This window comes from Canis lupus, chromosome 6 (genome assembly GCF_003254725.2).
Source record: "Canis lupus dingo isolate Sandy chromosome 6, ASM325472v2, whole genome shotgun sequence".
NCBI lineage: Eukaryota > Metazoa > Chordata > Mammalia > Carnivora > Canidae > Canis > Canis lupus.
Genome location: NC_064248.1, coordinates 25,728,261 through 25,862,464, shown reverse-complemented (window position 1 = coordinate 25,862,464; position 134,204 = coordinate 25,728,261). Strand labels below are relative to the sequence as shown.

General features: G+C 45.1%; 3 protein-coding genes and 2 long non-coding RNA genes across 11 annotated transcripts; 1 reads left to right on the top strand and 4 right to left on the bottom strand.

The window, feature by feature from the left end:
• Positions 1 to 15,917: 15,917 nt before the first annotated feature.
• Positions 15,918 to 25,065, bottom strand: LOC125755184 (uncharacterized). Its single transcript, XR_007411026.1, has 3 exons — positions 24,928 to 25,065; positions 22,326 to 22,453; positions 15,918 to 16,391 (listed from the first exon to the last, which is right to left on the bottom strand). It is a non-coding gene; the product is annotated as an uncharacterized LOC125755184 (long non-coding RNA).
• An 8,007-nt stretch (positions 25,066 to 33,072) lies between these two features.
• On the bottom strand, positions 33,073 to 39,324 carry ITPRIPL2 (ITPRIP like 2). Its single transcript, XM_035717468.2, has one exon. It carries the CDS (start codon positions 39,256 to 39,258, stop codon positions 37,654 to 37,656), a length of 1,605 nt encoding a protein of 534 aa, XP_035573361.1. The 5' UTR covers positions 39,259 to 39,324; the 3' UTR covers positions 33,073 to 37,653.
• A 14,528-nt stretch (positions 39,325 to 53,852) lies between these two features.
• COQ7 (coenzyme Q7, hydroxylase) lies at positions 53,853 to 75,907 on the bottom strand. 3 transcript variants are annotated; one of them, XR_007411024.1, is made up of 7 exons: positions 75,738 to 75,899; positions 71,571 to 71,749; positions 69,158 to 69,272; positions 68,061 to 68,200; positions 67,333 to 67,401; positions 56,340 to 59,511; positions 53,853 to 55,147 (listed from the first exon to the last, which is right to left on the bottom strand). XR_007411024.1 is itself a non-coding variant. In XM_035717467.2 (6 exons), the coding sequence occupies exons 1-6, from the start codon at positions 75,808 to 75,810 to the stop codon at positions 59,455 to 59,457; spliced, it is 633 nt and encodes a 210-aa protein (XP_035573360.1). In that variant the 5' UTR covers positions 75,811 to 75,899; the 3' UTR covers positions 53,853 to 59,454. The 3 variants fall into 3 exon arrangements, 2 of the variants coding, with proteins under 2 accessions (XP_035573360.1, XP_025272183.1); XM_035717467.2 differs by having other exon boundaries at positions 53,853 to 59,511; XM_025416398.3 differs by lacking the exons at positions 53,853 to 55,147; positions 56,340 to 59,511 and adding an exon at positions 66,705 to 66,917 and having other exon boundaries at positions 75,738 to 75,907.
• TMC7 (transmembrane channel like 7) lies at positions 71,572 to 133,687 on the bottom strand. Of its 5 annotated transcripts, XR_003123968.3 has the most exons (17): positions 133,545 to 133,687; positions 116,927 to 117,170; positions 115,922 to 116,070; positions 112,832 to 112,999; positions 110,751 to 110,833; positions 105,693 to 105,838; positions 102,067 to 102,214; positions 100,852 to 101,025; positions 98,717 to 98,874; positions 95,167 to 95,284; positions 94,767 to 94,864; positions 92,789 to 92,975; positions 89,216 to 89,346; positions 86,345 to 86,503; positions 82,264 to 82,342; positions 81,076 to 81,210; positions 71,572 to 71,749 (listed from the first exon to the last, which is right to left on the bottom strand). XR_003123968.3 is itself a non-coding variant. In XM_025416395.3 (16 exons), the coding sequence occupies exons 1-16, from the start codon at positions 133,609 to 133,611 to the stop codon at positions 81,130 to 81,132; spliced, it is 2,190 nt and encodes a 729-aa protein (XP_025272180.1). In that variant the 5' UTR covers positions 133,612 to 133,687; the 3' UTR covers positions 81,029 to 81,129. The 5 variants fall into 5 exon arrangements, 4 of the variants coding, with proteins under 4 accessions (XP_025272180.1, XP_025272181.1, XP_048966883.1 ...); XM_025416395.3 differs by lacking the exon at positions 71,572 to 71,749 and having other exon boundaries at positions 81,029 to 81,210; XM_025416396.3 differs by lacking the exon at positions 71,572 to 71,749 and having other exon boundaries at positions 81,029 to 81,210; positions 86,345 to 86,500.
• On the top strand, positions 75,907 to 80,013 carry LOC125755183 (uncharacterized). The gene is made up of 2 exons (XR_007411025.1): positions 75,907 to 76,268; positions 77,172 to 80,013. It is a non-coding gene; the product is annotated as an uncharacterized LOC125755183 (long non-coding RNA).
• Positions 133,688 to 134,204: the final 517 nt, after the last annotated feature.

Here is a 134,204-nt window from a genome sequence, read left to right as displayed (position 1 = left end):
GTGGAAACTTACCCAGTTCTTAGAACACAGCATAGATCATGGGTCTACCAAGTGGATTGAGCACACATTTCTACAAACCAGGCATTGTCTGGGGTGAGGGTGCAGGAAACACTAGCCACGCCAGTGGTCAGCTCGGAAGCCCGCTGAGGTCCCCACTCCCTGCAGGATAAATGCCAACGCCCTCCCAGGCGTGCAAGGCCTTCCCTAACCTGACTTCCTCCTGTCTGGCAGAGGGAAGGCATCCAGCACTGGGAAAACAGGACGAGGGGAGGGATCCTACAAGGAGAGCTGAATATAAAAGGAGAGGGGGCAGCCCGGGTGGCTCAGCGGTTTAGCACCACCTTCAGCCCAGGGCCTGATCCTGGAGACCTGGAATCGAACCCTGCATGGAGCCTGCTTCTGCCTCTGCCTGTGTCTCTGCCTCTCTCTCTCTCTCTCTGTCTCTGTCTCTCATGGATAAATAAATAAAAATCTTAGAAAAAATAAATAAAAGGAGAGGTCAGGCATTAGGAAGAGGAAGTATCTCCTGCCTCTCACACCCAGGTTAAACTAGTGGATCTTCTTTGTGGCCGGTTGACTTCACTCCCAGGACCACATTTTTGCCTCCCTGACCACCAGAGCCATGGATTTCCCCGAGAAGGGAATCAGGTGCCCCACCAAAATCTTGGAACAAATGGGATCTGACACCCAAACTTGTGCCCCCTTGTAATGGGGGCGGGGGATAGGTTCAACGGATCAGTCTAGGCTTTTCCCTGGATCTGGCATGACCCAGAGTGTCCCTGCCCATTGGGCCCCCTCCCTCTCCAAAGTAAATCTGCAGGGTGAGTAACAAAGTAATTACTGGGTGGGACTGGTCTGTTCAATTCCAGACCTGCCCTCACTCTAGGTTCAGCCAGTTTCCCAGAGAGGCGCATTGACCCACCCATCGCCTGGCCTCATCAGTCTTAACGGGATCTCCATAACATGCCTCAGCCTCCTACCCAGCCAAGTTCTTAAAAGGTTCAAACCCTTTCTTGTCTCAGACAAACCTTCATTTGGTTAAAAAAATAATAATAAAAGACTTTTGATGCAACCTCTGTGAAATACCCCGTAGCAAACTTGACACCATGATTCAGTTGTGCAAAACCATTCTTCTATCTGGATCTGACATTCCCCTCCTGGTTCTGGAAACTCACCCGTTAATGATAACTCAGTCTCTTCTGATCCCAAACAGTCTTCTTCGAGGACACAGGGTGAATAGAACTCTCCATCAGCTCATGGGGTGTCCCCAGCTCTGAGCCTTTTCCATGATGGATGCAGGGTGCATGTCAGGCTCCTAGCAGCAGTGTGGGAGAACTGGTAAGTCTGTGGGGCCCCAGCGTAGGGGGGCTTCATCTCTCTCGTCTTTGTGCGGGGACTGGGTCTAGGGTGAGTGCTGACCCTGCAATAGCATTTTGTGTCCTGGGTACCTCTCTCGCCTGACCTTAGTCCTGACCCTGCTTTGCACATGGGCTTCTATTCTTGCTGCTTTCTGCTGAGAAGTGGCATGTCTGTGCTGGTCCGGATTGTGTTGGTTCCTGGTTTTCATGCTGGAATCCATTTCCCATGACCATGGGTCCTGCTTGTATCCCTATGATTGCTTTTGCTTTTTTTTTTATATATATATTTATTTATTTGTTCATGAGACACACAGAGAGAGGCAGAGACAGAGGAAGAGGGAGAAGCAGGCTCTATGCAGGGAGCCTGATGTGAGACTCGATCCCAGATTCTGGGATCACGACCTGAGCCGAAGGTAGATGCCCAACTGCTGAGCCACCCAGGTGTCCCATTGCTTTTGCTTCTTCCCAACCCCAGACTTCTAACGATCCACCTTTGTGCCCCCAGGAGGGGGGTGGGGATTGTTGTAGTCTCTGAGGGATTTCTCAGCAGCTGTCAGGACTCTGGGAGTCTGCCTTCAAGGCCACCCTTACCCCAGATCTTGGTTGATCCACCATTCTCATGCCACCTTGGTTAATCCACCATTCTCACGCCACACTGATGTGGCGCCATGCCAAAGTATGTTTCCCCAAGGGACCTGCAATCTCTCTGGGCCGTGTGATGCTAAACCGAATACCATGTCCAATCCTCAGATTCCCCAAAACTGTGCTGAAGGTTTCTAAAACTCACCAGCCTTTGCTACTTCCTCCAGCAAGTAGGAGCGAGGACTTTTAAATCTAATCTCTTACCTCACTTCCCCTCTCTCTCCCCTCCTCCTCCCAGCCCAGATGGGGAGGTTTTACTTCCCCATCCTGTCTGGTAGGAATCCTTGCTCACCATTACCTCATCACTGTTTTCTTCCTGCTCAGCGGTTCCCAAAAAGTGGCCCCAAGACCAGCACATCAACATCACCCGGGGAACTTGTAAAAAATGCAAACTCTTAGGGCCTAACCCAAATCTGCTAAATTGGAAAGTCTGAGGGGTAAGGCCCAGCAATTTCTAGTTTGATAAACTCTCCAGGGGGTTCTGAATCAGAGAACCACTGCTTTAGGGTCTGAATCAATGGTTCTGAATCCTGGCTGCATTAGGGTCACTGGGGAGCTTTTAAGATGTATTGATTGCTAAGCCGCATCACAGACCAATTAAATTTGAGGCCCGTGAAGAGACACAGTCTCTACCCAACCCTGTCTAGATCAGCAAACTTCCCAGATGACCCAGAGACACGGAAGCATGATTGTTGTTTTAGGTGACTAAGTTTTGGGGGTGGTTTATTATGCAGCAGTAGCTAACTGCTACACAGCACACATATGAACATCTGCTGAGATGGTAACTGACCTCCTTCCTTTCCTCAAACCCAGCCCTCCCTCCTGTTCCATGCCTGTTCTCCGAGCTGCTCCAGCTCCAGAAGCAGACCCTGGCTGAGGTCCCCAGATCAGGACTCCCTACTTCTCTGCCATAGCCTCAGCAAGGGAACCTGACAGGTGGCTCCCAGCAAGTGCTGGCCAATAGAAATACAATGTAAGCCACATATTTAATTTAAAATTTTCTACTAGCCACATTTTTGAAAAGGTGAAAAGAAACAGTGAAATTAATTTTAACAATACACTGTATTTTGTTACCCGTTTTTCCTTATATATTTTACATGATTTCTCTAACCCAGGATATCCAACATACTGTTGTTTCAACACGTGGCACTAGGTACCTTGTCCGTGTTGACTAGCCACATGGGGCTAATGACGACCATGTTGGATAGAGCAGCTCCATGCAGATCCCTACACATGCCCCTTTCAGAGCAAGGATGACAGCAGAAGAAAGAAGCAGAAGGAGCAGAAAGGGCTGAGCCTCTGGGAACCCCATGTCATACCAAGTCTTGACACAAGAACAATCACACCCAGCATGCGGCCAGTTGTAAGACATCTGCTCAGGCTGTCCCCTGCCCTATGCTTCTTCCCATTCTGCTTGACTCAGCTGAAATGTCACCCCCTCCACAAAGCCTTCCTTGAATGCCCATAGCACTAACTTCAGAATAGCTCTTAAGAGCCCCCCCAAGGACAGCTACCATTTGTTGAGCATTTCCAATAGGCTGAGTGCTTCAACTGAATTATACCGTCTGATACGGACACAATACCACAAGGTAGGCATTATTGGCCTTGTTATACAGACGAAAAACTGAGGTTCAGAGAGGCGAAGAAGCTTCTCCAAGCTCACTCAGCTAGTAAGTGGCTCCAGAGCCCATGCTTTCATGCTGTCAGTGCCTGGTCCCTTGCCAATCAAAATGTGGACCTGAAGCAGCAGCAGCATCTGGAGCTTGTGAGAAACACAGATCTCAGGATCTGTCTCAAATCTGCTCAGAATCTGCATTTTAAGAAGCTCTCAGGTGGTCTGTAGGCACTTTAAACTCTGACCAGCCCTGGCTGAGACTAGCCCATATTCTAGCGGCTTCTTATGTGTCTGTCTCATCCTGAGGCCACCTGCCTCTTGAGGGCAAGGACCTCACCGATTCACCTCTCTGTTTCCTGAACACCTGCTCTAGAAAGCTGCCAGAAATAGCTGTTGAATCAAGCTCTTCTGAACCTACCCACTGCGGTGTCCTTGTTTGTTTGCTTATTTTTAAGTTTTAAAAATTTGCTTTAAGGAGTGCCTGGGTGGCTCAGTCGGTTAAGCATCTGCCTTCAGCTCAGGTCATGATCCTGGGGTCCTGGGATCCTGCCCTGAACCAGGCTCCTTGCTCAGCAGGGAATCTGCTTCTCTCTCTTCCCTTCCCCCTGCTTGTGCTCTCTCTCTGCTCTCTCTCTCAAATAAATAAATAAAACCTTTTTTAAAAAAATTGCTTTAAATCCTGCCTGGGGGAAAAAAGCAAGAATACAGTGTGCATGGCCAATTTAAAAACATCTGTCCATGTCTTCCACAATCGCCTGTTCCACTCTAAAAGCACAAGGTATGGCAATGTCCTAGAGTTCCTGGTGTCTAAGATAAATGGCACCAGTCATAGAGCTAATGCCCAAAAGCTGTTGGAAGCCAGGCCAGGACTCATTGTGCCATTTTAATGTTTGCTTTTCAAGAAAGTATTCTCTCTGAATGGAACCCATCATGCTATCTTAGAAAGTGTAAATCTTTAGGGGCTCCTCAGCAGAGGGAGCCCCAGAATTTTTATAAGAGGAAAGGCTTGGGTCTCAGGAAGAAAGGAGTTGTTGAAGAGGAAGATGTTTAATACCACATCAAATTAAGTCGATGTTGGGGCCTGGGTGGCTAAGTCAGTGAAGCCTCTGCTCACTGAGCCTCTTCAGCTCAGGTCATGATGCTGGGATCAAGCCCAGTGTCAGGCTCCCCTTTCTATCTCTCTCTGCCCTGCCCACCCCCACTCATGCTCTCTCTCTCAAATAAATAAATAAAATTTTTTTTAAAGGCAATATCAGCTGCCCATATTAAAGACTAGGCTGATGGAAATTGAAAGATGGGGAAGGATAAAATTCTCCAATGCTTGGAGCCACACGGCTATTTAGGCCTCAGGAAAGGAAACCACAAGCCACTGGGAGGATGGGAATTTGGGGTTCAGCATCAGTCTCAACCAACATAGGAGAATTTTAGAACAGCAGAGCTGGCTGTGACATGGCACAAAATGGGTGTTTCAGAAATAGTTGTTAAAAGTTTAGTAGGAATTGGCTTGAGTTGGGATTTTGCTCATCTTTTTGATACCATTGAACCGGGGATCCGGCAATGCCTGAGACTTAGCACAGTCAGTCTCCTTATTGCTCCCCTCCTACTCCATCCAGTTCTCAAATTTCCTTAGGGAGCCATATACAAGGAACAGGAGCTAGACTGGAACTCTTCATTATTAAGAGTTGAACTTGAACCTAATAATCACCAGTGTAGAAGTCCCTAACAAAAGTTAGATCTGAGCACTTAGTTTGAGTGCTAGACTAACATAGGCTTCCTAACTCTCTACCCCAATCCATGCCTATAAATCTTGAGGTCTTTTTTTTTTTAAGAGTTTGTTTATTCATGAGAGACACAGAGAGGCAGAGACACAGGCAGAGGGAGAAGCAGGCTCCCTGTGGGGAGCCTGATATGGGACTTGATCCCAGGTCCCCAGGATCACGACCTGAGCCAAAAGCAGATGCTCGACACTGAGCCACCCAGGTGCCCCTAAATCTTGAGGTCTTACCAAACTTAATATAGAGCACAACCAAACGGCCATCAGTTTCCCAGTGGGAAAGCACAAGAGTTCAGGCAGGCACTAGATCAGAGCCCTGCCCAGCCTCTTGAAGTGGGAGAGGAGGCGGAGCAGAGCTGTGCCATGGCCACCCAGTGACTCCTCCCACTAGTGATGCATGGCCCAGAGAATGTCCTGGACTCTCAAGGAGCCAACCAGCACCTTCTCCTTGGAGAGGAGCTAAAAGGGTGATGGACAGTGGGTGGTTAGGCATGAGATCTGAAGAGTTCTCTTTGCCTGTGTAAATGAATAAATAAATAACCTCTCAGGTACCATCCAACCCCCTCCCCCCGCAACTTTCATGAGAAAACTGAAATCCCCAAAGAGGAAGTGGCTAGCCCACAATCATACAACAGGACCACTGGCACACCTGGAGGGAGAAAAAGGGTCTGTGATTTCTGATTTAGAGCTTAAGTGGATCCTCTTTCCAGCTGGACACACACAGCCTTCAAACTATGAACTCTGTGGAAGAATGACAGGGACTGTGGGGCACCTGGGTGGCTCAGTCAGTTGAGCGTCTATCTTCAGCTCAGGTCATGATCCTGGAGCCCCAGGATGAAGCTCCACATTGGGCTCCCTGCTCAACGAGGAGTCTGCTTCTCCCTCTGTCCCTCACAGCTTGTGCTCTCTTTCACTCTCTCTGTCTCTCAAATAAATAAATAAAATCTTAAAAAATAATAATAATAGGGACTCAAGTATAACCAAATATCCTAGAAACAGACGCAACACGCCCAATGGCCAGAACAGGATCAGATGGCTACCCCTAGGTGCAAAGGGGTCTGGGAAAGCAGGGAATGGGATTGCCCAATGATTGGCTTAGTGATCAACCATGATCCATAATCTAAGTCCATTGTTACCAAGAACAGATTCCCAGTATATAAAGAAGTAGGGGAGATGGGCAATTTGTAGGTAACATTGTCCAAGCCAGTAATAATATTATGTTCATATTACAAACAAAGAGCCCTCTACTAGAGAGCAGAAGTGATTTGCCTAAGATCACAGCTAAGTAATGATCAAGTCACATTTCTTCCTTGATCTTCAAGTCTGAACTCTTAGCTGTGATGGAATACCCACTTCCAGAAAGAAAACAAAAATGTGAGGCGCTTCAAAAAGTTGAGAATCATACTTTGCAAAGCTATGCTAATCTTCTTTAAATAATCTGTTGAAAGATTTTTGAAATTTATACACATTTTTTATTCAAAGCAACAAGAGATCATTTTTTTCTTCACAATAAATCTTATAGGATGGTTAAACCCCAACAGGTGCCATTCACACGGAGCCTACATTAACAACACCTTTAAGTTGTGCAGTGCACAACCTGCCCAGCCACAGATATTAAACCATGCTAAATTTAACCTGCATGGTCTCCAATTTCACCTGCAAATTGAGCTGGTGGTTCTAGGATGATTCTGAGGTCCCTGGTGAGAGCCTATGATACTGTGACAAACCACCGTGTATTCACACAGGAGAATAATAAATAGGCAGGAACACAAAGGTGTCTTTGCCTTCCCGGGACACCTTGCTATTGCTTTACCACAGTGCAGAAAAGAAATGGCTCCGAAATTTCCCATATTGACCATAATACGGCCTTTTTGAATGTAGAACACCCTTGTCAACAATCCAGAACTCTCTCAAGCTTAATTTATCAGAAACAAAGTATGTACTTAGAATCACACGAAAGTATTCCTTCCTCCTCCTCAGACTAACAGGGAATAGGGCACTGAGCCTTGAAGGACACTATTTATGGCTTTTATGCCTGCTATGAATTGGCATGACCTTTCTTCATCCTATCTGTTTAGTCTCCAGAGGGAGAGGCCCTCTTATTACATTTTCCCAGCCTGGAGTTTAGCTCCGCAGGCAACCTCCTGTCATTTGTTTGTCTGATGGGTATTCTTTCTTTCAAGAATCTAATTAGGATCTTTTAAAGGATTCAGCCTCAGAGTGCGGGAATTAAATATGACTCTGAATGTGTGCTTCCCAAAGCCAGGCGAAAAGTGAGATGATCATTCATTTGATTTATTCATACATTATTCAGCCTACAAACCCTTACAAGTCTGACAGTGCGGCTTTTCTTTTTTTTCTTTTTTCTTTTTCTTTCTTTCTTTCTTTCTTTTCTTTTTTTTTTTTTTTTTTTTTTTTTTTTTTTGGTGCCAACCTATGCTGGGAGTTAGGCAAGTAGGTAGAAATGGACGATCTCTGTCCATTAGTTACATTTCACATGTAATGCTGCCATGTGCCCACCAAGTCCCCTTTCATTTCCTTCTTTTCTTAGGTCAAAGCAGATTACACTCCACGGCCCCTCTGCAGCTACGTGATGCCATGGAACTGATTCTAACCAAAGGGTGGTAGCAGAAGGGATGGATGTCTTTAAGAAGCAGGGTACAAGCTTCAGTTCTCTCTCATCCTACTTTGGGGACTAAGAATGCAGAGGCTGAAGTATATAAACATCTGTCAGCCTGAGTCTCTGAGTGATGCAGAGCCCCAGCCCTGCCCCTACTATCCTAACTTACATAGGCAGCAGGGATAAGAAATAAATCTTTGTTTGTTTTTAAAAATATTTATTTATTTATTTATTTGTTTGTTTGTTTATTTATTTATTTAAGAGAGAAAGCGTAAGTGGGGGGAGAGGCAGAGAAAGAGAAGCAGAGTCTCTGATGAGCGCAAAGCTAGATGCAGGGCTGGATCCCACAACCCCAAAATCACAACCCGAGCTGAAATCAAGAGTCAGCCACTCAACCAAGTGAGCTACACAGGTGCCCCTAAACTTTCCTTTTCTTAAGCCACTGAGATTCAGGGACTCCTTTGTTATAACATAACATCGATTCATCTGACTAGTTTTAAAATCTAGACTTTTAAACTGTTTAACTGGTGGTGATGGATTTGGGGAGAACAATTATATACCTCATTTACTTGGTAAATGTTTGCGGAGCACCGACTGTATTCCAGCTACAAAACTGTATTCCAGGGTTACAAAACTTAGTAAAAGATCATCTCTGCCCTCATGGGGCCCATGGCCTGACAACAATAATAACATCACAATATCTGGCACATAGCAATCCCTCAATAAATAATACTACTATGATTACAACTCAGATGCAAAAAAACATGTACACATGTAATGCACTCCTATCAGCACACCCAGATTGTTAACAAAACCAAAACTTGTTGGGTAGTAATCAGTGCCTTTGTTTTTCTTATGTGATACACACACACACACACACACACACACACACACTGGAATACTATTCAGCCATCAAAAAATGAGATCTTGCCATTTGCAACACCATGGGTGGAACTAGAGGGTGTTATGCTAAGTGAAATAAGTCAGTCAGAGAAAGACAACTATTATATGATCTCACTCGTATGCAGAATTTAAGAAACAAAACAGAGGATCATAGGAGAAGAGAGGAAAAAATAAAACAAGATGAAATCAGAGGGAGACAAACCATAAGAGACTCTTAATCATGGGAAAGAAACTGAGGGTTTGCTGGAGGAGAGGTGGGTTGGAGGATGGAGTAACAGGGTGATGGGCATTAAGGAGGGTACAGGATAGAATGAGCACTGGGTGTTAAATAAGACTGATGAATCACTGAACTCTACCTCTGAAACTAATAATATACTATACACTATATGTTAATTAATTGCATTTAAATAAAAGTATTTTAAAACAAAACCAAAATTTGTTCTTTTTTGCTGTGGTTCTCCCACAAACATTTCACCAGCCCACGAATGCTTAAAATAGTTATTTGCAAAATCTCAGGAAGTTGCCCTTTTATAAGCAAAGGCAAATAGACACACCCAGCTTCACCTCCAAAATATGAAATGTTAAAAGAAAATCAGAGTTATTAAATGCAATGTGGTATGCTGGATTGGATCCTGGGACAGAGAAAGGACATCAGTGGAAAACTTGGAAAATTCCAAATAAAATCTGGAGTATAGTGAATACCAGTGCACCCAAGTGAATTTTTTAGTTTTGATGAATACACCACAGTTTTGTAAAATGTTAAAACAGGGGAACTACGTAAAGGGTATACTAGAACTCCCTATACTATCTTTGCAACTTTTCTGTAAATATAAAATCTTCCAAAATAAAAAGATTTTTTAAAAAATCAGCGTCAATGTTTTCCAGGTAATATACGTGAGGTGAGTCTATGTGCAAGGTTGCCACATAAAATACAAGATGCTCAGTTATATTTGAATGTCAGAAACACAACTTTTTTATAGTGTAAATATGTCCCAAATATTGCATGGGATATATTTATACTAAAAAATTTATCATTCATCTGAAATTCAAACTCACCTGGGTGTTTTGCATTTTTATTTGCTAAATCTGTCAAGCTTCTCCAGATGTACTATTGATAAAGAAGTATGAATAAATCTTATTTTAGAGGTACTTGGCTGGCTCGGCTGGTAGAGCATGTAACACTTGATCTTGGGGTTGTGAGTTTGGGTCCCACACTGGGTAGAGGGATTACTTAAAAATAAAATCTTAAAAAAAAAAAACCCTCTTACTTTATAATTTAAAATGATACCGGGATCCCTGGGTGGCGCAGCGGTTTGGCGCCTGCCTTTGGCCCAGGGCGCGATCCTGGAGACCCAGGATCGAATCCCACGTCAGGCTCCCGGTGCATGGAGCCTGCTTCTCCCTCTGCCTGTGTCTCTGCCTGTGTCTCTGCCTCTCTCTCTCTCTGTGACTATCATAAATATATAAAAATTTAAAAAAAATGATACCACATAGACTGTGTAGATTTTAACATGTGGTAATTAAAATGAAAAGCATCATTGCATATTTCACTTATTTGATATTAATTAATTATAATAGTGAGACATCCTGTATGAATGAGTGATTAAAGGAGTTCATGAAAAAAACAGGAGGAAGAAAGGAAGGAAAGAATGAATGGGTCAATAAATAAATGAGTTAGTGAATAAATGAGTGGTACATGCCCCCAAATTCCAAAAGAGAAAAATGTATAATTATTAGAACTATGATAGGGCTCTCTAAAATATCTACAATCTAGGATGCCTGGGGGGCTCAGTCAGTTATGCCTCCAATTCTTGGTTTTGGCTCAGGTTGTGATCTCAGGGGCATGCCGTGGAGAATTACAGAATTTACAGATTTTAAGATTTAAGATTTTAAGATTCTCTCTCTCCCTCTGCCTTCCACTCCTGCCCTGCTAGGGCATGTGCTTGTGCACTCACTCTCTCTCTCTCTCTCTCAAAATATAAATAAATAAATAAATAAATAAATAAATAAATAAATAAAATATAAAATAAAATACCTGCAATCCACTTTATAGATTGAGACAGATTGGAATAAATTGGGAGTCCCAGTTGTATCTGTTGAGGATGGCATCAATGTTGTAACTCTTTAATCAAGAAGGAAATGAAGGGCATCTGCCTGGCTCACCTGGTAAAGCCAGGGTCATGAGCTCAAGCCCCACATTGGGTATAGAGATTGCCAAAGATAATAAATAAATAAACTTGAAGAAGAAGAAGAAGAAGAAGAAGAAGAAGGAGGAGGAGGAGGAGGAGGAGGAGGAGGAGGAGGAGGAGGAGGAGGAGGAGGAGGAGAGAAGAAGAAGAGAAGAAGAAGAAGAAGAAGAAGAAGAAGAAGAAGAAGAAGAAGAGAAGAAGAAGAAGAAGAAGAAGAAGAAGAAGGAGGAGGAGGAGGAGGAAAAGAAACCCAGGAACACTGTGGAAACCATTCTGAAAATGGCACTTCAGGCTCACTCCCTTGTCCAGCCCTCCTACTACCTTATTTGAAAAACCTATGTATCCCCCTTTCCCCAAAAAGATAATCAGTGCTTTGCTCATGCTTTTTACCTCCAAAATTTAATATAAAAAACTTAAAACATACCAAGAAGTCTAAAGAATCTTGCAGTGATCACATAGGCTCTATTAATATTTTACTGTGCCTGCTTTATCATGAAGCTATCTGTTTCCATCTGTTGATCCATCTTGAGATTTGATCATTTCGAATGAAGTGCAGTTATTATTTTACTTCCTCCTAAATCATTCCCTAGAGTTCAGTATTTGTTTATAGGTGAAATTACACATAGGAATTTACAGATTTTAAGTAACATTATTCAATGGGTTTTGACAAAGGAGCATAGCTATGCAACCCAACCCCCCCTCAAGATACAAAATGTCACTAGCACCCCAGAAAGTGCCCGAGTTCATGCTTTGCTCACCACTCCTGACCTTCTACCTTAGTAAAAATATCTCCATGGGTAAAATTAAACACAAATGCATGTAACTCTAAATAACAACGCAAAGTCCCCAAGCTGTGAATGGTAAGCCAGGAGAGTGGGGGTTATGGATCACTGTGGGTGCCAGAAGTTCTGAGGGCTCTGGCTTTGAAAAACATCCTGCCATCCATCCTTTTTCTCATACTCAGGAGGATACAACTGAATCAAGTAATGGAGAGGGAGGTTACTTCCTGTATCCCTATCTTTGCAGACTTTGGTACTTGTTAAAAATAAGTAATACACTACTTGCCACATCATGGTCCCACAGTGGGGCCATTCACCCTCCCACCCAGGGTGTTAGGTAGGTCAGGTCCTTTCTCGAAACACACAGCCATTCAACAATCATTGATCCAGCAGCATCCCAGACTAAGTCTGGGAAGAAAGTGGACAGTGCATGACACGATCCCCAGCATCTGATATCTATACTCAGTCCAGTATGACAGACACTTGGGTCCCCAGGTACATCTGGGCTCCTGGCATGGTGCGTGGTGCTAAGTCAGAGCTCAGATACTGTTGATTGGTTGAGTGTATGCATGACCTCGTTCATTCGAGATCCGCTTAGAGAGCACCTACTGTAACCGAGGCACTGTGGATATAGCAGTGAACAAAACAGACCAAAAAATCCCTACCCCTGTTGTGTGCATATACCCGTGTGGGGGTAGGTGGCAATATACACACAAATAGGCAAATACACAGGTTTCCAGATGGTCCTAAGCGCTATGGAAAATGAAGCAGAGGAGGGAACCAGGGGATGAGGCAAGAGGAAATGGGGTTGCAATTTTAAAGAGAGTGGTCAGGAAACCTTGCTCAGTGACTGCAAAGCAGAGACCTACATGAGGCCAGATGCATGGGAAAGTGTGAGGAAGGGAGTGAGTGTGTTCTTCTGGCAGGGCTATTGCAACAAAATACCACAGACTGGGGGGCTTAAATGATTGAAATTTTTTTTTCTCAAAGTTCTAGAAGCCCAACATCAAGGTGCTGGCAGGGTGGATTTCTCCTAAGGTCCTCCTCCTGAGCTTGCAGGTGGCTACCTTCTCGCTGTGTCCTCACGCGGTGGCCTCTCTGCCTGGGCTGCCTGTGCCCTAACCTCTTCCGGTAAGGGCACCAGTTACACTGGATTAGGGCCCTCCCATAGGATTTCATTTTGAAAGCCCTATCTCTTTGAAAGCCCTATCTCTTTGAAAGCCCTATCTTAGGGCACCTTGGTGGCTCAGTCATTGAGGGGCTGCCTTCTCCTCAGGTCATGAACCCGGGGTCCTAGGATCCAGCTCTGCATCAGACTCCCTGCTCGGTGGGGAGCCTGCTTCTCCCTCTGCCTGTGCCCATCCCCTGCTTGTGCTCTCTCTCTCTCTCAAATAAATAAATAAATCTTAAAAAAAAAAAAGCCCTATCTCTAAATACAGTCACATTCTGATACACTGGGGGTTAGGACTTCAATATATGAATTAGAAGGGGTGACCACAATTCAGTGTATAACAGTGAGTAAATGAATGAATGAACAAATGAACCGGTCCTCTGCTTTGTTTCTGGGCAGGACCGTGAGGCTGGTCAGAGACACACAGAGACTGAGGGAACAGGGGACAAGGGACAAGTAGCCACATCAGGAGAAAAGCCAGGGATTTGAGGCGTGTTGGTTTTTCAAATCCCTCTTGGCCAATTCAAAATGTGCTTTTTTCTGGCTCTGACTCTTAACTATTTCCGGAAACGATTTTATTAACCGCTGGCCTGCAGCAATATGTGCTAGGGGAAAGCCCTGAACAGGGCCCCAGAAGAGCTGGGTTCTGTATCTTCTCTGCTGGGTGACCTTAAGGAAGTCACTTAACCTCTCTGGACCTTCTTTGCTTCATCTCTAAAATGGCAATGGGAACTCTGCCCCCTCACAGAACTGCCAGAGCGGTGAAGTGAGGCAGCAGGCAAACAGATGAGGGCATGTAGCAACAGGGCTTTTTAAACAGGAAATGTAATATAAATAAAAACAGAAGGTATTACTGCAAAGCTTGCCCTGAAAACCACTGCGGACAGCGCATAGCTGGGACCTCCGGGCCATTTCAAAGGGAGCTTATTTATTAAATTCCAGCCCCTGTCCTGGTTGTGTCTCCTCAACCCCCGTAGGGCAATCAGAGAGTGCGGGGTTGGGAACAGGAAAGGCTTATAAAAGGGGGCAGAGAGGTTGATTCCACCCGAAGCGGAGAGCTGGCCTTCCTGCCTCAGCAAGGCTTCTTTATAACATAGATGTATAGGGATCCAGATAGAGATAAATAGCAAATATGTAGAGCAAATAGCTAAGCTGGGGCTATTTAACGTATGAACTTGACGTGTTTGGAGATGAGTACACACCCGTGAAACCATCAACACTACCAATGCCATAAACTTACCCATTGCCTCCAAAAGCTTCCTCCCACCCCTTTTGTCTTTTCCCTTCTATGGTAAGAACACCTAACGTAAGATCTAGCTCTTAGCAGATCGTTAAGGATATGATACAATATTGTTTCGCGTAGGCCCCGTGCTGGACAACAGATCTCCAGAGCTTATTTATTTTGTATAACGGAAATTCTTACCCTTGCCCAACATCTCCTCATTTCTCCTTTCTCCCAGCCCCTGGCAAACACCATTTTACTCTCTGCTTCCATGGGTTAGACTACGTCAGATTCTACATGTAAATGAGATTGCTCAGTATTTGACTTTCTGTGTTTGGGTTATTTCAATTAGTATGAGGTCCTCCAGTTCTATACGTGTCATTGCACATGGCAAGATTTCCTTCGTTTTTAAGGCTGAATAATATTACATCTGTATGTGTGTGTGTGTGTGTGTGTGTATGCCATATTTTCTTTACCATCAAGGATTCTTGGCATTGAGAGCTGACTTTGATGGGTACCATCTTTGCCAGATTCTATGCTAAACCCTCCCCAGGAATCAATTCACTAAGTCCTCACAGTACTCTCTGAAGTTGGGGCCATTATCTATCCATTTTTCAGATCAAGAAACTGAGGCCCCACGAGTTAAATTGCCCAGAGTCATATGGCTCTTAGAAGGCCGAATTCAGTTTAAGTCAGCTACTCTGTAAACTTCAGCCTCCTCCCGCCCTCACAATTATACCAAATGCCCTAAGGTGTACCTGGTACTTAGGTAGATATTTAAGGTGTCTAAATTCTCCTGTTTGCAACTCGGCCCCGGCATTGCCCAGCTGTGTGACCTTGAACAAGTTACTTTCCATCTCCAAGGACCATCCTGACCACCTATCAACTCCACTACTGTCCATGTGGCAGTTGGGGGTTCAGCCCCTTTCAGAACTTAGAATCAAGAAAATAATCATCTCGGGGACACCTGGGTGGCCCAGCGGTTGAGCATCTGCCTATGGCTCAGGTCATGATCACGGAGTCCCAGGATCAAGTCCCGCACCGGGCTCCCTGCGTGGAGCCTGCCCCTCCCTCTTCCTGTGTCTCTGCTTCTCTCTGTGTGTCTCTCGTGAATAAATAAATAAATTCTTTTAAAAAAGAAAAGAAGAGAAAAGAATTATCTCAGCTAATGATGTGCCATTTTCCTTTGATTAGAAAACAAAAAAATCGTGCGAAGCATCATGTTTCACTTTTTGCGTTGGCTACCGGAAAGCTCAGAGCTAAATTTAATTCTTATTGAGAGTAAGTGAACGAATCTGGGCTGTCTTCCTTAACGTCATGGGCATTTTAAATTTTCTGTTCTAGGGGATCCCTGGGTGGCTCAGCGGTTTGGCCCAGGGTGTGATCCTAGAGTCCCGGGATCGAGTCTCACGTCGGGCTCCTTGCATGGAGCTTGCTTCTCCCTCTGCCTGTGTCTCTGCCTCTCTCTCTCTCTCTCTGTCTCTCATGAATAAATAAATAAAATCTTTATAAATAAATTAATTAATTAATTAATTTTCTGTTCTATTGACTTTATTGTAACATTCAGAGTTAATATAAAAATAATTGTTCACACAGCCACTTGAAAAATAGGCGAGGTAAAAATGAGCAAAACAGATTATGTAGTTATGGTTTAAAACAATGCATTTGAAATCCAAGCATTAACTGTTACTTGGATTTTAGACAAAAATAAAAGACCCTGAGATACCAGAGATCAATTCCAAAGTAGAATTAGTTCAGATGAAGCATTTAGGGGGAAAAAATTGTAAATCATCCCAGAGCTGGTCAGTCCTGTTGGTAGGCAGAGGAGGGTCAGCTCTAGCCTGGGCTCCACCCTGGCTGGCACTCAGCTATTTGAGTCCCAGCTCACAGAGGAGCAGAGGCCTGTCCCATGTCTCTGTGCCTCGAGGGACTTCCTGTTTATCTTTCCAGATCATGTGTCCACTTGCACAAGATGTGAATCCTCAGCAGAAGCCAAGATGACAGGAGCTATTTCTGTAAGTCAGTTCGATGTTAAACATGTTGAGAGGGGGGAGGAAATTTACATTTAAATGAATCTTCCATTGCCCTCCCATTGTCTGGAGTCTCCAGAAAGAGAATCTGTGGGTGAAAGAGAGAATGTGTATGTGTTTACATCCTCATGCAGTATGCCGTCTACACAGACTGTTACAAGGGCTCTCATCTGGTGCTGATGTAGTGGCCAAAAGATTGGAAATGGTATAAAGTTAATCGATGGGAACTGGTAACAGGATGTGCCCACATCATGGAAAAGGATGCAGGCGTCACTAAAGAATGAGAACCCAACTGCTTTGGAAAATAGTTGGGCGGTTAATCTCAATATACACCTGATCCGGGTTTCTCATCCTCTCTCTTAAGATAAAATCCAAAGTCCTTAGCCTGGACGAAGCAACAGGCTTCCTCAACTTCAGCACAGCTGACATTTTGGGGCCAGATGATCTCTGTTGCGGGGAAGGGGGCTGTTTTATGAGTTGCAGGGTGCAGGGGGGCACGCCTGGACCCCATCCACTAGACGCCAGCAGTTCCCGCCTCTCCAAGTTGTGACAACCATGTCTCCAGACCTTGCTGGATGTTGCTACATGCAACAACGTGAATAAATCTCACAAACAGGGGCATCTGGGCGGCTCAGTCAGTTAAACATCTGCCTTAGGCTCAGGTCATGATCTTGGGGTCCTGAGTTCCAGCCCCACAATGGGCTCCCTGCTCAGTGTGGAGACTGCTTCTCCCTCTCCCTCTGCCTCGACCCCTCCCCCTGCCTATGCTCTCAAATAAATAAATAAATAAATAAATAAATAAATAAATAAATAAATAAAATCTTTTTAAAAAGACCTCATAAACATAATGTTTAGCTAAAAAAGCTAAACAAAAAGACAACAAGAGTACATATTATTGGGGCCTGGGTAGCTCGGTGGGCTAAGCATCTGACTCTTGATTTCAGCTCAGGCCATGATCCGGGGTCATGAGATTAAGCCCCGAGTCAGGCTCCACACAGGGCACTGAGCCTACTTAAGATTCTCTTTCTCCTCTCCCTCTGTCTCTCCTCCCCTAAAATAAAGGGGGTACATATTATTTATAAGCGCATTTTGGTTGGGAGAGGGGAGAGGCAGGCAGAGGGGCTTCTTTGATGAGAGTAACATTCTGTTTCTGGATTTAAGTAGTGGTTACATAGGTGTTTTTCACTCTGAAGATTCACTGTGCTGTGCACTTTTCTATAATTATGATATCATTCAACAAAATGGTTTTTTTTATGAGGCATATCTAGATGGGCTGATTTGGAAAGATCTCCAATATCCATGGCAAGGGGAAACAAAGCAAGGTAAAGAATGAGCATATCATGATTCTGCTTGTAAAGGGTATTCAACAGCCTGGGAAAAGCACACACACTCCCCATGGGAATGTAAATTGTGAATCACTGCAGAGCACCACTGACCCTCCGTAACACTAGGATTGCCCACACTGGGTAACTCAGCACATCTGGACCTGGGAGATGTGCTCGAGAAACCCCTGCCCATGGCCTAAGGAGACATGGACAGGACTAGTCACCAGGGTGATGCTGGGATAGCTGACTGGAGCTCAGAGATGTTAGGTAACTTGCTGAAGATCACACAGCTTGTGAATCAGAGAGCCAGGATCGGATCCCAAGTGCCCAAGGGTTGCCCTGAGGGCTCTAACTCTCCAGCACTTTCTGCTCTCCTGCACGTGCATGGAGTGTCCCACCAGGGCTGACTAAGGGCTCTTGGGCCTGAGCTGCAGGTCAGGAGGCAGCCTTCAGAGTGGAAGCGAGTGCAGCACCCCTGAACATGCTGAGGGTGACCCCTGCCAGCCTATCCCCCCAGACCTCAGGATGCACAATGTGTGTCTGTCTCCTTCCCCCCTTTTATGTGGCCTTTCTTGGGAGGTACCAGCCTTGGATGGGGGCAAAGGGAAAAATTCCACTCTCCCCTGTGCTGTGGGCTAACCCAGAATCCCCCCTCCTCACTGCATTGGCTGCCTTGCCTCAGCCCCAGGCTGATGGAGGAGTGCTGGCAGACAGCCCAGGCATGGCAGGTCCCCAGACCTTGCAGGGGGATGCCAAAGAAGAAGCTGGAAAGTGCCTGAAGAAGATCATAGGCAGCCCCATCCTCTGTGAAAGCGATGAGCTGCTCACCCTTTAAAAGAGAGAGGGAGGAAATAACCATGGTAGCATTTGTCCCTGGTCCAGCAAGAAAAGTCACCCTCAGGCATGATCACACCCGAGAAATCTTGCTGGAGCCTGGGCTGTGCCCGGCTTTCTCTTCTTTCGCTTTTGGATCATCCACCAAAAAAGTCAAATTCCTTCCAATATTGAAAAGAAAGGTAACAGTCCCAATAAGAGCATTATTATTAGTCACTGCTGTGACAGGTGGAGAGCACTTTGGAAAGCGCTTTACATCTAGTAACATATCTAAACTTCCCACTGCCCCAAAAGCCTAAGAGGTTCTACTGTTAGTCCAGTTTTGCAAATGGGGAAACTGAGGCTCTGAGACACAGGGTTCACAAACTCAAATGCCTACAGGAGCAGGGAGGCAATATAGATGGGGGCATTGGGAGGATTGTCCATTGTGATTAGTGAGGACTGTGTGAACTGGAGACAGGCACTCAAGCTGAGAATAAAGGCGACAGCCCCTCCTCGGTCCCAGCCCCAGGGTTGCCACTTGGGAATGTGGGCCCCAGTGTAGCCAGATCTTATTTTTTAAGTGAAAATAGCAATTTGCATTCGAATCTGAATGAGACATCTTCCCATTTTTGTAAGCAGCTGAATCAGCTAGGGTTAAGTTTTCCTGCTTACAACAAAATTTCAAAAGAACAAGTCTAAGATAAAAGTTTATTTCTGTCACACATAAGAAAGATTCTGGAGGGCAGCCCCGGTGGCTCAGCGGTTTAGCGCCGCCTTCAGCGCAGGGCCTGATCCTGGGGACTCAGGACCGAGTCCCATGTCCGGCTCCGTGCGCGTGGAGCCTGCTTCTCCCTCTGCCTGTGTCTCTGCCTCTCTCTCTGTGTCTCTCATGAATAAATAAATAAAATCTTGAAAGAAAGAAAGAAAGAAAGAAAGAAAGAAAGAAAGAAAGAAAGAAAGAAAGAAAGAAAGAGAGAGAAAGAGAGAGAGAGAAAGAAAGAAAGAAAGAAAGAAAAGAAAGAAAGAAAGAAAGATAGATAGATAGATAGATAGATAGATAGATAGATAGATAGATAGATAGATAGATTGATTCTGGAGAATCATCAGCTCAGAAAGAACTGGGATGGAATCTCCAAGTGTCAGCAGGGATCCAGACTCTCTATTCCTGCTCAGCCATCCTCAGTTCATGACTTCCATCCTCAAGGTCACCTCATAGACCAAAACGGCTGCCCCTGCAAACTCCTTAAAGAAGGTGGAATTCATGTCTGGTCAGAGAAACTCTTGTGTTTTTTTTAAGTGAGTACAGGTATAATTGGTGGGATGTAATACAGATGGTTAATCTTTTTAAAGATTTATTAGAGAGAGAGAGAGAGAGCACAAACAGAGGAAGAGGGAGAGAGAATCTCAATCTCAAGCAGGACTCTATGCAGAGCGTGGAGCCTGAAGCAGGACCCAATCCCACAACCCAGAAATCATGACCTAGTCCCAAACCAAGACTCTTGACTGACAATGCCACCCAGGTGCTCCTGTGATTTACTTTAGTAGCTGTTTAATGTATTAGAAAAATACATACAACTAGCACATTAAAGCAACAATTTAAAAGATATTGTTGGGAATAAGGCTAGAGAAAGAAGTCAACGTTAATAAAAAAGATTAAACTCATAAGGTACACTGATGTAGCAAGCACCATGAAGGTTGTACCTCAAGGGCTGGAGTTAAGGAAACCTGATTCTAAGAGCCAGCTCTGGGGACACCTGGGTGGCTCTGCGGTTGAGCATCTGCCTTTGGCTCAGGTTGTGATCCTGGGGTCCTGGGATCAAGCCCCACATCGGACTCCCTGCAGGGAGCCTGCTTCTCCTTCTGCCTGTCTCTGCCCCTCTCTCTCTCTCTCTTCTCTGTGTGTGTGTGTCTGTGTCTCTCATGAATAGATAAAATCTTTTAAAAAATCAAAATAAAAAAAAAATAAGGACCAGCTCTGAAGGCAGGTGAACTTCTTTCCTGGCACTCTGCTCCTTAGCTGTATGACCCTGAGCAAGTCATTCCACCTCTCAGAGCCCTGATATCGTCATTTATCTGATGAGGATTCTAAACAGACCTGCCCCATACGGTTCTTCTGAGCATCACATCAGCTTCTTCTTCTTCTTCTTTTTTTTTTTTTTTTTTTTTTTTTTTATCACATCAGCTTCTTGATGCAGAGCACGTGGCTCTGGAACCAGTGCCCATCCTGACTCTGCTGCTTACCAGCTGTGTGACCTTGGGCAAGTTATCTGCCTCTCTGAGCCTGCTGCTTCTTCCATAAGAAGGTACCTAACTGCTAGGTGGGGACAAGGATTTTATGAGTTAATTCACCCTCTGACTGATGTCTGACACATTGTGAGTGTTCAATCAATATCATTATTATTAGTCACTCTGGGGACAGCTCTGGGTGCAAGCTGAAATGGTCCCTCACAGAGGCCTTGATCAGGGGAAAGTCCCAGCTCCAGGAGCCCTTTCCAATGAGGCTGATGTCAGAACTCTTTGGAACTCCATATCCTGCCATTGTCCCCAACATACCAGCTCCAAGGCGGGAGATGATGTCATGGGAACTGATGTTGTTTTTTTTCCTAAAGGGATGGGCAAGGGGCCGATGGGTGGGTGGGTGGGGATTTGCTAGGGCAGCCCTTCTCTTCCACTCCTGGTGTCATGGGAGAAGCTTGGCCCTGAAGATCTTCACTTCTTTCTCACAGGATTCTGCATTATTTGAACTTTTTATTTTATTTATCTTTATGATATCTATGGTCACAAACAAGAAAGCTATTTTCATTTTGAAAAATGAATCCAAGGCCAGCATGCATCCTTCTAGATTCCCAGGGTCAGTTTCTGATTTATCTGGGTCACTTGCATCTTGGCCTGGCTCTCTGGCAAAAATAATTTAACAGAACCAGGGTATTTCTGTGGTTCCTTCAACTACAGACCATTCTGAGTCTACAGTGGAAATAAGAACACTAGCTACCTCCTAGGCCCAAATGAGTCAGAGACTGAAAAGTATTTAGCACACTTTGGGCACTGGATAAATGGCATGTTGTTATTATTCTATGAGCATCAATCATTTTCCGTGCCTACACCTTGCATGCTTTATTTTATGGGAGGTTCCCATTTTATAGATCAAGGAACTGAGGCTCAGGGGCACCTGGGTGGCTCAGGTGATTAAACGTTTGCCTTTGGCTCAGGTCATGATCTCAGGTCCCTGGGATGGAGCCCTGAGTCAGGCTCCCTGCTCAGCAGGAGCCTGCTTCTCTCTCTCCCTCTGCCCCTGCCCTTGCTCCTGCTTCTGCTCTCTCACTCATGCACATGCTCCCTCTCTCTCAAATAAATAAATAAAATCTTTAAAAAAAGAAAGAAAGAAAGAAAGAAAGAAAGAAAGAAAGAAAGAAAGAAAGAAAGAAAGAAAGAAAGAAACTGAGGCTCAGAGAGATAAAGGGACTTTACTCACAGTTCTGAAGTCAAATTGCATTGTTTCTTCTGTGATGTCTCTTCATTTGGGTGGCTTGCTTCATCTGCTCCTTTCCAGAGCAATCCCCCTGGTAGCTAATTCTCTCTGACCTTGCTCAAGGCTCTTTGCCTCCACCTTTACATTAGAATCACTGGGGGGAGCTTTTAAAAATCCTCAATTCCCCAGCTGCACATGGATCAATGACATCAGAATCTCTGGGGGTGTAACAGTCACTTGAGAGTGGGATGGAGTGTAATTCTGGGACCTGCTAAGGGTAGTTATTAATACTACCCAGGTGATTCTCATGTGCAGCTGGCATTGAGAACAGGTGTTTTAGAGTGATTTGTGGGTCTGTCTTCACTTTCTAATAAGAAGGGTCAAAATAGGGGCTCAGGGGTCAAGCATTTACCTTTGGCTCAGGTGGTGATGCCAGGGTCCTGGAATCAAGTCCTGCATCAGGCTCACCGTAGGGAGCCTGCTTCTCTTTCTGCCTACGTCTCTGCCTCTTTCTGTTTCTCTCCCATGAATAAACAAAATCTTTAAAAAAAAAAAAAAAAAAAAAAGGAAGTGTCAAAATAGGGTGATGACCTGTCCAGTTTGCTCAGGATTGAGGAAGGCTCCTGGGACATGGGATTTTCTGTGCTGAACTTGGAAAACCTTGGACAAACTGAGACACATGGATCACCTTGGCCAAAGCCAGGTCCCACGGTCAGTAAGACCGAATGACTCCAGGTGCCAGGCCAGTAACTAAATGTGTGAAGCAGCTGGTGGAAGGTGAGAGAGGATGGTGTTTGAAAGCAGACAAATGAAGAGAGCATGTCCTGCTGGAGCCTTCACATTTCATCGAAATAAATATGCCAAAACAGCACTGCATTGGCAAACCCAGATCCACTTGTTTTAAACTTCCAACAGACAACCTTCAATTTCTACTCAAGAGCCACCAGAAGAACCTTCCACCTACAGTGGGATTTTGGTGGACCAGTGGTTTTTAAAAATATATCTTTTTTTTTTTAATTTTTTATGATAGTCACAGAGAGAGAGAGAGAGGCAGAAGGAGAAGCAGGCTCCATGCACCAGGAGCCCGATGTGGGATTCGATCCCGGGTCTCTAGGATCGCGCCCTGGGCCAAAGGCAGGCGCCAAACCGCTGCACCACCCAGGGATCCCGAGGACCAGTGGTTTTTAAAGTCTCCATTAGAATCACTTGAGTATCTTAAAAAAAAAAAAAAAAGAATCGTGACACTCAGGCCCCAGCACAGACCAATTGAATGGGACTCAGGCAGCAATATTTTTTAAAATCTCCCCATGTCACTGTAATGCCTGGCTAGGTCTGAAGATGGCTGGGATAGATGGTGACCAAATGAGGGAGGAAAGATGGACATTTCTTTTCTACATCCTCACTGTCTGACATCCTTGGTGTGTGATTCATAAGGTTTGGGGAGCATTTCTGTTCTACCTGCTTTCTACAGTCACGAATAAAAATGAATACCGAAGCAACCAAGATGTCCTTCAGTAAAGTGACTGAATAAATGAGCTGTGGTGTATCCAGATGACTGGATATTATCCAGCACTAAAAAGAAACGAGCTCTCAAGCCATGAAAAGACATGGAGGAAACTTAAATGCATATTACTAAGTGGAAGAAGCCAGTCTGAAAAGGACCCCATACTGTAGGATTCTGACTATATGACCTTCTGGAAAAGGCAAAACTAGAGAGACATTAAAAAGATCAGTAGTTGGAGCTCCTGGCTGGTAGACCACGAGATGCTTGATCGTGGGGTAGTAGGTTCGAGTCCCACGTTGGGTGTAGAGATTACTTTTTAAAAATCTTTAAAAATAAATAAATAAAAAGATCAGTGGATCTCAGATGTTATGGGGAAAGGAGGAATGAATAGACCAGACGCACAGGGTTTTTAGGGGAGTGAAAATACTCTATATGATACTATAATGGTGGATACATGTCATTATACATCCATCCCAAACCATAAAATGTAAAACTCACAAATGAACCTGGAGGTAAAAGCCATGAACTTTGGGTGATTATGATGCATTGATGTAGGCTCATCACTTATAACATATGTACCACTTTGGTGGAGGATGTTGAAAGGGGAAGGCCATGCATGTACAGAGGCAGGGGGTATATGGTAAACCTCTGTACCTTCCAATCAACTTTGGTGAACCTAAAACTGCTTCTAAATGAGTCAGGTCTCTTAAAAACAATCATTACTGAACAAGCGCTCAGGACTCAGCCGTTCGTCGAGCACCACTGAGCCCCCAGCACCCAGCCCAGCTGAATGCCCGGAGGTTAGCCAGCTCAGCAGCTTCTGCTGTATGATCCCGGACAACGTCCTTAACTTCCCTGTTCCTCACATCTAACGTCAACAAAGGTGAGTGGGTCTCACGCCCTGTGGCCATTCTAAGTGGGGCTAGGGATCCAGGGTCCCGCCTATGGACCTCTTTGTATAGAGAGAGGCTTTGCACAATTGCAGGAAGGCAGGAGGGTTTTCTGGCCTCAGAATGACTTACTTGTTCAAAAAAGAGGAGGAAAAGGCTTCTGGATCCTTGAAGCAAATTACCGCGGTCGGTGGAGATGGATCAAGCTGTACATATGTGTGTTCATGCATGTGGATACGTGTGATTATGCATGTGGATGTGGAGGGTGTGTGTGTGAGTGTGTGTATGCCTGGAGTGTGTGCATGTGTGAGTATGCATGCATAGGTGAACGTTTATGTGCAAATATGCATGTGCATATATGTAACCTTGCATGAGCATGAGGACTTGGGGTCTACATGAAAATGTAAATATGTGACCATATCGCTGTATATATGGATGTGAACTATGAATGTGTGTGTGATGGATATATGTGTAGTGTGTGACTGCATATGCATGGGCATATTTGTGTGAATGAGTGTGTATGAGGTTGTGTGTGTCACTAGTTGGGTGTTGCTGGGCAGGTTATTTAACCATTCTGTGCCTCGGTGTCCCTGTGTCTAAAATGAAAAAAGGGTACTTACTCTGGTGGATTAAAGGTGGCTGCAAATTCTTTGCCAGTCTGGCCACTGATAGGCGGAGTCCTCGTCACTTCCCCATGAGCCTGGGCTGGGCGTGTGGTTTGTTCTGACCAGTAGAATCTGGGCCTTAGAAGATCTGCAGTTCTTCTGCATTTGCAAATGGGGAACACCACCTCTTGGAACCCAGCGGCCAAGCTAGGAGATGCCAGAGCCAGAAAGTAAGTCCCTGTGGAGGGAAACCAAGGCACAGTCGTTTGTCCTCGGTGCCAGCTGAGCTCACAGCCCACAGCAGCACCAACTGCCCCCTTTAGGAGTGAGCCCTCCTGTAAGGGACTGTGGTCCTAGCTGACATGACATGGAGCAGAACTGCCAGCAGAGCTCAGTTAACACACAGAATCATAAAATATAATAATGGTGGTGGCTGTTTCTAAGCCATTAAGTTTTAAGGTGATAAGCTCTGCAGCAGTTATACCTTGTAGAGTTTTTACTTAGAACAGGACCTGGGAAACTTTCCCTGTAAAGGGCCAGGTAGTAAATATTTCAGGTTTTGCAGGCCATGTGGTCACTGTCGCAACCTGGGTGGCAAAAAGCAGCCGTGGATATTGCATTACTGAATGCGCATGGCTGGGTTCCAATAAAACTTTATTTACACAAACAGGTGGCAGGCTGGATCTGGCCCGCTGGCGATCAGCATCCATTTGCCTAGACCTAGAAAACTGCCTGGAATCCAGTGAGTGTCTTAAAGGGTTAGCTATGAGCGTGTGTGTTAGAGTGTAAGAGCAGGTATATCTGTGCACGCGTGTGTGTCCACACACACCTACATGCTAAGCATGTGTCAGAATGAGTGTAAATGCATCTATATGTGGAATCAGTTCAGTCCTCCTGTAAGACAAGGCAATGGGCTCATATCTGCTAACACTTCCCTGCAGCTACCTAAAGGCCTTCCTGCTTCTATTCTGGGGAGAAAGGGAAACACAGCACGAAGCCAAGAGGAGAAAGAGCTGGTATGTACCTATCATTTGCATCTGGGTTAAGCTTGGAGGGAAGCCATCCCCTGTCAGTGGCCCGGCTACTGTAGGGCCAGCAGCCCACGCCTTCCTGTCTGCTGAAAGTAGAAGTCAGTCCTCTGGGGAGTGGGGGAGGGGACGCTGTAAAAATGAAAAAAGGAAACTGGAGCTTTTAAGGAGGGGCTTGGGAAGTGGGGAGAAAGCTGTCCCCCCCCCCCCCAATGGTGGGTGGCTTTTCCAGGCAACTTGCAAACATCTGCCTGCTGGTTTCATTTTGATCTTCCACTGTGGGCCTCATGAGGGGGGACTTCCTGCATGACTAGGCTCCTTGGCTCAGTTTGCAAGGGCCAGAAATGAGTGGGAGTGATGTGGCCAAGCAGATGTGGATTCGAACCCCTGTCTGTACTTACTATGTGGGGCACGTGACCTCATTTTGCTGAGCCCCCGGTTTTCTCACCTGTAAAGTGGGACACCTCCTAGGAATGTTGCACTGGTCAAGTGAGGGCAGCGTGTGCCAAGCATCTGGCTCAGAGCTCTGCACACAGTTAAGTGTTCTGCAAGGGTGACACCTGGAGATAGACCCTCATGGTTAGGGTGCTGGGCTTCAAAATTTCAGGGAGGCCTTCTCTAATCCCCCTGGGCTGCTGTAACGTCCCTTTTGATTTACAGAGTCGCAGGAACCTCCTTCCTGCAAAGCATTCACCTCCACTAGTTATTGGGCACTAATTGGCATGCTTGTTTGTCCAGCGCCTGTCTCATCCAGCACACTGAAGGCTGCGGGCAAAAATGCGATAGAGTCTGTTTTGCTAACCACTCAATCAATCCCCAGTGCCAGTGCGGGCCCTGGCACAAAGTGGCACTCGGTGATTATTTACTTCGTGAGTGAACAGAGATGGGTTTCATAAAGGAAGTCCCTGGGGTCCTTGAAGAGGGCATCTTCTCCCCATCTAGTACAAACACAAGAATCTGAGGGGCTTGCAATGGGATTTCCCCAAAAGGGGTCATGATAGGAGCCCTCTTCCACATCCTGTGGCAGGACTACGTTTGGCTGGGCTTCTCTGCTGTCACCAAGAGTCCCAACGTTTCAGTTTGCAAGGCTAACATCACAAAGGCTTCTTTTGCTCTCGTGCAAAGGCCAGTATGAGTCAGGTGACTGTCAAGGGCAGCTGTGCTCTTGGTACTGACTCAATTGCCATCTTGTGCTGCCACCATATTCACGTGTGACTTTTAGCACCTCTGCAGGACCCCTGCCCATTGCTGGGAACCAGTTGATCCTGCCTGACTGCATCGGGGCAGGAAATACAGTGTTACTTGGCTGGCAGGCGTGCCTCCGCTGGACCTGGGAGGGCTCAGACTTCTCAGCTAGGACACGGGTCTGGGTTTAATGACAGGACAGCCAAATGTATTTTGGATACTTGGAAAATGGAGATGCCTACTAATTAGAGTGCTTTTGGAAACCAGGTATTTCTCAGAGGGGAAAATCATCAATCATCACAAATCCTTTGCTTAAGATAGAGAGCAGTGTTTTCAGCCTGTGGTTTTCTAACTGTGCAAAACCCCAAGGGCACCCCCATCTCCAAATGCCACACCATTGTTCTCCATGGTTGAAATATGTCTTAATGGTTTTATTTTGATAAGGATCGACAGTCACCCATCAGAGACCTAGCTCCTAATTCGAGGAGACCAATGATTAAATAAACCGTGAAGTTAGAGATCTTTTGATGAGATAACGTCATTAAAAGCTTTTAGTTTGAGTCTGGCATGCAGTAGGACTCCTAAATCTCCCCCCCACACACACACACCCAGCTTTATTGGAAGATGCCTTGATGGACTTTAATTTTTTGTAAGTGCCAGCTCAAAGTCACTGCCCGGAAGATGGTAGTGGGGGGAGGAGGGAGGCTAAGACAAAGTGTGGGCAAAACCACTGAATATTCATGAAAGGAGACAGCATTTTGTAAAGACAGGCTGTATATGACGTGTGTCCTCTCTAGGCTAGAAGACAAAAAGAACAAGGCCAGTGTGCCTCTGAATAAAGAAGCTTTTTTTTTTTTTTTTTTTTTTGCTGAGAAATTCCAGGATGATTCTCCAATGCCTTTTAGAAATTAATTTTTTCATTTTGTTTCCGTCTCCTTGGGGTTGGAGAAAAGAGGAACTGCCAGTGGGATTAAATTCTATGCCCGAGTAGTGATATTTTGCCCTGTGTCTCTCAGCTGAAGAATTCCATTCTGGACTCTTATCATTTCACCTCCACCACCACGTCTTCAGCTGTCTGTCTGTCACAAAGCATCCTTCACACATACCAGATGGTGGTTCTAGCTTCTCTGACCTCAGGGCAATCTGACTAAGGCCCTGTGGTTCACGACCCTGGGTGCATTCTAGAATCATCCAGGGAGCTGTAAAAAGCACCCATACCTGGACTTGGACTGTACTCCCTGAGTTTCTTTCTTTCTTTCTTTCTTTCTTTCTTTCTTTCTTTCTTTCTTTCTTTCTTTCTTTCTTTTTTTTTTTAAGATTTAATTTATTTATTCATGAGAGACACAGAGAGAGGCAGAGACACTGGCAGAGGGAGAAGCAGGCTCCATGCGGGGAACCCAACGTGGGACCTGATCCCGGGTCCCCAGGATCATGCCATGGGCCAAAGGCAGGCGCTAAACTGCTGAGCCACCCAGGGATCCCACTCCCTGAATTTCTGACCTCACTGGGCCAGGATGGAGTCCTGAGTGTGGATAATTTATTTTATTTATTTATTTTTTTTTTAAGAAAGAGAGAGAGAGGCAAGTGTGGGGTGGGGTGGGAGGGAGAGAGAATACCAAGGAGGCTCCACACCCAACACAGAGCCTGATGCAGGGCTTGATCTCAGGACCCTGAGATCATGACCTGAGCCAAAATCAAGAGTCAGACACCTAACCAACTGAGCCACCCAGGTGCCCCACCATGTGTGGATAATTTTACAAAGCTCCTCATGGATTGTTTTAGAGGGATGAGAACCACGAGCTTAAACTTTCCACCCAGGACCCAAGCAACGGAAATGAAATATCATTTGAGAAATGAAATAAAGAGAAAGCTTGTAAGAAAATGATATAATTTGGAAGAAAGAGATATGGGGGATGGTGGATCCTCTGTCTAGATGTCCCCTCTCTTGGGAACAAATATTCACAACTACTGCTCACTCACAGACCTGAAGGACAGGAAGCTTGGTGGTGGGGAGGTGCTAGGCAGAGTGCTCAAGGGTGACCCCTCCTTAAGAAACGGATTCACCTTGGGTGGCTTTATGGGTTGAGTGCTTGACTCTTGGTTTTAGCTTGAGTCCTGACCTCAGGATCGTGGGATCGAGCCCCATATGGGGCTCCATTCAGAGTCTGCTTGTTTCTTTCCCTCCCCCTGCCCCTCCCCCACACCTCAAATAGACAAATAAATAAAATCTTTCAAAAAGAGGAAAAAAATGGATTCACTTTCCTACTGTTCCAAAGATGATGGAGCACCACTTCGGGGACAACCGCTAAAATTTGGGTAGCATTTCTCAATTTCACACACTTTACCCTTTGATGTTCCCAACAAGCTTATAAAGGACAGGATTACCCACCCCACCCCTATTTGGCAAATGAGGAAATTAGTGTCCAGAAAACTGACTTGCCCCAAAAGATTACAACCACTGAATGGTGGAGCTGGGACTTCAGTTCTAACATTTACTGAGCATTTATTATGCAAGGACTAAGGCAAGTATAAATCATAGGATTATGAAATTATATATTCCCTAATTACTTCTTTGACACCATCTTCTGCTATTCCCTAATTCACCCCTGAACTGCTGGCTGCCCACCTCTCGGCTCTGGCTGACGCGGCAAAGTAAGCCCCTATTTGTTTGGGGTTTTCTTGTAAGATTTTATTTATTTATTCATGAGAGACACACAGAGAGAAGCAGAGACACAGGCAGAGGGAGAAGCAGACTCCCTGCAGGGAGCCCGATGCGGAACTCGATCCCAGAGCCCGGAGATCATGCCCTGAGCCAAAGGCACATGCTCAACCACTGAGCCACCCAGACATCCCAAACTCGTTTGCTTAAGTCACTACATGTTAGGTTTCTGTAAGTTGGCACCAAATGTATTCCTAACAGATACCGTTTCCTACACGCCCTTCATCACTGTTGTTCTTTTCCTTAACAATTGAACGCACCACCCAGCAGTTCAACAGGAGCTGGCATGTGATCGCAGCTGATGCTCGGCCACTCTGGGCACATGGAATCCACGTCTCCGTTGGATTACCTTAGAGACCTGTGGCATTTTATCACCTGAATCAGCACTCTCGTTTTCCCAGCCTCCGTTTATTTTTACAAGAGAAGGGCAAGTGCAGGAACATAGTCTAACAACTGTGTCAACACATGGCATAAAGATGGTGACACCAGCCCAACTGAACCACTGAGTGGTGGGCCAGCCCCCCACTGCGTCAGCTCACGAGGGAAATCCAGATTCTTGGGGCCAAGTGGTTTGGGGTGTCAGTCAAGTACTTGTATCAAAGTCTGGGCGTTTGAAAGTCAAATGTATAGAAGTCAAGGGCAGCCTGTATGGACTTCAGTGGCCGCACTCATATGCCTGATTGTTTTTAAGCCTCCAAACCAGTAAGATATCACTGAGCCACGACTAACTCAGTGGCTTAAAACAATGTCTATTATTTCTTGGAGGCTCCAGGCCAGCTGAGTCCTTCTCCTAATCTGGGCCAAGTGTGACTGGTCTTGGCTGGATTTGTTCAAGGGTTTCAGTTTGTTGTCAGGTCATTCTGGGATGGCTTAATGAGTGCGTCCCACAGGTGGCTGGTGATGAGATTGGGTGACAGGACTGATTAGATCCCATGAGCTTGCATCCTCCAGCAGGCTAGTTATTCCCACAGTGGCAGCAGGCCTGCAAGAGAACAATCAGAGGCAGACCAGGCCAGCAACCAGCACATCCCTTCCGCCACATGCTATTGACTAGAGAAAAGTCACAAAGTCATTTCAGTTTCACGGGTGAGTGAAAAAGGCTCCCCTTCTTGATGGGAGAGACCGCAAAGGCATTGGTATGGGAAGAGAAGGAAGACGGGGGCCGGTTTTTGTAACCAGACCACCAGAGTTCCCAGAGTGGGAGCTTTTCATTGAGTGGATCGCCGTAGACATCAAGGAAAGAGATGAACAAAACTGGAGGAGCTGGAGAGATGGTTGAGTGGATAAAAGGGAAACACCCCCTCCAGTGGAGAGAGAATGAGCAGCAAAAGGAACAGAGGGAAGAGTTTAGAGAAGCAGACTAAATCAAACTACTATTCCAATAATTATGTCTCAAAAAAAAAAAAACAAACAATAATTATGTCTCTACTGACTGCCCATTTCCAGTGGTTAAAAACGTTAAACACAATCTCACTAAATCCTCACTCACTGCTATGAAGGAGTTTCTACTATTAATCCCATTTTATAGATGAGGGAATCAAGGTTCCAAGAGGATCAGGTAATTTGTAGAGAGACACACAGATGAGGAATGCAGGACCCAGGACTTGAAGACAAATCTCTTGGTGTCAAAAGCCCCGGCCCTAGCCAGGACACTATTGTGTCTTTCGGGCCACTTGTTTCTGTCCCCACCTCGGGCCCCCTGCCCAGGCCTGGATTGCTGCGACATCTGAAGACATCCCAGTCTGATTACTTCATCTGGAGATGTCCTAGTCTGATTACTTCCAACCAATTTTTTTCTGTAAAGAACCAGAGAGTAAATATTTTCAGGATCCTGTTGCAATTATTCAGCTCTGCCAGCGTAGGTTGACTTCAGCCAGGGATTGTATATAAACGAAGGGGCATGGCTATAAAATTTTATTTATAAAAAATAAATAAATTGCCTCCCCCCGCCCTTTAATCCCTTCTCCACCTCGAAGCCAGAGTGAGCCAAACTGAAATGCTGAAACGTGACCCTGCCATTCCTTGCCGAAAGCGGCTCACCAGTATCTCCGGGATCGTCCAAGCCTTTATCGTGGTGTACGACCCTGTGATCAAAGTGTGGCCCCGGGGCCAGCGGCGTCACCGTCACGTGGGGGCTCGTTAGGAGAGCAGGATCTCAGGTCCCAGCTCAGACCTGAATTAGAATTTGCACTCCAGCCAGACTCCCCCGTGATTTGTACACTCCAGTGTGAGAAGCTGGCTTCAAGACCCCTGTATCCTGGCGCCTTCCTCCCCCTCCCACTTACCTTTTGCCACTGGAGCCACCCCCTTCCAGCCCCCCAACCACCTTCCAGCCAAACTGAAATGCTCTGCTCTTCTCTGTCCTTGATACCTTGGTCTCCTGCCCACCTCCCTTCACTGAGAAAATTCCTCCCTACCTCTAGATCTCAGCTTCGATGTCCCTTCTTCCAAGCAGCCCTCCGTGAAACCCCTGAAATGCACGAGGTACCCCTCTTCTGTGTTTCCACAGCCCTTCCTCACCACTACCCACCACACTGCATGGAAACAACGGAACTGCCCACCTCTCACTAGTGGTTTGCGAGCTCCTGGGAGAGAGACCCCACCTGCCTGGGGTCATTTCTATAGGCATCCTAATACTGGGGACAGGAACCACTCAACAACTACAGTTGGAAACTGTACCAAACACACCTACTGCATCTCCCCTGGGCAAGTATCCCCCACAACTACTGTTTAATCAGCCTGTGGCTGCAGGTTCTCGAAACGTTCACCTGGCTCCAAGACTTTGAGGAGTCTTAGCATCTCCAAGATTCCATCTTTCACTAAGCCCGGTGGTTTTTCACGATTAGCAAATGTTTACCATTTGGAGAGGGCCCAAGGGCCTAAGAGATTTCGCAGCAAAATTCTTGAGCAATAAATTAGCCACAGGCCACGACTTGAATTGTGTTATGGGGTGTGTGTGTGTGGGAGCCAGGCAGAAGGTTCTAGGCAAAGAAAAAGACTTGAAGGCCGGACCCCCAGGCTGCAAACCTACAGAGCTAGGAACTAACATTCTTGCCCACCTGTGTACCGTGCCAGCTGTGTGCAATCATTCCAGTGTCGCTGAGCAAGAAAAGACTCATACACCCAGATGCTGGAAGCTGGTGAGCTTGTGTCAGGAATCATAAGCCAGTGTGTCCACAGGTGCCCTTCAAGAAGAGGGGACCCTCCCCAAATCTGACATTCAGTCCATAGATTTCTACAAGTTCCTTTATTAACAAAGCAAAGTATCAAAGAACAAGGCCCCCCCAAAGACCCAAAAGATTAAAAGTGCAAATTTACTCCAACCTGAAATAGAAAACAAATATCTGGCCTCAACTGTGCGGGCCATGGAAATTTGGTGTGATCTAAAACTCCTTGTAATCACACGACTGTAGCAGCGGGATCATATCTGATTAACCCTTTGGTCTCTGTTATTGGAACAAACCATATACTATGACTGCAGCCGACAGACTGCTTCATAATACACAGCTGGGGGTCAGAGTACACATTTAAAATAACAATAAAATAAGAGGAATGTTTTAAAGTCAAGTCACTGAGTCAAGGCACATTTTTTTTTAAAGCAAAAGGTGCTAAAAATATTCCTGAATATCTGACACTTTAAAAACCAGATTACACATAAGTTTTTTAGTCTATTAACACTGTATAGATGATTACATATTATCTTCGCCCTCTCCCACCTTATACTTGCTAAATTCCCATCAAATCATGTGCTATGTAGGTATAAAAGAAAATAAACAGTAGTGTCTAAGTAATAGACGTGAGATTTAAAAAAAAAAAATTAACAAACACCAAGATTATAACACTGAACTTCCTTCCCTCTCAAGGCTCACTGGAAATGTTAATGGGGGTAAAAGAGATGCTATGGAAGCAGGTTAGGTTAATTCCTTTGGAACGCTAGGATGTCAGTTTTGGTGGGAGCCATCCCAGAAAGGGGTGGAAACATCTGATCAAAACAGTGTTCTTGGCAGTGGGAATGGTAGCAAACCCAAGAAGGTTGGCCTGAAGACCCAGCACTGGTTTCCTGGGGTCCACGGCCACTAACTATCACCGCTAAGCCACAGCTTGGGATACTACTAAAAAAAATAATAATAATTTAAAAATAAGAACAAATAATACAAATAAAAAAGAAACAAGTTATTCTGCAATCCTTCCTGATTACTCATCTGTGAACTCGGACAGAGCCAGAGGAGTTGAGCCTCAACTCACCAGGAAGGAAATGCCAAGAATCAGCCCCCAGTGGTTTGCTTGGAGGATGTAGCTGGACAAGAACAGCTCCAGAATCGAGGGTCCTTCTGGGAATTGTGAGTTAAGTGTTATCTGTGGCCTTGTTATTTTTTTTTTTTTTTTTTGGTTTGTTTCTACAATAAAGCTTAGCTCTGAGCAATAAGGACTTGAAATATCACACCCCCAACTATGTATAACAATATCACCATAACAATAAATATAACTTTAGACATACTTGGAGGGTCAACTGTATATGGCAGGGGTCGCAAACTGGTGGCGCCAGGCTCAAGCAACTGTTCTATTTGGCCCATGTGGCGTTTGGGACAATTTAACATTAGTTTGTTTAAAAATGAGTAAGTTTCTTTAAAAAAAAAAAAAAAAAAGAAAGAAATCCTGATTTCTGGTCCCTCTCTCCCTCTCCTTTTCCAGCACAGAGCTGAACACTGAATGGCTGCCCCACTTAAGAATGGGCACAGTCCCCACCACCCACCCACCCCTTCCCATAAGGATCTCCCTGCCTTGCTTCTGCAGGCTGCTGAGTTTGCGACCCCTGCTTTGAAATAGCACATACCTAAAAATGCCTTTCCTACCCAAACCTCTTGCACCCACATGTGATTTCCACTCCTGGGCTCTCCTTTCCTTTATCTCTTCCCTCGCTTCCCTCTGAAGGCCTCCCTCCTGAATTTTTCAGATTTCTTTTGGTTCCCTTGTTCCTAATCTCCCTTCTTATAGCTTCTTCCATCTCCTGTTGCAAAAAAAACATCTTTTCTCAGCCCACTAGCCTTCCAAGATGACTCCCAAGACTGGTTGGTCAGTGGGAATAATGGAAGGGTGTCTTGGGGCAAAAGGGCTGAGTTGTCCTCCCCAAAACTTTTCTTCGGGCACTGGCTGGACAATTAATCTTTTTTTTTTTTTTTTTAACAAGCAATTTTGCAGTTTCTTGAATAAGAATATTTGCATACATGAATCTCTAGTACCAAGTATACACCAAAAATGTGTACATTTCAGATCAAGGATGTGATGGAGCCCTGATAAAATACAGAATTTAGCTTAGTTTAAGTGCCTCGGGGCAGCCATCACACCTGGCTAATACGCCTTATTATTTCATTTGTACACAGTACATGTTTGGGATCGCTAAACATTGATCAAAATTGATCGAAATCTCTGAGTTTTGGTTGCCATGTACAGAGAACAATCGCTCAGCATGGCCCTTAAATAAGACATTAATATTTAAAAAATTCACAAACACAATGCCCCACTAATTAAAACATAATAATAAAATTTTAAATTCTTGAGGATGGATGAGGCTTTGGGTAATTAACCTGAAAAAACATAACGAAACCACTACAAGAACAGAATGTTACCAGATTTAAACTTCAAAAGATGAGTAAGATTAAAAAAAAAAAAAAAAAAAAGGAACCTATCAGCTGAGCTGGAGACATTTGGAAAGTTCAGCTTTTAAAGCTTTATAATTCCTCCAATAGCCTTGCTGCTCCCACTTCAGTAGACTTAATGACTACAGGGGGAACTGTGGCTGATATGGAAACATTATAAATATATATTTATATATGTATATATATGTATATAAAGATCTACTTACTCTTCTCATCTGTTTTAAAAAGTAATTTTAAGAAACACCATGCAGTTTATATCTTTGCAGAAGCTGGTAGACCGATCCCTTTGCTTGAACTCTGTACCTTATGACCTACCACTGACCTTAAAGGCTGGGAATGACCTTTATGATATCAAGAGGAACTGTCCTCAGAACAACCTCAAAGAGAAGGCATGACATTTGCAACGGTTTCTCTTACAGTCCAAGGTTGCAAAGGATGTAAGAAGTCTCTGCAGCCCTCGTAAGGATTCCCTGCAAATCATTTATTCCCAATGGTTTCCTGCAGTGACCAGATAGATCCCCGAAAGAAAGTTTAAAGAATTCCCTCAAAATAACTCAGAAGTTAAACCATGGCCCTATCCAGGTGGCTACTTCTGTCTTCCAAGTTTTACCTTTAAGAGTCTAAGGAAATACATGCCTTTGCCAAAAAAGATTTTTTTAAAGTCTCAAAGTCTAACACTGGGTGGGAGTGGTTGCATTTTCTATTAGGCAAGCAGATGATGGACTACTCCTAAACCTAAGCTGAGTTGGGGATATGTATGTCCAAAGAGAAAAAACCAGCACACTGCTGGCAAGAGCTGTCACCGCCCCCCTCCTCCCCCTCACTCGCTCTCCTTGACTGACTGCTGACCGGATGGTCAGAGAGCATGGAGCCCAAGATCCTGAGTTCTATGGGAAATGCCTTACAAGACCTGGGCTGAATCAATCGCTCCTCCGAGCTGGCCTTAGGATCGCTTACAGGCTGCCAATGGCAATGGGAGAGAAACGTGGTAACCACTCACCATCACTGAGCAGTGGCCGAGAGAGCTAACTCCATGCTAGGCACTACAGCAGGCATTTCCTCATTATCTCATGAAGCGCAGAAATTTCCATGCAGAAGAGTTTGTTCAAAAGGCTTCAAACAACACCGTATCTGTCTCCAGCCAGCAGCAAGCTCTGATGAGTCACCTTGATAGGCAAACACTGATATGCATCTTTCTCAAAACCCAACATGTTTTGAGTCCTGGCCAGTGTTGTCCTCTAAACATGTTCTCTTTTGCTACTTTGCACCCTACCTGGCTCCCCGTGGGCTCTTCTGCTACGAATGGGTGTTGACTGGTACATATCCCAGTGTGTGCCTGCAGGCAGGTTAAGCAAGCCTGCTTTTTAAGACTGCACATTTCTTAATAACAAAAGTAACTGGTCTCCCTTTGGGATGCAACACTTGGCCCTGGCAATTACCACAAAATGAAAGGACTGATCAAAATAAAGTGCTATCTGCTCTGGAAGTTTCTCTAACCAACTCTTCACTGCCTCTCAACACCTGTGACTTAATTCTTTGCAATCCTGTCAAGCAGCCCTGATTGCACCATTTAAGAAACACATTAATATCAATGTGAATAGTGGAAACTGTTCCTCACAATATGAGCCCCTAGAATAGAACTTAAATTCCAGTTGTAGACAAAGATTCAGATTTTTTAAAAGACAATCAGGAACCCAAAATATAGCAGGCAGTTAGAACAACAACAACAAAAAAACCCATTAGCTTCTTTCAGTGAGGGGAGGAAGGGCGGCAGAGATCTGGGTCTCGAAACCTGACAAAGGAACTTTCTCTGTAGCTAGTTCTTGCTTCCTTTATTGGGCTTCCCTAGAAGCTGGATCCTTCTACGGAATCATTCCACACAAACCAACATTTTGAACCAACTCTTCCCTGCTGGTGTTTGAGGTCTTTCTGTAGCTTGCTCAGGACACGCTGGTGGGTGTGAAGAAGACACCATAACTAGACTGGATTGCAGAGCCCGGGGTGACATTTAAGCCCCCAAATGTCACCCTCCGAATTTTCCAACACCCTTGGCACCTCATTTCCTTGCATTAAACTGGCTTCATCGCCCTCCCCACCCTACGGGGTGGGAGAGGCTATAGGAGCATTAGGCCTGGCGGCGCACTGTCCAGGTTTAGGGCTGATCTTCAGGGAACCCCTGCGTGCGCTGACTCCCGGGTTGAGGGCACATGTCCAGGTAGCGAGGACCCCCGTAGACCCGGAGAAGCTGGGGCAGCCTTCGCCATGTGGACAGCAATCGCGCCGCCGCAAGTTCCCGGGCGTGCCTGTCGAACGCTGCCAGGAGGTCGACTGGGGCAGCTTCCCGCAGCACCTTGGGCAGCGGGCCGACCTCGGCAGCTGCCCCTCCAGGGCCCAGGACGCAGTGGAAGAGCGTGTGGCGCCGCAGCAGGCAGTCCCGGAGGAACTGTACTAATTCTCCCAACCGCTCGCACAGGTGTGCCTCGTCCCAGCCTTGACCCGGAGCCCCCTCACGCAACAACACCGCCAGCAGCGCCGTCTTGAGCACGTACGAGGACAGGATGCGTCCCCACTGGGTGGCGGCCGTCGGGTCCAGCCCGCGGGCGCCCAGGTCTCGCAGGGCTTTAAGCAGCTGCAGGCACTTGAGGTAGCAGGCACCTGGAGGGGCCCGTTCCTGCAGCCAGCTCAGCAGCTTCTGCTCCTGGCGAGCGGTGTTCACGCCCCACAGCGCGTCCGTGCGCAGGCCTCCCGGGAGCTCCGGCAGGGGCCCGACGAGCGAGGGGGACGGTGACGGTGGTGGCGCCACCAGGAAAACGCCATCGCCCACGTGCACAGCGGGGATGAGACGCACTGCCATGGAGAGGCGGCAGCAGCCGTAGTCGGTGCGGCAAGGCAGGATGTGCAGGGTGGGAGGCTGCTCCAGGCCGCCGGGGGTCAGGCTGACCCGACAACGCCCCTCCAGGCTGTAGCGCACAGTGGCCAGGGAGCGCTGCAGGTGCGCCTGGAACCAGCGCAGCACCAGCGAGGCGGAGAGGTGCCGCCGCCCGAGCACGTCCACGCAGAAGCCGTCGGCGAAGGGCCTGCAGTCCCGGAGCCACCGGCTCGCGGGGGCCCCCGGCGGCGCCTTGAGCGCGCACACGAAGCAGCCGAGAAAGGCCGGGGCGAGCGCCGCCTCCGCGCCCAGGCTCCGCGGCTCCAGCGCCACCGGCGGCGGCAGACGCAGCGGCACCAGCACGTCGAAACCGTCGGGCCGCCGGATTTTATGCTGCTCGTAGGCGCTGCCCACCTGGATGAAGTCTCCGCGGAAGGCCAGGGCCAGCGCCCCGCCGGGGATGGGGCCCGGGGACCCCCGGGCGCGGCCGGCGCGCACCAGCTCGCCCACGATTCGGCTCACGTGCGCCTTGCTGTGGCCCAGCACGTGCGGGGACAGGCGCACCTCGTGCTCGTAGTAGCTCTCCAGCAAGATGCCCAGGCTCGGCTCTCGGAAGTGCCTCGGCGAGAAGGTGGAGTGGCTCCCCAGGCGAGGAGCCCCTGGCAGGAAGCGCTGCCGGACGGCGTGGCGACAGCGCAGGAGGACGTAGCCGAGGAGGAGCAGCACGGCCACCTTGAGCAGCGGGAAGCCGCCGTCCGCGCCGTCGGGGGGCTGCGCGCGGGCGCCCCCGCTTCCCCGGAGGGCATGGTACAGGCACACCAGGGCCGTGCAGAGGCCGGTCACCAGGGGCCAGAAGACGCGCAGGTTGAGGGTGTAGTGCACCGACATCGCGGGCGCGCGGGGCAGCGGCGTCCGTGCGGCCCGGGCCGCGAGCCCCGGCGGCGCCCCCGGCCCAGCATGCGGGCAGCGCCCCGGCGGCCCCGCGGCCCCGGTCTCCGTCGCCTCCGCGGCGGCCGCCCCCTCGCACGGCCGGGGGAAGGCGCCCTCCAGCGCGGCCTCCTCTCCCAGCCCAGGCGTCCCCCGCAGCCGCGCGCGGCCCGCCCTGCGCTCCCGGGCCCCGGGCCGCGCCCTGCGCCGGCGGCGCGCTCCGTCCCGCGCGGCGGCCCTCGGCGCCCGGCTCCCCGCCCCGCCCGGCCCGGCCCGGCCCGCCTCCTACCCCGGCCGGCGCTCCGGGGCTCCCCGGCGCGCTCTCCCCGCTGCTCGGCCCCCGGAGCCCCCTCTTCCGAGGGGAGGCGAGGCCGCGCCAGCGAGCGGGGAGGAAATGCCGGAGTCTGGCGGCGCGCGCCGAGCCGCCGGGCGGCGGGGCCCCCTCCCCGGCCTCCGCCTTACAGCGACGCGGGGCGGCGGGAGGGACTTCAGGGCGCGCTCGGAACTGGCTCCTCGCGGGCCGCCCCTCTCCCCTCCTCCCCGAGGGCAGGCCTCGGAAGGCCCCGATTCCGGGGCGGTGGCCGCGCCCGGGGAGTCCTGCTCGCAGAAAGTTACGCTGGGAAGTTGAAAAGGAAGAGGAGAGGAGCTCGCCCCAGGGCGTCCCTCCCCGCCCCCGCCCCCGCCCCCGCCCCTGCCCCTGCCCCCGCCCCCGCCCAGCGGGTCGTGGCGTTGGTGGCGTGGCAGGCGCGGCGCCGGGCCCTCGTCCACGCCCCGGATTGCCTAAGCACCTACTACGTGCCAGGCTGGGAGCTGGGGGCGCAGCAGCCCACGGGGTCAGCCGAGGTCTCTGCCTTGGGAGAGCCTCCAGCCTTTCTGAAAAAGGAAACCAAAAGAGAAAGGATCCAATGCTCCGCAAGAAACGATGATGCTGTGCTGGGCGGCGAGAAGGCTGAGAAGTGGGGGCTGCCCCCCTGGAAGCCCGAGGCTCCCTGAGGGCTGACGTGTGGCCTGAGGTCTGAATGCGGGGATGCGGGCCTTGGGAATAGCAATTTATTGTCCTAAATAACAAGTCTTCTTCCGGAGGACTTGCTGTGTGCAGGCACTGGGCTAATCACGTTACACATGCTCACTCCTCTTGTTAATCTTTTTTTTTTTTAAGATTTTATTTATTTATTCAAGAGAGAGAGAGAGAGGCAGAGACACAGACAGAGGGAGAAGCAGGCTCCATGTAGGGAGCCGGACGTGGGACTCGATCCCGAGTCTCCAGGATCACACCCTGGACCAAAGGTGGCACTAAACCGCTGAGCCACCCGGGCTGCCCCTCCTCATGTTAATCTTATAAAATGTACACTATTATCTTCCCCATTTTTCAGATAAGGAAACCCAGGCAGAGCCAGCTTGGGCCGCTTGCCCAGGGCCACACAGCTTTGGCAGAGTTGGGCCTTGAATAGAGGCTTCTAGCTGCAGGGAAGCCAGGCGGCAGGACCACGGGGTCCCCTCCTCAACTGCTGGGAATTCATCCAGGCCTCTGGAAGCTTTGTTTTGTTTCATAACAGGAGTACGCCCTGAAATAATCTGGAGTTGTTTAATTAAACTGGATTTACTTAAATAATCACCTTTATTTATTTATGTTCATTGCACCTTCCCCCCTCCCAACACCATTTAATGAGAGCAAAGGTGAAAGGCATTAAAAATGTCAGAACTCAGCTGCCATCTGAGACTCAGGACACAGGGGATGGCTCCTGAGTTAAGCATTGGGATGAATCCCAGGAAATCCTGGGTTGAGCTTCTCGGAGCTACGGAGACCTGCTTTCAGATCCCATCTCTACTACTATTAGCCATGGGCCCATTGCCTACTTGTCCGGGTTCTTTGGCTTGCGAGAGAAAGGAATACAGCTAAAAAAAATAATTTACTGTGTCAGTGTTAAGTGAGATGTCCAGGGAATCCTGGTACAGTTGGATCCAGGTACTCTCCATCCCCTTCTGAGCTCTGCTTTTTTCTGAGATGGGGGCACTAGGCTTTCTCCACATGCCCCTGGCTGCTCTAGCCTCACGTTATCCTCATATTAACCTCAGTGCAGGAGGAAAAGAGAGCTTTTCCTCAGAGGAAAAGCTGTGCTTGCCTGAAAATTGTAGCAAATGCCACGCCTAGAGATAGGCTTGAGACGTATCCTAAAAGTGACCAAGCCTGGCTGGCTTGGTTGGTAGAGCAAGTGATTCTTGATCTTGGAATCGAGTTTGAGCCCCATGTTGGGGATAGAATTTACTTTAAAAAAAAAATTTTTTTAAAATAAATACATGAAAGTGGCCAAGTTAGACAATGCACTGATAAACCTGGGCTGGTGCTATGGACTGTTGTGTCCCCTCAAAATTCATATATTGAAACCCTAGGGATGCCTGGGCAGCTGAGCGGTTAAGCATCTGCCTTCAGCCCAGGGCGTGATCCCGGAGTCCCAGATTGAGTCCCCCATCGGGCTCCTTGCATGGAGCCTGCTTCTCCCTCTGCCTGTGTCTTTGCTTCTCTCTGTGTGTCTCTCATGAATAAAGAAATAAAATCTTAAAAAAAAAAAAGAAAAAGAAACCCTAACCCCCTGCTGTGACTGTATTTGGAAACAGCTTTTCGGTGGTCATTAAGGTTAACTAAGGTTATAAGGATGGGTCCTATTGCAACAGGACTGGTGTCATTAGAAGAAGAGGAAGGGGCACGTGGGTGGCTCAGTGGACAGAGCCTGACTTCTGGTTTCGGCTTAGATCATGTTGTCATGGGTCCTGGGATTGCAACCGAAGTGGGGCTCTGAGCTCAGTGGAGAGTCTGCTCAGATATTCTCTCCCTCTGTCCCTTCCCGGCAAGCTGCATTCGTACACATGCGCACTCTCTTGCTCTCTCTCTCAAATAAATAAACTAAAAAAAAAAAAAAAAAGAAGAGGAAAATCTAGAGGTCTCTCTCCATACATACACACACACTAGGGAAAAACCTTGTGAGGACACAGCAAGAAAGTGACCATCTGTGGGCCAGGAGGAGAACTTGCACCAGAAACCAGACCCTCTGTACCTTGGACTCTCCAGCCTCCTCAATTGTGGGGAAAGTAAATTTCTGTTGGTTTAGTCATCCAGTCTATGGTATACGGAGTCCCAGCCGAACAACACAGTTGGGGGTGGGGTGAGCCCTGTCCTACCCCTGAGGACTGTGGGAGGGATATCCCCCCAAGAAAAGCCGCAGCGCCAGTGCTGGAAGAAGGGAGATGCTCTGGCATGCAAAAACAACAGGTGGCCACCAATTTTGGATATATCTCTTAATCTCACTTTGCTTCAATATCCCCTCTAATCTATGGAATGGGGGCAATATTAACAGGGTACTATGTTCTCCCAATCGGAAATGGTGGCGTGTGTCTTCAACCATATCAGAAAGGGCAACTCTCGGGGCACCTGGGTAGCTCAGCAGCTGGGCATCTGCCTTCAGTTCCAATCATGATCCCGGGGTCCTGGGATCGAGTCCCACATCAGGCTCCCCGCAGGGAGCCTGCCTCTCCCTCTGCCTATGTCTCTGCCGCTCTTTCTGTTTCTCTCTCTCTCTTTTTTTTTTTTTCTTTTGGAGATTTTATTTATCTATTCATGAAAGAAAGACACATGGACACCCTGGGCCAAAGGCAGACACTCAACTGCTGAGCCACCCAGGTGTCCCTCTCTCTATGTTTCTCCTGAATAAATAAATACAATCTATACAGAAAACAACAAAAACAAAAAAGGGCAACTCTCAGCCAACATTTTTTGTTGTTGTAAAAGACCAGAGAATAATTATTTTAGGTCCTATCGTTGCTCCGACTACTTGGGTCTGCTGTGATAGGCCAAAAGCAACTGGATTCATGTCCCAGGGCTGCTGTGACAGAGAATCAGTTTGTGATTCTCTGTCACAGGGGAGGGGGAGGCCTTGAAATAACAGAAATTTAATCTCTCACAGTTCTCAAAGGCAAAACTGGCTGATGCTCCCTCTGAAAGCTTTAGGGGAGGACTCATCCTGTTGCTGGTGGCCCCAGGCCTCCCTTGGCTTGTAGCCCCATCACTCTGCTCTATTCCCTGCCTCTCTCTTCCTATAGGCTTCTCCTCTGCATCTGTATCTTTTCTTTTTCCATCTCTTGTAAGGACGCTTGTCACTGGATGTAAGCCTAGTGAGCTCATCCGGAGATCTTTAACTTATTACACCTGCAAAGATTCTCTTCCCAAAGAAGGTCACAATCACAGGTTCCTAGGGTTAGGATGTGGACATAACTTTGGGGGCGGGGGGAGGTGTATTGGAAGAACCTCGGTTTTCTTTCTTGGGTGTCTCCTTTACTACTCACACTGTAGACCCTACTTCTGACACTTCAGTCCATCAAACCAGGCCCAGGTTTTCCTGCACGACAAGCAATTCTTTGCCACGCCAGCTGGGTGTCCTACAACCTAACCCATTCTGACACTCTCTACCTGGAGATGGTATCAGATCCCACAGGTTAAGAGCTCATTCCCCTGAGCCTGTCCCCACACTTCAGATGCCAGTCATAAATAGTAGGTCCCCAGCTGACCCACTACTTCTGTCCCACTTGGCTACAAATTGGAGGCTCCCATAACCCCTTCCTTAGGTTTGATTAATTTGCTAGCAGAGCTCACAGAACTCAGGGAAGCATGTTTACCTATTTATTAAAGGATAGGATAAAGATCTTTCTGTCCCTGTGGGGTGGGGGTGTCACTCTTTAAAGGGTGCCATGTCACCCTCCCCGTGCATGCATGTGTTCACCAACCTGGAAGCTCCCCACACTGTGTATTATTGAGATTTTATGGAGGCTTTCTCACATGGGCATGATCAATTATTAACTCAATTTTAGCCCCTTTACCATCCCTGGAGAAGCGGTGGGGTTGCTGAAAATACCAAGCTGCTAATCATGCTTGGTCTTCTTGGTGACCAGACCCCATCCTGGAACCATCCAGGAGCCCACCCAGAGTCACCTCGTTGGAACTAAAGATGTTCTCTGTGCTGTTATCACCTAGGAAATTGCAAGGGTTTTAGGAGCTCTGTGCCAGGAACCAGGAGCAGAGACTAATACATATATTTTCTGTTATTTCACAGTGGGCCACGATTCACCCCACTACACTGCATAAATGATGTATCACCGTTACCTTTTTTCCTGCCTATAATCGGTTTCCATAGCTCATTTCCTCCAAAGAGTTCAAGGTACAAGTAAGCCTCAGAACCTTGCCCTTGGAAAATCTACTGTATGTGTCAGGACAGACACAAAATCACTTATTATTAATTTATTACACACCTCTGTGGGTTCTCACCTTGTAGCAGGCAGGAATGCAAAGGAAAACAATCAAGATGCTCCATTCACACAGTGTGGGTGGATTCTGAAAACTGTCACCCTTTCAGTGGCTTTCGATAATTATTTCCTTAAAAAAACCTTTAATGTTTACTAGCTGACAAAGGCCACTCCTGTTTTTTATTAATAGATCAGCAAATATATACCAAAGTCCTTCCAGCATTTCTGATATGCCAGGGGTATGTTCCGTGGAGGAAGAATGCCAACACTGATGAGAGGAAAAGAGAAGGCGGAGGTGACTCATTTCTCACGGGGAGGTTTGGGGAAGGCCCCCGGGGACGGGGACGAGACATATGATCAGGCTTTGAAGGATGGGAAAGGACATGATGTTTAATAAATATCATGTGCCTCCCAGACACAGCCCTTCCTGAGCAGCATCTCCTGAAATAGTCAGAACAAGCCCAGTGAGGCAGGTGCTGTTATTAATGCCCTCTTGCATATGGGAAAAGTGAGGCTAAGGGAAGGTAAGTAACTTATTCCAAGTTACACAGCTGGCAAATCCGACCCCAGAGCTGAGAGCCCAAACCTGGCGCTTTCCTCCCTTTCACACTGTAAAGGGTTTTACAGCACAGAAAGGGGGACTCTGGGGAGCAGGTTAATATATATATATATATATTTAAGATTTATTTATTCATGAAAGACACACAGAGAGGCAGAGACAGAGACAGAGGCAGAGACAGAGGGAGAAGCAGGCTCCATGTAGGGAGCCCAACGTGGGACTTGATCCCGGGATCACGGGATCATGACCCGAGCCACAGGCAGATGCTCAACCGCTGAGCCACCCAGATGTCCCTTATTTATATTTCTATGTCCCCAACCAGATGATGAGGTTCTTGGAAGCAAGGACTTTGCCATATTCCACTTGGTATCGCCAGCACCCAATGCCATGCTTGGAACTTCAGAGGTTTGTTGAATGAATGAATACGATTTTGAGCAACAGAAACGCAGGGAGGCCATTTAGGGCAATGGCAACAGATGATGCAATGCACGGAGGTCCAGGAGCATGACAGTCGTGGGGAGCAGGACATCAGTCCTGTTGTTGTGAGAGTCTGGAGTGTGTGAACAGACACTGTGGCCTTCACTGGCCATGCACTCCAGCCTTCTCCAGCGAGACTTCTTCTGCATCGGGAGCTGGAAAATGGAACACAGTCCTGGATTCCCTGGCAAGACACCCACTTTGCTAGTATGGCTGGTGGCAAGGGTGGGGTGGTTCTGCTACCCATGCCTGGGACTTGATTCCATAGGCAGCTGTCTGGTGGGGACAGAGGCAGCAGCTCCCATGATGGCCAAGTTCTGCTGTGTGGCTTAGGAATCTTTTCTGGAAGCTGGGTTCAGAGTCTTTCCTGCAGCTTTCTCGGTGCCTTTCTAAACTGTATACAATAGATGAGTTATTACTATTCCTTTAAAAACTTCCTGTTGTGGGCAGCCCTGGTGGCGCAGCAGTTTAGCACCGCCTGCAGCCTGGGGTGTGATCCTGGAGACCCGGGATCACGTAAGGCTCCCTGCATGGAGCCTGCTTCTTCCTCTGCCTGTGACTCTGCCTCTCTCTCTCTCTCTCTCTCAATAAATAAAAAAATAAAATCTTAAAAAAAATAAAAATAAAAATTTCCTGTTGGTTCTCCTATGCATGACTATTACACAGCTGATATCACATGCAATTCAGAACACCCATGCTGGTCCATCCTCTATTCAGAGAGACAAGCCCATCAGTTACACTTTTATGGATGTCACAACAATGTCAAATTGATGTATATGCATATTTCTAAATATTTACTCTCAAGTCACTTCACCAGGGCAGCCAGCAACACAGGGGGCTGCCACACAGCTTTGCCAACAGAGCCACCCAATAATAGATGGTGACCAAATGGCTCAAACCTATCCCCTTGGGGATTCTGAATGGGACAGAGAAGTGAGATTCAGAATTAAGCAGAAGCCACAGAATATGCCAAGACCTCGAGGAAATTGATACCATGGCAGGTCAGGGGAGGGTAGGAACAAGCAGCTGACTCAAGTGTCCGAGTCACTGGGTATCTGAGTCACTGTCCGGGCGCTAAAGCTGCCATGTGCCTCGATGACATTCCAGACCTCATTTCTGTTTGAGTGAACAGCCGTGACCTTTTTTTCCTAAAATCCTTCTAATAATCCCCACTGGGGTCTGAGATCATGTAAGTGTGCCTCTTCCTGGTAACTCTGATGCAGTGGGTGGTGGAGGTGGCAAGAAGTGAAAAGCATTTTAGCTCCATTTCCTAGAAAACAGAATGTAGTTTGACTACATTGCACATGAATGTGATCCTGGGGATGCAAAATGAGCTGGAAGTAAAAAGACAAAGGAAGGGCAGGACAGGGAATTGCAACAATATACTGGCCATAACTTAGTCACCTGATGGGATTTTGTGATTTTAGAATAAGAACTATTTATATGGTCTTCACCCCCCCTCCTGGCACAGAGCAGGAATTTGGAATTTTGAAGTGATGAAAGCAATCAAGGTGTCCTTTGTTATGTTAATGAGGTGGCTTTTACCATCACCTAAGGATGGGGAGTGATTGCTGGGAGAACCAACCCCGTGATTAGGAGGTTAGAAATGTTCAGTCCCATCCCCTGACCTCCAGGGGTAGGAAGGAGGCTGGGGTTGAATCAATCAGCAATGGCCAATGAGTTAATCAATCATGCTTATGTACTGAGATTTCTATAAAAATCCAAAAGCTTGGGGTTTGGAGAGCTTCCAGTTGATGAACACGGGCTGATGGGGAAGAGCGGTGCCTGGAACACACCCCGCCCCCCCCCCACACACACACACAATGCCCTTTCCCAGTGTCTTGCCCTATACCTTCCATCTGGCTGTTCCAGAAGTTATATCCTTTTTTTTTTTTTAAGATTTTATTTATTTTTATTTATTTATTCATGAGAGAAACAGAGAGAAGGGCAGAGACATAGACAGAGGGAGAAACAGGCTCCCCGAGAGAGCCTGATGCGGGACCCAATCCTAGGACCCGGGGATCACACCCTGAGCTGAACCAGATGCTCAACCACTGAGCCACTCAGGGGTCCTAGAAATTATATCCTTTTGTAGTAAACCTGTAAACTACTAAGCAAAATGTTTCTCTCAGTTCTGTGAGCCACCCTAGCAAATGAATCAAACCCAAGGCCAGGAGGGTTGTGGGGGTTGGAACCTCTGACCTATAGAAGCTCCAGTTGGTCAGAAGCTAGGTGACAACCTAGCCTTGTGAATGGCACCTAAAGTGAGGTGGTGAGGGGGCGTCTTGTGGGACTAAGCCCCTAACCTGTGGAATCTGAGTCTGTTTCCTGATACGTAGTGTCAAAATTGAGCTGAATTGGAGGATATCCAGCTGGTGTTGGGGAATTGCTTGGTGGTGTGGGAAAACCCACTTCTACACAGGAATTTGTACCAGAATCATACGTGGCCATATAGGACAGGAAAGGAGGCTGGGAAATGTAGTCATTATCCTAGATAGCACATATCTTGCTAAAAATAAGTTTTTTAGGAGCACCTGGGTGGCTCAGTGGTTGAGGGTCTGCCTTTGGCTCAGGTCGTATCCTGATTTGAGTCCCGTGTCGGGCTCCCCACTCCCTCTGCCTATGTCTTGCTCTGCCTCTCTCTGTCTCTCATGAATAAATAAATAAAATCTTGGGGAAAAATGTGTTTTATTTTTATGGAAAAGAGAGGAAGTAAATTTAGGAGACAATTATCAGCCTTTGCTGGAGCAAGCGACCAACACTAAGTATCTGCTCCCAGGGCTGCTGTTGGATCAGTTGTATCCTAATTGTAATTCATTATTTGTATGATTACTAAATAAATGTTTGTATTTCTAAATATATTGTAAGAGTTCTTGCGAATTGGGAACATAACTGCCTTGTACAGACTCAATTGCTAATTGTTGAATGGCTGACTGGATGAAAGAATGAATCTTATTTCAGAAATCCCGCACAGTATCCCTGTATTGATAAAGAGCTTTCCACTAGAAAATGTCCTTCTCTGATCTCCATTTTCAAAGATACTGTTTATTTAAGAGTCCTGAATAATGAAACCAACATCAGTCAAAGGCAAGCTTTGGTCTGGCAGAGATGAAGGGCCAAGAGAGAGCTAATGAGTCTGTAATGCAATTTGGTGCCAATAAAATGGTGCAATATTAAATTCAAGGCCATGAGATTTACACTAAAACCCAACACAATTAGAGAGTAAGAACCCAATCCCCCACCTGCTCCAATTCTAGTTTGAGTCATTTTATGGACACAGACTTCCCACTGACATTGTCTGGTGATGTCATGGTGAGAATTTTGACAGTCATTAAATTTCTGGCTGGAAGGCCAATGCTGCCAGAGAGACTCAGAACGGAGAGGAACATAAAATCACTGAGTTCAGAAAGCCACTGTCTAAAGGAGGGAAACTGAGTGGGGAAAAATTAGAGAGGAAGACAAACCATGAGAGACTCCTAACTCTGGGAAACAAACAGGGTTGCAGAAGGGAAGGGGGATAGGGGGAATGGGATGATTGAGTAATGGGCACTAAGGAGGGCACTTGATGGGATGAGCACTGGGTGTTACACCGTATACTGGCAATTTGAATTTAAATTAAAAAATTAAGGGACGCCTGGGTGGCTTAGCAATTGAGCATCTGCCTTTGGCTCAGGGTGTGATCCTGGGATCTGGGATCGAGTCCCACATTGGGCACCCTGGGGGGAGCCCTGCTTCTCCCTCTGCTTATGTCTCTGCCTTTCTGTGTGTCTCTCATGAATAAATAAATCTTAAAAAAATTAAAAAATAAATTAAAAATTAATAAAATAAAATAATGTTTTAAACCCAAATATATCAAAAAAAGAAAAGAAAAAGAAAAAAGAAAGCCACTGTCTACCAGGTTAATGAGTCAGATATGAGACCTCCTCTTCCCTGTCTCCTGCTACAAATGTGGTGATAAGGGTCAGCACGCCCTGAATGTTTGCTACTTGGCAGGCAATATTCTAATTAAGATCTAATTAGGTAATTTAACTAATTAAGCCCTCCCCACACAGAACAACCTGATGAGGCAGGTTCTATCCTTATTTTGTAGATGGGGAAACTGAGGCATACAGGCAGGGTACATACTTGGCCCTATTTCATAGAGCCAGAAACTGGCAGGGCTGGGATTCGAACCCACCCTTCTTATGCTGATTACTTGAACCACCCCACAAACTGCCCTGAGTCAACTGTTCCCAGAATGAACCTCTGACGAATGTTTTCCAGGGTCTGGGGCAAAAGAGCAAAAGAAGGGATATGAAGAGAATTTGTCATACAGCTCAATTTTACGGTGGAGTCTCTTCTTGCAGGGTAGGGACATTTCAGTCAGCGCATAGCAACAGAAAATTGTATTTAGTTCAAATTACCCTTGATAGATCAGCAGAGGGATTTGGATTACACATTTGTCAAAACTCATTGAATAGTCAGTCCACTTCAGGCTTATGGCTTTCACAGTATCTCAGCTTTACCTCAAAAAATCATAAATGCAAATTGGATTCTAGTGAGTGATGTGCATGCTGAAGTGTTTTGGGGTGATGTGTACTGGCCTCAGCTATTGTGTTTGAAATGTATCAAAAAGTGAGCTGGAATGATGGGCGGATAAATGGGCAGACATGAGAAAGCAAGTCAAGTTAAACATTCAAGGTAAAATCTAAGTGGTGGGTAGATGGGCGTCCTCTGCACAAGTCATTTGATTTCTCTCCTACACTCAAAGCAGTTTTATTTATGTAGCTGAATCCCAACAACTTAAATTTGCATACGATAAGATTCTAATATAATCATTGAAAAAAATCTGTCCTTTAAAGAGTATGCCCTGGGTGCCTGGATGGCTCAGTCTGTGGAACATGCGTCTCCGGAGTTGTAAGTTCAAGCCCCATGTTGGGTGTAGAGATCACTTAAAAAATTGAAGCTTAAAAAACAAAAACAAAAACAAAAAGAGGGTCACCTGGGTGGTTCAGTGGGTTGAGCGTCTGACTCTTGATTTCAGCTCAGGTCATGATCTCAAGATTTGTGAGATCAAGCCCTGTGTCGGGCTCCACAAGAAGTCTGCTTGTCTCTCTTCCTCTCCCTCTGCATCTCCCCCCAACTTGTGTGCACGTGTACCTACAATCTCTCTCTCTCAAATAAATACATAAAATCTTTTTTAAAAAATAATAAGAATATGCCCTTTTGCTCTGTTGGATTTTTTTTAAAGATTTTATTTATTTATTCATGAGAGAGAGAGAGAGGCAGAGACACAGGTAGAGGGAGAAGCAGGCTCCTTTGGGGAGCCTGAAGTGGGTCTCGATCCCAGGACCCTGGGAACACGCCCTAAACCGAAGGCAAATGCTCAACCACTGAGCCACTCAGGTGCCCCTGTTGGATGTTTAAATAACCATTTTCAATTTCTAAGGAGAAATTGATAGCAATGATGATCAAGGGAGGCTTGTTTCTCTCCTAAAGTCCTAACTGAGCAAAATTATCAGTGGGCGATCCTAGGTCAGAGTCTCAACTCACTTACCTCTGCCACTGGGATGTGGGCAGGCGTCCCATTATCTTCTCAGTGCCTGGCGCAAGAATCACTCAAGAAAGAAATATTTGTTGAATTTATTTTACTGGCCTGTGAAATCTAAAGAGTTAGGGAGAAGAAAAGCCTGCATTAAGATGTGAGAACTTCTCTGGACCCATGAATAGCTAGACAGATGTGCCTGTGCTATGGCATGGCAGAAAGATGGGGAGCGGGGAATAAAGTGGGGGGGAGATGAGAGTCACAATATAAACACTGATTGCAGGAAAATCACCCATCTACTGCTGGCTCTCTGGGGCACATGGCTCTTGGTTAAGCACAAGATGGAAGCTGACAATCTGCTGGTCACCTCACTCTGTTCAGTTCACACCTCCTGGGTGTGACTAATATTCAAAGATTGCTATTTCCCGGGGTGCCTGGGTGGCTCAGTCATTTGAGTGTCTGCCTTCAGTTCAGGTCATGATCTCAGGGTCCTGGGATTGACCCCTGCATCAGGCTCCCTGCTCCTTGGGGATTCTGCTTCTGTCTCTCCCCGCTCCTGTTCTCTCTCTCAAATAAATAAATTAAATCTTTTTTTTTTTTTAAAGTAAGATTGCTATTTCCCTTCATTATGGTCCCAAGAAACAACTTACTGAGCTCATCTGGAGAAATGCAGGGATCTGTTCCAGCCCTGGAAAAAGAAAAACAAACGAGGTATACAGAGATAGTACGATGTTGTATATACCAGGAATTTAAGAAATTATTTCAAGGGTATCTTTGATAATATGTCCCTTTTCACCATCCCCGCTGCCTCTGGAACCTCCCCATCCCATCCCCAGGCTGCAAGGGATGGAAAGAACGAACAGGCCGCTCACTTTCTCCGAGACCTTTGACAACGTCATATTTTGGGATGTTTTCATCAATTGAGTTTGGAATACTCTCACCGGTTTGAGCCATCACAAATGTAGATGTCATTTTTTTAAGATTTTATTTATATATCTGACAGAGAGAGAGATAGGGAGAGAGACAAGGAGCAGAGGGAGCGGCAGAGGGAGAGGGAGAAGCAGACTCCCCGTTGAGCAGGAGCCTGATACTGGGCTCGATCCCAGGACCCTGAGATCATGAACTGCGTCAAAGGCAGAGGCTTCACCGACTGAGCCACCCAGGAGCTCCGTAGATGTGATTTCTAAGTCCTTGAGAGTTAGCTTTGTTAGTGATCTCTGCCTCCTGGCCCTGGAGCTCTGGAGCAGCTTCGTAAACCATCCCCAACCCCGGGTGCTGGAGGGCTGGTGGGCAAGGATGCCCCTCTGTGCCGGCAGCCGCCCTGTCCAGCTCTCGAATGGCCACACGAGGCTGTCCCAGCCTCAGCAGCATCCTGTTTGCTGCCCTGCGCTCTGGCCATTAGCTTGACAAAATGCCAAGATGCCTTTGTGTACCTTTCACCTGAACACAGAGATCCTTCGCTTCTGTTCCTTTGTGAAAAGTGCATTGTGGGGAAAGAAGGAGCGAATTTGGCTGTCTTTTTATAGCCCCTCTCCAAAGGTCAGGCTTTCTTCTGCAGCTGGAAGTGGCCCACGACATACTGTGTGAATAAAAGGGATGGATTATCAGCCCTGCCTTCATGTCAGGGCTGTGCTGAGCACTTAATTTACCTCCCTTTTCTTTGGCAAAGCCACCTGGGGCTCAATTTCATGTGTTTAATTTCTGACCCTGCATGAGGGGCCCCGAGCCCCAGGGACCCCAGTTCTTTAGGCAGCCTTAAACAATACTTACCTTGTTCATCTGGGATGCCCAACCTGGACCACATCTGGTATGAAGTGAATGTTCATTTTGTATCACTAAAAACCCAAACCCCCAACTAGGCACAGTTTGCTGTAACCACATTGAGGGACCAAGAGCCAGGTATCCAGATGTGTTCAGAGTTATTTTAACAGAATAGTCCTCTTCCCGCTGTGCGGCTCTTGTTCACTTGGCAGCTACCTGTGTGGATCACTGACAATTGACTCAAGCATCCACTGATTCAACACACACTTACTGACCACCTACTATGTGTCATATTCTGTTCTAGGTGCTTAGAACACTCAGTAAATAAAACAAAGGGCTCAGCCCTCACTGAGCTGATATTTGAAGCCTCCTACATTATGGTCCGGACCATAGACTTTATTGTCCAAACTCATGCTTGAGAGGGAAAACAGGTGCTATGGATTAAGTGAGTTGTATGATAGGCATGGACCAGGACTGTCCCAGGCAAACCACAGGTGAGGCGTACGGGGCTCTAAGGCCTTGCCTGGCAAAGGACACAGCTCAACTGTTAGGTGCTTCTCTAATGGAAAGAGCATGAGCTTTGGAGGGAAGTAGCAATGGATTGGAGGCCCAGCTCAGGGACTTAACTGTGTCACTGACTCTACATCTTTTCCTTCTGAGTTCCAGCTTCCCTCTCCTGGATGATAACACTTCAGTGAAATAACACACAGAGAGCATCTATCCCACACCTGGCACATAGTAAGGGCTTAACAAATATTGGTTTCCTATCCTCAACTCAGTGCCAACTCCTCCAACACACACACACACACACACATTTACTAGATTTGTTAACTGTTCTTTAATATCTAAAGCAATTTGCTTGGATCTCCAAAAAAAATAAATATTCATCAAATATGAATATAAATATAAATGAAGTTTCTACTGGATGAAAAGAGAATGAGATCAGTGAGAAAGTCATAATAATTACCTTTGTTTATTGAGGATTTACTGTAAAGGCTACGTCGTTTTTATGTTCATTGTGTTTCATAATCCTTACAATCTCTGAGAACCCAGGCATGTTTCCATCAACCCATTTTAGAGATAATGAGAGCAAGGCCTAGATCAGGGGTTACAAATGTTTTTTGCAAAGGGCCAATAGGTAAATAATTTAGGTTCGATAGGCCATACAGATTCTGTTGTAGGTATTAAAGTCTGTCTTTCTCAGTGGAAATCAGCCAGAGACATGTAAATGAAGGACAGGACTGTTTTTCAGTAAAAACTGATTTACCATAACAGCTAGATTTGGGGGCTCCTGGGTGGCTCAGTGGTCTCCAAGACTTACTATAATGGGAGTAAACTAAGATGCAGAACAGAGTATATAAGAATAGCTCAAATCTCAGCTAAACCACTTCACTAGCCTGATGAGGTGGTGGGCCAGGGAATTATGGCCAGGGAGCTAAATCTAGCTGTTTTTGTTTTATTTTAGATTTTATTTGTTTGCTCATGAGAGACACACACACAGAGACGCAGAGACACAGGCAGAGGGAGAAGCAGGCTCCCTGTGGGAAGCCCAATGCGGGACTTGATCCCAGGACCCCGGGATCACGACCTGAGCCAAAGACAGACGCTCAACTACGGAGTCACTCCGGCACCCCTGTCTCCCCCAATTTCTAAGACGCTTTCTTAGGAGTCCCACCTAAGAACTTCTCCTTATATTTTACTGGCCTAAATGTAGTCATGGGCACATCCCATTGCCATGTGGAGGGAGACAATGCTGGCTGCATAGAGCCCAAGGTGGAGACTGTGGCATCAGGTAAGAGATGACGGTGGCCAATACTTGTGAAGAGGTGATGGGCATGCGGGTAAAATGACACGGGTTTGAATTTTTTAAAACCTGAATACAACTCCCAAATCTCTCCATCTTTGTTCATGGTTGCTTAGAAATCAATATCAGGGCAGCCCGGGTGGCTCAGTGGTTTGGCGCCGTCTTCAGCCCAGGGCGTGATCCTGGAGTCCCAGGATCGAGTCCCGTGTCGAGCTCCCTGCATGGAGCCTGCTTCTCCCTCTGCCTGTGTTTCTGCCTCTCTCTTTCCCTCTCTCTCTCTCTCTCTGTGTCTCTCATGAATGAATAAATAAAACCTTTTTAAAAAGAAAGAAAAAGAGTAGTGATAAGGGACATTAAAAAAAAAAAAAAGAAATCAATACCAAAAGTAGAGTCCGTGGTAAAGTGATTTACTCCTTCTCTCATCTCTGCTCATCTAGAATAAAAAGAAGGAAAGGGAGAAGGGGGAGAAAAGGTTTCCTGCTGTTGGGTTCCCACCTTGGAGAACAGACAACTCCCCGCCCCACCTCACCCAAGATGATTTAACAGTCTGAGTGTCTCCCCTGGGTTCCCACAGAAATGGGTAGACAAACACGATGCCCCACAGACCTCCAAGGAGCCAGGGGTGACTGGTCCAAACTGTCCCTCCTTGCCATGGCTGTCAGGTTTCCTTCCATCAGAGGGGGATAAAGTATAAAGGGACTCTCAGGAGGAGGGATGCTCAGGATGGGTATTTTTTTCCCTCTTTCTGGAGCTGTCCTCTGCCCCCCACCCATCTTTCTTCTACTCTGGGCCCTGTTTTGACTAATGGGATTTTATGGAATAACTGCAAATAATTTTTCTTCTGGCACTATCTCACCCTCCTACAAACACTAAACATTGGGACGCCTGGGTGGCTCAATGGTTGAGCATCTGGCTTTGGCTCAGGACGTGATCCTGGAGTCACAGGATCGAGTCTCACATCAGGCTCCCTGCATGGAGCCTGCTTCTCTCTCTGCCTGTGTCTGCCTCTCTTTCTGTATCTCTCGTGAATAAATAAATAATCTTAAAAAAAAACAAAAACCTAAACATTGGTAGCAACCTCCGTCCTGCCACCTGAAGTAATATGGAATTACAAAATATACTTTGTGTCCATGCACTTTGATCAATACCAGTGACTTTCTGTTTTCCGATTCCACATATAAAAGTTCTTCATCTACCTCACATATGACCACAGTCCTCCTGAACTCAGAATGAAATCATTTCAAAATGTTGTGAGTCTTAAAGGAATGGGGGGGGGGGGTGGGCAGGAATGGTGATTCTGATGGAAGCCATCTCTATCCGCCAAAGATACATATTTGAAAGCAATCCAGAAAGGTTAAAATGACAGATCTTAAGATTAATTCAATGCTGAGAGTGAGGCTAAAGATAGAGTCGAGGATGGATTTGGCCTCTAGTGGAGTCAACGGCGTGGATCTTTCAATCCCCAGGGGCTGGCACTCTATCTGGTACAGGGCAGATGTTAAATAAGTGTTTGTAAATGAAAAAGAAAACCCTCTCATCCCCACACCAACCACTTGCCTTGATTTGATTTCCTTACTTCTTCCTATATTTTGATAGTTTTCCTAGTCATTCAGCCAGAAACTCACCACTGACTCATCTTTCCTTTGGGTCCTGTCCTTGTCGAGGCTCTCCAGAGAAACAGAATCAAGACAATCTACATTTATAGAAAAAGAGACTCACGTGAGTGGGGAGGCTGTTAGAGTCCCAAGACGTATACAGTCAGCAGGCTGGAGACGCAGGAGAGCCAATGGTAATAGCTCCAGTCTGCAAAAGACCAAAGAGCTGACGTTTCAGCTGAAGTACTGAGTCAGGAAAGGACCAGGGTGCCAGTCCAGCAGTCTGGCAGAAGGAATTGCCTCCTACTTTCCAGAAAATCACACTTTATGTTCTATCCAGGCCTTCAACTGATTAGAGGAGGTCCACTCCCCACCACCCGCCCTCCCCAATTAGAAGAGCAATCTGCTCTACTCAGTCTACCGATTCAGATGTTAACCTCAACCAAAAACACCCTCACAGAGACACCCAGCATCTGGCCAAATGCCTGAGCACCCTGTGGCCCAGTCAACTGAACACACAAAATTCCTTCCTAAGTAGCCAGTAAGTCCTGCTCTTCTTCTGGAGACGTGGTCTCAATGCAGTCAGAGTCCTAGCAGGAAAGGGGGGCACACTCAAAAGGAGATAATAAAGACAATAAAGGGGGTTTATGATGGGGCTATTCGGAAAGACAAGGTCAGGATGAAAGAAACTTAAAGGGCAGCCTGGGTGGCTCAGCGGTTTAGTGCCATCTTCAGCCCAGGGCCTGATCCTGGAGTTCTAGGATCGAGTCCCAGGTTGGACTCCCTGTGTGGAGCCTGCTTCTCCCTCTGCCTGTGTCTCTGCTTCTCTCTCTGTGTCTCTCATGAATAAATAAATTTTTAAAAATCTTAAAAAAAAAAAAAGAAAAGAAAGAAACTTAAACTTGAGGTCTGATGAACCCCTCAGGGTCTGCTACAGTGGGAAGCCACTGTGACCTCTGGGCCTAGTGAAACAGGCAGAAAGGATGTGCCAGGTACTGTAAAAAGCACTTGACACGTATGACCTCTAAAAAAACCCCAACAGTTTTATTGAGATATAACTCACATATCACACAATTCACCGATCGAAGGTGACAATTCAATGGCTTCTATTCTGTTCACACAGTTGTGCGACCATCCTCACAGTTTTAGAACATTTTAATTATCCCCAAAAGAACCCTGAACCCCTTAGCTGTCACCTTCTTCCCCAAGACCTGCTTCCCAACCCTAGGCAATAATCACTAATCCAATTTCTGTCTCTAGAGATTTGCCTATTCTGGACATTTCCTGTAAATGGAATAATAATTTGTGGTTCTTTGTGATTGGCTTCTTCCACTTAGCACATGTTTTTCAGGTTCATCCGTGACAACCTGGGGCAATCATTTCAGAGGTGGAGAAAGGTAAGGACATCCCCTGGAGACCACGGTGAGTGGCTGACAAGGAGAAATGTGGCCTGAATGGAGAAAAATGAGTCTAGAGATGGGGAGTCGGGGTGTATGGGCTGTGGATTCTGGGAAAGCAAAGTTTTTCTCTCTTCTGCAGAAGCTAGAGGAAGAGATCCTTATCTTTCTTGTAGGTGGAGGAGTGTTAGGAGGTGATGCATGGAAGTGCTGCCCTAATTCTGCTGCCACACAGGAGGAGAGCCACGGGGGGAGGAGGGGTGTCATTGTGAGCCTAATATCGACACTGTGGAAAGCAGAAAGACTGAGTGGGGAACCTGTATTTGGTTTGAGCTCCTGGATCAAACCATACCTGAAGAAAACATCTGGTTTTTCATTTAGCAGAACTAATATTTTCTATCATAGCAAAGTAGAGATGTTTTATGTCTCTTCTTTTTTTAAATTTTTTTTTAATTTTTTATTTATTTATGATAGGCAGAGGGAGAAGCAGGCTCCATGCACCAGGAGCCTGACGTGGGATTCGATCCCGGGTCTCCAGGATCGCGCCCTGGGCCAAAGGCAGGCGCCAAACCGCTGCGCCACCCAGGGATCCCTTTTATGTCTCTTCTAAATGCTATAAAAAAGGATTGTGAGGGACGGCTGGGTGGCTCAGTGGTTGACCATATGCCTTTGGCTCAGGTCATGATCCTGGGGTCCTGGGATTGAGTCTTGCATTGAGCTCCCTGCAGGGAGCCTGCTCCTCCCTCTGCCTATGTCTCTGCATCTCTCTGTGTGTCTCTCATGAATAAATTAATAAAATCTTTTTAAAAAATTAAAATAAAATTGTTTTATTCTGCAGCACCTAGGATAATATACTCCCTTAAAACCAAAAAAATTGAGATAATTATTCTTTTAGTGACCTTGTCTTACTTAAACATAAATACATACACAGAGCATCAGGAAGCAAGTGCAACAGGTGGCATCTCCTCACAATTCTTTTATAGATTCAATAAAGCCAGTTGGAAGCTAAGCATGGAAAATACTACACAAAGACTGCTCTCCACACCCCCCCCATCCCTCCCCATCCCTCCCCATCCCCCAGCAGAACTGAGAGCACTGCTCTTCCCCATTGTTTCCAACCCATGAAGACAACTTGGTCTGGAACATGTTTCCAGCTGTCATGGTACTGAATGGACTGGAGAAAACTGGAACAAGTCACATTTTAGGAGAAAACAGTGCAGGAAGGGAGTAGAACAGAATGGAAATCCTGAATCAGCCACCCCCCCCCCCCAAATAAAATATAAAGCAGGGGAAAGTATCCATTTGGGGACAGATTTTAAAATGAAGCCCTTATGGCATGAAACCACTGATTCTTAACCAGGTCTGCCCATCAGAACCCCATGTGAATTTTTAAAATATATTCATCCCTCAAGCCAGCCATGTAGCTTCTTGTTCAGTAGGAGCAGATTTTTTTTTCTTCTTTTAATCTCAGGAGTTGATTCTGATGCACATGCCCAGGTAAGCATTCCAGGAATAAGAATTAGAAAATTCTGCATAACCCTAGAAACATAATTGACATTTTAAAAAATGAAGAGAGTATCATAAAGGGAAATTCTCAAAAAACCAAACACAGTGGCAATAAAGGAAAAGCGTTTTGAGGAAGAAGAGTTGAGGCACAGCTGCAGGTTACATGTTTGCCAGGCTCACGCGGGGTTAAGGAAGCAGATGGACGAGAGGGTTGAAGGTCCCTCTTTCCCAACGTCATACTTTCATCCAGATATTTCTGTAGAGGCTGCTTTTAGGCAAGAGGCTTGAGCAATGGAAACCTGTGTAAGGTAAAAGGACCCACAGTGATCACTGGGCTGAAGCAAACAGGCTCAGCAGGCGACCCACCTCCAAATACCTATAGGCCCCACCTGACCAATGGGCCACTTAGGACTAGGTGCAAGTACCAAAGAAGAACTCAGTGTGTCTCCATCCGTTCTCACGTCCCCCCACCCCTGCTAACTACAGCCCCCCGGGCCCCCCTCCTTGCAGACAGCCTCTCCTCTGCTGTCCGGCCACTGCTCCCTTACAGTGAACCTCTGTCTCCTGTGTTCTGCCTCAGGTGCCATCTCTCCCCTCCTGCTCTTCCATCCTCCACTCAGCACGGTTCCCCTTACAGTTTCTAGGTCTATTCACATTGACAGCAGGAGGATTGTCTGTCATTACTTGTGATTACTGGCGTCAATTCATTTGGTTTCATTTTATGAGTTCATATGTGTTTTGCTTTTTTTTTTTTTTTTTTTTGCTAAAATTAGTTTATCAAACATTAACTCGGGGCCAGTGAGGTGTGGGGACAGGCCTTGCCTTACACAGCATCATGCCACGATGGAGAGATGGTAGGAAAGCAGGGAACGACCCTCAATGATAGAATCCAAGAGAGATAAGATAAGTGAGTGTGTGGGATGACATCACTTATGAGATAAATGGCTTAGGAGGGTAAATGGCCTTCATCAGAAAAAGTGCCCATCATGTGAGCCAGAAGAAGGTGTGCGAGCAAGTTGTGTCCAGGGAGCAGGGTGAAATAATGAATCAATGCTCAGTGCAGGCCCCTGGGCACTGCGGGATGCTTGGGGCTGGTTTCTCCGCGTGGTACCCCTCGGCAGGGGTTGATCTCCCTCCCCTGTGTTTTCCTGTCTCCCTTTCCTAAGAAGGAAAATGCATCCTTCCTGAGAAGGATGCTCTCAGGTCCCTGGGCCCACACGCACTGGCACATGTATGTGCTGCCCTCCGCCTCTTGCATGGCGCCAACGTGCCAATCCATTCTGCTCTGGGAGCGGGGATGGGGAGGGGGGATTATTGGGGATCGTCAAAACGCGTAGCAGAGGCCTCGCCTTGCTCCCCAGGCGCTGTCCCTGGGACCCTCTGGACGTGACTTGGCAGCCAGCTCTGCGGGCCGGACTCGGACCTCGGGGCGCGGGCGCCCCCTGGTGGCGGAAGGCGGGCGCCGCCGAGTCCGCGACCTTCCTTTGCCCTTGGCGCGCCCGCGGCCTGGCTGCCGACGCGCTCCGGGTCAGAGCTGCCGCCTGTCACCGCCCCGCATGGCTGACATCCCGGGAGACCGAGTGGGAGGAAGCACGTCCCCGAAGGCCAGAGGCGCCTTTTCAACCTTTGCAAACGTGTTCGGTCGGAAAGGCCTTTTTGTGATCTGGCAAGAGCCAGAAAAGACCAGTTTTAAGGAAAGGTTTCTTTTGTTCCCTCGGTGGGGAAAGGTCATGTTTTCTTCTGCTCAGATCATCAGATCAAGAAGGAGGCCTCCTTTTAAGGCGGCCCTGGAGTGAGGATCCAGTCCATATCATGTTCTCGAAAGAGTATTGAACCCCTCCGAAAGGGGTAAGAAGGAGAAGGCCGACAGGTCTCTCCTGAAATTCCAGAATCTGTATTCAAATGTGGTCCCCGGAAGCATTAGATGTCCCCAAATTTTGTGTTACTAATGACCGAATTGTCCACTGATAAAGGAAGAGAGGACATTAGAGGCCAAGTGGCCTGGTGGTAAAGTTCAAGGGCATCCGGCTCCTGCAGACTGGGTTTCCACCTCCTTCTTCCCTAAAGGGGGCAAGGGGAGCTGGTGCCCCCAGGGGTGGGGGGCGGTGGGGGAATGGAGTGGGTGAGGCAGAGCAGTACTGCTGGGTGGGAGCCAGGCAGCGTCCAGGTGGTGGCGGTGGGTCAGCTGTGAAATGGAAGAGTGTTGCCGCCAACCAGGGGCACGCCGTGCATCTACCCATGTTGTCCTGGAACGATGGCCAATAAGGCACCAAAGAAAAACACAGATTGCAGATCAAAGATGCACAGTATTATTCCAAGTGAGGAGCGATCTGAACCCAAAAGTGTCCATGTATGGATAAAAGATTCGAGTGTCTGGAGAGGTACACGATGAATTATTAACAGTGGTTACTTTTAGGGATACGTTTGGAAGCAGTGCCTTGTGTTTTGGTTTTTGGGTTTTGCTTTGTTTCTTTTCTTTTGGAGATTTTATTTATTTGAGAGAGTGGGAGACCACAAAGGGAGAGGGAGAAGCAGACTTGACAGTGAGTAGGGAGCCCGATGTGGGGCTCGATCCCAGGATCCTGGGATCCTGACCCAAGCCCAAAGGCAAATGCTTAACTGACTGAGAGCCACCTAGGAGCCCCTGTGCATTTTTTTTTTTAACCTATATGTCATTTTTATAGTGTTTCATCTCGAGGCAACTATTTCTTTGGGAAGTGAAGGGGGGAAAAGAAAGAAATCCATGTAATGTCTTATGTGACAGATTGCTAATAGCTGATCACAAAGTAAGGCAGCTGCTGGTCACAGTTTCCTGAAAAGCAACAGCAGTCTACAGAGAGATCTACTTGTCACTCTAAATACCCTTTAGCACTAATTCGCCATGGGAATGTGTGCATTATTTTTTTTACCAAAAAAAAGTTTTCACTTCTTAAAAACAGGGCAATTTAACTTTGTATTTTGTTCCAACAAAAATTTACGGAGTGTCAGACACTGTGCTAAGCTCTGAAGGTATGGAAATGACCAAGACGGTCTCTGCCGTCCAAAAGTTCATGGTCCAGTTCAGCTTCTTGCACTAATGTGCTTCCAAATCACCTGGAGGTGTTGGGTATTGGTTAATTATTGCCACATAACAAATCACCCCAAAACTCAGCAGCTGAAAACAGCAAACATTTATCATCGAAAGTAGTTGCTGAGAGTCAGGAACCAAGGAGTGGACAGCTGGGTGATCCTGGCTCTGGGTGTCTCATGAGGTTGCAGGCAGGATGTCGCCCAGGACTACATCATCTGAAGGTAGGACTGGGGCTGAAAGATTCACTTCCACGATGGTGCACATCATGGCTACTGGCAGGCGGCCTCAGCTCTTGGCCCTGTGACCCTCTCCACAGATTAACTGCTTGAGTGTTCTCACCACATGGCAGCTGGCTTTTCCTAGACTGAGTGATCTTGGAGAGAAAGGTAAAAGCTGCAACCTCTTTTATGACCAGGCAGCCTTGGCAGTCACACTCCATCGTTTCCACCATTTGTGAGAAACAAGTCACTAAGCACAGCCTACACTTGAGGCAAGGGCCATTAGGCTCCACTGAACAGAAGAGTATCCAGGAATTTGTGGACATAGTCTAAAACCACCACATCTTGTTAAAATGCAGATTCTGATTCAGAAGGTCTGGGGAGGAGCTCCAAATTCTGCATTTCTAACATGCTGCCAGGAGATACCACTGCTGTTGGTCTATGGACCACACTTTGAGTAGCAAGGGAATCGTATCTCAGGTTGCCTCTTTGGAACTATGCTGCTTGCCAGAATAACATCCTTTGTCCTCCTGGCATCATCTTTGGATGGTGTCCAATTTTAAAATCACATTTTCCCTGAAAGGTCAGAGCAGTAAAGTAAGGGAAAGACAAGATTACCTTGTTAATACTCGAGGACAAGCTGTAATAGAATTAAAAACAACCACAGGGGGATTTGGAAGATCTCTCTGGTCTTGTTCTGGAAGCTCTCAGAAGCACAAAACATCAGCCATCAATTCTGAATGGGGTGCTAAACAAACAGCAACAAATCTGGGCTTTTAATAGGTATTGTACAAAATATCTTTATATGACTAAGATTCCTGACTGCAATACTTAAAAATTAGCTTTGACATGGGAGGCCAAGATGCAGCATCAGCATCTCAGAAGATCAAGGCTTCTGCATGCTTTGCTGACTTGAAGGGTGGCATGTTAAAAGAAATCATTTCCCCACTCAATAGAGGGGATTGAAATTTGCTCTCATTTACAGCAAAAAACTATAAATCCTGTATTTTTTATTGCATTTCTTCACATACCATAAAATTCGCCATTTTCAAGTGTTTGATTCAATGGTTTTTTTTTTTTTCACTATTGTCACAAGGTTCTGTAACCATCACCACCAGCTAATTCTAGAACGTTCATTACCCCAAATTCTAGAAACTATCTATTAGCAGCTACTCCCCATTGCCCCCCATTCCTTACAACCTAGGCACCCACTAGTCTATCTCTATGGATTTGCCTCTTCTGGACATTTCATATACATGGAATCATACAACATGTGGCCTTTTGTCTGGCTTCCTTCACTTAGCTTTTCTTTTTAATTGTAGTAAACTATACATAACATTTATCATGTAACCATTTTTATGTGTAGAGGTCAGTGGCCTAAAGTACATTCACATCGTTGGGCAACCATCACCATCTTTCTCCAGCATTTTCATTTTCGCATTCTGCAACTTTGTGCCCGAATATCATGTTTTTAAGGTTTATCAATATTGTAGCACGTTCAGTAGTACTTCATTCCTTTTTTTTTTATACACTACTTCATTCCTTTTTACAACCAAATAATATTCCAAGGTATAGATATGCTACATTTTGCTTATCTACAAATCAGGTGATAGACATTTTGATTGTTTCCACCTTTCGGCTATTAGGAATAACATTGCTGTGAGCATTCATGTAGATGTATTTGAACTCAGGTATTCATTTCTTCAGGATTTATACCTAGAGTTACTGTATCATATGGTAACTGTATTTAATGAGGATCCAGTTCCTCTATACCCTTGCCAATAGGTCATTTTCTACGTTTTGAGTAGTAATTGTGGGTTGTTATCTCACTGTGGTTTTCCCTAAGGACTAATGATTTGGGGCATCTTTTCAAATGCTTATTGGCCATGTGTACATCTTTTGTGAAGACAGGTCTATTCACATCCTTTGACTATTTTTAATGGGGCTATTTGTCTTATTGTTGAGTTGTAAGAGTTCTTTATATACTCTAAGTACAAATCCCTTATCAGATCTATGATTTGCAAACATTCTCTCCCATTCTGTGGGCTATGTTTCACCTTCTTGAAGAGCACAAAAGTTCCTATTCTGATTAAGTCCTATCTATCTAAGCTTTTTTCTTTTGTTACTTGTACGTTTGGTGTCAAATCTAGGAAACTGGTCTAATCCAAGGTCACACAGACTCACCCTACGTCTTCTAAGAGTTTTAGAGTTTTAGCATTACCATTTGTATTTTTAATCTGTTTGAGTTAATTTTTGTATATGCTGTGAAATAAGGGTCCAAACTCATTCTTTTGCATGTGGATACCCAGCCTGGTTTTTGTTGTTTTCTTTTTAAATCAGCAAGAAGCACAGAGAATGGCCTTTCTTTGGTTTCTTGGTAGCATGTTTTGCTTTTGTTTTTTTTTTTTTGTTTTTTTTGTGTGTGTGTGTGTGTGTGTTTTTTCTTCTTGGCTGGAAGATTTTGAGTTTTATAGCAAACCATACTCTATAGATCTAGAACCCAGGGGCCCAGCCTGACTTGGTAGCATCTTTTCAATAAATAAATCTCTACTGAATTTTGTGGAGAAGCACATGGAGTAGTCTTGAATTGCTAGTTATGTGAAAATGACTTCTAACAAGGGAGAGCTATTTCTTCATCCAATCCCACTGATGACTATTTATGTGCCAGTGATTAAAATGATTCCTGACCTATACAGCTTACAGTCTTGCAGGGAGAAACAAACAAAAACCAAGTAAGTACAGTATATAATATGCCAGAAGTTGATGAGCATTATGGGGAGAAAAAAAAATGGAAGAGTTGAACAAGTGGGATGAAGCATGCAGTGGGATAGGGTTTGCAATTTTGAAAGAGGTGGTCAGGGTAGGCCTCCTTTAAAGAGGTGACATGAGACAAAAGTTTGAGAGTTGGTGAGGGATTTGTCCATGTGGCTATTTGCAGGCAGAGGGAATAGCCATTGCAAATGCCCTGAGACAGGAGCTTGCTTGGTGTTTTGAGAAATGGCAAGGAGGCCAGCATGGCTGGAGCACATTGAGGAAAAGGGGAAGGGGTCAGAGGGCCAAATCACACAGGTTCTTAGAAACCATTTTAGGGACTTTGACTCTGATGCTGAGGGAACTGGGAAAAGTCATTGGGGGTTTCTGAGCTGAGCAGGAACATGGCCTGGCATACAGTTCAAAGGATCACTGTGGCTGTGGGTGGAGAATGAATTGTGGGAGGACAGGGTAAGGCAGGAAGAATAGTAAGGAGGCTTCTAAAATAATCCAGGTAAGATGAGGGTGGCAGCTCCTGAGGCAGTGAAAAGGCTTTGGCAGAGCCTGTAGGATGTCCGGGCAGACTGGATGGAGGTGTGATTTAGGTAGGTGTCAAAGGTGAGTCTAGAGATTTTAGCCTGAGGACCAGAAGGATGGAGCTGCTATTAACTGTGATAAGGAACGCAGCTGGGTCATTGGGATGGAGGTGGGGGAGGAGTTCAGATGGGGCACGTGGAGCTTGAGGGTCTCTCTGACTTCCAAGTGGAAGAGCTGGGTAGACAGTTGGATATTTGGAAATAAGAAAGCTGGGCTGAAAAGGGAATGGTAGGGAATGAGCCACAAGGCAGGATGGGATACCAAGACAAAGAGGACAGACAAAACTGGGCCATGCAAGACACCCTGGCACCCTCTGGTAAGGAGAAATCTAGAAGAGAGGAAGAGCAGCTAAGGAGGCCGCTGGAAATAACGGCAGTTTTCTATTTAACTAATGGATTTGACAGTCTTGCTTTGTTGATCTTCAACACCCTCATGTTTGAAATTACCTTTGGTTAGGAGTGAAATCAAATTTTCTTTCTTAAAGATTTCTCTTATTTCTGGGACACCTGGGTGGCTCAGTCAGTTGAGCATCCAACTCTTGCTTTTGGCTCAGGTTATGATCTTAGGGTCGTGATATCAAGCCCCTCGCCATGCTCTGTGTTCAGCAGGGAGTCTGCTTCGAGATTCTCTCCTGCACTCATGCGTGTGCATTCCCATCCCCTCCAAAATAAATAAATAAATCTAAAAAAAAATTCCCATTATTTTCTTAATGATTCATTCTTAATGTTTTACAAAATAATGGACTATGGAACAAACAAGGAAGAGCTTCATTTGTTTTAACTGGAATAAACCCGGTGAGCGGTCAGCCTTCTAGCAGAAGGCAGTACAGGGGAAAAAAAAAAAAAACACTAGACAGTTTTACTAATGAAAAAAAAAGCTCCTGCAGTTTATTAACAAGTTTCATATAACAATAATTGCACATTTCCTTTTCTGCCAGTGCCATTTGTTAAATCACTGTCATCTTTTGTAGACAGGGGAAAATGGACATACTTTAAAATCTTTCTGATAAATATATCGCCATGCTGCATCCGGCCTGGATAAGGTTCTTCAAAATGGTGTATGCTGGAGCCTGTTAAAAATGATAATAAGCAAACAAAAGAAACATGTTCTACGTTCACTTGTAGCAGGAAGACATGGCCTGGTATGGCAAGGCTGGAACTCTCTGGATAAGACTTAAGATCTAACAATGTCTTTTAATTCATCAGGTTGGGGTGGTTTCATGACTGTCAGAGCATTTGAATCATTTGGTTTCTGGTCAGGAAGGGGAAGGAAGCTGCTAGTGGAAATGATGAAGGAAGAAGCAAGAAACAAGATCCCAGCTGGGAGCAACACATTGGCCTGCTTTTTTGTCAAAGCACTGTTTTAGTTTGCTTTCTTTGGTGGTTACAATGAAATCTACTTCTCAAGACACAAAAACCTCTCACCCCTCTTCCAAATAAGGTGCCCAGAGTCCCACAAGCAAATAGTAAAGGGAGGTCTCCTACCAGTTGTGCGTCATGTTCAAGGCCTATGTCATGGTGCTCTAGCTCTTCATCCCGAAATTTCCTTATCACCTGGTTAAATACAAAGAAATCAAAGCAAGTCAGGATCCAACTTTCCTGCTGTCCTATCTCCTCCTGGAGGTTAAATCCTCATACTACCATCTAAGACAGGGGTAGGCAACCTTTCTCTATGAAGGGCCGGAGATCAACACTTCAAGCTCCACAGGCAGTATGGTCCCCTTCACACCTACTTAACTCTGCTAGGGACAGCAGCCACGGACATCTAAACGGGCAGGTGTGGCTATGTTCCAATAAAACAATTTACAGAAATAGGTGGTCTGCCCCAGGCCAGGATTTACCAATCCCTAATTTAGACTTAAAAAAAAAAAAATTAAACAGTTCCCTTATTTGCTATAGAACATCATCTGAAGATACCTATTATTTCATTTATTTATTCTGAGGGTTTTGTGCTCACATTTGTTCAGAATCTTTCAGTGATCCAGAAGTGGAGAATATAGATGTGGGCTCCGGAGACATAGCTTCTGGTCCCAGCTCTCCCTGAGCATGTGACCAGGGCCCACGGCTTTGGCTTTCTGTGCTTGCTACCTTTAGAATGAGGTGCTCTCCTAGGTTTCTAAGGCCTGTCATTCCCTACTTTTCTATTTTTTTTCCTCCTTACCAAGTTGCCCTTTTCTCCCTTGGCAGCCCCTTTCCAGAGTATATTCAAATACCTGAAGAAGCTCCTCGTATTTTTCAGGATCCTTCTCCATCAGCGTCCTGATCTGGTTGTTATAGTGATGTGCTATGGACTCTTCCACAGCCACAGTGCAGGCCATTGCTCCCTCTTTCCCAAGCAGGGCAGTTCCTGCACCTGGAATTGTCAAATCCAGAGCAGAAAGGGATGGGACTGAGACCACACTGGTGAGGAGAGATCATGTCAGGTCAGAGTTAGTCGAGCTCAGTACTCCAGGCTCTGGGGCTGGGTAATTCCCTGTTGTTAGGGCTGTCCTGGGCATTGGAGGACATTAGCAGCACCCCTGGCCTCTACCCACTGGATGCCAGTAGCAGCCCTGATTGTGACAGCCAAAAATGTCTCTAGACACTGCCATCTATGCTTAGGAGCAACCTGCCCAGTGAAAACCGGTTTTAGGTGGTACTAGGTCACACTGTTAAATCCCGAATCACATAGTAAGAATGCTATTCTCTTTTCAAGGCTCTTTTGAACCCTCTCATTATAGCAAGAAGAAAGTCTTCATTTGGGGTATGTCTTTGATTCTTTTCTAACATTTAGTCTTCTCCTTTTTTTTTTTTTTTTTTTAAGATTTTATTTATCTATTCATGAAAGAGAGAGAGAGCAGGGAGCCTGATGAAGAACTTGATCCCGGGACTCCAGGATCATGCCCTCGTCCAAAGGCAGGCAGGCACTAAACCACTGAACCACCCAGGGATCCCCAGTCTTCTCCCTTTTTAAGAGTGAGCTGATCTCAAGCTTAGAACCTTTGTCAGAGAACATCACCTGGATACAGCTGAATTGCTCTTGTTTTTTTCCTTCTCTGTTGTATTTGCTTTTATCGCACCTTCTATTTATAAAAGTACTGATTCAAATACATAAATATTTAAGTAAATTTAAGTAAAATAAAAAAAAAAGAAAGTAAGTAAAATTAAGTAAATTTAAGTCCCCCAAAAAAGTCCATTTGACTTTTAAAAATGTTAAGGAAATAAAAGGGTGGTTAAGAGGACACATAAAGAATTACGAAATCGGTACTTTACCGATTTAATCACTGCCAGATCCCTAAACTCATGTAAGCTCTTCTGGACAGACACATACCCAGTGCAAACCCCACCACGTTCCAAAAGGGCATCAGAATCGTCGGCCGCACCCTGAATGCAACCATCAACTCGTTGAACTTTTTCAAGTGGTCCTTTTCTTGATCCCACATTTTCTGTAAGAAACATAACAATAAAGACATGCAAGCATCACATAGAGGTCACCGGCTACATACCAAGGAGAAGCTACATGCCCTAAGTCAGGAAAAGGAAGCAATGTGGAAATGTAATGAAAAATGAGAACTGCTATTTCCCCCTCTCCCCTTGAATTCTTGAGGGAAAAAGCAAAACATCAACTGAAAAGCATCGTGGATACAGAGGGTGCCAACAAACCAAGAGAAGAGCCTGTTCCCTCAATTCCAGATAAGTGGGCCATGAACCATGGCTCCAGCAGTTCTTGGACCCGCATAGCCTATTCAAGGACAAAGTCCACAATTAATGAGAAATGAGGTGTTCAGCCCATTCCAAAATCAGGAGGGCAGCATATCACCTATTGTGTCATTTCCCTCTAGACTGCTAGAATAGAAGTATCATTTATATCAAAGGAAAAAGGGAATTTACCCCAAAGATTCAGATGCAATGAAACGCCGGGACACCTGCACCCCGATGTTTATAGCAGCAATGTCCACAATAGCCAAACTGTGGAAGGAGCCTCGGTGTCCATCGAAAGATGAATGGATAAAGAAGATGTGGTTTATGTATACAATGGAATATTACTCAGCCATTAGAAACGACAAATACCCACCATTTGCTTCAACGTGGATGGAACTGGAAAGTATTATGCTGAGTGAAGTAAGTCAATCGGAGAAGGACAAACATTGTATGTTCTCATTCATTTGGGGAATATAGATAATAGTGAAAGGGAATAGAGGGGAAGGGAGAAGAAATGGGTAGGAAATATCAGAAAGGGAGACAGAACATAAAGACTCCTAACTCTGGGAAACGAACTAGGGGTGATGGAAGGGGAGGAGGGCGGGGGGTGGGGGTGAATGGGTGACGGGCACTGAGGGGGGCACTTGACGGGATGAGCACTGGGTGTTATTCTGTATGTTGGTAAATTGAACACCAATAAAAAATAAATTTATTATTAAAAAAACAAAGGAAAAAGGGAGAATGATAAAAGAGTTAACATATGGCACTTCTTTTTTTTTTTAAGATTTTATTTATTTATTCATGAGAGACACACAGAGAGAGAGAGAGAGAGAGAGAGGCAGAGACACACGCAGAGGGAGAAGCAGGCTCCATGCAGGGAGCCCGACATGGGACTCGATCCTGGGACTCCAGGATCACGCCCTGGGCTGAAGGCAGGGGTTAAACCTCTGAGCCATCCAGGGATCCCCCAAATTACAGCACTTTTTAAGTGCCAGGCACTCGCTATCAAATAGCTTTACGAAGGCAATTCACTTAATCTGCACAAACTATTATTATTATCCCCATTATACAGATAAAGTGAGGCACAGAGAGATTAGGCAACTTGCCCAAGAACTCAGAGCAGGCAATTTAACTCGTGCTGTCTATTACATGCCAGACATGGTGTTGGTTGCCCTATGACTGCCACCTTATTTATTCCTCACCCAAACCCAATGAGGTAGGTGTTATCAGCTCATTTCACAGATATGGAAATGGAGACCCAGAGAGGTCATAGAACCTCCTCAAGGTCACACAGGTAGGTGGAAGAAAGCTGGAACGTGAACCCGGGTCTTTGTGACAACAAAGCCCAGGCCCCTCTCTCTGCCTCTCATTATAAAATATAAAATATTGGGGATCACCCGCCTTCAGCCCAGGGTGTGATCCTGGAGACCCGGGATCGAGTCCTGCATTGGGCTCCCTGCAAGGAGCCTGCTTCTCCCTCTGCCTGTCTCTCATGAATAAATAAATTTTAAAAATCTTTAAATATATATATAAAATATCCCCACTGGGGACAGGATCACCACCTCTCAGCAACTGGTGCTTTCACCAATGCAATTATTCTCAACCCTTTTTTACTGCCCATTCCATGATGTAATTTTAATACTTCAGGTATACTATATATCTGTTTGTGTACTGTATGTCTGTGCTTTACACATAAAAAGGATACTTTTTTTTAAAGATTTTATTTATTCATTTATTCACAAGAGACACACAGAGAGAGGCAGAGACATAGGCAGAGGGACACAGGCTCCTTATGGGGAGCCTGATGTGGGACTCGATCCCAGGACCCCGGGATCACAATCTGAGCCACCCAGGTGCCATACACATAAAAAGAATAATATATTTTTCACTGGCTCCACTGCCCACCCTAAAATAACCAATTTTTGCTCTCCCTTGCAAATGTATGACCTCATGTGATTCATGGCTTGAAGGCTTCTGGACCCCCCTGCTGTTCAGTAAGACTAGGCCAGTGGGTGGGTGGGTGGAGATAATGAAGTACCCACCTGAATGACTGGCCCGACACTTGTCCGACCCAGGACAGCCATCTGTCCTGCATAGATTCGGTTTGCTCCATATTCACCTGCATGATCCACCCGGATTATTCGATCCACAGCTGCCCGATTGACATTGTCTAAGGTCATTCCTGAACTGTAAAACCTGACACCAATTCTTCTTCCATACGCTGCAACACAAATGTTTTTATTCTTTATTACTCCTGAGTAAAACAGATGTTTCCTTTTATAGGCAGAAGAAAGAGGCGCCTTAGAACAAAGGTCACAGATGAGTTCCCCGTGGGTAGGGTATGCTCATAAATGTATTCTGTTTAATCTGCAGTGTTCTTTTGCTTTTTTGCTTTTTTTTTTTTTTTAAGTAGGCTCCAAGCCCAATGCGGGGCTTGAATTCACAACCGTAAGATCAAGAGTCCCATGCTCTAATGACTGAGCTAGCCAGGCACGCTCCCGCCCATCTTTTTTTTTTTTTTAATTTTTATTTATTTATGATAGTCACACAGAGAGAGAGAGAGAGAGAGAGGGAGAGACACAGGCAGAGGGAGAAGCAGGCTCCATGCACCGGGAGCCCGATATGGGATTTGATCCCGGGTCTCCAGGATCGCGCCCTGGGCCAAAGGCAGGCGCCAAACCGCTGTGCCACCCAGGGATCCCTATCTTTTTTTTTTAATGAATTAGTTACCAACACTTAAAGCATAGATTTTACCTAAACATCTGGATTTCTGGCTTCACATTAATCACAGAAAGATCTGGAAATACTGAACCTGTCTTTTCACCAGGCAGCTAACGTGGCAGCAAGGCACGTGGCCTCTAGATGAACAATTCACTTCCCTACCCGGCCTACTTTGTTCCTGACCCTGGCTGCACAAAACCTCCTGAGGAGCTTTCAAAACCATGGGTGTTGTTCCCCAATTAATCTCAGGGTGGATTTTTATAAAAGCTCTGGACAAATCTTTTCTGCATCAAGGTTGAGAACCACAGATTTAAGTCCTCTCAAAACACCCATGGGCATGGGATTTGGAAAATGTGCCCTGGGGCTTAGGATTGATCTTGTTATGGTATACTATCAGTTCAATGAAATTCTTGTCTTTGAAATGTAAATTATTCAGGACAGATTAAATTTAGTCTTTAAAAAAAAAATCTCCTAGTAGTGACACCTTCAATGTGTTCTCTGAGCCTTACATTAAGGTACCCCCCAAATTTTTTACCTTAGAGTTTTACAAGTTTAGGTGTATAACGTGTTATCAGCTCATTTTGCAGTTATGAAAGTGGAGACCCAGGGAGGCCAGTAAGTTTGTAATGTGAACTGTGATGTGTGTTGGTATCATCTTGAGATGTGTTCCAAGGCTCTTATGTATGCCTACCATATCGTTAATACATACTTCTTTTCATTTAGGCTAACATCAACACCCTGAAAATGTGCAGAAAACCTCACTTTGAGTACATCTGTAGGGTTTTCATTAAAAGGCTTGAGTACTTTGGACAAAAAGTGATGGGGTAGGCCAGATAAAATTTGGGGTGATTCTTCATTTGAACTTTTTTGACCAGGTGGGGTTTTAAATGCCTCATTAAACAAAGGAGCATGACATGGGGGTCTGAAGCATGGTGACCCAGCTTTGATCCCCTCTTCCATATAACCTGCTCCATCTCACTGAGCACATCTGACTCACGAAACTGGATGAAACCTGGGAAGTAGACATCAACAACTGGATGGAGTCCAAATGCTGCTAGGTATAATGCACCACTCAGATCTATGCCATCAGACAGCAGGTCACTGTGGTTAATGCCCATGTTTTTATATGGAGAACAATTTGACACATTTGATGAAATCAAGGTAGCTGTCCCAAGTTGTTGCCTCTAAGTCCAAGAACTGGTGCTCCCATTAATTTGACCTCCTTGCAGAAACATGACTGCTAGGAATTAAAACTGAAAATGATGAGCTGGCCCTATTCCTCAAGATAATCTTGTTCGCCTTTTCTTTCATTTGTTACTCCTATCTAAAAACATATTAATGGGAAGGAACTTTAAGACAAGCCAATACTCATTTAAAAAAAAAAAAAACAAAAACACATTTAATGAGAAATAGCAAGGGACTGAGTACACAGGATGAGTTCAAACACACAGCTGACTTCTGATGGACAGCACTATATTTCTGTTAAAAACATACTAAACAGGGGGATCCCTGGGTGGCTCAGTGGTTTAGCACCTGCCTTTGGCCCAGGGCGCGATCCTGGAGTCCCGAGATCGAGTCCCACGTTGGGCTCCTGGCGTGGAGCCTGCCTCTCCCTCTGCCTGTGTCTCTGCCTCTCTCTCTTTCTATGTCTATCATAAATAAATAAAATCTTCAAAAAAAAAAAAAAAAACCATACTAAATAGTTCCCTAGCACTGCACCACTTTCCCAGATTCAGGCACCTAATAGATGATGTTTTGTGGGGTGTGTGGAAGATTGGGTATTGAAATATTTGCCATTTCTACCTTTTCACAATCTCTACAAGGTATCTTTAAAAATTATGGGATGTTTGGTGCACCTGGCTGGTTCAGTTGGTAGAGCATGTGACTCTTGATCTCAGGGTTGTTGGTTCAAACCCCATGTTGGGGGTAGAGATTACCGAAAAAGAAAAATCAAGGAAGGGAGAAGGGAAGGAACAGAGGGAGAGAGGGGTAGGAAGGAAAGAAAGAAAAGAAAAGATGTTTTCTGTCTTTAACACTAACCTTGGGCAAATCAGAATCACCATTTCTTATATATAAAATTGGCAATAATCATCAGGTTATTTCCTTCCTAAGGAGACATACAATAGTAACACCTTTCTTACTGAGTTATAACGATAAAATGAGATACAGGAAGCAAAGTAACTTTATAAATGAAAAACAGGGACTCTTATTCTGTTACGCTCACTGGCTCAACAAAAGAACGTTAAAAGTCACGTTTAACAATCCTGAGTTTTGCCTGCATTGTCACACATCTTAAAATTGAGTAAAAATAAAGTTGGGGCTCAGTGCTAAAAGCTCTCAAATGCATTATATCATGTTAGTGCCTTCCCAAAGGGTGAAACACCTAACAATGATGGTACCTAGATTTTGAGCGGTATATCGGAAGATATTAAGTGATTTACGAACATGCATTAAATACACCCATGTAGTAAGAGTTACTTTCTTCTAAATTCCTTTGCAATCTTTTTGATTTCATCAAACAGAATGTCTCAGTTTACAAATACCTTCCTAATACTTGTTTCCAGAGCATTTATTTTTTTGATTACTCTGTTAGGGGCAGGCAATACTGGTTTTCCGTCTTTACCATAAGGATTCCGTTTCCATGAAATTACTGAATTTGAAAACGGAACACCGTCGTAGAAAAAGCACATCTAGTAATCAAAAGTACAAATGGTATTGCTAAAAGGCAAAAAAAGAAAAAAAATCCTTGGGGGGTGGGGGTGACTGGGTGACGGGCACTGAGGGGGGCACTTGACGGGATGAGCACTGGGTGTTATTCTGTATGTTGGCAAATTGAACACCAATAAAAAATAAATTTACAAAAAAATAAATAAATAAAATCTTTAAAAAAAAATCTTTAGGTGGTACACACATGATTTAAATTTGAGAAAAAGACCTCACAACAATTTTCTGGGGCAGCTCTAATGGAAAAAAAAAAAAAAAAGGTTGGAGAAGGACCGGAGATCCTAACCCATCTCCCTAATCCGAATTCTAAGCTTCCTCCACCCCCCTGGTGCTTCTCTAGCTTTAGAGAGCAAGCAAGTCATTCGAGGGTCTTGTTAAAATGCAGACAAGGGGACCCCGTAAGTCAGGGGTGCGACCTTTGAACCTACGCTTCTACCAAGCCCACGCCGCCGGCCGCACGACCGCAACGCGGACTCTGCACTTTCCAGTTCGCCACCTGTCCTCCGCCCGGAACGCCGACCGCCACCGCAAGGACCGCCCAGCACAGGTGCACAATGACGTCATCGCCCAACGCGCCGCCCAAGCGTCCCGGCGGAACGCCACGCCCCTCCCGCCCCGCCTATCAGCGCCCTCAGGTTCACGCCTCCGTCGCAGCCGGATGACGTTGACGAACGTCGGCCCCCGTGACCTCTTCGGCCCAGGACACCGACGAATTCCCTGGCCCGCCGATTTCCCGCGCATCCGCGTCCGCGCTCCTCTTTTACCTGTGAGAGGCCGCAGGGTGCCCGCGCGCAGCCGCCACAGGGAGCGGACCGCCGCCCGCGCGGCGCAGCTCATTGTTGCGACAAGGTAACCGCTCCCCGGCGCGGAGCGGGCGAAACGTGTGTTGAGCGCAGACTGATGACGCACAGCAGGCGTCAGAGCGACACTGCCCCCCAGTTGCACCGGTGGGAACGCCCCCTAGGCCGCTACTTCCATTTGATTGGTTGGAAAGGGCAAGTGAGAAGACGGTATTGGATGCGACCACCATCAATCACTCAGGACCACGACGATTGTGTAAGAGACTTGGGTTGCTAGGGAGATGAGGATGCTACATGGCTCTTCCCAAGATCCTGCCCCGATGTAAATTCTGGGGGAAAAGGATCACGAAGGGATTCTTTATTGGCGCAGCCACTGTATTTTTTTTGCATTACTAACATGGAAGGAGAGTTTCCTCTATGTATCCTACATCGACTTTAAAATAGCAGAAATTTTAAAAAGTAGAAATTGCGGAATGAAATTAAATTCACCACATGGTCAGTAGTGTCCGTGGTGGGGCTAACAGCCGATTTAAATTTTGTCGTTTTCTCTAGTTTTAGGGTTCGTACAGAGAACATTGATTTTTTGTTTGTTTTCGCTTTATTCTTGGTATGCATCCGTATCGGTGCAGATGGTTTGGGGTGGTATGCAGGGTAATGGAGAGGAGATCCAGCGACGCGGATCCTAACGTGAATACCCAGTGCGTGCCTGTAGGCTCATCACCTCTAACACATGTGCCATTCTGGTGGAGGATATGGAGAATGGGGGTGGCCATGCATGTGTGGGGGCCAAGAGCGTACCGGCATCTCTACCTTCCTCTCAATTTTGCTGTGATTCTAAAACTAACGAAAAAGTCCTATGAAAATATTTTTATTGGATATTTAAAAAATAACACAAATCCCATGATACAACAGCCCTACTTACTTTAAGGGATCTATCTAATAGGAATAATTTTTCAAATGTAGGATATATGAGAAGGGAAAAAAAATCAAAGATGCATACCTGGGAGGATATATAACAAAGCATTTAATATTGGTAACTTTAAAAGGTTGGGATTGTGAGAAGGGGGCTTTCACTTTCTGCTTTACACCCTTGGATTATATATTTTTTCCAAGTTACTATAAAACATTTAATATATACTATAAAATAATTGAGGTGCTAGTTGCTTTCAAACTACTCTAACAAACTACAATAATTTTATTTATTTGTTTATTTATTTTAACAAACTACAATAATTTTAAATTATGGTGAATTATAGTTTCTTAAACCTAAATTCTTAGTGAAAGTGAGGATGATATAACATTCTCACTTTATACTGAGTATAAACCTCTCAAAGGCCTTCAAATGTTTTTTTTTTTTCAAATGTTCTTTCTAAACCTTTGTTGTAATCTCACTTCTAGGTCTCTGCTCCTAAGAAGAAAAAAAAGTTAATAAAAATTTATAGAAGTCACAGTTATTGTCAGGAAAATTTGAAAACAAAATGTTAAGCAGCAAAGGAATGTTAAAAATTATGACCCATCTGGATATTATATTATGTAGCCAATTGAAATGCTTATAAAGAACTTTTGAAAAACACAGTAAGTGAAAAAGAAATGAGAATACCAACATTTTTTTCTTTCTTTTCATCCCATCCTCCCTCCCTCTGTGATATCTTAAAAAGAATTTGGGAATAGGGTGCCTGGGTGGCTCAGTCAGTTAAGCAGCTGCCTTCAGCTCAGGTCATGATCTCAGGGTCCTGGGATTGAGCCCCAGTCTAACTCCCTTAAGTGGGTAGTCTGCTTCTCCCCCCCACCCCCACCATTCATGTGGTCTCTCTATCTCTCTAATTAAAAAAAAAAACCCAACAAGTATTTTTATAATGAGAAAACAAAATTTCACAAAGAAAAAGCATATTAGTCCCTAACTCCATTCTCAAAAATAAAAGTAAATATATGTTTTATTTTCCATTTAAAGATAAGGAAATTTTATCTGAGAAAGGTGAAGACACCTGTACAAAATTATACAATTAAGTAGCAAAGCCATGCCAGGTCCCAACCACCCTATGTATTGGAGAGAAAATACACCAGATGGAATTTACTAATAAAGTCATACCGTATGTAAAGAAGACACATTCAGAAGTCCTATCTTCCCAGGGATTAGACCTTGCAGCTCCACTCTGGCAAAACCCATACCTTTTTCCATCATTATTTACTCATGAGTAGCTGCAATCACATATTGCCACTTAAGAGTTAATGCAAACTAAAAACTTGCCTAATTGACTTCTGCTTTTCACTGGGATGAGAATATTTTGTGATTTCAAGAATATGGAATCCTGCTTTGATAGAGAACAAGAACCTGTTCTTTAGGAGAAAAAGGCAGAACAGAGAAATAGAGACATGCTTGCAGGGACTTTTAAGATTCCAGCTCCTCGAGTTTGTAACAGGATGATGGATGGGGATCAGTGTTGGTGAGCTGAACCAAGTATCTAGCCTAGCAAGGAGCTAACCCTTGGGGCACCTGGGTGGCTCAGTGGTTGAGCATCTGCCTTCAGCTCAGGTCGTGATCCTGGGGCCCTTGGATCGAGTCCTGCATTGGGCTCCCTGCATGGAGCCTGATTCTCCCTCTGCCTGTGTCTCTGCCTCTCGCTGTGTCTCTCATGAATAAATAAAATCTTAAAAAAAAAAAGGAGCTAACCCTTATGGAAGTATACCCTGATACGGTGGAATGCTGTGTAGCTATTAAAAAGAATGAAGTGACTATTTATATGGAAAGATCTTTAAGATGCTATAAGAAAAAAAAAAGAGAAGCTCAAAATATATACTTCATATATTCAACCACATACATGGATCTATTTGAATATGTATTATAATTTTCTGGGAGAATAAACATTAGCAGTGGCTCCCTCTAAGGAGATGGGGGGTGGGAAGGGGAGTGCTTGAAATAATTTATATCTTTTCTCTCTTTTTTTTAAAAGATTTTATTTATTTATTCATGAGAGACAGAAAGGCAGAGACATAGGCAGAAGGAGAAGCAGGCTCCCTGCAGGCAGCCCGATGAGGGATTTGATCCCAGGACCCCAGGATCATGACAGGAGCCAAAGGCAGATGTTCAACCACTGAGCCACCCAGGCGCCCCAACTTATGTCTTTTTAGTATAAAACACACATAGACTCCTCCTTGGAGTCAAGGAGTCTTAAAAGCACTCATCTGGTGATTGCATTAAATAGTTCTGTGATTTTAGGAAGAGGCAAAGAGCAACTTTACAAACTGTTACAGTTTTCCATGATCGCTTGATTGCGATGACAAGAAACCTCCATGAATTCAAATATACACAAACACGTTTTTAAACCTTCAAGATACTGTTTAATCAGTAGTTTTAAGGCACATTTGTTAGAGATCTGTGCTTCAGCAATTATACAGACATCACTTGAAGTCATTAAAGTTATCAAAATATATAAAAACATTCAAGTAAAAGGTATGTAAATCAGCAGCATGTAACCAAAATGACTATATTAGCATACATTAACCAAATTCATTCATTAACCAAATGAACATATTAACATATACCAGTATCAACTTTATAATAGGGAAAGAAAACAGTTTCCATCTCACACACTTACATACATACACACACACACGCACACACAACACAACTTGACTGTCCTCAGAAGCATGGTGAAGGCAAAAACATAAGTGTGCTAGGCAAAAAGGCCAACAATAAGAATTTTTTTCAAGTGAGGATAGAGTGAACTTTTGGTTACTCAAAATTCCATGATACTAGTTATTATTAGCTTGAAAAACTCATCAGTTTCACAGGTACATAAATAATCCCATGTTAATGCTAATGTTGGGGGAAGACCAAGAAAATGAGATGGCAAAGGGGCAAATATACAGAAATGTGAAGCTATAGCAAGCTTGCTCTGCTCCTCAGAGCAAGGAGGCAATCATTTTTGAGTAATGGAGGGCAGGGGTGCGGGTGGGAAATACTCATAGCAGCAGCTTTCTAGAACATGTACCCAGCTTTAAACTCCAGGATCCTCCCTAGGAAAAGGTTTCGAGCCAGTGAAAGTAAGGAAAACAACAGAAGAAAGGCTCAGTCTGTTCTAAAACTAAGTACTTTGGAAAAGATTCTGAAGATATTAGGATGAGAACTGATGATGTGAAATAATTTAGACTTCTATTAAAAGGTTCAGAGCTATCAATCTCAGGTAAGTTTATGCTGAGGTATTTATTGCACATGTTTTTTTTTTTTTTCTTTTTTCTTACTATAACGGAAACCTTAAGCAATACTGTGCATACTTTGTAAAATAAAACTAAAAATTTTAGGCACAAGAAAACAATAGCCCTATATATATGCATATGTGCCTGGAAGACACTGGCATTGTATGTTCTAGGACACTCAGGTTGGTCTGATGCTGCAACCCACCTCTTCCAACACACATCATGCACATAAACTGTGGAGCTCTGTGCTCCCTGGATATACTGAACTGCCCTTCTATGCCAGGCTCCAAAATGTGAAGTGTCTGTCAGAAATGGAGACCTCAGGGCAGCAAGGGAAATGGCATTTGGAAGACCTGAAATTTTGCCTCTTAATTTTGATGACCCAGAGCCCTCTACTAAGTCTTTGGAACGTAGGCCCAGAAGGGACTCAGCACCATAGAGGCAGCTTCCCCTGAGTAAGAAGGCTGCAGCAAAATGCCCAGGAAGCTAAGACGTCAAGGCCCTCAATCTGCGGCTGTTCCCCTCCTCCTAAAGCTTAATCCAGGTATTCCTGCTTATTCACACCACAGGAATGCCTTTTCTCTCTCATATTACAACCAGGTAGCTAGGATTACACAACCATCCTCTCCCATGTTTCCACCATCTGTTCCAAACATCCCAATTCAAGGATTTCTCTTTATGAAAAAAAGGAAGAATCTGGTCTCCTTTTAAATCTACAGAATCATTCAAAGAGGTAACTACCTCTTAAGGAACACTTCTCTCCTAAACCCCCAGAACCTGGTTCCAAAGAAACCAGCCTCATGAACAGGTGACCTCTACAGTTAACTGTAAAAGACAACATAAATAAGCTTTTAGAAATATAAAAGGGCTCTCTTTCCTCAGTCTTTGTTCTAACAGCTTAATAAGTTAGTTTTGAGGGAGAGTCACTAAGCTGCTGGTCTATATGCAAACACTTGGTTTGAACCTGCTTTTTCTAAGTCACTGAAGCCCTACATAGGGCCCGGGTGCCAAAAATACCACCACCGCAGCTGCACATATGGAGTCACCTTCAGAAAACATCAACTCCAGAAAAATATATTTTAAAACTTCTGCTCCGAACCCAGACCTGTAGTCTTGGCAGGTCACTAGGTCAGCTCATGAGCCACACGTGGCGGGATCCTCATTGATAATCCAGTCGGTTCTTCATATCCCTCTGGGCTTCTGTGAGTTTCTGGATCAGGTAACGCTTGTCACGACTTTCCTAAAGATAGAAATCAGTGCAAGAGCACGTTCAATATATTTGAAAACAAGTATCATCATTGCAACCTAATCAATTACCTGTCAGACTCAGGGTTAAGGATCCTAACCATGGACAGTTGTAATGGCCTCCAAACTGGTCTGCCTCTAGCACCTGTGCCCCTCCACAGTGCCTTGTTCACAACATGGCCAACAATCTTTTAAAAATGCACATCAGACTGATGGGGCACCTGGGTGGCACAGTTGGTTGAGTATCTGACTCTTGGTTTCCACTGGGGTGGTGATCTTGGGGTCCTGAGACTGAGCCCCGCATGGGTGGAGTCTGCTTGACATTCTCTCTCCCTCTGCCCCCCTCCTCACCCCCATTGGCTCGCACACACGCAAATGCACACACATGCTAAATAAATAATAATCTTTAAAAAATGTACATTAGGCTGCTACCTAACACACTTCATTGGTTTCCCATCACACTCAGAATTAAACCCAAACTTGTTAGCAGAGCCCTCAGGCTATGCTGTGACCCCAGCTGATAATCCAGCACCATCTTGTCTCTCCAGCCAGGCCACCTGTCCTTCAGCTCCCAGGAGTGCTCTCGCTGTCCCCTCTGCCTCTTACTCTCATCCCTGAGACCTCCCACAATTGGCTCATCATTCAAGCTTCAGCTCCAATGTCACCTCCTCAAAAAGGCCCTCTGAGGCCACCATCTACAGCAGCAGAGGGCTGCTCATCATCTAACTACCTCGTCCGTATTACCTTCATGGCAGCTACTGCTACTGGAATTCATGGTTTTTAACTATTGAGCAGTCTCGTCATCCTTTGTCACCACAGTATCCCAGCACAGTATGAGGAACAGGTAGTGGTCAATGTACATGTTGAAGGCATGAATGAGCCTGTGACTGGATGAAGCTGGGGAAGGCCTGGCCTGAACATAGTTCAGGGAAGTAGGGGTGAGCAGGGCCCCAGCATTCCTCCCTCTCTCTAGGGAAAGCACCACTTTCCGTTAGGTGTCCTGGGTAGATGTCCTCAGCCATGACCCTCTGCACCTGTTCTTCCTTACCAGGGACAGCTGCTCTCGAAGCTGGACCACCACTCGCTTGTGTGCTCCGGCCAGGGCGATGAAGTAAAACATGATGAGGCTGCAACACAAGGGAGAGGTCACTAGGGAGTTTGTGCCATTTGACGGCCACTGGAAAAATAGCTGGATCCACCTTTCCCAGAACAGGTTTATTTTGTGTGTGTGTGTGTGTCTGTGTGTGAGAGAGAGAGAGAGAAGGGAGAGGGAGGGAGGAAGGGATGGATGGATGGATGGAGGGGAAAGAAGAAAGAAAGTGGTGGGAGGGAGAAGGAAGGAAGGAGAAATCTGGGGTTGTGGGTGTGAGCCTTGGATTGGGTACAGAGATTACTTTTAAAAAATCTTTTAAAAAGAAAGAAGGAAAGAAAGAAAGAAAACTCTCCCAAGCAGAGGGGATCAAAACCAGCCCCAGAGGGGTTTGTAGCTGGCAGTGTAGCAGAGACTGATTCATGCCTTGCGTCTTAATATTAAAGACTGTTGGTGTTCTCCTGTCACACACGATATGACAGGGAGAGAGAAGGAAATGGTCTAGACAGCTCAGTGGGGAATGAACTGGCTGTGGATGATCACTGTTGAGACCTCTCTGACCTTAGTTTTCTCATTTGTATAATGGGAATAATATAGTAAGACCAGGGACAACAAGCCTAGGATAATACATCTTTGGATAAAAGCAATTGGCAACTAGTTCCTATCTTCTGCGAGGTCCCAAATCTCAAAATGGGGGTGGTTGAAGTTATTATCTTTGGGGGAGAGGGGCAGAGAATGAGCCCCCCAAGAGCCCCCCAAGAAAACAGAAGGCAACTTCATTACATTCCATGAAGGGCAGATGGATTCGTGTCCAATCTCCCTGTAGAGGGCTAAGGAAATAAGGGCCACTGGAATCACTGATATCAATGGTACTCTTCTGGAAGACACCATGGCCACAGGACAAGTATGGCCAGATCAAGTAGCCACCACCAGATGGCACTAGCCAAGCGAACCCACTAGAATGGAGTAGCTGACCTGAGATACTCAGAATTCCAGCCTGACTGTCTGCACAGCTTCCCAAAGTCATTTTATTAATCTCCATCAAAGATATCCTGCCTTTGGGGTACGTGGGTGGCTCAGAGGTTGAGCATCTGCCTTTGGCTTAGGTTGTGACCCTGGGGTCCTAAGATTGAGTCCCATATCAGGATCCCTGCAGGGAGCCTGCTTCTCCCTCTGCCTATGTCCCTGCCTCTTTTTGTGTCTCTTATGAATAAATAAATAAAATCTTAAAAAAGTATCCTGCTTTTATTTATTTTTTAAAGATTTTTTTTATTTTTCTGTTTATTATTGATGCTCAACCACTGAGCCACCCAGGCATCCCAGTACCCTGCTTTTAATAAATAAATTTTGGGGGTTCACTTCTTACATGGTGGTAGGGTTTTACTGTAAGAATATCTGTATCATAATTGCAGTGATGTCATTACAGTTAATATATGCCAGCTACAGTCAATTCCAGTTATGTGTGGTAGTTATATTCTATAAAGTCTCCAGGAACACTGAATTAATGAATTCTGAACGAATGTAGGGGGAAGCACAAGGAGGGGGTAGGTTCCTGGAGTCATCTGTCACAACATTTTTGTCAACTGATCAATACCTTGTTTTATGTTTCATATTTATTGAGAAAGAAAGTTATCAATAATAACCTAGTTTCTGTTTAAGGACACCTTATCTAGGGGCAGCTGGGTGGCTCAGTGGTTGAGGATCTGCCTTCAGCTCAGGTCATGATCCTAGGGTCCTGGGACTGAGTCCCACATCGGGCTCTCCACCAGGAGCCTGCTTCTCCCTCTGCCTATGTCTCTGCCTCTCTCTGTGTCTCTCATGAATAAATAAATAATTAAAAAGAAAAAAAAACCTTACTTAAATACTATTGTTGATTCCTTAACATTGAACTCTGTCACCAGAACTATAACACATCTCAATGAAGCTTATCTAACACGCCTATTTTCTTTGTAAGGCACATCACAGCCCTCTTGGACTTAGGAATGACTCGAAGCACTTCAGCACTATGCTCATGGCCATTTTCAACTGTGAAATGACCCACCCAAAGCACAAAATGCAAGAAACTTAGGTCCCACATAGATCACAAAAGGACACTTAAGTATAGTACGAGAGGTGAAGCAAGAAGGCAGCCTATTGCGCTGACTCCAGCTGGTAACATGCATGCTATGGTGTGAATCTCTGGGCCCAACCCCCCTCCCCGAGAACATATGTTGAAATCCTAATCCCGAGGTGATGATATTAGAAAGCAGGGGCCTTTGGGAGGTGATTAAGACATGAGGACAGAGCCCTCACAAGTGGGATCAGCGCCCTGATAAAGGGACCCCAAAGAGCTAGTCATCTCTTCTGCTATGTGAGGAAAAGAGAAGTCTGCAAGCCTGAACAGGGATCTCACCTAACCATGCTCACTCACACCTTGATCTTGGACTTGCAGCCTCCAGAATTGTAAGAAATAAATTCCTGTTGTTTATAAGCCACCTCACCTATGATATTTTGTTATAGCAGCCCAAACAGGCTAAGACAGTGCTTTTTGGGTGATTCAAAGTTTTTGTTACTCTGAGTCCACAAATGACCATGAAACTGCCTTGAGTACTGATTTGGGCAGTTTAGCAAGTAGGCATATTTACAATACACAAACAAAAAATGGAATCCATGAATAATGAGGATAGACTGTAATTAGAACAACACCCAGGGATCCCTGGGTGGCCCAGGATCGAATCCCACGTCAGGCTCCCGGTGCATGGAGCCTGCTTCTCCCTCTGCCTGTGTCTCTGCCTCTCTCTCTCTCTCACTGTGTGCCTATCATAAATAAATAAAAATTTAAAAAAAAAAAAAAAAAGAACAACACTCAGCACACACTAAGATTTCAATGCACACCTGTGACTAGAATTACTTTTTTTTTACTCTTTTTTTTCTTTTTTAATGTAGACTCTACACCCAGGGTGGAGCCCAGTGTGGGACTTGAACTCACAATCCTGAGATTGAGACCTGAGCTGAGATCAAGAGTCAGACATTTAACCAAATGAGCCATCCAGCTGGCCCAATAATTTTTTTTTTCAATAATTACTTTAACACTGAATATGATTCACTTGCAGAAAAGACTTGTCACCCTGACATACAATACCTATCATTTACTGAGCCTTTTTACCAAGGGCCAGGTCCTCTGCTAACGCATTTCACTTTGTTAACCATACTTCCTTCTTCTTACAACCTATGCTATTCTTACTCTCGTTTTCCAGGTGAGGAAACTGAGGCACAGAGAGGACGCATACTAGGTACAAGTAGTATTGCCAGGGTTCAAGTGCATATTTCTAATCTGGTGCTCTTCTCTCTGCCCAGTAATCACTTCCTTTATCAAAGAGCAAGTGATCTTATAAATAATCAGGAATATTATTTAGCAATGTTCATTGAATTTTTATGTCGGGCATTGGGCTAAGTGCTTTAGCTGCAGGATCTTACTGAACTCACTCAGTGACCTTCTTAAAGAATCACTATTGGGCAGCCTGGGTGGCTCAGCGGTCTAGTGCCACCTTTGGCCCAGGGCCTGATCCTGGAGACCCGGGATCGAGTCCCATGTCGGGCTCCCTGCAGGGAGCCAGCTTCTCCCTCTGCCTGTGTCTCTGCCTCTCTCTGTGTCTCTCATGAATAAATAAATAAAATCTTAAAAAAAAAAAAAGAATCACTATTATGGAACCTCTGGGTGGCTTCCCACTCTTGGTTTCAGGTCGGGTCATGATTTCAAGGTTGTGAGATTGAGTCCTATGGCCAGCTCCCCACTCAGCATGGAGTTTGCTTGGGATTCTCTCCCCCTCCTCTTACTTCTCCCCCATTCACGCATGCATACTTTCTCTCTAAATAAATAAATAACTACATAAAATCTTAAAAAGAACTCACTATTATGATGCCCATTTTAAAGATGGTAACTGAGGCTCACAGAGGTTTGGTAACTTATCACATGTAGCAAATGAGCTCTCACTTCCCAGTAGAGAAGGGTCCCTGTACCTCAATGGAGAATATCTGCAAGGGTCTAGGCAGTTCTTACCAGATGATCATGAAGAAAGGCACTGCGAAGGCTTCCGATGTGACGCCATAGACCAGGGACTGCAGTGAGCTGGGAAAGGTGCTCACCGTCTTGGGAACCACCTCCCAGGTGGTGTTGAAGTTGGTGAATGGCCCACAGGCTTTCGAGGAAGGGATGCTGCTGGGATACAGACCATGGGGCTCAGGGTGATGCATGTAGCCCAGGCTGAGCCTCTCTCCTCTGCACGCCCATATGCTTGTTATCATGACCTATGAGGAACTGCCTGTTCATAAGGGCCTTTTAGTACATTAAGGGCAAAAATGTTGGGGCACCTGGATGGCTCAGTGGTTGAGCATCTGCCTTTGGCTCAGGGCATGATCCTGGAGTCCCGGGTTTGAATCTCATTTTGGGGCCCCTGCATGGGGCCTGCTTCTCCCTCTGCCTCTCTGTGTCTCTCATGAATAAATAAATAAAATCTTAAAAAAAAAAAAAAACTCAAAAGAGCCTCATTTTAAAAATAAGGCTATAAAAGACTATTTCGGGACAACTGGAGATATTTGAAAAAGTAGAAATATGACATTAATATTAATTAGATATAATAATGTTATGATGCATGCATGGGAAGGAGGATGCTCTTATTTTTAGGAGCTGCACACTCAAGTATTGAGCTCCAATCTTCTGTGCACCCCCAGATCTCAAAAGAGGGTGGCTGAAGCTATTACTTAGGTATGTCATGATGCCTATACCAATTTCAAATAGGTCAGCACACACAAAAAAATGTATGCAGAGAGAGAAAACAAATGTAGCAAAATGTTAACAACTGCGACATCCAGTGAAAGGTAGAGGAGTGTTCACTATTGCTATTTTTCTAACTTTTCTACAGATTTAAAATTATTCAAAATAAAAAGTGGGGAAAATTTAAATAAAATTACAATGGAAAAATTTTGTAATTAAGGCCTAAAAGAATTGCCTACATTCACATCAGAAAGTTCTGTGTATAAGATTTTCCACTGCCCCTCTCTATAGATTAAAAAAACATTCTTGGAAGCAACCTAACTATTGCTTAAGAAAATGGATGAGCAATTTATGATCCATTCACAAAACAGAATACTAAAAAACCACTGAAAGAGACACAGAGATGTGAAATGACTGGTTCCCAAACAGAAACTAAGTAGTTGGGAAAAAGGACTGGAAAATGAATTTCCATCATATATACTCATGCTTTTTTAAAAAAAATTTTGTGCCATGTGAATGTGTTTATTATATATAAAATCAAAGCTAAAAAACATTTTAAAACAATAAGAGTTCTATATGTGCTGGCATAAAAAAGGGCACAATATAAAATTACATGAAAAAAAAAACAACAACCAAACATGATTACAGCATTATTCCGTATGTGTGTTTTTTTTTTTTTTTAAAGATTTTATTTATTCATGAGACACAGAGAGAGAGAGGCAGATACACAGGCAGAGGGAGAAGCAGGCTCCATGCAGGGAGCCCGATATGGGACTCGATCCCGGGTCTCCAGGATCAGGCCCTGGGCTGAAGGTGGCGCTAAACTGCTGAGCCACCCAGGCTGCCCCTCTGTATGCGTTTTTTTTTTTTTTTTTCCCCCCGTATGTGTTTTTTAAGAATAAATACATTGTTTGTATGAATTTCTGGAAGTATTCATAAAATATTAATGGTGGTTACCTTGGTAGAATGGAACCAAGAAGGGAGGATATGGAGAAAATTTTCCTCTTTAATTTACACCCTTTTGTACTGTTTGACTTTTTACATAACATCTATAACTATAACAAAAAACAATAAAAAATATATACACTCAAATTGGTTAAAAAATAAAATCTAAGAGACAGATTCAAAGTTCAAGAATTTTAATTTAAAGATGAAGAAATGGAATTCCATAAGACTATAAGTCAGACAGATTGGTAAACTATAGCCCATGGACCAAATCTGGCCCACCATCTGTTTTTTTTTTTTTTTTTTTTTTTCCACCATCTGTTTTTTGATAAATAAAGTTTTAATGGAGCACAGTCTCATGCCCATTAGTTTATATCTTGTCTATGTTGCTTTCATGATGCCACAAAAGAGTTGAACAGTTGCTATCGACATCATATAGCCCACAAAGCCTAAATATTAGGTAAGCTTGCCCTTTACAGGAAATGTTTGCCGGCCTTTGGTATAAATAGTTATATTCCTAGGAAGTAGGGCCACTGGGGTTTGAACCCTCAACTTCTGATTCTTAGTCTTAAGCATGTCTGCTCTTACCAAATTCTACACTAGACTCTACTTCTTTGTGCCATGTTTGAATCATCTCTATACCCCTAGCGCAGTGCTTGTCACACTGAAGACACTCCAAGTCTTCTACAGGGAGCATGTATTATTTTTATAATCAGAAACAAAGAAATCATCCAAAAGGAGACTAGAAGAAAGGCACAAGGATAAGGGAGTAGGGTAGGACACTCTCTAAAGCAATGGCAACACTGCAAGCCCAAATTCTGGAAGTGGGCCAAGACATTCCAGTGTCCCAAGTGAGATTTCAAAATAAAGGTGGGCCTGGCTACCAAAACTCACTTACTGACTTCTGCAGGCAAAGTACCATGAGGAGAGCTAATAAAGAATGCAAGGGACCCTTTACTATAAAAGAGGGACATGTCAGGATGCCTGGGTGGCTCAGCTGTTGAGTGTCTGCCTTCAGCTCAGGTCATGATCCTGGAATCCTGGGATCGAGTCCCACATCAGGCTCCTGCAGGGAGCCTACTCCTCCCTCTGCCTGTGTCTCTGCCTCTCTCTGTGTGTCTCTCATGAATAAATAACTAAACTCTTAAAAAAAAGAGAGAGAGACCATGTCAAGAAGCAAGCAAATGTTCTAGAAAACAAAGTCATATTTACCGTGCCATGCTGATTGTCAGAGGTATTATTGCCAAACACAGTCCGATCAACAGCACCAACAGGAAGAAGAAATTAGAATTGGATGCTCTGAACTGCCTTGGGGAGGGTCTGCAGGTATAAAGAAGACTCACCTAAAGGGAGAGAAAGAGAGAGAAAAAAGTATGATAAATGAGCACATTCATACGTTTCAGTGGGAATGTAAACTGGTATGACTTTTCCAGAGGGTAGTCAAAATGAAACATGTTTAACCCAGGCCCTAATCCTGGGGAAATTCATCCCGATGAGAAAACAGAATAAAGGAGCCAAAATACATATGAATGGATGTTTACTGCCACAGTTGTTGATATCTGGGAATAACTGGAAGCAACCTAAGTAGCAATCAACAGGGGCCACTTGAAGGTTGAAGCGCATCTGGACAGTGGGAAAACGTGTAACCCTTAGGGTGAGAGAGCTCTACATCCTGCACAGCACTGTGAAGTGTGCTATGTGATGTTTACGTGTTTTTTTTTTTTTTAAGAATTTATTTATTCATGAGACACACAAGCTCCCTTGTTAAGTTTTAAAAAAAGTAGTACTTGGGCAGCCCTGGTGGCTCAGCAGTTTGGTGCCGCCTTTAGCCCAGGGAGTGATCCTGGAGACCCAGGATCGAGTCCCATGTCGGGCTCCCTGCATGGAGCCTGCTTCTCTGTCTGCCTGTGTCTCTGCCTCTCTCTTGCTCTCTCTGAATGAATAAATAAATAAATCTTTAAAAAAAAAAAAGTATTCCTTATAGGAGTTTAAATATGTATTAAATGGATTTACAATAACCTATAACAAGTTAAGGGAGATTTTGTTTCAATTTTTAAAAAAGCATATTTATTTTTCCTCCATATTAAAAGGAAATATTTCTGGGGTGCCTGGGTGGCTCAGTTGGTTAAGTGTCTACCTTCAGCTCAGGTCATGATTTCAGGGTCCTGGGATTGAGTCCCATGTCAGGCTCCCTGCTCAGCAGGGAGTCTGCTACTCCCTCTGCCTCTCCCTCTGCTCTCTCACTCACTCTCTCATGCTTTCTCTATCTCAAATAAATAAAATATTTTAAGAAAATTAAAATAAAAAATAAAAACAAATATTTGTATCGAGGCAAAAAAAGACTTGTAGAAATACCAAGTGGAAGGGGTGAGGGGATAGTAACAGGCATAAAATTTCTCCTTAATATTTAAAAAATTTTTAAAAACAATTTTATTTATTTATTCATGAGAGACACAGAGAAAAAGAGAGGCAGAGACATAGGCATAGGGAGAAGCAGGGTCCATGCAGGAGCCCGATGGAGGACTCGATCCCAGGACTCCGGGATCGCTCCTTGAGCTGAAGGCAGATGCTCAACCACTGAGCCACCCAGGTGCCCCTCTCCTTAATATTTTTAAAAACTACTTTATGGGGAGGAGGACCCAAGCTGTTCTGACTTTAGCAGCCCAGAAAATCTCATGAGCTGGATGGTAATGAGTACCAAGGACCCCTGATGTCCTGTTTGGGGGTGGCTGGCTGGTCAGGCCTGTAGTGTCAGAACTCAGCCCAGTGCCCATGACCTATTCTGTTACCCCCACACGTCTTTATTTGGCCAAACACAAGGAAAGCACTGGGTGACTAATATTTTCTGGAAAAGGAAAAAGTTCTTCTAAGTTTTCTCATACCCTTCTTTCCTTTGGTGTCTTTGACCAATGGAAGTTTCCACATGAGAAAGCACCAGAACATTCTTCAAAAGCCAAAACATCTGGGTAGGAAGTATGGCCCAATTCAAGGCTCTGCTTACTTAAGTATTCAATACCTTAAGTTCACAGTGCCTGGGTTGCTAAGTTGGTTGAGTGTCTACCTTCAGCTTGGGTCGTGGTCTCAGGGTCCTGGGATGGAGTCCTGCATCAGGCTCCCTGCTCAGCGGGGAGTCTGCTTCTCTCTCTCCCTCTGCCCCTCCCCACCACTGGTGCTCTCTCTCTCTCATATTAAAAATAAATAATAATAAATAAATAGCTTAGGTTCTAGAGTGAAGTACATCTGGAGTCACTCATAAGCTATGTGACCTTGGGCCAGTTACTTAACCTCTCTGAACTTCAGCTTCCTAATTTATAAAATATGGCTAGTATTAGTACCTACTTCAAAAGATGTGTGTAAGCATTACATGATAACCTGTGTAAAGTATTCAGCAGAGTGGGGGCCACATGGTATTCTAACAACCATGATTACTGTCATTATTATTAATACTACTATTATTATTATTATTTCCACTTCTGAATCCTTAGGGCTTGGCATAATAGGTAATTAGTGAGCATGGGGCCTGTTAACAGAGGGAATCTCTGGAAGAAGAGATCGAAGTCACCATATACATATCTGAATATAGTTTATAAAGTGTTTTTTTTTTAAGATTTTATTTATTCATGAGTGACACAGAGAGAGAGAGAGAGAGAGAGAGAGAGAGAGAGAGGCAGAGATACAGGCGGAGGGAGAAGCAGGCTCCATGCAGGGAGCCGAAGCAGGACTCTATCCTGGGTCTCCAGGATCATGCCCTGGGATGAAGGTAGCGCTAAACCGCTGAACCACCCTGACTGCCCAAGTTTTTTTTTTTTTTTTTTTTTTTTTAAGATTTATTTACTTTGAGAGAGAGAGAGAGAGTGTGGTGGTGGGGAGGCAGGGGCAGAGGGAGAGGCAAAAAGAATCTCAAGTAGATTCTGCACTGAGTGCAGAGCCAGAAGCGGAGCTCAATCTCATGATCCTGAGATCATGACCTGAGCTGAAACCGAGTAGGACACTCAACCGACTGCACCACCCAGGCGCCCCTGTATATAGTTTAATAGTGAGCATAGATTGCCTCTCTAATAAAAAAAAAAAAAAAAGAAGAAGAAGAAGAAGCTCAGTTAATAAGCCCAGATCAGTTAGTCCTCCTCAGGGCGACTCTACCCAATAAGCACATATCTCAGGCACAATGCTTGGAGATCTGCGAGCCATTTGAGGAGCTACACAAATAAATGAGAACTGAAAATAAATTCACTGGCTCCAACATCCAGATGGAAAATTGCAAAACTTAAATTAATAGGGACACCTGGGTGGCTCAGTAGTTGAGCATCTGCCTTCAGCTCAGGGAGTGATCCCAGGATCGAGTCTTGCATCGGGCTTCCTGCTTGGAGCCTGCTTCTCCCTCTGCCTATGTCTCTGCCTCTCTTTCTCTGTGTCTCTCATGAATAAATAAATAAAATCTTAAAACAAAAACAAAAACTTAAATGTTTTGTGAAACTAAACGTTTTGTGATCACTAAAATGTGCCACTGTCATCTCATGAATCAATTGTGGCTCAGCTCTTAGATGGTTACTTACAAAAACATTTAAATCACAGAAGCAGAAAAAGAAACCCTTAAACAAAACTCTGGAAATTATAAAGATGTGGAAATCCATTCAAAGTCTTTTTTCCAGAATAAAAATATCTATCAAATAAGGGATGTAATTTTGATAGTTTGATGGGGTGTGCATGGGCTGCAAATACAGGACCTGCCTTGCTAAATCAAGAATGGTCCAGAATATCAGCTCCCCACCCCTGCTCTCTCCTTACCTCTTTCACATAAAAGATGATAATGAATTTTAAGGTTGCAATTGCAGGGAGAAGAGGTGAGAAAAAGGCTCCAATCCAGCAAATGGTTTGCCCATAGACGATCCCCAGAACGTTATCAGGAATGGCAAATTCCTGCTGTCCCCAGCACTGAATCAGCTTCCAAGAGGAACAGTAGGTCACTAGGAGCCTGGAAACAAACAGGACAATTTCTCACCAGAATGGCCAGCACCTGCCAAGGCCACAGAACCAGGTCCACTAAATCAGGGCTGTTTCCACACACATTTCTTGTGGAAACTGATGAGTCACATGCCTAGAAGTTGCTGAATACAGTGAACTCTGGAATCCTTAAGACCAGAGGCTGAATCTCAGATCCACAGCCTCCGGCCAAATAAGGTTAGGCGAGGCTCAGTTTTCCTCATCTGGAAGGGAGGAGAATTATAACACCACCTACTTCACCAGGTTGTGGTGACAATTAATGACATGAGCAGTCTCTGGGCTCTTGCTTGCCACTCAGCCCAAAGAGTAATGCGCATTCACATAGAAAATGTCTTATGAGAACCCTAGCACCCAGCACACCACTTCCTGGAATCCTACAAGTTTCTTACAGAAACCCTAGGACTCAGGGCCCAAGATTAACACACATAGTGGTTCACTACAGATTGCCACATATTAGCAAAAATACCGGAAACAATCTAAATGCCGACCAGTAGGGGCCATGATGACAAATTACAAGGCATAGACTTATACTACACATTCTTTAAAATAAATGAAGAAAATCTATGTGTCTTGACACAGAAAGTTGTTCATGATATTCTGTGTGTACAAGGCGGAAAAAAAAGGGCAAGCTGCACACCAGTGTGGATGGATTGTGATCCCATTTATACGGGGAAAAAGAACACTTCTCACAAGACTGTGTGTTTACCTACATATATAGTTATGTAAATGTGTTTTTATTTTTAAGGACTGCTAGATCTACCCCAAAGTGTTAACAATAGCCACCTCTGAGAAATGAGGTGAGGCTGGGGAGCTATTCTATAAAGTTCTGTATTTATTTAAATTCTAAATATTTAACTTTTTTTTTAATAAGCACACATTCCTGTCATATTTGTGTAGGTTTTTAAAAGGAGAGTTTTGAGGCACCTAACTGGCTCAGTCAGTTAAGTGTCTGACTCATGATTTTGGCTCAGATCATGATCTCAGGGTTGTGAGACTGAGCCCCATGTCAGGCTCAGCACTGAGCGAGGAGCCTGCTTAAGATCCTCTCTCTCCCTCTGCTCCTCCCTTCCCCCGCTCTCTCATTCTCTTGCTCTAAAATAAATAGATATAAGTAAATTAATATATAAATAAATAAATGGAAAGTTTCTTTTTTTTAAAGTTTATTTTTAAGGGCTTACTGGACTACTTGACATGCCTGGATAATTTGTACATCTGGGTAAAAAAGTGGTTAAGTGCAGAGTTTCACCTAAGGCTCAAAGAGATGCCAATAATAATAATGCAATGACATCATAATCATGATGGTGATAGTTAATATTTTTTTGAGTGCACAGTACTTTTATCTGCATTTTCTCATGTAATCCTCACAACTGTGCTGTGAAGTGGCTCTGGCTACTATACTATCCCCATTTCACAGGCAGGAAAACAGGCACAGAGCTAAATACCTTGCTCGAGGTTACATGACCAGCAAGTGGCAGTGCTGGGGTGTGAACCTGGAAGGTCTCCCTGGATAGGATCTGTGCTGATGGCTGGAAGCCATCTCCATGGAAGCCTCAGGGAACCATTTCTGTTCATCCTACCTTTCAAGGGGGCACCTAATGGACTAGGGGGTTGATGTCCTAGAGCAGGTTGTAAGCCAGTGGATGGTCGTCAGTGATTCCTGTCAGCACTCTGTGAAGAGCAGCTGTGATGGGAGCCCCCACTGGGGATGTGGGAGGTACAGGAGGGGTAGGTGGAAAGAAGAGGGGGTATCCCTCACACTTACTTTCTAGGAAAATCCACAAAAAGTGTCACAGCCAAGATGATGATGAGGTCAAAGATCATCAGCTTGTACATTTCCTGCCCAACCTGGGTCTCCCAACACTGAAAACAAAAAAGATCAAAAGAAAATGAGGCCCAACTGGGGCAGAGAAAGCCAAGTTCTCACACTCCTTCCAATGCCCTGTCCACCCTCAGATCCTGTGGCCTCTGGAGGATCTGAGCTCCAGCAGAGACTCTGGTTTTCAAGCCTATAGACATACCTCCAGTGTCAACTCTGCTACACAGTAAGAAAGTGGATCAACTGGGATTCAAACCCATAGCTTTGAGGGCTGTTCTCTTGACGTTGAGCCTGTCGCCCCACAATGACCACCCCCCACAGGACGCTTCCACCCCTGCAGGCTCACCGGGTAGAGTTTCTGGTTGTAGCCACAGAGCTCACAGGAGTAGTTATCACAGGATGTAATCTTGGAGCCCAGGGTGAACACCAGCACACAGATGGTAGCCAGCCGCATAAAGACACACCTGCAGGGAAAAGAGGGAGGAGAGAGGATGGGAAGAAGCAGCCTCAGGGCAGGCTGGCTCCTTGGAACTGAGGCTAGAGGGCAGAAAAGCTTCAAAGCAAACCCACAAGTAATTAGCATTGTGGGTCTATTGATTTCGACTCAGGTCATGATCTCAGGGTCCTGAGATCAAGCCCCATATTGGGCTCCACACTCAGCATGGAATCTGCTTGAGATTCTCTCTCTCTTCCTCTGCCTCTGCCTCTCCCCACTACTTGTGTGCACTCTAAATAAATAAATAAAACAATAAATAAAATCATTTTTTAAAAATCTCTAAAATGGGAGTGCCTGGATGGCACAGTCAGGGAAGCATGCAACTCTTGATCTCGAGGTTATAAGTTCTTTTTTTTTCTTTTAAGATTTAATTTATTTATTCATGAGATACAGAGAGAGAGAGAGGCAGAGATACAGGCAGAGGGAGAAGCAGGCTCCCTGCAGGGACCCCAACGTGGGACTCGATCCTGCGACTCCAGGATCACGCCCTGGGCTGAAGGTGGCGCTAAACTGCTGAGCCACCCGAGCTGCCCGAGGTTGTAAGTTCTAGTCCCACATTGGGTATAAAGATTACTTAAAAATAAAATCTTCTTAAAAACATCTAAGGGGCACCTGGGTGGCTCAGTGGTTTAAGCACCTGCTTTCAGCTCAGGTCATGATCCCAGGGTCCTGGGATTGAGTACCCCCCCTGCTGAGTAGGGAGCCTGCTTCTCCCTCTCTTGCTCCCCGACTTGTGTTCTCTGTGTCAAAAAATAAATAAAATCTTTTAAAAATGATAAAAAAACAAAAACACCTAAAATGGTAAATTTTATGTGATGTATATTTTTTGCTACAATTATTTTAAATAGCAAGGGAAAAAAATGCACCAGAAAGCTGGCAATTTCTGAATCCACGATGATAGAGCCACACTGTAGAACATTATGCATTCCTGAAGGGAACTAATTGAATCTTCTAAGTAAGAGGTTTGAGTGATGTCTGATATATTGAGAATGGGAAAAGCATGTTACAGAGTGTCACTTACATATGATCCTATTTCTAAAAGAATACAAAATGTGCGAATGAACAGGAACCCTGCAGATGAGGGCTCCCTGGGGAAGCAGGATTCAAGTCAGAAGGGCAGAGTGGGCTAACCATTTTTTAAAGATGCTTTTCTATTGCTTGATTGTAAAAAATAAAAGAAAGAAAGAAAGATGAGGGATGCCTGGGTGGCTCAGTGGTCAAGCATCTGCCTTCAGCTCAGGGTGTGGTCTCGGAGTCCTGGGATTGAGTCCCACATTGGGATCCCCTCGAGGACCCTGCATCTCCCTCTGCCTATGTCTCTGCCTCTCTCTGTGTATCTCTCATGAATGAGTAAATAAAATCTTTAAAAAGAAAAAAATAAAGATTAAAAAGAAAAAGCAAAGTCACACATCTGCTCACTCTTCTCATTATGCAGCACGCCACCTGACATTGCATCCTTCCTGGTGGAATGCGAGTACCCAACACCACTGAGGAGGGGCCTATAACTAAAAATGGAATCTAGGGGTGCCTGGGTGGCTCAGTCAGTTAAGCATCTGCCTTTGGCTCAGGTCATGAGCTGGGGTCTTGGAATCCAGCTCTGCATCAGACTCCCTGCTCAATGAGGAACCTGCTTCTCCCTCTTCTTCTACCTCTGCTGCTCCCCTGACTTGTGCTCTCTTTCTCTGTCAAATAAATAAAATCTTTAAAAAAATAATAAAAATGGAATCCAATAAAAAGAATCTACACAGCAGTTTGTATCAACTGTAGGCTACAGAACGACACAACATGAAGAAACAATGAACTACATTCACACTAGGGGACATTCTACAGGACAAATGCCCAGCTTCTCCTACAAATCAATGGCCTAATGAAAGGGAAGGGGAACTCTGAAAAGAAAAAGGGGGCTTAAGAGACATAATGACCAAACATAGCATGCGATCTTTGTTTGGATCCTCGTTTGAACCAACCAATCCTAGAAAGTCATTTGCAACTTTAGCAGGAAACTGATTTAATTTTATTAGGTTTGCTGATCATTGGTTAACGGGGGGAAAAGTGAAATAAGATTTGCTTAAAATAATCCAGCAAAAGTGTGTGTGTGTGTGTGTGTGTGTGTGTGTGTGTGTGAGTGGAGAGGACAGATGAGATAAGTAAATTGTTGGTAATGACCAAAACTAAGTGATGGGGAGACTGAGTGGCTCAGTCAGTTAAGTGGCTGCCCTTGGCTCAGGTCATGATCCTAAGGTCCTGGGATCCAGCCCTGCATCAGGCTCCCTGCTGGATGGGCAACCTGCTTCACCCTCTCCAATGCTTGTGCTCTCCCAACTCTCTCAAATAAATAAATAAAATCTTAAAAAACAACAAAGAAACAAAAACCCTGAGTGATGGGCACATGTAAGTTTATTATACCTTTTGTTGTGTTTAAAGTTTTCCATATTAAAAAGTTTTTTAAAATGTAAATGCCATTTGAGGCATGAAACACTCTATTTCACACAATCCCCTCCCGGTTTTCTTCAACTTATTTGTGTTAGATAAGACCCTGTTAGATAAGACCCTCCTTTACAGCAGTTCTTTCTTTTTTTTCTTTTCTTTCCTTTCCTTTTCTTCCTTCCTTCCTTTTCTTTCGTTTTCCTTCTTTCTTTCATTCTTTCCTTCCTTCCTCTCTCCCCTCCTTTCTTCCTAAGAAACTGAGTATTTATCTAGAATGAGAAGAGATATTATCACAAATTATAAGAAGCCCACTGTAAAAAAAAAAAAAAAAAAAAAAGAAGCCCACTGTAGCAAACATAGTCTTGACCTGGCCACACATTCTCGGCACTCGCTATCCCAGCAGATGCCATAGCTTCCTGATGCAAGCACCCCTCTCTTCCCAAGGCCCATATTTGGGGGGTAGTGAGGTAGGAGCATGGGAGAGTTGATGCCTCTGGGAGCCAGCCACCCTTACGGAGTACAGGATAAACACTTTGGTGAGTGGGAACCCACTAAGATATTTCCCACCTAAACTCCCAGTTGCCCGATGGGACTGAGCCCCCACTGCCAATAGCCCCAATAAGACACCCTTAATCAACTGCCTTCCCTTCCCCCTCTCATTTCTTCATTCCCCTGCTGGTAGACACTTGTCATTTCTAATATCTTCTGAGCAATACCACCTCCCAGGGCCCCAACCTATGCCCTCAGCTGCTGATGCACTAATACATGAACCAAAAATATAATACCACTGAGTACATGCTTAAGTCAAAGAAATTTCATTGCATGGGCAAACTCTGATTCACTCATGGGGGCTGCCTAAAGGTTGTAGAGGATTCTTGGCTCAGCAGGAAAAGGTGCCACAGTGGATTAGCAATGTCTGCCATGGGCAAGAAAGTGGGCAAGTGGTGACCTGCTTGGCATGTCTAGGCATTACCTAAGAATTGTCAGCCGGATCTCAAAGCCTGGGGAATAATCCTCATAGTGGATGATCTTGGCAAAGATCATTGGTGTGATAAAATTGGCCAGCGTGATCACAATAGAAGGCAGGTACAATATCAAGAGGTTCTCTCCAAAAACCATCTTGTCAATTTCCTATAAAGATAACAAAGGGAAGTTGCATCACAATAGAATTGATCTTGGAAGAACTTAATTATATGTACTCAAGTCACGTTGTACACCTTATATATGTCAATTTTATTTCAATAAAACTGGAAGAAAAAAAAAGAACTCAACTATACATATTTAGATAACAAACAAAACGAAACCCATATGTCATTCAACATGGCCCCTAAACATAAGCCATTTCCGGGAAGCCTGGGTGGCTCAGTCGGTTAAGTGTCAGACTTTTGATTTTGGCTCAGGTCATGATCTCAGGATCGTGAGATGGAGCTCCATGTTGGACTACATGCTGAGCATGGAGTCTGCTTGGGATTCTCTCTCTCCCTCTCCCTCTGTCCCTGACACTCTCTCTCTCAAAAAAAAAAAATTATTTTTATTTTTTTTCTTTTCCATTTTTTAAAATTGAAGTTCGATTTGCCAACATATAGTATAACACCAGTGCTCATCCCATCAAGTGCCCTTCTCAGTGCCCATTACCCATCCCCCTGCCTGCCTTCCCTTCCACTACCCTTTGTTCATTTCCCAGAGTTAGGAGTCTCTTATGTTTTGTCACCCTCTCTAATTTTTCCCACTCATTAAAAAAAAATTTTTTTTAGGGGATCCCTGGGTGGCCCAGCGGTTTAGCGCCTGCCTTCAGCCCAGGGCGTGATCTTGGAGTCCCGGGATCGAGTCCCACATCGGGCTCCCTACATGGAGCCTGCTTCTCCCTCTGCCTGTGTCTCTGCCCCTCTCTCTCTCTCGAATAAATAAATAAATAAAATCTTGAAAAAAATTTTAATAAAATAAATATAACATAAGCCATTTCCTTTCTTGGGTATTCAAATAGAGGAACCATTCTCAGTACCACAGGAAGAAAAACTAGCTCTATTGGATTAATTAAGGTCAAGTATTAAAAAAAAATCCACGTAGTCTGTATCAATGGGCAATTTAAAGTATTTTCAAGGCCATAGTAGTCATTGATTTGGACTAGCCACTCTCTCCTTCTTTCAGGGTAATGGACTATTTGGCCATATATATGGTCATATATAAAACCATGTATGGTTTTATACATATAAAAAATATATATAAGTTTATATATATATAGGGCTCCCTGCATGGTGCCTGCTTCTCTCTCTGCCTATGTCTCTGCCTCTTTCTCTGTGTGTCTCTCATGAATAAATAAATAAAATCTTTAAAAAAAAAAATTCTGGTCAAAGGGACGTGAGCAGACATTGCAAGTGCAAGCATCAGGTCCTGCCCTTGAAGGAAATGGTGTGCCTTCCCATCCCACTCACCTACTTCCCATTGGCTAGAATGTGGAGGTGTTGAACCATCTTGTACCATACAAAAGAGGGTGTAGCCTAAGGATGTCAGAGCCGCAAGATGGAAAGAACCTGGGTTCCCCAATGATTGATTTCATGAAGCAGAGCCACCAGACCAATATGGATTTTTAAAACCACTGCTATTTTAGGTAAACTGAGGCCCTAACTAGTAAGTAGTGGAATTGGGGATTAAATCTAAGCAGGCAAATCTGAATTTGAATATTGTGGATTCCAAGAGAAATTCCAAACACCCTTTTTGGATGCTGTTGTATTTTTATTAAAAGTAGAAACTGGAGGTGCTTGGGTGGCTCACAGTTGGTTAAGCAACTGCCTTAGGCTCAAATTATGATCTCAAGGTCCTGGGATTGAGCCCTGTGTTGGGATCCCTGCTCCATGGGGAGTCTGCTTCTCCCTCTCTCTGTTGTTCATGCTCTCTCACTCTCTCTCTCAAATAAATAAACAAAATCTTTAAAAAATAAACAAGTAGAAATTGGTCACCTCTGATTTTCAGTTCTCTGTCACAGCAGCCAGAAATCCTTATGTATAAAACAGAAATGATGATGGTCTCTACCTCAGAGGCTTGTAACGCACTTGGCATACCTAATGTCCAACCAGAGTAAAAGTTAAACTACTTTCACAGAGGACTCACTTTTTTCATGTGCTCTTGTGAGAATATTGTTGCTCTATAGATTGCATAAAAGCACGCCGCCAAAACAGCCAGAACGATACAGTTCAAAAACAGCCTCAAAGAGTAAATCCGTATCGTCTCTTCTGATGTCCTTTCTGCTATCTTTTGCCGTATTCTTTCTTCCTCCAGGTCTGCCTGAGGGCCAAAGAAAACTCATCCGTGAGCACGGGATGAAGGGATATTCAGGGGTGGAATCTGTGATCTTCGTCATACCCCATCCATCCATCTCTAACACCTTCCTGTTAAGAGAAGATACCTCTGCCCAGGTATCTTCCCAGACCAAGCCCAACTAGCTTTCACGTCTACTAGGGGTCTACATCAAGATAGGGCCTCCTATCTAAGACCACAGGTAGGGGCACCTGTGGCTCGGTCTATTAAGGTCTCCCTTTGGTCAGGTCATGATCTCAGGGTCCTGGGCTGGGGCCCTCAGTCAGGCTCCCTGCTCAGCCAGGAGTCTACTTCTCCCTCTCTCTTTGCCCCTCCCAGAATTCGTGCTCTGCACACTCTCTCTCTCTCAAATAAACTAAATCTTAAAAAAAAAAAAAAAAAAAAAGACTGCAGTGAGACTTTGCAATAAATGTGAAAAAAGAAGCATAACCTATTCATGGCATTACTTATAGGTAGTATGTGTCTCATTCCTTTTAAACAAATAATACATTGGGTTTGGTACCTTCCATCTCACTTTATTACGCTTTTGTTATGACTGTCCCCTCCTTTTCTTGGTGGGTTTGGTCAAGATCCTACTTCTTCCTCTTTCTCCCCTTACGACTCTGGAAATTCTCTTGCACTTTTTTCCCATTCTCTCCACTCCACCTTAGTTCTGTTTCTCCTGGTGTAAGTGATGCATGACAGGTTCTCATCAGGTGGAAAACTAACAGGATAAGGTGGTGGGGGAAGGAGGGAAGACATCATCTCCTCCCACCCACTTTTGTCCCTTCCAATCCCCAGTCCAATCCCCAATCCACCTCCCCTCCAACCCCAGTCCACCAGCTCTGGGGAGCTGTTCTACATGGAAAGTTCTTGAAAATGACACGGGAAACTTGCTAAGCACTGGTGACCGCCTGCCCCCAACCCCCTAGCTCCTCTGCAAGCTGCAATCCCCCCGCCCCACCCTGCTTTCCAAGGCACAACTTTGCTGGCAAGGAACCCGCCAAGAGAAAGCCCAGGAGCACTCACTCGGAGCTCATACCGCAGGCTGCTGTGCTTCAGATCTGCCATGCTGCGGTTGGTGATGCAGAAGTCCCAGCCAGCAAAGATCTTGTTGCAGTAACTCTGGAAGTGTTCCTCACTCCGGATCAGGTTGATTTTGAACCCTTCCACTGACCTGAACCCCAAAACACCATTACCTTTCTTATAAGAACAACAATGGAAATACAGGCCATTGGCTTTGTTTACAATAAAAAAGTTATGACTGGCTGCCTTTTCCACTCATTTTGACAGGGACAAGTTTTGGACCATGCTATACATGCGTGGCAGCTCACCAGGTAGCTCATTGTTGAAGATCATTTCCTTTCATCTATTTGAGGGCTTCTCTCACAGCTGGAATAAAATCCAAACTCTTTAACACAGCCTAGAGATCCTGCACTATGCCATCTTTCCTCCCATGTGGCCATTCTGCTGTAACTTCCATGGCTTTTCTTCCTTTCTTATATGCACAAACTTCTCTGGCCCCAGGACCTTTGCACTTACAGGACCCTCTACCCAGTCCTGGGACACTTCTTCCCCTGCATCTTCCCATGGCTGCTTCTTTCCCATCATTCAGGTTTTGGCTTAAATATCCCTTCCAAAAACACCTCATCACCCTCTCTAAAGGTGTGACCCCACTGCAGGTTAGTCTATTTTCTTCACAGCAATGCACCTAATCTATAATCATTATGTGTTTACTGCTTGTAGCCCCTTAACCTGACTTAATTTTAAATTCCTTGAGGGCAGGTACACTGGATGTGTTGCCACTTTTATATCTGGAGTGCCTGGACCGTAATATGACCACCATCCAACCTAGGGATAAATGAATGAATGACTTAAATAGTAAAATATCCAAATATTTAGTGAGCACATGTTCAGGTCAGATTCCAGTCTGTTTCACACTTCGTAATTTTAATTTATTCAAACGCTTTCCCGGAAAAAATACACCCTAGCATTTGATGATATGAAAACATCATACGCCACACACTGTGGAAATGAAATGGTATTTTTTAGGATTTGCTAGTACATTGTGAAGACCACAGAAGTGTAAGGAATTACAATGATCATTCTGCCAAAAGGTCACAGCCAAAAAATTTATATTAGAACCACCTGGAATGCTCTTCCAAAATGCAAACTCCCAGATGGTTTCAGACTCTGAGATTCTTAATTCGGTAGGTCTTACATGGGGCCCAGAAATACATTATTTTATAAAGCTCCATGGTGATTCTGAGGTCCTATCCCAGTTGATAACCTCTGATTTACACCAAAACTGTAGTTTACAGATGAGAAGTTTAGAGATACAGAGAAGGGAAAAATTATTTTCCCAGATCCAGAGTTACTGGCAGAAGCAGGGCTCATTTGATGATGATAATAATGATGATAATTTTAATTCAATAAATGTCTGGAAGGTGCCAGCCCAGTACCAAATTCTTTACCTACCTTGCTTCACTTAATCCTCCTAGTAACCCTTCCATTGTGCACATTTCACAGGTGAAGAAAATAAGGCTCACAGAGGAAAAGTGGTGTGAGAACCATGCATGGTCTCTGGACTCCAAAGTCCATATTCTTTGCCACTTACAGCACTTCCTCATCGAGGGATAGGCCTTTCCCTGTTACATTATATCCAGGCCTCCCTCCAGTCTTCCCCAGGAAGCAATTACAGCCCTGAAGTGAGGAGCCTGAGCAAGGTCTAGAGGTGGACTCACTATTTGACTAATAAAGCTAATTACTTCTGCAGGGCACCTTCCAAGGCCCTGTGACAGCCCCCAGCAATGTGTTCATTTGGTACTCTATTTTATTTTTTCAGAATTTATACAAGATATTTTTGTAATCTTCATCTTAAAGAAGGCCCCTCCAAATTGTCTAAACCACAAGCAGACACTGGATCTGTCCCTGTCATAATCATAGAGTGGAAAAGCCAGACCCCAATCAACTGACATTTCTTTACCAAGCATCTCTCTGCTCCCACAATGAGCCACTGCTTGTTTGCATCAATGTGCTGCCCATTTCACCAGGTGATGGACACACATCACTTAATTTTCATCTCACAGATACCAGCTCAGGGTACGAATGCCCAGCTGGGCTCTGGAGCTTTCTCTAAGGTGAAACTCTAGCCTCCATGGAGGGCAAACTCAATCCTTAACATCCCGGTCCCTTCTATGCCTATGATAAGGAGCTTCGCAGCCTCGTGGCTTATTAACACCTATACTCTCAAAAAAAACAAACAAACAAACAAACAAAACAAAAAAAAAAAAACACCTATACTCTCAAATAGATGGTGAAGTAAGAGAGGTGCCCAACCATGACCCTGCCCGCCAGGCAACATGGTTGGGGTAGAGATAGCAAGCTGTCCATTAAAAACCTGTGGTTCTCCTTCTGTAGTATAATGTTAGTGCTAGGAAGTAATTGCTAGCCAGGAATACTTCCCAGCTTCCTTTGCAGTTAGCCATGTTCTGTGAATAAGCTGTAGCCAATGGAATGTGAATGAGGTGCATCACTTCCACGCCTAACCCATAGACACCTTCCATGTGATACTCCTCTGTGGTTGTTTCCCCTTCCAGCCCTTCCAACTACATGCTGTAGATGGTTGAACTTTGTAAACCTGAGATCCAGAATGACTGAGGAGTCTACCCCCTAACCCGTGTCCCTATTCAGAACTTCATACAAGAAAGATACACATCTTCTATTGTGTTTGTGCTGTCATCTTTTTAGAATAGTTGTTTGTTTAATTAATTAAAAGTGATAATAGTTAATTAATTAAAAGTGATGAATCAAGGATGCCTGGGGTCCCCACAAGGAGCCTGCTTCTCCCTCTGCCTATGTCTCTGCCCCTCTCTCTGTGTCTCTCATGAATAAATAAATAAAATCTTTTTTAAAAAGTGATGAATCACTGAATTCTACTCCTGAAACCAATATTGTACCATATATTAACTGACTAAAATTTGAATAAAAATTTTAAAAATGCAATTTTCATATTCCTCACTATTCCTTTCTTGGGAATTGGCATCTCCCACTAAACCACTCGCCTACCATGGAAATACAAAGTTTTCATATGATGACTTACTGGCTTTAGTTGAAGGGTTAGGGTTGGGTACCTGGAAGAAGCAGAGCCAACAAGTCTCTTCAAAAGGATTTCTGAACCTGTGACCTTGGAAGCTGCCACCAGGAGAATCAGGGATGAAGGAGCCCTTGCTTTTGACTGTTTGGAAGATGTATACCTATATCCTTATCCTTCCTGTAATTTGGAGTGTCCTCCCTTACTTGGTTCTCTCAAATCCCCTTTACCCCAGTTAGTCACAGTTGGGTTTCTGCCACTTATAACCCAGTAGAGACCTGATTAGTATCCACATCAGATCAAAGATAAGGTTAATACAGCACTGGCAAATGCGTGCAATAATGATTGACTGAAGAACCCCGAGGTACTGCTTCAGCTCCCAAATCTTGCCTCTGTTTCTCCAGGTCTCCTCAGCCCACAACATATTCACATACCTTTCTTACTATAGCCCACTTTTGGACTCTGCTTACCTTTTGGGCAATGGCTCCCAAGGTCCATGGACCTCCAACCCCCAGCCATCAAGGGTAATTCAAAAAGAATACAATGACCTGATAAATTTTACCTTTTCACTATCCAAAGAAGGCTCAGGGCCAAGTAAGCAATTGTGCTTAACAAATAAGCCAGGGGCAGATCATATGTGAAGTTCTGAAATTTCACCCCATCAATGGTGTAATGTCCATAAAAGAGGCAGGTCTCCTCCAAGAAACCCTGAAACAAAGCCAAGGGCAATGAGGTCAGACTGGTGAGTTCACTGCAGGGAACCAGATCAGTCTCTGCCTCGAGGAACTCACATGCCAGTTCATCCCTGAATTTCTAGATACCAAAACAATCTCAGGGTCATAAGGAGTGCTCAGTTAGTGCTTGGGGAACAAAGCATCTATAAAACCTGAGCATTAAAAATACAGAGTTGTATGATCTGAAAATGAAATTAAGAAAACAATTCCATATGCAAAACAGCAGAAAGGGTAACATACTTAGGAATGGATTTAACAAATGAAGTGTAAATCTTATATTCTTAAGACTATAAAATATCGTCTAAAAACTTGAAGATCTAAATAAATGGAAAACATTCTCTGTTCATGGATCAGGAGATCCATGGCAGTCTCCAAATTGATCTACAGATTCAACACATCCCTATCAGAATCCCCAGTGGCTTCTCTGTAGTACTTTACCAGCTAATCCTAAAATTAACATTGAATTGTGAGGGACCTAGAATAGTCTAAACAATCTTGAAAAAGAATAATAAAGTTGGGAGACTCACACATCTCAATTTCAAAACTTACTATAAAATAACAGTAGTCAGGAGACTGTGGTATTAACATAAGTACAGACACGTAGAAGGTTGTCAAGGTGCCACAGTCAGTTAAGCGCCCAACTCTAGATTTTGGTTCAGGTCATGATCTTATGGTCATGAGATTGAGCCCCCACATCCAGCTCAGTGCAGAGTCTATTTGAGATTCTCTCTCCTGCCCCTCCCACTCATGCTCTTTCTCTCTCTCAGATAAATAAATCTTAAAAAAAAAAAAAAAAAGAAGAAGAAGAAGAATAGACACGTAGATCAATGGAATAGAATTGAGGCAAAAAATGAAACTATACATCTATGGTCAGTGATTTTTGATAAAGGAAAGAATAGTTTTTTCAAGAAATGGTGCTGAGACAACTGGATTGTGCATGCAAAAAAGAGAGAGAGAGAGAGAGAGAAGGAAAGAGAAAAAGGAAGAAAAAGAAGTTGAACCCCTACTTTATCCCATATATAAAAATCAACTTTTGGATTAAAAACTTAAGTACAAGAGCTAAGACTAGAAAAGAGGACTAACAGAGAAAACAGAGGACTAAAGTCTTTGTGACCTTGAATCTGTCAATGAATTTTTAGATATGACACCAAAAGCCCAAGCAATCAAAGAAAAAATAAATACAGCTTCAACAAAATTAAAAACTTCTGTGCTTCAAAGGACACTATCAAGAAAGTGAAAAGATAAGGCACCTGGTTGGCTCAGCTGGTTAAGCACCCAACTCTTGAGTTTCAATCAGGTCATGATCTCAGGGTAAGGGATTGAGCCCTGCATCAGGCTCTGTGCTAAGTGTAGAGCTGGCTTGGGATTCTCTCCCTCTCCTTCAGCCCCTCCACTCCTCCCTGCCCCCGCTCAGGCAATAAATAAGTAAATAATAAATAAAATCTTTAAAAAGAAGTGAAAAGAGGGACGCCTGGGTGGCTCAGCAGTTGGATGCCTGCCTTCAGCACGGGGCGTGATCCTGGGGTGCCAGGATCGAGTCCCACGTCAGGTTCCCTGCACGGAGCCTGCTTCTCCCTCTGCCTGTGCCTCTGCCTCTCTATGTGTCTCTCCTGAATTAAAAACAAACAAACAAACAACAACAACAACAAAAACCCACAAAGAGATTCTACTTCACAAACTAGGTGGCTATCATCAAAAAGTCAGGTGAATACCAAATGTTGGTAAGAATGTGGAGACGCCATAATCCTCATACACTGCAGATGAGAATATAAAATGGTGCAGCCACTTTGGAAAAGTCTGGCAGTTCCTTAAAATGTTACATACAGGGTTACCATTTGACCTAGTGATTCCACTCCTAGATGTACGCCCCAAAGAATTAAAAGGATATGCACCCAACAAAAACTCACACATGAATGTTCAGGGCAGTATTATTCATAATACCTAAAAAGGTGTAAACAGAAATGCTGGGGGAGGGGGAGGGTGCTCAGTGGTTGACCCTCTGCTTTTAGCTCGGGTCATGATCCTGGGGTCCTGGGGTCCTGGGATCCAGGCCCCCAGCAGGCTCTCCACAGGGAGCCTACTTCTCCCTCTGCCTATGTCTCTGCCTCTCTCTGTCTCTCTCATAAATAAATTTTTAAAAATTATGTGACTATCATAAATAAATTTTTAAAAATTATGTGACTATCATAAATAAATTTTTAAAAATTATGTGACTATCATAAATAAATTTTAAAAAAATTAATTTTTAAAAATTTATTTATGAGAGAGACAGAGAGAGGCAGAGACATAGGCAGAGGGAGAAGCAGGCTCAATGCACCGGGAGCCCAACGTGGGACTCGATCCCGGGTCTCCAGGATCGCACCCTGGGCCAAAGGCAGGCGCCAAACTGCTGCGCCACCCAGGGATCCCAATTTTTAAAAATTAAATCTTAAAAAAGAACAGGTGTAAACAACCCAAATGTCTATCGTGAATGGATAAACAAAATGCAGTATATCTGCACAATGGAATCTTATTTGGCAGGGACAGGGAATGAAAGACTGTTACAATACGGATGAACCTTTAAAAACTCACTAAGTGAAAGAAGACAGAGACAAAAGACCATATACCAGACCATGTATATAGATCATGGTTGCTCAGGGCAGGTTAGGAGGATTGGCAGGGGATACCTAAAGGGTACAATATTTCTTTTTGAGGTGATGAAATTATTCTAAGATTGACTGGAGTTACTTCCATTTTTCACTCTACAAATTCTGTATTTTTTATGATAATCATGTATTCTTATATTGAGTATTTAAGCAAATGTTTTATTAGAACAAAATGTAGAAACAGTAGACTCCACCTTTAATGCTCCTGAAAGCTGGACACACAGGCTATAAAAACTTGCCCAACTATGTGAAACCTGTTTTAAATTGCCCCAGGTTGGTATTAGGGCTGTCATCAATATCAACCTCAAAGTAATGTAACATTATAGGCTAAGATTATAGGGCAAAGATCCAGTGGGCCTAGAAAATAATCCTTCTGATTTGATCATGAGCTCAACTCTTTTCAGCAAAGACAAGCTAGTGTCTAAAGATATTAATTAATTAATGACAAAGACAGAGAGTATGTGAGAGAGAGCACAAGCAGGGGGAGGGCAGAGGCAGAGAGAGTAGTATACTCCCCACTGATCAGGGAGCCTGATGTGGGGCTTGATCCCAGGGCCCCAGGATCATGACCTGAGCCAAAGACTGAGCCACCCAGGTGCCCCAGCAAGCCACTGTTTAATCTCTCTGGCCAAGTCTTCTCTCATAACATATAATTTAGGGAACATTTTTGACCAAATGCATCTAAGTGTCCTACAATTTTTCCTCTAAGGAAGGAGGTTATGGTGTGTGGAGAGCCACAAAGAAAAACCTCTTTTGTGGGATATCATCTACAGAAATGAGGCTAACAGCAGTTCTGGGAATCTGATCCCCTTTGCTTTCACTAATGACCTTGGGTTAGTCACTGAATTTCTTTCCTCCTCACATGTTCTATATAGCTTCCATTTCTTCTTTTGCATGGTGGGAATTTTATTTTATTTTATTTACTTTTTATTTATCTTATTTACTTATTTATTTATTTTTAAAGATTTTATTTATTCGTGAGAGACACAGAAAGGCTAACCCCATAGGTAGAGGGAGAAGCAGGCTTCCTGTGGGAAGCCCGAAGCAGGACTCGATCCCAGGACCCTGGGATCACAACTGGAGCCAAAGGCAGATGCTCAACCACTGAGCCACCCAGGTGCCCCTAAAGGAGTGGTTCCTAACCAGAGGCAATTCTGTTCCCCAGGAAATATCTGCAATGTCTGGAGACATTTTTGATTGTCACAACTATGGCTGCTACTGGCATCTAGAGGCCAGGGGGGCTGCTAAACTTCCTCCAGTGTACAGGACAGTCCCCACAATGAAGAAGTATTGGATCCCAAACATCAATAATGCTGAGGTTGAGAAATCCTGGTCTAGGAGGCAGAGATGGCCACTTTTCATAGCTACATCTTATTTCCTGAAAAAAAGTGGGATAAACAAACGGAAGCACACACCCAAAATTAATTTTTAGAAGAAAGAAGCTAAAAAACCTTTGGAATTACTGTAGGAAGGATAAGCTTAGTTCCAATTTGGAGCAAGGGCTCAAAACCTAGAGATAAACAGACTTTGAATTTCAAGTAATGTATAAGAATGTGTATAAATGTGGTGTGTGCACACACACATGGACACATGTATGCATGACTCATATCTTTGTGTGTGATTTCTGGGAGGAAGAGTCATGGCTTTCATCCAGGTGGTCTGGGACCCCAAAATGTAAGGTTTTGTAATGTTTGAGAAATTAAATAATTCTATCTGGGCTTATTTTCACTGAAACTTCTTTCTTTGGGAGAACTCAGTATTTGAGGCAAGTCAATATGAAGGTGGCAGGGACTAAGAAAAGGCCAGTGGGGGATCCCTGGGTGGCGCAGCGGTTTGGCGCCTGCCTTTGGCCCAGGGTGTGATCCTGGAGACCCGGGATCAAATCCCACATCGGGCTCCCAGTGCATGGAGCCTGCTTCTCCCTCTGCCTGTGTCTCTGCCTCTCTCTCTCTCTCTCTCTCTGACTATCATAAATAAATAAAATTTTTTTTAAAAATCTTAAAAAAAAAAAAAAAAAGGCCAGTGGCTGAAAGCAATAAAATCTATTTCCTGCATATTTTAGCAGCAAGTGGGTGAACATTATCCTTGCTGTTGAAGTCACTGCAAAGCCTGTTTCTTTTTCTAGTTAGTACTTGGGTCAACTCTTGTGTCTGGCTCTAACTGCAGACATTCAGGAATCTGACCTTTAAATTACCCTATGTTCAGTCTATTGAGGGTACAAATACAGAATTAAATACTTACAGTGCCAGAGAGCAAGTCTATGACATAACTATAAAAGTAAATGAGTCCAGAGCTACTTATTGGATATACTGTGCATTGAACATCTGTAAAAAACAAAAAGAACATCAGTAGAAAACAGTTGTACAGTCTCTGTAACTTGTCTATCAACGTTTGTGTAAATATGCATGCACATGCATATACATTGAGAGATGTCACATCAAATTATGTATGGATGTGTTTGTGAATTTGTGGTTTTCTATTTGTCATGCAAACCACAATCCACCAAGTAAGGCAGGATTTTCTCCTCTCACTATCTTCCCTACACATCTATGGATATATGTCTTTTTCTATTCATTCTGTATGTGGGTCAACTTAACAGCATGTGTTTTCTGTTTGTATTGGTATGTTGTGGTTTCGGGTTCATGTTTGCACATGTTTTGGAATATGTGATTGATAAAACTGTGATTCCACTGTAAGCACATCCAATTTTTAAATTTAAAAAAATTTTTTTTTTATTTATTTATGATAGTCACACAGAGAGAGAGAGAGAGAGAGAGAGAGAGAGAGAGGCAGAGACACAGGCAGAGGGAGAAGCAGGCTCCATGCACCGGGAGCCCGACGTGGGATTCGATCCCGGGTCTCCAGGATCGCGACCTGGGCCAAAGGCAGGCGCCAAACTGCTGCGCCACCCAGGGATCCCAGCACATCCAATTTTAAAAGATCTCTACATGTGGGTAAATAAACATACAGGTTCATTAAAACAGCCTATATATTTATACATGCATAAATAACCAATAAATTATTTGCATGCCAATTTTAGTGACACTATTGTATCCTTAAACAGCTAATTCACTTTTTCTGTATCAGTGAGCTATTGCTGTGTAACAAATAACTGCAAAGTCTCAGTAACTGAACATACCAAACATTTATTTTCTCATTCATGGAGCTGTGTTTCAGTTCATTGAGCTGATTTAGGCTGAGCTAGAATGGACTCCAGGCTTCCAATTGGGCTCAGGTCTGCGCCATATGACTTTATTCTGGGGCCCAGGTTGAGGCAATGGTTATCTGGGTGATGCTCTTCTCATAGGCAGGCCAACCACACAAACCATTTCAAGCAAATACTCCACTGGACAAAACAAGCCACATGGCCAAGTGCAATACCAATGAGGCAGAAAGTATTCTCTGCCTACAGTGGGAGGCCCTATAAGGTCACAATTACAGGAGAGGGATACACTGAGGAAATTAACCCAATATACCACTTCTCCTGTAGGCCTTAGCCTCCCCTTTGTTAAAAAAAGTTGAGCCAGTTCCTCCAAAGGCAATTCCAGTTCTGCCATTTTATAATTCTAACATAAATCAGGCTCTGATTCAGCTCACTTACTTCTGACCCTTAGCATAGAGCTTGATACCTAGAGGGGAATCAATAAATGTTTGTAGAATAACAAAAACGTTCCCTATTTGAATACATAGGATGCCCAAAAGTTGTGATCTATCTTGAGAACTCAGTAAGAAAACACAGGTCCAGCACTTGCCATAATGTCTGGCACATGACTGGTGGAAGATAAATGTCACCATTATCAGAAATAAAAGTCTCAAAGTAAAGTTACTAGAGTAGGTTATATCATGTTTGCTATATATTCCACTTTCCTAGCCCACAGGGCTCCCCACAAATGTGTTGGTGAAATCAAGAGTGGCCAAGGTGACTTGCTTGGAGTATTGAGGTATGACAGAAATGACAGGTGCCATCTCCAGACAGGAGCTTTAGAAGCTAGCATGCTTGCTATGGCTCTTTTTTCCTTTGGACATAATGACTGTCAATAGTCCAGGGAGAGGCTGCTCCATCAGCTTGGGCTCCAGAGTGAGGACAACATGGAACAAAGCTACCACCAAACAGTGATGGACACATACCATGAGTGAGAAAGAACTTTTTGTGGTTAATAGGTGCTGAGAGTTATGGGGTCATTTGCTTGGGCAGCAAACCGAGCCCATTCTAATACAAGCACCCACAACTTAGAATATAAAGATTCCCGAGGAAAGAAGCATTGCAGATTAGGTACATAGTGACAAGAACATTTTCACAGCAAACCAGGTCTTAGACTCACCCGTGTCTTTGGATGGAATGAGCACAAAGGTGCTGTTGGTGATGTTGTATTTGGTGAGCAAGACTGGGAGCAAAACCAGCATAAAGATGATCAGAAATATCACCAAATTCAGCAACACCAGAAACCGCAAGAAGGAGAAATAGGACTGAATCCCAGTGCCAAATTTCCCTGGAAAAAAAGAAATCCAGACATCACTGATCAGGAGTATTGACCCACATGCACCCCCCACAGCAGATCCAATCAGCCAGAAAGCTGAAGTTGGAGTACTCTAGGTGGGGGAGGGAGGAAGAAATATTTTGTTCTACTGTTGGCTTTAAGGTTTCTTTTCTCCTTTTTTTCTAAATCTACACTCCATCTTTTTTTTTCCCTCATTCCCTCTTGAATTAACTATCTGACAATGGTGCAAGATAGGACTCAATATCTATGGTTTCTTATAGGAGTATCTAGTTGACTCAGCACTGTTTAGTGAAGAAGCTCGCCTTTCCCCAGTGAACTGCAGTAGTGCTTTTGTAACTGACCACAAATGTATGAATATGTTTCTGAATTCTCACAAGTCACTTTGTGAATGAAAACCTCCAGAAAGGTCATCACTAAACAAGAAAGGAAGCTGGGCATGGTGGCTAAACTCCTGGGCTCAGAAGCTTTTTGGCCTGGATCAAATCCTTTATTTCCTGGATCCACCTCCTCCTACTCTCTGAGCCATGCAAATGATAAATAACTATGAGAAATGTTCTGATGAGGATTAACTAAGCCAATATGAGTAAAATGTTTAACACAATGGCCCATTCATAGTAAAGGCTCAATCAGTGTTAGTTCTTATTATATCACATCAAACATCATGATGTACTTAGATCTCAAAAAAGTACATCTAGATGGTTATATTTTAAGTGAGCTTATGAAGCCCCTTGTCATTTCATTTACAGTCTCCCAATAAAACAATTTAAATAGGTGCTTCACTGAGTAAGTTACCAAGAGTAGTTTAAAGATTTTATTTTATTTATTTATTTGAGAGAGACAGAGAGAGAGAACACAAGGGTGGTGGGAGGGGCAGAGAGAGAGGGAGAAGCAGACTCTCCGCTGAGCAGGGATCCTGACATGGAGTTCGATCCCAAGACTCAGGGATCATGACCTGAGCCAAAGGCAGATGCTTAAGCCACCCAGACGCCCCTGAAGAGTATTTTAAAGGTCTTAAAATATTAACAGTGATAGCATTTCTTCCATTCATCCTGCCACATTCCTTACAAACTTGACAAAATTCCCATTTGAGCAGATTTGAGGAGTTGTCTATAAATCGTTTTTGCTTTATAGTATAAACTATGGGGGCAGCCCTGGTGGCTCAGCGGTTTAGCGCCTGCCTTCTGCCCAGGGTGTGATCCTGGAGACCGGGGATCAAGTCCCACGTCAGGCTCCCTGCATGGAGCCTGCTTCTCCCTCTGCCTGTGTCTCTTATGAATAAATAAATAAAATCTTTAAAAAAAAAAAAAAAAAGAAACTATGTCATCCTAAGAGGTATTTTCCTCCTGGCTCTATGTCACTCAAGATTTAAATGTTTTTTCCTAATTTTATATTTTGGCACAATTTCCAGTTTTTGTATACTTGCTATGGACTGAATTATATTCCCCCTATCTGGCCCAAATTCATATGCTGAAGCCCTAAGCCCTAATATGACAGTATTTCGAGGTGGGGCTTTTGGGGGGTGATTAGGTTTAGATGTGGTCATAAGAGTAGGTCCCCATGACGGGATAGTGTCCTTTGACAAGAAGAGGTGTCAGAGCTCCTTCTCTCTCTCTCTCTCTCCTTCTCTTTCCTCAAGAGCACACAAAGACAAAGTCATGCAAAGACACAGTGAGAAGGCAGCCTGGTCTTGAACTTTCAGTCTCCGGACTATAAGAAAATAACTTCTGTTGTTGAGGCCACCCTGACTAAGGTATTTTGTTACAGCAGCCAGAGCTGACCGACCATACTATAACCCTATTCTCACCAATATAGAAAAGTAGGGGGACACCTGGGTGCCTCAGTGGTTGAGCGCTTTCCTTTGGCTCAGTCCCTGATCCCAGAGTCCCAGGACTGAGTCCCATATCAGGCTCCCTGCATGGATCCTGCCTCTCCCTCTGCCTATGTCTCTGCCTGTGTGTGTGTGTGTGTGTGTGTGTGATGAGCAGATTTTAAAAATCCTTAAAAAAAATATGGAAAAGTAGGGATCTTCAGTATTTTCAGGGCCATGGGCACCTTTGGCAGTCTGCTGAAGCCTAATGAATCCCATCTCAGAATAACATCTTAGGGACACCTGGGTGGCTCAGAGGTTAAGTGTCTGCCTTTGGCTCAAGGTGTGATCCTGGAGTCCCAGGATCAAATCCCACATCGGGCTTCCTGCATAGAGCCTGCTTCTTCCTCTGCCTGTGTCTCTGCCTCTCTCTCTCTCTGTGTCTCTCATGAATAAATAAATAAAATTAAAAAAAAAAAAGAATAACATCTTAAATGCACCAAAGATTAGACTATATGTTAACTAACAAGCATTTAAACTAAAATATTGGGGGGTAAAATGGAATCATATATGCAAAAAATAAAATAAAATAAAATAAAAATAAATGCACCAAATACAGGGCACCAGGCTAGCTTAGTTGGTAGAGCATGTGACCCTTGATCTCAGGGTTGTAAATTTGAACCCCATGTTGGGTGTAGAGATTACTTTAAAAAATTAAAATCTTAAAAAAATAGTAAATGCACCAAATAAAAATGGACATATGGTTATAATATTAAAAACCAAATTTGTGCTGGAATAATACATAAGCATCTTCACTGGCACATTAAATAACAAGACCTAGTGGCAGATCTTACAGATTTACTGCTGCAATTTCAAAATAGTGATAAGCATAAATGATATTCCAAGATAACTGGAAGGGACAGGAAAATATGTGACAAAGATACAGGTTCTGCTAATCCTAACTGGTGCAGTTGTTCCCATTCATCATGGAAGGAAGTGCTAAATTTCATCTAGAAGTTAGGGAAAAGGAAGCTATACTTTCCCCCCAGCCCAGTAGTCTTCTGCAGAGGAGCACGTGCAGAGTGGGGGGGGGGGGGGCGTGGTACCTTCTATGCTGCGAATGTCCTTCCGCCACAGCTCCAGGTGGGTGGTCATCTCACGAGCCTTCCCTATGAACCTCTTCCAGGACTTGCTGCTATACCGTTTCCACTGGTCCCACTCAGATAAATACTTCATCTGGGTCTCCTGAATGTTCCTGCATTAATAAACAATCATGACAATGATAATGAAAGTGTCATCAAGCCTTGGCATCAAATAAAACCTCAGCCAAGAGGATGTGAAGCCCTCATACACTGCTGGTGGAAATGTAAAACGGGGTTGGCCACTAGGGAAAACAGTCTTGATATTCCTCACAAAGTTAAACATAAAAATACCATATGACCCAGAGATTCCACTCCTAGGTAGATATCCCCAAAGAACTGAAAACAGGGTCCCAAACAAAAATTTGCACATAAATGTTCATAGCAGCACTATTCGCAATAGCCAAAAGGTAGAACCCAAATGTTCACCAACCAATGAATGGACAAAATGAGGCATATTCATCCCTATGATGAAATATCATTACCATAAAAAGGAACAACATACTGATACATGTCACAACTTGGTTGAAGAAACTTGAAAACATTATGCTAAGTGAAGGAATCCTGGTACAAAAGGTCACATATTGTATGATTCCACTTATCTGAAATGTCCAGAATGGCAAATCTAGAGAAAAGAGTAGAGTAGTAGCTGGCAGGGCCTGAGGGAAGGGGAAACAGGGAGGAACTGTAGACAACAGTGAGGTTTTGGGGGATTGCGGAGCCACAAGATGGACAGAGCCTGGGTCCCTGAATGACTACAAAGTTTCCCCTTGATCTGAACCTAGGACTCTTAGGTGAAGAAGAAATAAACTGAGCTATTACCTGTTTGGGTAACTTTGTTACCACAGCTTGGTTGACCTTAAGTAATATATTCTAATTATGTAAACTCTTTAGGAAATGCATTCCATGCATAAAACACACCTCTGCCCAAAACAGACATCAGATGCCTTCTAGATGGCCCACCAAACAAACCTTAGCCTCCGCTTCTCAGAGATGTTCAGTGCATACTTCCGAATCGATTGGCTGTTGAGGTTTTCAGTGATTCTTCCTTCCAGCTGGGAACTGTAAGAGGCTGTCGGCTTCAGCAAAGTACCACTTTGCTTGTCTCGAGAAGGAATGGTTGTCCTCCTACGTGCAATGGACCGATAGCTTGGCAATTCTTGAAGGAAATTCACAGGTGGAGAAGAAAAGAAACTGGAGTCCAAAGAGAGACTCTCTGAGCAAGAAAAAAAGAGAGAAAGATCCATCATTGACTCCAGTGAACTTAAGAGCCAAAAAAAAAAAAAATTTTTTTTTTTGCATTGAGACTTGTGTCTCAGAGGCTATACCTAAATCTTGCAGATGGTCACTAGCCTACATCACTGACAAAGGCATTTGTACCTTTTATTATCCTATTTACCAGGTTGGTGCTCAGAACAATGACATCAGCTGCAAATGGGTTCACTTTCAGCAGATGCATGTACAAATATGCTTTAGGTTACATGATAACTGAGTTCCAGTGTTTGGCTGCAGTCACTACCAAATGTGTGACCTCAGGCAATTATCTAAACTCTTCTACATTTGTCAGATAGGGCTAGTACAATTTGCCCCGACTATCTTCACACAGTGTAGGCTATAATGCTGTATGGGATAAAACTCTGAAAAGCATAAAGCACTATGCAAATGCATAGTGATAACATCAACACCAATGACAACAATAATAATAGCATTGACAGAGCATTTCCTGTGCACCAGGCACACAGAATCATGGATCTGGGCTGGCCGTGTGATTTGCTCGGACCAACAGAATGCAGTAGAAGTGATGTTGTCCAGTTCTGGGCCTTGCCAGCTTCTATTGCTCCCTGGATCCCAGTTACTGTCACATGAACAAGCCCAAGCTAACCTGCTGAAGGTTATGACCACTGGAACAGGGATGATCACCCCAGCTGAGACCATCCCAGACAACCTACAGTCAGCTGTCAGCCAGCTGACCACAGATGCCCACACATACTGAGGTAGGTACTACTATCAGTACCATTTTACAGATGAGAAAATAAAGTAGATGGGTTTCCCCAACCCCATGCCCAGGTCCTCAAAGCCATGTATGGTCAGATTCCTGTCTTGTCTCCAGTTCCTCAAGCTCTCTGCCCTCTAATCACACATTTTTTTAGGATCTTTCAGATACTAAGATAAGCTCTGTTCCTTCCTCCTCAGAGCCTTTGCAAATGCTGTTTCCTCTGCCTGGAATGAACTTGCCACACCTATTTATCCTATTAGCTCCTACTCAAATGTCACTTCCTTAGGGAAACTGCTCCTGCCCCACTGCACTATTATAGGTGCCTTGTCACACATTCCCCCACATACACACTAAGTCCTTTACAGCACATCACAATTTGTAAATAAGTACATAATATTTGTAAATAAGTTCATTTGTGTGACTGTGTGAGTACACCTGTCTCCTCCAGGAGACTGGAAATTCTCAGAGGGCAAGAACTGTGATGATGTCTTTACCACTGCACCCCAGGACCTAGCACCATTCTTGATTCAGAGAGGAATTCAATAAATACTCATTAGATGGATGGATGGATGGATGGATGGATGGATGGATGGATGGATGACATTACTATTTTGCCAATGCTTAACCTGTGAGTGGAGGCGCTGAAAACAGAACCAGGTCTTCCTGACTCAAAAATCTGTATTTGCGGGACACCTGTATTTGGCTCAGCAGTTGAGTGTCTGCCTTTGGCTCAGGGTGTGATCCCAGAGTCGCAGGATCCAGTCCCACATCAGGCTCCTTGCATGGAGCCTGCTTCTTCCTCTGCCTGTGTCTCTGCCTCTGTGTGTGTGTCTCTCATGAATAAATAAATAAAATCTTTAAAAAAAAAATCTGTATTTATTACATCAGGCCACTGCTGGAGGCCAAGTTTTGCTGTGCCTTATGCAGGGGTCTAAGAAGGGAGGGCCTTCCACTGAAGTTGAGGGATGCTACCTTCAAGATGGGTTTTACGCCTGATTCAGTTTTTATTGTGGAAAGACTACCTTGAATGGAGATAGGACAGAGAGAGAGGAAGTAGAAAATAGCCATAATTATCTAAGCAGTTACCACCCCCCATAGGCAAAAAAAAATTCTAAGACTTAATATTAGATGCTTGGTTGGAATCCTGACTCTGTTGTTATTAGTGTTGTGTGTCTTTGGGAAAGTTACTTAACCTCTGAACTTGTTTCCTCCTCTCCAATATTCATTCAACAAATGTATTCATCATGTGTCAGATCTGGAGCTAGAGATACTGCCTCAAACAAAGCAAATGCCCTTTTCACACAGCACTTATATTTAGACGAGGGGGCAGGGGAAGATTAGATAGTAAATAGGTGATGAATATTATGCCAGGAGGTGGTAAGCGCAAAAACAAAAACAGAGTAGGGTCTCTCCCGTTTGCAAGGGAGGCAGGAACATATATGCAACGTTGGGATGCCTCCATCTAGGTTCTGATAGGTGGGTCAGGTATGGTCTCTGTACTAAAGTAGCATTTAAGCTGGGGCTGAATAGAGGACATGAGCCCTGCGGATATTTGGGGAAGGGCATCCCAGGAAAAGGAAACAGCAAGTGCAAAGGCCCTGAGGTGGGTGTGTGTACAACATGCTTTAGTAAGAGCATGGAGGCCTACATGGCTAGAGAAGAGTGAATGAACAGCAGCCTCACAGGCTCTGTTGTTCCTGACCCCTGATAAGCCACACCAGCCTCTCTGCAATCCCTTTCCCTGGAGTCTAGGCTGGATCTGTGACTTGCTTTAGCCAGAGGCTGCAAAAGAAATGTTGCTCAGCCAATTCCAGCCCCAAGCCTTAAAAGGGCCTGGAAGTTCCCACTTTTGTGCTGCTGGGACCCTCAGGCCGTCGTCTAAGAAGTCTGGCAATGCTGCTGGGAGAGGAAGAGGCCCCAAGTGTCCAAGGATGAGAACCAATTCTGGCCAGTGAGAACCAAAGTCTCTGGCTCTGACCCCAGCGAGCTGTTGCAGCCAGTCCCCGGCCCTTGCGTCATCCTCAGCGAGCACTGCCATGGGCATGAAGAGGCCCATATGGAAGCTCCAGACCCAACAGACATGACACACAGCAGAGCAAACCATCTCTTCCATGCCCTGCTGATTTCCTGATGCACAGAATCAGCAGAAACAATAAAACGCAGAAGCCATCACGTTTAGTTTGTTGACAACAATAGGTAACTAGACTAGGGAGCATGGAAAAGCAGGGGTTCTAGAGAGATGGCTGGGGCCAGATTGAGTCAGACTCCGTGGGCTGGGCATGACACTTGGATGAGGCCAACTGGAAGCCGCTGAGGGCTCTGAGTGCATGCTGAGATCTGACCACATTTTAAAGGATCGCTCTGGAGACTGCCGGGCTAAGGATGGGCCCTACCACAGGGGCCAGCACTGGGCAGGGGGAGCCAGCCAAGGCCTTGCTCTCTGGATGCGAGTCTGACAGTGCAGATTTGTAACGTTTGCCTCTCTGATGAGCATATTCAGACACAACGGAACAGCTGTCCCACTGCAGATGACACACAGCCACGCGCCTGGAGCCCTGCCAGTTGCCAAGCCCAGGACTGTGAATCTCACTCAACCTTCCATTTCCCAGCTCAGGAACACCCTGAGGATATGCTACACTTCCTTTAGTAACAGTGGCTCCCTAGTGCAAAGGAGGGGGGGGGCAGGCGGGGGCCTGGAGGCTAAAGGGTCCAAGCCCTGGCTGGAGGCCACTCCTTCTGGACAGCAACAAAGAGCTCTTATGAACCACAAACAAAGGTCTTTGAAATGGAACAGCACCAACCAACTGAATCTTCAGCAACTGTAGGGTGAGGGACCAAGGGTTGGGGCTGGAGCCTGGGTTGGCTTGTCACCCACGAGCTAGGCCACAATGACCATCTCTGGGTCACATGTTTTTCTTCTCAGGAATGGGGTATATAATACCACAGACATCATTGGCGTGATCATGAGGGTGGCATTACAAACGACCCAAATAAAATTATGTAGGGTTTACCGAGCACTAACCTTGTGCCAGGCTATGGGAGGTATGTGTCACCACACTTACAACTCTGAACTACTCTTTAAATAGGATCACCCCATTTTACGGATGAAGAAACTGAGGTCTGGAGAATTGAAGGGCCCACTCACACAGCTAGTAAGTGCTGGAATTAGGAGCCTCTCACAGGCCTGCCAAATACCAAAGCTGTAGTCCTCACCATAAAATGATTCAGGGGGCCATGGATTTGAAAGTGCTTTGTGAACACTAAGAGAAATTATTTCATTTTTCCTTCATACACTCATATTCATATTTCACAACAGTCCCTGGTAGAACACCATATTTTCAAAATGGCCATCATCGCAGAGGAAGGAAGGATTATTCCTCTTCAGATGTTCGTGGGAAGCGCTTCATCTTCAAATAGAAGAAAAAAAAAACTCCAATCATACCTTTGAACGCAGGCCTCATTATTTTTATCTCACTAGGATCCACCTCCGCTTGTTTTCATACAGGACCAGACATTGGTCAAAGCATGACATCACCTGATTTCTCACGCCAACGTGCAGCAGTAGACAGAGAAGGCTTCACTGCCCTGGCTTTTCAATGGGGAAAACGGGACCCAGAGAAATGGTGGCTCACCCAAGGCATTGCCATCAAGACAAACTCCTGGTTTTGGCTTCCTAGACAGGTTTCATCATCTCTCAGAGCCTTGCTTTTCTCATCCTTAGAGAATAAGAATGTCTCATTATAGTTTCTGTCAGAGGTTCTCCTGAGGTGGCCCAGCTGGAGTGTCATCCCAGCATGGCCTCGGAGTGCTATGGTCCGTGTGTGGGCTGCCTGTGGGCTGTCTGCGTGGGAGGCAGGAGCATATATGCGACATTGGGATACGCCTCCATCTAGGAATGTCTAGAATCTGGTAGCAATTGGGAGAGGATTATTTAGGTGGGAAGATGAATGGGTAATTACAGGAGATGTGGGGGCAGGCGCGGGAATTAAGTACTTTTTTTTTAAGATTTTATTTATTTATTCATGAGAGACACAGAAAGAGAGGCAGAGACCCAGGCAGAGGGAGAAGCAGGCTCCATGCAGGGAGCCTGACGTGGGACTCAATCCTGGGACTCCAGGGTCATGCCTTGGGCCAAAGGCTCAACCGCTGAGCCACCCAGGCGTCCCTTAAGTACTTTTTCTGACATCTAGTATTCTTCTGGGTTAAGGACAAAGGTAGTCTCTCTGAGACTTAGAGCAGTGTCTTGCTCATGGAGAGCCCTCCATCTGAAGGAGGGGCAGAGGCAGGTATACCTGGACAGCATCCTTAGGTCCCAACTACCTTGACAGTTCTTTTCACAGGCCGTGAGATCCTCTACATTCCCAGGATGTGGGCACAAGCCAACCGTGATCCAAATGGGACTAAAACTACCACCAACTTCCTTCGTGTGCCTGCCAAGAACCTAACCCAACCGTATTTGGTGCTGGGTTCACTTCAGGGTTTTTCTTCCCACTCACAGAATCCTGGAAACTCCCGACAAGAAGGGACCTTCTGGGTCATCTGGTCCAGGCCTCTCGCCAGCCGCTGGGGAAACTGAGTTCTGTTTGACAAATTGTATGGAACCCCTCTCTGCAGGAGACTCTGGAGAGGAGGAAGGTTTGCAGATTTACTTCCTGCCTCAGTGAGCTTTCACTCACTCCTTCAGCCTTATCTCCTGAGAGCCCACCCCACTGTACTCATCCCTAATTCTATCCTCCTCCCTAACTGTTCACTTGCACCTTATCTCCAATCCTCTCCCTTCCCCAGTAGGACTGCAGCCCCCAGGAGAGCAGGGACCCCACCTCTCTTGCACTGCTGAGTTCCCAGATTCTAGCACAGAACCAGACACATGATGTTCAATAAACACCTGCTGAACGAACGGATGAATGAATGAATGAATGAATGAATCAGGTGTGTAGGGTACAGGCAATGTTGGCTCATCTACCAGGCAGACCAAAGCATGTGTTTAGCACACCAGCAAAGCAGGGGCATCAAAGAGTGAGAAAAAGGGACACCTGGGTGGCTCACCAGTTGAGCATCTGCCTTTGGCTCAGGGTGTGATCCCGGATTTGGGGGATGGAGTCCCACATCAGGCTCCTTACAGGGAGCCTGCTTCTCCCTCCACCTATGTCTCTGCCTCTCTCTCTGTCTCTCTTTTTTAAAAAGTGAGAAAAAGATTTAAGGAATGTAAGTACTGAATACCATTCTTTTTTATATGGATGATATTTTTTTTTTTCACAATTGAAAAAAAAAATTAGGGCAGCCTGGGTGGCTCAGCGGTTTAGCGCCTCCTTCAGCCCAGGGCATGATCCTGGAGACCCGGGATCCAGTCCCACGTCAGGTTCCCTGCATGCAGCCTGCTTCTCCCTCTGCCTGTGTCTCTGCCTCTCTCTCTCTCTCTCTCCCCCATGAATAAATAAATAAAATCTTTAAAAAAATTCTAAAGGAGAAAAAATAAGCTGGCAAAAAATAATGATTGGGATGTTGACCGTATATTATATACGGTCAACATCCCAATCATTCTTCCTATTTAAGGTACAGAATATATGGTCAACATCCCAATTAGAAGCCCTATTAGATGTGTGCTTTGCTGTTATGTCTCAAGAAATGATCAAATGGCTTGTGCATATCCCATTTGAGATTACCAATAAAGCAATGTATACACTGATTTCAGAAATTTTTGGGCTTCTTTCCACTCATATTCTTTAACATTGCTTTTATTTTGGATGTTAACTAGGGGTGGGGTACCCCAAGTAATCTGTGCTCACAGCTAACTCTAACCCTAACCCGAGGGCCCAGGGTCTAGGGCATCTAGTTGAAGCTGCTAGGACATCTCCACCAAGTGGTCCATGGCCACAGTCCTATGACTGCCCTCTTCCTGGAAAGGCGACACATCTGCCCATCCATCCATTCATTCAGTTGCTCACTTAAAAACATTTACTGAGCAACTGCTAGGTGACAGCCTTCAATATGACACACAAATTCCCTTGTCTTTATGGGAATTATATTCTAGTCAGAAGAGACCAATAGTAAACAAGCCAAGAACAATATACTGCAGATATTGAGAGCATGTGGAGGAAAATAAGGCATGGATGGGTTTGGGCAAAGCCTATAGGAAGGGAAGGAAAGAGCCACATGGCTATCTGGGAGAAGAGCATCCAAGGGAGAGAGAAGAGTAAGTGCAAAGGGCCTGAGGCAGGACTGTGCCCAGTCAGTTCAAAGAACAGGAGGGAGGCCAGTATGGCTAAGGAGAGTGATGAGTGGCAGGGTAAGAGTTCTGGGGAGAAACAAGCCAGACCACACAGGGTCTGTGGGCCATGGTGAGGACTTCGGCTTTTAGTCAAGAAAGGAGGGGAGCTATGAAGGGTTTTGAGCAGTGGAATGACATAATCTGACTCAGATTTAGCAAGAGCTCTCTGGCTGGCCCTGTGGCTATTTCTGTCCTTGAGCTGCACAGGTTGGCATGGCTATTTCTCATGCCAGGCCATCAAATGTCAGGCTGCACTGTCCTTTGGCAATGATAAAAATGTTCTATATCTGCACTGCCCAGTACGGTGACTACTAGCCATGTGTGGCTCCTGAGCAATTGAAATGTGACTGGTGAGACTAAGGAAATGAATTTTTAATTTTATCAGACTTTATTCAATGTCTATTTGCATAGCCCCGTGTTGCCAGTAGCTACTGTGCGTTTTTCTGAGAGGGGAGGACCCAAGGGCCTTGGGAGCCTCCTCTATCTGCCAGACTTCAGAACTGCCAGGCTGGGAGGACCTGTGTGAGTCATACCACCTGGCACCTGGGTGGGGCCTACGGACTAGCCGGGTCCAAGGCTTTATGACCAGATGAGTAAACAGTCTCCAAGAGAAGTGACTAACAAGGTAATCAGAGTGACGCTGGGCCCTGAACCGGAGTCTCCTGGTTTTCAAGCGAGTGGAGCATCCGGTGGCCTCTCTGGGGAGCAATCACTGTGATTCTCAGTGAGAATAAGTATCTGTCTGAGGAGGTGACAGATATAGTGGTTAAAAGCACAGCCTCCAAGGCCCACTCCTTGAATTCCAATCCCAGGTCCACCTGTTACCTTGTTGACCATTCCACCTCAGTTCTCCCATCTGTAAAATGGTGATAGTAGTTCCTGACATGACCATCTTGAGGATTAGATGGCTATTATATGCTTGGAAGACAGGTCAGGGATCCCTGGGTGGCGCAGCGGTTTGGCGCCTGCATTTGGCCCAGGGCGCGATCCCGGAGACCCGGGATCGAATCCCACATCGGGCTCCCGGTGCATGGAGCCTGCTTCTCCCTCCGCCTGTGTCTCTGCCTCTCTCTCTCTCTCTGTGACTATCATAAATAAATAAAAATTAAAAAAAAAAAAAAGAAAGGAAGACAGGTCAGCAAGGGGCAACTGAGTGGCTCTGTGGTTGAGCATCTGCCTTTGGCTCATAGCATGATCCCGGGGCCCTGGGATGGAGTCCCGCATCGGGCTCCCCGCACTTCTCCCTCTTCCCATGTCGCTGTCTCTCTCTGTGTCTCTCTTGAATAAAAAAATAAAATCTTTTTAAAAAAAGAAAAAAAAACAGGGACACCTGGGTGGCTCAGTGGTTGAATGTCTGCCTTTGGCTCAGGTCATGATCCCGGGGTCCTGGGATTGAGTCCCACATCAGCCTTCCTGCATGGAGCCTGCTTCTCTCTCTGTCTATGTCTCTGCCTCTCTCTCTCTGTGTCTCTCAGGAATAAATACATAAATCTTGAAAAAAAAAAAAGATTAAAAAAGAAAAAACAAAAGAGGCCAGAGAACGTTACTATTTCCTTACTGTTATCACCTGAGTCTCTATCACAACTATTCATCTATGCCATCATTACAGGAAGCAGCCATAATCCATAAATGAATGGGCATGACTGTGTTCTAATAAAATTTTATTTATAAAAATAGGAGGCAGGCTGGATTTGGCCCGTGAGTTGCAGTTTGGCAGACCCTTGGCTTAGAGACCCTTGGACCCTAGGCTTAATGCCTGGCACATTGTGCTACACATCTGGTTATTTGTTGATGAATCCAATGTACAGAAAGATTTTATATTTGTTGTGAGGGACCTTACTACAGACCAAGCTACTTCTTATGTGGAGTGTTTATCTTCCTTGGCCAAGACTTCTACAAAAAAGATTTCTAACATTTCTGGAAGCGACGACAAAAACAGCGAGACTTGAAGGAGCATTCGCCATGCACCATGATTATTATACCAAACCCTTTCTATACTTTTCATCTGTGATCCTATTTCTTTACCACATGGGTCCTTCTTCATTTTGCAATAAAGAAAGTTCAGAGAGGAATTCTGGCCAAGGTTGAGCCAAGTTCTGAACCCCGAGGGCAAAGACCTCGGAGTTTCTTTTTCACTTGGACACCCTGGCCATTAGCACGCTGCCTGGCACATCTTAAATCAAATAAACAACTGTCCAATGAACACACAGACACGCGGGTTCTAGAGTCACGACATTAATGCCCTTCTGTTTCAGTAGCTTGTAACTTCTCAGAGCCTCAGTTTCTAGGGGGGGTAAAATGGGCAAATAATACTTGGTGAGTTGCTGTGAGTAATTCAAGAAACTTATCCATTTGAGTCCAAAGTCAAACTGCTGACTAGGGCCAACCAGGTCCTCAGGAACTGGCTTCTGCTTGCCTGACCTCATCCCCACTAGTCCACATCGAAGCTGCAGCCTGCACCCTCCCCAAATACACCAACGTCATTCCCACCTTCACCCTGTGCTCTTGCTGGACGCCCCCCTGGATGCTCCTTCTACTGGATGCATTTCATATGACTGGTGCCTTTACACCCTTCAGCCTCGGCCCCAAAGTCCATGCCTCACAGAGACCTCTCTGACCATCTCAGCTAAGTCAGCCCTCTCCCTCTCTAGCTCCTCACCTGTTTATTTCCTTCTTGGCAGTTATGGCTGGCTATAACTACCCTATATCCCTCTTTACCTGTTCAGCGAGTGTCTCCCCCACTGGACTAGATGCTTCCTAAAAGCATGTCTCTCGCCTGCCTCTTTCACCACTAGGTTCCTCTCCTGGGTACTGGGTCTTGGTTCAGGCCGGCTCAGTTCCCTTCTCCCCGTCCTACTGGTGTTGGGGAGGGGGGAGCCCCACTGAAGGTCTGGGTGGTCTCACACTACCAACAAAGCTCCTTTAAAAAGAAACCAGATTGCAACAAAGCTTACAACACTGAAAAGTCATTTCCCCCTTTTATCCCTCTAAATTCTTCACTTCCTGAAAAAAAAAAAAAAAAAAAAAAACACAAAACAAAAAAAAGTCATCGAGGGCTTTTGGGCCTAATCTGGCCTGAGTTGCTGGGCAGAGCTCACTTGGCCTCTTCAGACAGAGGGGAAAAAACAACTCAAGTCAAATGGCTGGCTCGCCAGAGAACCATTGTGGCCTTTGGTGGCCTGTACAGTCTCCGGCTGCCTCGAGACCTGCAGAAGATCCCTCCCTCCCAGGAAACCTTTCAGGATGACAAGTAACCCTGATGTATGGCCTGAGCAGATAAGGACAACAAAATAAACCCTGCAGGATGAACGATAACTTGTCTTCCAGTTTAAGACAATGTGTCAGACTACAACAACCCAAATAGTTACTTAACATAGAACTAATGGTGTAACTCCAGAAAGTGCTGGTATGCAGCACATGAAATCATCAAATCTTATAATATTAAGGCTAGAGAAGGCCTAAGTAATAATAACATAATAATATAATAATAGCAACAGCTACCATTTGAGTGCTCAGTGCCTGCCGGGTGTGGCGCTAAGTCCTCAACCAGGGCACCTGAGTAGCTCAGTCAGTGAAGTGTCCGACTCTAGATTTTTGGCTCAGGTCATGATCTCAGGGTTGTGATGTCAAACCCCCGCCTTATCCTCAGGCTCTGAGCTCAGTGAGGAGTCTGCATGAGACCCTCTCCCTCTGCCCCTCCCTCCGCTGCTCCCCCACCTGCACGTTCTCTCTCTCTCTCTCCAAAATAAATTAATAAACCTTAAAAAAAAAACTTTCTCAGCAACCCTAGCAGATAGGGGGTATGATTATCCCCATTGCACAGGAAAGAAAACTGAAGGTCACAGAGGTAACAGGACTTGCTCAAGGTTACCCACCTGATAAATAGACACATTGGGATTTGTACCTGGGCCAGGCAGGCTTCATAAAAACTACTTCCAGATGTTCTATTTATCTTAAAGACAAAACAAAAAACAAACCAAGTCCTAGTGCCCCTCACAGAAGGAGTCTAAAGAGGCTGTTTAGTTTTTATCCCTTTACCCTTCCAAGTGTTCCTGCTCCAAAGGCCCAGACCAAGTCCCACCTTGTGGAATATGGGGTCAATTCAAATAAGTCACCCACCACCCAAAGTGGTGCCCTTTGAGGTGGAGAGAGGAGAGGTGAGTGGCTCTGAAACCATCCTAGAAGTTGCAATCCCATGTAGTCACAGCATATTGACAATCAGGTCATCTTGGTTGAGTCACTTGGGTTTCCCCAATGAACAATGGGGTAATAGTCACAGCAAACCCCCACATGAGGGTTAAGAGTCCTGGAGTTTGGCCAATCTTCAAAGAGTTAAGCAGAGAATGACCATATGATCGAGTGATTCCACTCCGAAATTTATACCCAGGAGAGCTGAAAACAGATGTCCAATCAAACACTTGTACACAAGTGCTCACAGCAGCATTTTTCCTAATAGTCAAAAGATGGAAACAATCCAAATGTCCATCAACAGATGATGGATAAAAAAAACTGCATGCAAAGGAATATTATCTAGCCGTAAAAAGGAATGAAGTCCTAATATGTGCTACCACATGGATGAACCTCGAATATACTACTTATGCTAAGTGAAGAAGTCACAAAAGGTCACACTATGGTATGAGTCCATTTCTATGCAATGTCCAGGACAGGTAAATTCACAGACAGAATGCAGATTAGGGGTACCCAGGGGCTGGGTGGAGGGGGAATCTGGGAGTGATAGCTTATTGGGCACAGGGTTTCCTCTGGGGGGGATGAAAATGTCTGGGAGCTAGATAGATAGTGGTTGCACAACACTGTGAATGTCCTAAATGCCACTGAATTGTATACTTTCCAAATGGTTGGCTTTGTTATGTGAATCATACCTCAATTTAAAAGTCATTGAATGCGTGCTAGATGATCTAGTATGAAGTACTTACCAGATGGAATATGGTAAACGTTTGATTGGGAAAAGTCACCAAGAGTCATTCCATTCGTAAACATGGAACATGCCAGGAACCATGGGGCTGAGGGGTCTGGGGGATGAGCAAATGCCTACTGTGGGTACTTGAGATAGGGCAGGGTCTTTGGCTCTTCCGGGAGGTGACATTCAAGCTGCAATCAGGCAGAGGAATAGTGACTGCAGGACCTGAGAAGAATAACCCTGGAAGAGACCAGTGGGTGGCTGGAGCCAGGCGGGGAGGAAGGGAAAGCAACAGGGATCAGGAGAGGTAGCCAGGGGCTGGCTCACAGGGGCAATCCTTTCTAGAGGCCCTGGGAGAATGTGGTCTTCCAGATTTTACTTCTATCAGAACCTTCCCTTAGAATGGTGGAAACTGAGACAAGTCATTGTCTGAACTTGGGTCTGTTCCATTCCAAAATCCCTGCTCTTAAAGATAATACATCTCAAGAGAAGCAAGAATACAGCTCAATGGACTACACTGGCCAGTGGGCCATGTGGATACAGAGCAGGGACACAGAGTCCAGTCTGTGAGAGGAGAAGCAGTCAGGGAAGGCTTCTAGGAGGAAGTGACACCAGATTGAAAGAAGGAATATGCCTTATAATAGAATAAGGTAATGAATGGCACCCATGGCAGAGGGAACAGAAGGGGCTTCACAGGCTCTAGAAGCATCATAGGACCAAATCATGAAAGGCATCCACTCAACTAATATTTACTGAAGGCCTACTATGCACCTAGCACTGGGGACATGATGGTGAGCCAAACAGGCCAGCTCTTGTCCTCCTAGTAGGCTTATCATCTAGTAGGGAACAGAGGCATTAATAATAACAGTTAACACTTTGATGGTCCTGTGGCAACCAGTCTCCAGTCTCCAGTCTCCTGTGGCTCCCGGTGATCCTCTCCCCCTAAAATACCCTGACATTCACACCCTTCCATGGGTCCTTTCTACACTGAACAGGGCTGGCCCACATGACCAAAAAGATATTGCAGAAATAACAGGGTGTGATCTCCAAGAGCAGATGATAAAAGACCTTAATGGCTTCTTCTTTGCTCTTTCCTGGATCAGAGGCTCCAGAGAAAGCCATGTCCATGGGGCACTTAAGCAGCTTCGGGGAAGTCCACACAGAGAGGCTTCCTGCCAACACCCAGTGTCAATTTGCCATCAGTATGAGCAAGCCATCTTTGAAAGGGATCTTCTGGCCCCAGGCAAGCTTTCAGAGGACTGCATCTCTGGCCCACACCATGAACTCAACCTCGCAGGAGACTCTGAGCCAGAACCAGATACGTCATCCCCAAATTCCTGACTTGCAGAAACTGTGAGATAAGAAGTGATTATCACTGTTCTAAGTCTGTAAGTTTGGGGATAATTTGTTACATGGCACAGATAACTAATATAAGTACTTACCAAGCTTTTTATGTAATTAACTCTCTTAATCCTTATACTGACCCCTTGAAGTAGATACTATCATTACTTCCATTTAATACATAAGGAAACCGAGGCACGAAGCACTTAAGTGCCTTGCCTAAAGATAAGAGCAGTACACAGAAAATGAGGATTTGCATCTAGGAATCCACAGTCCAGATTCTCAACCTCTATGCCATAGCTGCCAGTGTGGCTTTGGGTACACTTCATTCACCCATTCATTTATTTATTCATTCAACACATATTTAGCATCTACTAAGTGCCAGACGCTTTTCCAGGTCCAAGGAGAAGAAGACAAAGTCCCTGCTTTTCATGGCATCCACATTCTACAAGGAGAGACAGCTAATAGACAAGAAAACAATCAAACCAGGTGACTTCAGATGGTGGTAAGTGCTCTGAAGAAATAACCAAGGGAATCAGTTAGGAGAAGAGAGAGAGATGGGGGCACTTCTTCAGACAGGGTGGTTCCAGAGGTCTGCCTCTCTGAGAGGACATTTGAGCAGAGATCTGAAAGGAGGAGGAAGAAGCTTCCATAGGAAGATCAAAGAGAAATGTAGCCCGGGCAAAGTGAACAGCTGGTGCAAAGGCCTTGAGGCAGTAACTATATGTTGGAGGAATGGAAAGGTAGTGAGGATAGCTGGAGCTGTACAGATTAAGGGAGGGTCATAGGTGATGAAGGTCTAGAAAGGTGGGCTGGGATAGAATCACCAGGCCTTACCAGCCACCACAGAAAAGTTTGGTGCTTAGTCTTATTGCAATGAGAAACCACTGGAAAGTTTTTTTTTTTTCTTTTTTAAATTTTATTTGTTCATGAGAGACACACAGAGAGAGAGAGAGAGAGAGAGAGAGGCAGAGACACAGGCAGGCAGAGGGAGAAGCAGGCCCCATGCAGGGAGCCCGATGCGGGACTCAATCCCGGGACTCCAGGGATCATGCCCTGGGCAGAAGGCAGGCGCTAAACCGCTGAGCCACCCAGGGATCCCCGGAAAGTTTTAATTTAGGAGGGAAATGATGTGATCTGTTTTATCATTTACAAGGACGTATATTTCCCAATCTGTAAACCAGACGCCCTTTGTCTCCAGCCCTGCTCCAACTTTCCTCCAGCAACCGTCCTCCTGTGATGCCCGTAGAGCAGGCCACCATTTACAAAGTACAATAAAGTTACAAACGTGCTCCCTTCTGAGCCTCCCAAGACGTTCTGGTAGATACAAGGTCATAAAGCATCATTTGTCCGAGGGACAGGGAAGACCTTTTAGTCAGAGGGGTCAGTTAAGACACTCCTAAAAAGATGTTAAAGAGTCTCCTTTAACACCCAGCAAAAATCCAAGATACATGAATCCCTTGCCCTCTATTATGGGAAACCAGGGTCAGCAACTTAAATGTGGATTGTGCTCAAACAAGAGGAAGATAAATGGAAACCAGCTAGAAAAATACTTGAATGGCTATCATTGAAAGGCTGAAGTGGGGCAGCCCCAGTGGTGCAGCGATTTAGCGCTGCCTGCAGCCCAGGGCATGATCCTGGAGACCCTGGATCGAGTCCCACTTCAGGGTCTCTGTATGATGCCTGCTTCTCCCTCTGCCTGTGTCTCTGCCTCTCTCTCTGTGTCTCTCGTGAATAGATAAAATCTTAAAAAAAAAAAAAAAAAAAAAAGAAAGGCTGAAGTGGAGCTGGTGTCAGCACTTAATAATGACCTAGAAAATAATAAGCATTGATCGGAATTGACTGCTGTTTTCTGACTCCTGAGCAACTTCCTGGGGTTTGGATCTCTCTAGATATCTTTCTTTTTCTTCTAGACATGGAGAACACTCCAATCAGAGAGAGTCCTGATGCCCAAATCTCCACTCATGGTTTACTGTAAATCCTTGCAACAAAACTTCTATCCTCAAACGGAAATAAAGGAAACGCTGCTTATAAAACTCACAGCAGGGTCCTGTGTTTTGTTAGGGACAAATGTAAGATGGGAATGCTCTAAGGAAGCCCGCCTAGGTGCTGCCAACTAGGTGGCAGCTGTACAGGCTTCTGTAACAAACAAACAAACAAACAAACAAACAAAAAAATCAGTGTTTGCAGGATACTGTGAGTTTTACTCAGTAAGAAAGGACAAAGATGGGGATCCCTGGCTGGCTCTGTGGTTTAGTACCTGCCTGCAGCCCAGGGTGTGATCCTGGAGTCCCGGGATGGAGTCCCGCGTCAGGCTCCCTGCATGGAGCCTGCTTTTCCCTCTGCCTGTGTCTCTGCCTCTCTCTATGTCTATCATGAATAAATAAATAAAATCTTAGAAAGAAAGAAAGAAAGAAAGAAAAGAAAGAAAGAAAGAAAGAAAGAAAGAAGAAAGAAAGAAAGAAAAGAAAAGAAAAGAAAAGAAAAGAAAAGAAAAGAAAAGAAAAGAAAAGAAAAGAAAAAAGAAAAGAAAAGAAAAGAAAAGACAAAGATTGTAACGCTTGGCTGGCCACCATTCATTGTGCCCATGTGCCAAGCCCTGGGCTAGGTAGGCCCTTCACGTTACTTTCCTCGCAACTGATGCCCCGGCATCCTCGCCCCATTTTACCGCCGCAGACCCAGAGGCTCAGAGAAGGCAAGCCGCTTTCCTAAGATCACACAGCAACAGGCGGCCAAGGCAGAGCTGGTTTGTACCAGCAAAGCCTCAAGGACTTGGGAGGCGGGCGCCTGGAGCCAAGGAGTGGGGCTGCGGGCTCTCCCCCGGTCCTGGGTGCTGTTAACAGGGAAGGGGTCCCCAGAGCAGGAGCGGGGGGGGCGGGGGGGAGGCGCTGCAGCGCGCCGCGGGGGCTCCCACGCCGGGGCTCCCACGCCGGGGCTCCCGCCGGGAGGGGCGAGATGGGGAGCCCGGGGTGGGGTGGAGGGGGGTAGGAGGGGCCGGCTTTGCGCCCGGAGCGGGCAGGTGGCGAGCGGCTGGGCCCGCGCCCCCGCCTCGCTCCCGCCGCCCTACCTGGGTGCGCGAAGGGCTGCCCGCTGCGCCGGGCCGGCGGGAGCGCGCGGGCACCGGCCTCGCTCATGGCCGCGCCGCGCCCCGGCCGCCAGGACCCGGACCCCGCTCCCGCCGCCGCCGCCGCCGCCGCCAGCTCCCGGAGCCGAAATTCCAGGTTCCGGCGCGGACGTCACAGAGCCGGGGGCGGGGCGGGGCGCGGCGCCGAGGCGGCTCTCACTCAGCCCGGGGCGCCCCCGGGGGCGCAGGAGCGGGAGCTGCGGGGGCTGCGGGAGCCCCGGGGCGCGCTGAGAGGCTCCCCCGCGCGGCCGAGACGCGGGGCGACCCAGCCCCGGGGGCTTCCTCAAATGTCACGACGGTTATTACTTCAAGTAACTGAGACTCTGAACAAGTGTATCTGGGGAGTTACCATTTGGGTACAAAAGGGGTTGGGGGGGCGGGCGGGGGCATCAACGAGTATCTGTACCCGTTTGCAAATGCGCTCGGGGAGCCGGGAGGTGCGGGTGCAAGGGGGGGGACCTCGCCTATGATTCCACTGCGTATCCACGTTCCCTCGCTCCTCACATGCAGCCACGTCCAGTTTGAGGCCACGAAAGTTCATTGCCGAGTAGAAGTAAAAAGCAAAAATAGGTAAAGGTAGCTCGGTGTGCACGTGTGTTTAAG

What these genes read in the sequence shown, in the direction of transcription:
- TMC7 (XM_025416395.3), bottom strand. Translation starts at nt 133,611, where the DNA reads ATGAGCGAGGCCGGTGCCCGCGCGCTCCCGCCGGCCCGGCGCAGCGGG. An exon ending in TCATCTTTTATGTGAAAGAG is followed by an intron (nt 89,347 to 92,788) that starts GTAAGGAGAGAG and finishes CTCTCCCTTTAG; the next exon opens with GTGAGTCTTCTTTATACCTG. An exon ending in TTCGAGAGCAGCTGTCCCTG is followed by an intron (nt 81,211 to 82,263) that starts GTAAGGAAGAAC and finishes TTCTATCTTTAG; the next exon opens with GAAAGTCGTGACAAGCGTTA.
- COQ7 (XM_025416398.3), bottom strand. Translation starts at nt 75,810, where the DNA reads ATGAGCTGCGCCGCGCGGGCGGCGGTCCGCTCCCTGTGGCGGCTGCGC. An exon ending in GTGTCGGGCCAGTCATTCAG is followed by an intron (nt 69,273 to 71,570) that starts GTGGGTACTTCA and finishes TGTTTCTTACAG; the next exon opens with AAAATGTGGGATCAAGAAAA. An exon ending in TTGAACATGACGCACAACTG is followed by an intron (nt 66,918 to 67,332) that starts GTAGGAGACCTC and finishes CATTTTTAACAG; the next exon opens with GCTCCAGCATACACCATTTT.
- ITPRIPL2 (XM_035717468.2), bottom strand. Translation starts at nt 39,258, where the DNA reads ATGTCGGTGCACTACACCCTCAACCTGCGCGTCTTCTGGCCCCTGGTG.